The sequence below is a fragment of the Helianthus annuus genome, chromosome 7 (genome assembly GCF_002127325.2).
Source record: "Helianthus annuus cultivar XRQ/B chromosome 7, HanXRQr2.0-SUNRISE, whole genome shotgun sequence".
Taxonomy (NCBI): Eukaryota; Viridiplantae; Streptophyta; class Magnoliopsida; order Asterales; family Asteraceae; genus Helianthus; species Helianthus annuus.
The window spans coordinates 85063735-85207913 of NC_035439.2; the positions used below are offsets into that span (position 1 = coordinate 85063735).

General features: G+C 37.7%; 2 protein-coding genes, 3 long non-coding RNA genes and 1 pseudogene across 55 annotated transcripts; 3 read left to right on the forward strand and 3 right to left on the reverse strand.

Annotated features, from left to right (window-relative positions):
* Positions 1-5192: 5192 nt before the first annotated feature.
* LOC118480573 lies at positions 5193-8139 on the reverse strand. The gene is made up of 3 exons (XR_004863336.1): positions 8025-8139; positions 6942-7025; positions 5193-5387 (listed from the first exon to the last, which is right to left on the reverse strand). It is a non-coding gene; the product is annotated as an uncharacterized LOC118480573 (long non-coding RNA).
* Positions 8140-8858: 719 nt separating this feature from the next.
* LOC110894597 lies at positions 8859-12869 on the forward strand. 10 transcript variants are annotated; one of them, XR_002566548.2, is made up of 10 exons: positions 8859-9106; positions 9186-9580; positions 9657-9841; positions 9924-9966; positions 10061-10169; positions 10257-10307; positions 10937-11073; positions 11203-11309; positions 11687-11780; positions 12311-12869. It is a non-coding gene; the product is annotated as an uncharacterized LOC110894597 (long non-coding RNA). The 10 variants fall into 10 exon arrangements; XR_002566546.2 differs by lacking the exon at positions 12311-12869 and adding an exon at positions 11877-12065 and having other exon boundaries at positions 9920-9966; XR_004863339.1 differs by lacking the exon at positions 12311-12869 and adding an exon at positions 11877-12065 and having other exon boundaries at positions 9924-9985.
* A 34777-nt stretch (positions 12870-47646) lies between these two features.
* On the reverse strand, positions 47647-49257 carry LOC110894596 (annotated as a pseudogene).
* Positions 49258-51723: 2466 nt separating this feature from the next.
* LOC110894595 (NAC domain-containing protein 86) lies at positions 51724-59424 on the forward strand. Its single transcript, XM_022141815.2, has 7 exons — positions 51724-51818; positions 51942-52170; positions 53622-53899; positions 54150-54470; positions 54882-55334; positions 58575-58650; positions 58751-59424. The coding sequence occupies exons 2-7, from the start codon at positions 52014-52016 to the stop codon at positions 59311-59313; spliced, it is 1848 nt and encodes a 615-aa protein (XP_021997507.1). The 5' UTR covers positions 51724-51818; positions 51942-52013; the 3' UTR covers positions 59314-59424.
* Positions 59425-60269: 845 nt separating this feature from the next.
* Positions 60270-67117, reverse strand: LOC110894593. Of its 42 annotated transcripts, none has more exons than XR_004863348.1 (14): positions 67009-67117; positions 66805-66929; positions 66621-66725; positions 66454-66499; positions 66254-66309; positions 66139-66167; positions 65580-65757; positions 65191-65285; positions 65006-65087; positions 63942-64916; positions 63470-63614; positions 63009-63087; positions 61663-61791; positions 60270-60506 (listed from the first exon to the last, which is right to left on the reverse strand). It is a non-coding gene; the product is annotated as an uncharacterized LOC110894593 (long non-coding RNA). The 42 variants fall into 42 exon arrangements; XR_004863347.1 differs by having other exon boundaries at positions 66254-66319; XR_004863344.1 differs by having other exon boundaries at positions 66254-66347.
* Positions 67118-97445: 30328 nt separating this feature from the next.
* On the forward strand, positions 97446-99926 carry LOC110892685 (glutamic acid-rich protein-like). Its single transcript, XM_022139836.1, has one exon. The coding sequence runs from the start codon at positions 97446-97448 to the stop codon at positions 99924-99926; it is 2481 nt and encodes an 826-aa protein (XP_021995528.1).
* The last annotated feature ends 44253 nt before the right edge of the window (positions 99927-144179 follow it).

A 144179-nucleotide genomic window follows, 5' to 3' on the forward strand; every position in this document is an offset into this window, starting at 1 on the left:
CAGCTGGTATATCCGATTGGACAGTCCCGTTCGATCGGCCGGTAGGCTCGATCGGCTGGACCATTCGAGTGGATTGTTTCTTCCTCTGGTGTGTTTGTGTTTGAGGATTTGAACTTTTGAAGTTTTTGTTGCAGTATTTGAGAACGCTGAAGTGTTCCTACCTTTCAAGTCGATCGATCGAACGGTTCGTTTGATCGGCTAGCTCACTCGATCGGCTAGCTCACTCGATCGGCTAGGAGCTTCAAGGTTAGTCCCCAACTGAATGTCACTCGATCGAACAGTCTGTTCGATCGGCTGACATTCCCTACTACGAACGAGTTGTGAAAACGATTAAGTGTTGAAGCATAGTATCTCATGATCCCAACAGTAATGTTTACCAATCGAGTGCCATGTTCGACCGAACACTACTTCGTCAATACTATACCTCATGAAATTTTGAAAGTGTGGGACCATGTGCTAGCCGATCGGCTGGCCCGGTCGATCGGCTGGCATGTCCGATCGGCTGGGCTGTTCGAACAACCTAGCCGTTCGGCCAGCATTTCTGACCTGGTCGGCCTTTCGTTTAACACTTGGTTGTTTGTTTATTTGTCATTCTTTCAAGGTATCTTGACAACGTGCTGGACTATGATAACCTCCATTCCTACTTGTTTCCTTGGCTCGAACAGGAATCACCCAAGTCCGGCCGGTGAATGGTTCGGAATGTCGGTTTAGAGTTTAACCCGAAATTGGTGAACCTTGTTCATAGAACCCGAATCTTGAACCTTTAACTATTTGAATGATTAGTTAGCCGGTTCAAGCTTCGTTTCTATTGATTTGAAGGCATTGAGTGTAAAAGAGTTGAAAGAAAGTTGGAATTCCTTCTTTCAATCCTTCACAACTTGTGGATGTTTAGATCTTTGATAGATCTTAACTTGTTTATGTGGAAATCGGTTAGATCTAAGCTAATCATAGTGGAATGAGGCCAAAACATGATGTTCTTCAAGAACACCATGATGACATCACCCAAGAACACTTATATCTTGGTGATTTCACGGTTAGAATCCAAGTTTTGAAAGATAGAAAGGTGTAGAATCAAGTAATGATAAAAAACGTACAAGAATTAGAGTGAAAACTTACCGGGATTGAGAGAAATCTGAGAAAAGGTGAAGAAGATAGCTGGTTCGGTCAGAGCTGTCCAAAAATGGAAAGTATGACAATGACAGCCCTATTTATAGGCTCCAAAAGAGGAAAGTGGCAGCCGATCGGCCAGGAGCTCCGATCGAGTGGGTTGCTCGATCGGCTGGCAAGATGCTAGCCGATCGGCTGGCCTGTTCGATCAGGTTGCCTCCTGTTCGATCCGCGACACACTTTGAGTATTTCGCGACGATTTTCGACGTTTCGATTTCGATGGACGATGATACGAATACGATAGAGTTCCTAGTCAAATTACTTTCAGTCCCAACACTATATCTAACATACAATTTCCTATAAGTCACACTTCGATGTCGGTTCGATTGAGTTCGATTGCCTTTCGAGTTTCGATTCGATTTTCGATTGATTTGCTTGATTACCACACCAATCATAAAGTAAACACGCACAAGTAACACATAAGGCACACACACACGTATAACAACACCATAGTTCGCATAATTCGAGTCTCGAGTTCGATTGATTGTTAGATCGGTTTGATTACTGATTAGCATGGTTGTAAAACAAGGTCTCCAAGGCCGAGTATTCCCCGAGTAGTCGCTACAAGGTAGGTTGCCGAGGCGACTTTCTCCAACTCCGACTAATTACTCGGAATCGATCAAATGCGGTCAACATCGGCCAAAATCGAATCTAATAGGTCAACTCGGGCTGAGGTTGACTTAAAATAAAATAAAACATAATTTCTATGCCTATCGTATTAAAGAGTGAATATCATTTTCACGTATTTTGTTATCAATATTAGTAAATTTATGTTATTTGACATATAATTAATTTCCGAAAACTAATTTCTTTATAATTTGGCATGTCCGAGTACTCCCCGTGTACTCTCCGCCTAGGCCGAGTACTCTCAACTCCCCAGTCGACCGACTAGGGAGCGCCTAGCGACTTTTGCAACCATGCTGATTAGTTAACTTTATCGCATTGTTACTTCTTACTATTCACAGGCGTAGATCGGTATGCGTTAAAACACATTCGATTACTTCGATTCTTGCTGATTACAACACTTACTCCACATAATACAACTAAAACACAAAATCGACTATCTACAGTCAAAGAAAGTCAAAGTTGACTTGGACTTTGACTTTGACTTTCACATTCGAAAACACGGGGTGTTACACTTGGTGTGCGTACATCATTTAGTGCATATTGTACAACTAATTAAAGCACATTCTTCCTAGTTCATCCATGCATTAACATAATCTTTCACAAATCATTATCATAACCAAGCATCATATGTTTTATATCAAATTATCCATCTAACTACTTTCTATAACACTATTCTAACATCAACATTACATAGTTTATCATAAATCTTCACTAAACTTCATCTTCTTACAATTTCTAAGTGGGTTTTATCCCAACTCATCGATACAATCAAAATTTCACATAACACAACTTCTATATGATGATTCTAACACATGCCTAAACTCAATTTCATACAAATTCGCGATTTACATCAAAACCCACTTCGTGAAAGATCACCAATCTAATTTTTAAGGCATACCTTATGATTCCCTTGTGATGGTGATCATTAATCCATGTTCCTTCACGAATTTAAGCCATGAATCATCCTTCAATTTGGTGATTTAGTTGAGTTTAGGGTTAGAGCTCTTTGGAGCTCCTGAACATTCGTGAACACACACGAAGTGTGTGTTTGTGTGTGTTGAACTTTCATTTTAATAACTCAACTTCCATCTTGTTCCATTTAACCCCTCATGTTTTCCACTTAACATAATGTGCACTACTTCCATCTTTTAATAATTTTACCATACATTTAACTAGGTTAAATAGCCTAGTTATTTATTTCATGATGTGTCATATAGGAACACATGGCAAATATAAACATTCGGATTTTGGGGCATTACAAGTCTATCCCCCTTAAAGAAGGTTTCGTCCCCGAAACCTTTTTCATTCTTAGTAGACCAATACTACTCTTACTTTTTCATATATCCATTCATGATGTTCGATACAACACGAATACATTCGGGATCTTTGCCAAAAGTCTTATTCATGAATAAATATAATCGTACAAACCTAAGTCTACGGCTTGTTTCTAATTTCTATTTAAGCATATTACATTCATATATTTACTAATCGAAATAATTCGATTTATTTCATACTACTCATACATCATATGCTATCTTTCATTTTGTTCACTATAAGCCATCCTAAACATTCCATTACTATCATTACTTCTGATTACCTTTAAGCTCTTAGGAGGGGTCGATATATTATCATACGCATACTATAATCATTCAAAGACTTATTATTACAACTAAAATCACCCTTCTTAAACTTACTTACCCGTACTTAACACGAAGACTAAGCATTATTTCCATGGTTACTATTGTTATTTATGCCATGCGTATCTTTTATACAAGGTCTTGTTCAAATGAACATGGCCAACAAGCCGAGCATCAAGGTTAGCATTTCTTAACGATACTTGCCGTCTCGTATATTCTATCAGAACGAGCATTCAAGTTCAGTACCACCCGACGATCATTACATACATTTTGAAATTCATTCCACATTTTGCATTACAGTTTTGCATATATATTCGATTATGACACATCCATCTCTAGTCGAGTCATAACTTCCTACTAAAGCTACAACCCTTTTTATACATACCTGACGGAAGTAGATCCCATTGATCGTTATCCATACCTTACGATAATCATTCCTTTCCGATTAGTGACTTTGCGTGTCCATTCATCAAACTCACCTATGAGTATAAACTTAACAAATCAACACATTAACTATCGAGTTAAAATAGCGATCGCCATCTGACCTGTATGACCCATTTATCCTTTCGACCATTCTTGTATGCAACACATTTGCATAAATATATTCATACATATATATATGAAAGTTTAAACGTAATTTGGATCATATCACTTAAGGAATATTTACTTGTTTGGTCCGTAATTACTTACGTATTCGAATATTTTCATTCTCATCATTCTTTCGTTCATTTGCCTTACATTTACTTATGTGACTTGTTTGACGCAAGCATGGTCAAGCTATCGACTTCTTCTTATGTAGACTGGTTTCGTCTTTTATATCTTAAATCTGTTTCGTGGATTCGAATACATTATTCATACCTTCTATGTTTTGAATCCATCTCGCGGATTCAAACATTGCATTCATATCTTTCATTCTTTGAATCCGTCTCGCGGATTCAAATATTTCATTCATGCCTTTCATTCCTTGAATCCGTCTTGCGGATTCAAGCATTGCATTCATATCTTTCATTTATTGAATCCGTCTCGCGGATTCAAACATTTCATTCATATATTGTTGATCCGTACTTTCTTACATATTCAACATTCCTCATTCTTATCACTCACACTTTTCACTCTTACATAGTACTCTCAATCTCCCGAGAGTCTTACTACCCATTTCACCCACTTCTACCTGCTACCTAAGTCTATCGGACATACCTGTAACAATTATCACGGTCTCACGAACGTCATACATTTCTTGTGTACTGGCCAGATACACAATCCACATACTAGTTTCGTGTCTTCGTGTAATCGCCACCTTATGTCCGTAGAATTAATTTTCGACACGTGTAATATTTTCAAAACTTCTTTACCATGTCATTATTATATTTCATTTAAAATATGCTTTCACTTGCTTAATTATACCATTTCATATGCCCACACGTTAAGTTTACGTCCTTGGGGTCAATTCGTCTTATTACTTGCCTTGATGCCGGTCCTAGACCGCATTCACGGATCATCCTTTCCAAGCAACTATGCTTACCTTACACATAACATATTGTTAGTTTTATTCATGTGAATACATACATACAGTCATACACATTTTCATTCCATTTCTACCTTTAGATCTTGATCGAGTCATGGATTGTACGGGTTCCTTATCACAAGAGCACACAGGTTTGAGTCCAAGTACCTATCCTCTCGTACTTGATTCTCTCAAACCGGGGCTCTGATACCAACTTGTAAGACCCTGATACGTATTTGACAAAAAGTCGCATCGGAAATTCGTGCCATAAAATTTCTTTCATTACAAACATCTTGACCTACTTGAAAGTTCATTTTAATATGTATCATTTACAAAAACAAAGTGTAAGTCATGCTTACTAAAGTACATACTCAATTATTCCCGTACAATCTATCTTGTGACTCGGTCTTCGATCTCTACTCCTCATGATAACCGCCCGTGATTCGTACAACCTGCACTCACCACATACATTCATCACATTAGTACACAATACATAAACAAGATTCAATCTCGTACCCTTCCCAATGTGTTATCTTTCTAACTTTAAGCATTTCATCCGCGTATCCATGTTCTAGTGAGGCTTCAATAATGTACCTGCATTACTTTTCATTCTCAAGGCAAACTATTAATAACGTATTACTCGACGTATCTAAATCATGCATACATACATTCTTACATGCATACATACACATCTACATACGTACATTCCTTTCTATGTATCTACATACAAGCATACACTCATACGTACCCTCGTATATACCATATACACATCTACATACGCACATACATCACTACGTCTCTACATACATTCATATACACATACGTATCTTCACATATACATAAATACACGTCTACATACTTACATACATTACTACGTCATTCACGTCTACATACTTACATACACTACTACGTCTCTACTTACTTGCATACACTTATACGTGCCTTCATATATACTTAAATACACGTCTACATATGTACATATACTCTTACGTACACGTTCAAGATCTTACATACCTTTTATATATCCATACATTAATTACATGGTACTTAGACTTAGATTTATAGCCCATAAACGTCAAAGAAAGATCAAAATCATGTTTGGGAGGCGCATAAGTTAAAAGGTGTTCTGTTGAACTCCTCTTATGTTAAGATGTGTTTCTTTTGCACTCCTCTTAAGTTAAGAGGTGTTTCTTTTGCACTCCTCTTAAGTTAAGATGTGTTTCTTTTGCATTCCTCTTAAGTTAAGAGGTGTTTCTTTTGCACTCCTCTTAAGTTAAGATGTGTTTCTTTTGCACTCCTCTTAAGTTAAGAGGTGTTTCTTGCTGCAGCTACGTTTCGTCGTCCGTATGCACTAAAACGCGCATAACTTTTGAACCGTTTACCCGTTTAACCTCCCGTTTCTTCCTACCTGCTTGTAAATTCACATTCTATCATATGAACTTGAAATCCAACATCTGGTTTAAGGATATATTCACTTAAGCTCTCGGCTTTATATATCCACTTTCACTTATTCGACCCGTTCATGTTTTCGTCAAACTACTCATTTGTTTTAACCCAAAACTTACATAAACGTTATAACTATAATACTTTTACATTATCCGGGGTTCGTACTTGGGATTCATGCATCCAATACCCGGTATGCGTTAAACCTATTCATGTCATTCATTTATACGAAAGCAAACTTTATTAATATAATTTCAAATACGAAATTGTTTGTCTATTAACCATGACTCACAACCGAGTCTTTAGACTATCAATCCGCGTCTCCGATTCTTTGTTAGCGTACTTATGTACAATTCTACCCATACCCGGTTATAGTACCGTAATCAATTACTTATACAACCCTTCCGGTATAGTAATAAAATCACAATTTTGACCCATTCGGCCTACTTAACGTAAATCATCAATTTCATACAACCCTTCTTATTTGACTTCAATTATCATGCCTAATTAACTAGAACATAACCTTACTTAACAAACTAAGAAGTGATTCGGAAATCACTTACCTCATGCATCCGTGTTCATATCCGTTTCCTCGCCGCTTCTTGACCCGTTAGCCTTCCGTGCTTGATTCCGTCTCGACATGATTCCTATACTTCCATGTCATCGAAATCACATTCTTATTAGCATACATAATTGTACATGTTAACGATCATATCGATTGTATATTTCACATTTTTTACTTTCATTAGTGACGACTAACAAGCATATGACATATAATCCAATTCATATCCTTTCAACCCCATGAAATTCATCATGTAATCACAAATAACGCATATTAACATAACATGTACCATACAACCTCCTATAATCCTACCTTTACGACAACAAACCAAATCATGCTTCTTATGCGTAGTTGACCTTCAAAAGTCAACAGTTCATCATACAAACTTTCGGCTTATCCTCATGTATCCGTATCATCATTTGTGCTTTATCAATGACCCTATATACATTTCTTACTTACAATGCAAATAAGCTTACAACCACATGATCACCTAGTGATATTAAACACAACGTACAAGTCCTTAATGCATAGTCTTGACCAAGACATACATTCAACCCGAGTTCTTGAATAAGTTCCATCTAAAGCACCTTCTTCACGTTAGTATACTACTAATTACATCATTACCTAATCTCAGTCATATATCAAGCTATTTCATACGATCTCACATATTAACTTTACTTAGACATTTCATCATACACTTGGTGTGCGTACACCATTTAGTGCATATTGTACAACTAATTAAAGCACATTCATCCTAGTTCATCCATGCATTAACATAATCTTTCACAAATCATTATCATAACCAAGCATCGTATGTTTTATATCAAATTATCCATCTAACTACTTTCTATAACACTATTCTAACATCAACATTACATAGTTTATCATAAATCTTCACTAAACTTCATCTTCTTACAATTTCTAAATGGGTTTTATCCCAACTCATCGATACAATCAAAATTGCACATAACACAACTTCTATATGATGATTCTAACACATGCCTAAACTCAATTTCATACAAATTCGCGATTTACATCAAAACCCACTTCGTGAAAGATCACCAATCTAATTTTTAAGGCATACCTTATGATTCCCTTGTGATGGTGATCATTAATCCATGTTCTTTCACAAATTTAAGCCATGAATCATCCTTCAATTTGGTGATTTAGTTGAGTTTAGGGTTAGAGCTCTTTCGAGCTCCTGAACATTCGTGAACACACACGAAGTGTGTGTTGAACTTTCATTTTAATAACTCAACTTCCATCTTGTTCCATTTAACCCCTCATGTTTGCCACTTAACATAATGTGCACTACTTCCATCTTTTAATAATTTTTACCATACATTTAACTAGGTTAATAGCCTAGTTATTTATTTCATGACGTGTCATATAGGAACACACGGCAAATATAAACATTCGGATTTCGGGGGCGTTACAATTAGTAGAAGCCATGAGTTACCTATAGCTTATTTTATTATAATTCTGTTTTATTAATCCCTATTATAAAGTAAAGACAAGATAAATATAAATGGAAAAAACTAATAAAAGATAAAATTCATATATTAAAATAATATATTCTTTATTTGAATCTTATTAACAAATATTATTTACATCTATTTAATTAGGGTAAAAGATAAAAAGATAAAATTTATGGATTAAAATAATATATTTTTTATTTAAATCTTATTAACAAATATTATCTATATCTATTTATTTAGGCAGGAAAAAATAATTGAGATCACCTCATAGAGCACCATGTTTCCCCTTGACCCCATATAATTTTCTTTATTATATGTATAGATTATTCCCATTAAGTATAACCAACTTTTAAATCAACCTTAACCATTGGATTTGGCTGAAATTAAATCTCAACCCTTTAAACTCACATTATTAACTGCTATGATGGCAGTTCAGGTCTATTCCAGTGGGTTTCTTTACCTCCATCTTTTTTCTCATGTTCTCCGCAAATCAAGTTTCTCGTGGCGGTTTATTCCCTTGTCAGTTCACCCCACTCTCCTTCTTTTTCTCCTCCTAAATTCTTGGAACTACAACTTCATATGCCACTATCTTGCTTTTGGATTGAAGAAGACAGAAGCTCCCTCTGAAATGCAACGGAAGAGCATGTACGTCCTCTTTCCCGATCCCTACATCGGATATACTAAACCTGTAAGTAATCCATCACATTTAATCTCTCCCGGTATATGCGTTTTTTGGGTTTTCTAAAAAAAATCACGAATTTGGGCAGCTTTAGCAGTTTAGTGATGGTTGTGGAATTCAGACTTCTTGCAGCATCCTCATTTCTCCCAAACATGAATGTTGGCATGGCTTCTTCTCTCTAACTCAACCTTTTTCTCGTATGGCTAAGGATCTGAAGGTTAAATTTAACAGGTAATGCCCGTTACTAATGTGAAATTGGGATTTTAGGGTTCATCTTTGGTTTATTATTTGTTCTGGTCAATTGCAATTTTTATCTTCTCAATGAGAACCCCATAAATAAACGTTTGTGGAGGAACCTCCCCGTTTCTTTTGACCTCCAATGTCGGAAGTGACGATCACGATTATCGGTTAGCCATTGCCGACCTCAAAATTTTCCCCTTTCCACCGTTGCGAGACCCAAAGATGTCCATTTCTCATATGCAGGTACAGTTGTTAACATGAATTTATCCGTCTTGAAAACAAATATTCTATAGACATTTTATGTTTGTATTGAATGTAGCCATATGATGATGGTGGCTGGTGGTAGGCACAAATTTGTGACTGTTTTTATTCAACATCTAAGAGTGTTCGACCAAAAAGATACTCTGTGGAATTTTGATTGAAATCAGTCGTTGAATAAGGCATCCGTAGATATTATTGGAGCCGATAACCAATTCTTTGAATCAATCTAAGATTTCACGAAAGGTGATTTATTCCATGAACTCCATTTTTCTAACTTTTAAACTCTAGTTATTCTAATAATCTGATTAAATTTTTGCAAAGATAGGAGTAAAGATGCACCGGCGATTGCTGTTGATAACAATGGCGAGGTATAATCATTAAAAATAGGTGATATATTCCATGATTTGATGGTGAATTTTTTAGGTTTTTTAAATTTGGGGTTGCTAATTTTGCTTCTTGTAGTCATATATGCTCAGATTGCAACAGATGTAGCTGCTCGAGGGCTGGATATTCATGATGCCGAAGTTGTAATATCTTACAGCTTCCCCACGGTTTACATTTATAATCTGTAGTAAGCTCCCATACAAAACATTCGTATTTATAAGGTGTCCCAATATAATTTGTAGATATATTGCATTTATAAAGGATGTGGTTGCAGGTTAGCCTCCTGAGCACTTGCATCATCTTCTAAAGATACTTCAGTTGAAAGGTGAAAACATGATAGAACTCCTAATATTCTCCATCAACCATCACCATCATATCTAAATATATCATTTTGTGACATGTGAATCTTTCATCTCTCTTGCCAAGCAGCAAGGAATGATTCGCTGGCAATTCCTTTATACAAAACAACCTGGGTTTACAATTTTGTATGAAATCTAAAGACTTGAAAAATGGAAATATCATACAAACATGAAAAAAACGAAATATACAATTATTATGCTGCATCTGTGTTTTAAGTTCTGTAACAACATTGTTGAAATGGCACCCGGATAGTCAGTTTTAACATGTTTTTTTGCTATTAGAGTAATTTATATTTACCGTTAGTTTTAGGGATTTAGCCATTAAAGTCTTGAAAATCTTAACTTTTGGTTTTTCTTCATCTTCTTCACCATTTGTCAAGAAACTCATCTGGGTATGTCAAGTGACCAAGATTATTAAAAATTTAATCTAGATTGAGTACGGGTTAAGCGGGTTTCTTAAAATATGGTCGTTTGGTTTGTTTCAGAGCGGGTTTGGTCAAAATGGATAAGGTTAAAATGGGTTGTTTTAAAAAAGTATGAAATAACTAGAATTAATAATTACAATTACAGTTTTTATTGTTGAAACGAGTGGTAGGGGTATAGTTGAAGAGCGGGTCGAAACATGTTCGGGGCTCAAGTTGATGTGGCACGACTCGAGGATGAGTTGGCAACAACTATGGATAATCTTTCTTGCATTACTCACAAGATGAAAGATATTGACATCAACTATTGGTATAATAACTTTTCCATATGTGTGTTTATGCATGTTTATATATATATGGTTATTAAGGTAGAGCTGATTTTGTGGCCAATTTTTTGGTATTAGGAAATGATAGGGGAAGTTTTGTTTGACTTATGTAGGAGGATGGTTTGAAATTTGTTTTAAAAGTTGGTGTTGTAATGATTAGTGTGCTGAAGTTGAAAGTGTATCTCAAAGAGGGAAAGAGCTGGATGTAGAATGACTCGAGGTTTGGTTTTATTTTGTTTTTGTATGGGTGTTAAAGAAAGATAAAGCCATACAAAATTGCAAAAAAAGTGTTCCTCATACATATATTGTAATAGCCCATTAACGATTGATAGTTATTCTAGTAGGCGGAAATTGATCTAATATTCGGACCTGTTAACTATGAATATATGATGTTAGTGGCTCTAATGCTAATGGGTAATCATCTGTCTCTTTACATAAATTAACCGAGTTGAAATGGGTTGGGTTGGGTTGGATTGGATTGGATTGACCTTAAATGTTTTCTATCCTTTTACCCATTTTCTTTTATAGTTTTTTTTTAATTTACCCGTTTCACCTATTGGCGATAAAAAATGTATAACTTTTATATGATATTAACAGGGAATGAAAACAAGGATGGACTTTTCTTGGGACTTCTTAGGGATTACTATCCGCATACTGATGCTGCATGTATGAATCGATTATCAAAATTAAGGTACATTTCTAGCACCATGGAATAATGATTTGTAAAGGTACTAAATAAATTACACATTTGGGTGAATGGTATATTAACAACACATTCACTTTATAGGAAGTCAACCAATAGAAGGAAAAGAACATTATAGAGGAGCACTAAAGAATCGAGGGAAGTATGAAACCCTTAGTTAATGAAGCATACACGTTACATTTATTTGGATTGTGGTTATTGAAGGATGATTATCATGTTCTTGAAAGATTTTAATTTGTTATGTTTATAGTATATAAGTTCCCAAACCACTCATAACACGAGTTGTACCGTACTGCATCAAAGTAGTAAATCACTGTTCAAATGCCTTTTGCTTAATAGTATATATAATTTATTTATTACCTATTAAAATGTGAAAATTGTTGTTGAACTGCATAGAATTATAGTAACATTTTTTATCTTAAATTTACAAGAATAAAAGTATCTATTTTAGACTGTTCAGGGGTTGTTATACAAGGACATAAAGCTGAAAAATACACCTGCTATGTTGTATGGAACAGAGTGTTGGGCCATCAAAAAGGCACAGACGCGCAAGATGGAAGTTGCAGAGATGAGGATGCTGGGGTGGATGTGTGGATACATAAGACTAGATCGGATAAGAAATGAGGTTTTCAGGGAAAAGGTAGGAGTAGCTAGTATATCAGAGAAGATTAAAGAAGGGAGATTGAGATGGTTTGGGCATGTGAAGATAAGGCAGACTACAACGCCAGTTAGAGCATTGGAAAACTTCATTGTGGAGGGGAGAAGAAGTAGAGGCAGGCCTAAATTAACTTGGGAGGAGCGAATTAGACATAATTTGATAGAGTTGTATCTATCTGAGGACAAGATCAAGGATAGGGATTAGTGGAGACATAGGATAAAGGTAAATGACTATTAAGGGATGACGTATAGGTAGCCTAGTTTTTGGTTAGGGGGGGGGGGGGGATTTAGCATATGATTGTCTTTAGGTGACATGTGCATTGGTTATTTTATGAAGCTATAAATGTTTATGTAGTATATGCTCACTCCTATTGATATTTGATAGTTTTATTTCACTATGGTACCTGTCTTTTCGGCTTCTATCATGTCTGTTTGTTCATATGCTTTTGTTTTTGAGCCGGGGGTCTTTCTGGAAGCAGCCTCTCTACCCCTAAGGGATAGAGGTAAGATTTGCCTAAATCTCACCCTCCACTGACCCTACCACTAGCTCTGCTATTGGTGGGATATACTGGCATGGTTGTTGTTGTTGTTGTTGTTGTTATACTTTGCTAATTCTGAGTTAATAAACAAATTTTCAGCTTTTTTCTATGAAGCTTACTTCTGTTAATCTTATGCTATATGATTTTGGAGTGGATTTGGACGCATTCATGCTTAAACCTAGTGAGGTAACTAATTAATTATTAATTGAGGTTTTGCGACTATACACACACATACAAACAAACTAAAAACGTACTAGAGATGCGCGTTTGAGTTCGGTCTAAACGGGTTTCGCTAAATCTTGGGTTCGGGTTAACATGGTGGGTTGACCCATTTATTTTTTAATTTTTTTAAATTATGTTTCTTTGCTATAAATTAAAATGATTAGGTACATTATGACAAATTTAAATATTAAAATAGAAACTCGTTAGATGCACCGCCCGCGTTGTGGGGTGATGGCCGAATAATTCTCAACCCATTAAAAAACAGTCATATAGTTTTGCTAGAAAAAAAAACTAAAACGATGACAAGACCGTAATTTTGAGCTCAGGGCAAAACGGTAATTTGTCAGGACTAATGAGCGAGTGTTAGACAGCTACTTGACACGAAAAACAATTAAATCGAGTAAAGTAATGAAAACAAAACACTTTTATAGTTTTGCTAAAATAAACCAAAATAATGACAGTACTGTAATTTTTAACTGACGGTAAAGTTGTATTTTTTTTACTGTTTTCCAAAAGTTAAAGTGATGGCAAAACCAAAATCGTAAATTTGTGCAGGGCCGTATGCATAATTTTTAACTTGGGGTAATATCGTAATATGAATTTGAATTAAGGGCACAATCGTAATTTTAAGCCAGAGGAAAACCTTATTTTTTTGAACTGAGGGCAAAATTGTAATTTTGAGGTTGGAGCAAAAGCATAATTATATTTTGAACTGGGGGCAAAATGATAATTTTTAACAGAGGGTAAAATCGTAATTTTTAGCTTGGGGGAAAACATAAATTTATTTTGAACCGGGGGGGAGGGGTGGGCGTAAACTTGGGCTGTGGGCAAAATCGTAATTTTGAACCGAGGGCAAATTCGTAATTTTGAGAAGAGGGCAAAAGCATAATTTTATTTTGAGTTGGGGTCGAAAACGTAATTTTAAACTGGTGACAAAAACATAATTTTAAAGTTAGTATAAAATAATAAACTGGTTGGTCTAATGGGGGAGTGCCAGGCAGCTGCCTGTCACTATTCCCCCGTTTGAAACTAATGGCAAAACTGTAATTTAAACGGGGCAAAACCGTAAATTTGAACTGATGGCAAAATTAAGAATTTTAGCTGGGAGCAAAAGCGTCATTTTATTTTGAACTAGCGGCAGATACGTAATTTTGAACCGATGGCAAAATCGTAATTTTTAAACGGAGATAAAATCATAAATTAATTAGGCCAATAGAGGAGTGTCAGGCAGCTGTCTGGCACTGTTCCCTTGCCGCCCATGTCACCCAATAAAGGGCAACAACTATTGCCGCCGACACTCTTGTTTGTAGATATTGAAAATGAAAATGGCACATCATGTGGCTCTCTCTCTCATCTCATCCCTCATCGAAATCGTAAAAAAGTATGGTACATGTGGATGTATCACTATTCATTTCATTTGAAAATTAATATATAGGTTAATATATAGGTTAATAGGCATTGTATTTTGCTATTAAAAATGGTTGTTTTATAACATTTCTATTTTTTATCTAAATTTGTAATTTTAAAGTATAAAAATGCAAAAAGAAAAAAAAAAGTGACATTCGTTATGATGACCAACCCACACATATTTATTGGATCTTTGGTTCAAAATAATGGTTAAATGGCTTCATTAAGAGGTTGAAGCGATTTGATATGGTTGGGCTATCATGTCCATAGAAACTTTTATTTATTTGTTTTACGGGCATCTTCATTACTTTTTTTACTTCTATTTTTGTTGTATTCTTGTATTATGGACACACTCGAAAATGGAGATGTTGTATCTTTGTTGTATAAAGCTGAAATGATTGAATAGAATTAATGTTACCGTCCCAATTGAAATTTATTTTTATAGATATTTAGTTTGTGAATTCAATGCTTGGAAAGAGATTAATGTTTCTAAAAATGAGGACCCGAAAGTGGAGTATCGGTTTAAGTTCATTTACGCCAATGGTCTGTTAGCAATTTTATTCTCATTTGCTCTTTTATACACTGCACTAAAATGCAAGAAAGCAAGATCATGGTGATGTGAAACACTCACTAACTACTTTTTATTCTCTTTGATTTCATAAAAGGGCCATATGTTACAGAAATACCCCTAATGTTACTGTTGCATGATGTGCATGCAACTTTAGCACTGTTTGCAGCAAGTAAAACTTTAGGAATTTCAATGTTGGTTATACTCAAACAACAGTTACAGGAATACCCCTAAAAAGAATGGTTAGTAAATCTCTTTTAACCTTACGTTCAATTCACATATCATGATAAGTAGATATGGAAAATGGATGGGTTGGGTATCAGGTTAAACAAGCCATTTTTAGTACATGTGTTTATTTTGGTCAAGTACAGACAGGAAAATGGTCGGGTTGGATAACAAGTCAAATGGGTGACTTTCAATGTGTGTCATATTGGTCAAGTAGTGATAGGAAAATGGATAGGTGTTTTAAGCAATAAACTCTGAAAAGAGGTTTCTATTTGTTTTTATAAAACCAAAACTATTCGGTCAAAATGGGTACGGCTCACGGCGGGTTAAAATATAAATATTATATATATGTATGTATTATCATTATACCATTAATATACCCGTCCACTGGACATGTATACAAATGGGCACGAGGCATCAAGTCAGCAGGTCGAAAAGAGGCCCCCTTTGATGTCAAAGAGGACGATCCAAAAGCCTACAAAATTGAGGCAGTAAACCATGTTTGAATGTTGTTACACTTTCCGCACATGTTGTTGTACATTACCATGCATATGTGTTGCCTACCGATTTTATAAAACCGACACCATGTCATGTTTTACTACTCTATTAGTTTTATTTTCTATCGTTTTGTGGTTGTAAACTGTTGACGTTTGTTTTCCTTTTATAAATTAAAGAATGATGCTTTTGTTTGTAACGTTGTCTAATTTGTGTACATTTAATATAGATTAGCTTTGTATGTTACGTTGTTCAACGTAACTCGTCCACCGGACGGATATTAAACTAGTTGTTATAGGCTAAACCATAGTATTTTTAAAACAGATTTTATACAAAGAGTGAAGACATTTTTAGACGATACACGAATATAAAAAATAGAAATACACACACATATATATATAGGGTGAGAGTTTGCTACAAAGTCTATTTTTCCTACAAAGTGTAGGAAATGTTCTAAGGATGACATGTGCCATTTAGAGATTTTATATTAAAGGGAATAAAGGTAATTGAATAATTAACTTATTTATGGAAGATTTGTTTATTAAACAAGACTAGTCTTAACCCACCCGCGTTACGGGGTAGGGGACACAAAACCGTACTACCAGTGTTGGGTTGTGGGGGCGTAAGACGGTGCTAACCGAAAGATGACCAAAATGGGTAAAACGTGTAAAACAAAAACACAAATTTCTAACACTAAGTGACTCACATAAACTAACAAGTAGATGACATTCAATTATTATAACAACTTTATTAAAGTTTAGGAGTGGTATGATAACTATATTAAAGTTTAGGGGTAGAAAAGTAAAGTGCTTAAAGAAAATAACAAAAAAATAATAATAAAATGATAAAACTACAAGGGGTGAAATTGAAAATTTACAATAAAAAACGAAATATACTAAAAGACGAAATTGTTATTGTTCATTTGAATCTTATGAATTAATATATAACTAGTCTTAAACCCCCGCGTTGCGGGGCGGGGGACGCAAAACCGGGCTACCAGCATTGCGGGGCTGGGAGCCTAAAACCATGCTATGTAACAGAACGACGACCAGAACCGGGAAAAAGCATAAAACATAAACACGAATTTTTAACACGTATTAGAAAGTCGAATTTATACCGAAACGTATTAGAAAGTTGATGGTGTAAGAAAACCCGAGGGACCAAATTTAACTACCAAACACCGTGCTAAGTAGCAACCGAATGACGACCAAATCCAGGAAAAAATGTAAAACAAAAACTATTATAAAAAATCAAAGTTTTTCTATAAAAATGAAAAAAAAACACTAAATTTTACTATGAAAAATGAACACACAAAAGACAAAAACATATCACTATTCCTCAGTTTGTTACAAATTAATATATACAGAGAAAATAAGGAGATTTTTAAGTAAACAACATATCTTTTAAGAATTCAAAATTGTCAGTTACTTATAATTCAAAGAACGTATACAAAACAAATTAACATGACATGCGATCACTCATGAACAAATTCTTGACGTTGTGTTTTAGCTGTTATTAGTTTATTCACGTTGTGTTTTATCAGTTACAAGTATAAACAACTTACATTTCCATATAACACACTGGTATAAATAATTTAGATTTTGTATAATACACCAATATAAATAACTTACATTCCATATAACACACCAGTATAAACAGCCTACATTCCATATAACACACTAGTATAAACAGCTTCGATCGCCAGTATACCACACTAGTATAAACAACTTAGATTTCGTATAACACACCAGTATAAACAACTTTGATCGCCAGTATAACACATAAGTATAAACAACTTAGATTCTGTATAACACACCATTATAAACAACTTCGATCTCCAGTATAACACACCAATATAAACAACTTAGATTATGTATAACACGCCATTATAAAAGCTTGCATTCCGTATAACACACTAGTATAAACATATTAGATCGCAAAAAAAAAATAATAAAAATAAAAAAAAAACTTATGAACATTATTTTGGAATAGATTATAGTGTTATTAGTCTACATTGTTTGAATGTTCTTGAATCATGTTAGAATGAATCTTCTTTAGTTTGGATGTGTAGATCCATGATTTTAGAGATTGGTGGTTAATTAATGAAAAAATGGCTAGAATAAAGGAACTGATGGTAGTTTTTTATTTATAACACGGTTAATGACTATAATACCCCTTGCCTATTAAATGAACCAATAATTAAAACACAAATATTACAAAAATGCCACCCAACTAATCTCAATCATTGGTCAAACACATCCAATGGCATAAAATACTTCCTACACTTTGTAGAAAAAACATACTTTGTAGAGAAACCTCACCATCTATATATATATATATATATATATATATATATATATATATATATATATATATATATATATATATATATATATATATATATAGTGTGAGGTTCATTGGGGAACACTAAAAAGTGGGGAACCGGGGAACACTCTTAAAAATTCAACTTAACATGTTAAAATATAATTTTTTAAACGTCTTTTTCGGCGCTTTTCCTTATATACACTTGTAGAAGCATTTTTAATAAAAAAAAATCAAAAACTAAAAATATTAAAAAAAACAATTAAAAAAAGGCTAAAATTTTTTTAAGAAAAATTATTTTTTATTCGACTAGTTTCTCCTCCTTTTTATAAAGAAAAGCGCTGATTTTAAAAAAAAAATTGATTTTTAACATGTTAAGTTAATTCGACAAGATATAACTGTTTTTAAAAAACAAAATTATATTTTTAGTTTTTTATTTTTTTATTAAAAATGTTTCTACTTGTATTTATAAGAAAAAGCACCGAAAAAAATTTAGAAAAAAATATTTTTTAATATGTTAAGTATAGTTTTTAAGAGTGTTCCCCCATTCCCCACTTTTTTAGTGTTCCCCAATGAACCCTCCCCTATATATATATATATATATATATATATATATATATATATATATATATATGTATATATATATATATGTATATATATATATATGTATATAGGATTAGGTTCAAACGTGAACAAAATCCCAAGAGTGAACTGCGTGAACTGATCTGGGCCCTTGATTTTTATGATCTTGAGATTAAAGTGAGTGGTATGATGGTAATTATTTGGTTAATTTTTTCATTTAATTAAATACAAAAAAGGGTATATGTGTAATTTCAATCTTAAATTGATTGCATAAATCTCTCACAAATCAAGTAATCAATTATCCTCTTAAATTGATTGCATAAATCTCTCACAAATCAAATCAAGGATTAGGAAAGATGTAACTTAATTCAATTATTAAAATAATTATTTGTTTAAATGCGATGTACACATGTGTATTCTGATTTTGCCCTCTTTTTAATGCGATGTACACATATGTATATCGTCTGTTTTTGTGATATCTCAGAATTTTTTTTTGTATTGAATGTTGATGTACACCTGTGAATTACTGTACACATATGTACGATGCTGAGTACACATGTGTACTGTTCTATTTATATCCAAGTACACATGTGTATACCGTTGAAATATGAAGATTACGTGGATCTTAAAAATCAAAATTTGAATTCTGGTGATGAAATCCGAAATAAAAATTAAAATTGAAATCTGGTGATTTGTTGTTTGTTTTGATAATTATCTTATTAATAAATAAACATAATGTGGATAATGAATTTAAATTAGGAAAAATGTAACTTAATTCAATTATTAAAATAATGATTTAAATCTAATTTTTTTATATAATTACAATCCTACCCTTAACAACTAAAAAGGATATCAAGGGTCCATATTTGTTCACGCAGTTCACTCTTGGGAGGTTGTTCACGCTGGAACCCTACCGTATATGTATATATATATATATATATATATATATATATATAGGGGAAGGTTCAAATGAAAACCACTAGTTATTGTGAAAACTCGAAAACTAATTAAAAAAAGCCAAAAAAACATATAAAAAATTTTTTTTTTAATTTTTTTTTTTTGCAATCAAAATTTCGCAGGTTTTTTAATATAAAAAAAATTTTCAAAAAAAAAAAAATTTTCTATAGTGCACATGTGTAATACTGCACATATGTATGTGTACTACACATGTGTATTATTACACATGTGCACTACACAAATTTTTTTTTTTTGAAAATTTTTTTTTATATATATAAAAACTAGCGATTTTTATAAAAAAAATTGAAAAAAAAAATTTGTGTGTTTTTTAGGCTTTTTTTAGTTAGTTTTCGAGTTTTCACAATAAAAATGGTTTTCATTTGAACCATCCCCTATATATATATATATATATATATATATATTTATTGTGAAAACTCGAAAACTAACTAAAAAAAGCCTAAAAAACACACAAATTTTTTTTTTCAATTTTTTTTATAAAAATCGCTAGTTTTTATATATAAAAAAACTTTTTTTCAAAAAAAAAAAAATTTGTGTAGTGCACATGTGTAATAATACACATGTGTAGTACACATACATATGTGCAGTATTACACATGTGCACTACACAAAAAATTTTTTTTTTTTTTTTTTTGAAAATTTTTTTTTATATTAAAAAACCTGCGAAATTTTGATTGGAAAAAAAAATTAAAAAAAAAAAATTTTGTATGTTTTTTTGGCTTTTTTTAATTAGTTTTCGAGTTTTCACAATAACTAGTGGTTTTCATTTGAACCTTCCCCTATATATATATATATAGGGGAAGGTTCAAATGAAAACCACTAGTTATTGTGAAAACTAGAAAACTAACTAAAACCTACTAAAAAGGAGGGAGGGAAGACTTTTAATGAAAGAGGGGTAAAATTTGAACAAAAATTATATAACTTTTCAAACATTTCTCATTTCTCCATACGTTATCATTTTAAAACAAAAATGGCACCATAAGATCACAAATTTTCTTATCTTTCATTCAAGTATATTCGAGCATATTTTTTATGACATAAAAAAAAAATTTATAGTGTCGTCTTGTTTTCAATACTATTATTATATTAGTGCACATGTGCAATATAACATGTACTATAATGTGCATTACATGCTTAAAATTAGTTTTTTGATTCTAGTTTAGCTTTTAGGGATAGTTTTTTTGGAGGTTTAGGATTAGGTTTTTGGGTGTGGGGGGGAGGGGGGTTTAGGTTTTTGGGGGGTGGGGGTGGGGGGGGGGGTTAGGTTTTTTTCGGGTTTATGTTTAGGGTTTAGGTTTAGGTTTTCGGGAGGGTGGGGGGTGGGGGGGTTTAGGTTTTTTTTTTTTGGGGGGGGGGGGGTTTAGGCTTTTGGTGGGAGGGTGAATTTAGGTTTTGGGGGGGGGGGGGGGGGGTGGGGGGTTTAGGTTTTTGGGGGGTGTCGGTGGGGGGTGGGTTAAGTGGTTTAGGCTTTCCGTATTAGTGCACATGTGCAGTACAACCAAAAAAAATTTTTTTTTTTTTTTGAAATTTTTTTCCATATATAAAAAGTAGCGATTTTTCTAAAAAAAATTGTAAAAAAAAAAAATTTTGTATGTTTTTTAGGTTTTTTTAGGCTTTTTTAGTTAGTTTTCGAGTTTTCACAATAAAAGTGGTTTTCATTTGAACCATCCCCTATATATATATATATATATATATATATATATATATATATATAGGGGACCGCTAAAATGAAAACCACCTCCAGTTGTAAGAACCGCGAGAACCACTCTCAACCAATCAGAAGAAGGGGTATTTTGGTCATTACCCCAAATGTCAAATCTACTTCTCTCTTCATTTAAATCTCTGACTTTATAACCTCTCTCCTCTCTCATCTCTCATTATCTTCTTCCCATTTCACAATCAACCACCAGTTTGTCCCTCTCTCTCTCGCTGCCTACCGGCAGACACGTTGGACACCGGTGTGACGACGGCGGTTGGCTCTCCGGCGATACTTACCTGCAACCCACCCACACCCCTCGGTTCCCCTCTGTCCGACGACAACCACCAGCCAAACACCCCCCCTTCATCTATACAGCCAAACACCACCAGCCAAACACCTCCCCCCCTCCGTCTATACAGTAATCAGTGGAACACGAAGAGAGAGAGAGAGAAAACTAGGACCGTCGGCGACGGGCCGACGGCAGTGCCGCCGTGAACGGCGGCGGTACTGGTCTCCTCCCGACGAGCTGTGAATGTAAAAGATGGTGATGTTCTCAGAGTTGTTGCTCGGGTCGGCTTTGGAGGTTATGGGTTTAGTTGGTTCAAGACAAGTTCATCAGATTCTTTGTTCGAGTAAGTTGCATATTCGGTGGATTTGACCTGTTGATTTTTGATATGTGGGTTTGATCTGTTGATTTTTGATATGTGGGTTTAATTTGTGGGTCACGAACAAGAATCTGATGAACTTTGTGGTGATTTTGCTTTTCTAGTGACTTTTGATGAACGTTGCTTTTCTATTGATTTTTGATGAACTTTGTGGTCACGAACAAGAATCTGATGAACTTTGCTTTTCTAGTGATTTTTGATTTTCTGCTGATTTTTGGCCTGTGTTCTTGATTTTCTGGTGATTTTTTATCAGTGAACTATGTGGGTTTTCATCTGTTGGATTTGGGTGGCGATGATGCAAAAAAAAAAAAAAAAAACTAGATTTTTATGACGATGGCGCGTCAAGGATGGTGGAGGGTAGGTTTTTGAACCTGCAACCCCACTTTGCAGCCTTTTAATTATCGGGAAATCTAAGCCAAACCCCGTTTTTTTTTTGAGGTACACTTTTCTTTTGATGTTGTTGGTTTTTTGTATTTTTTTCCCCAGTCGATGATGATAACAATATATCTGAGACACCTCCCGAGTTTGCGATTTCTGGGTGCGTTCGTTTTTGCGTAAAAAAGTTTTTGTAAAAAAAAAAATTAAACCGTAAACTTTTTAACGTAAAACATAAAACGTAAAAAGTTTTACGTAAAACTTAAAACGTAAAAAGTTTCAAAAATTTAACGTAAAATGTAAAAAGTGTAAAAAACAGCGCACTAGAAAAACTTGTAAAAAACGGCGCGTTAAAAAAACGACGCTTGAAAAGACGGCGCGTTAAGAAAACGACGCTTGAAAAAGCCCTGCGTGCAAAAACCAGCGTGCAAAAGAATTTGTCTTGTTAAAAAAATTTGAATTTAAAAATGCTTTTAATAAAAAAATTCTTTTTAAAAAATAAAAGGTAATATAATGAAACAATAAAGTAATAAAAAAATATTAAAGATAAAAAGACAAAAAAGTGTAATTTTACTAAACTACCCTTTTGAATTAAAATATTAAAGATATAGTAAGACAAAATGTTTTTAATATTCATTTTAGTTACTTTTAATCTTATCCATCCATCTTGTTGATCTAATGGTTAGGAACTGGTTCTCGCGGTTCTTACAACTGGATGTGGTTTTCATTTTAGCGGTCCCCTATATCTATACATATAATAAAAGAAACCATGTTAGGGACACATGGCGTTCTATGAGGAAGTCTTAATTAGTTTTCTAAATATTTATTATTTATTTTTCTAAATATTAATTAGGAAAAGTCAATTATTGATAATATTAGATTTAAAATTTTAGAAGAGATTTTGATGATAAAAGACAAAGATAACTGATAATAATATATTAATTATCTTATCTATTTATTTGTTTTCCTGCTTCTCCCTCGTAGTTAATTATAAATACTTACTTTTATAATTAAAGATAGTCATGCAAATATTCAAGAATTATGATCGAATAGATATTATGTTTAAAAAGTTATATAAAGATTTCTTTATATGGCATAGATAGATTTGTTGATATAAATATTGAATAAATATTATCTTTAAAAGGTTTAGGTAGATAAAATTCATTCATATTGATGAACGTGTATTTTGTAGATAAAATATATTAAAATGTTTAAATAGTATTAGCTTTAGATTATTTATAAATAAATGATTATAATTATAATATTAAAACTGTTAATTTGGTATGACGTAGGAAAACATAATATTTGAATTAATTGCGGGTGATTACAAAAGAAAATAATAGATTTTAAATACAGGAAGAAACTACATATGCTAAAAGGTGTAGGGGTCATAGTTGGGACATGATTCGTCATATAGAAATATGAATGGAAGGCTACACCACCTCTTGCACGACCCACCATGGTTGGCATATATTAAACCATGGCAATCATGGTCATCCTTTCCATTTTTCAAGAAATCATTTCATTTTTCTTTAGACGAAGATAAATTAAAATAAATAAGGGGATAATGGTTTGGGTCATGACCACACCCTTAGAGTATTGGTTTTGAATGATGGATTAGAGGTGGGTGATATAACACTGACTTAGAGGGTTATGATGGTCATGACCACACCCTATAACCTTATACTCAAATTCTAAACGTATTAAATTTAAGGAGAATTGCATATATCTTCTTATAAAAAAAACTTGTATTAAATTTAGGGAGAATTGCATATATCTCCTTATAAAAAGAAGCCATATTAAATTTAGGGAGAATTGCATATATTCCTTATAAAAAAACCCCTAATTGCATATTTATCCAACTCAAAACTAAAATTACATATACCCTTTATTTAATGAAACTTCACACAATGACAAAAATAACCTTAAAACAAACCCTATCAAGCAACAAATTAAATTCTAAAGTTCACTCCCATTCTAAGTTTCCATCTAGGCCATTACGTCCAATTAACTCTTCGTGTTCTTAATCGAGTGTGAATTGAATATTTCATAACTTTGTTCTTTCTCAGATTGAGTTGAATGAACATGAGATTTCACTTTTAATACATCGATTATGGAGGAAGCTTTCGAAATTAGAATCATCGAGATTGTTTTGGACTCAGGAATGTGATTTTTATAGATTGAATCATGAGGCCTGCGACATGAAATTTTTATTTCAAAAGATACGAATTTTAGTTATGAAACTTGCAAAATGAGGGATCGAACAAAATGACAGACTTTTTATGAAGAAGAGTGGATTACACACATACGAAAGAAAAATAAAGAAACGCATTAGCGAAACAATAAAAAAACAAAAACAAAGTAGAAAAAGATTTAGAAAAACTTAGATAAATATGAAAAATTAAAAGATTTTATAGTTTTAAATGAAAAAATTAATAGATTTTTAATTTTAATACAAATAAGAGTAAAATAGTCATTCTTTACTTTACTTTTAATGAATAAAATCAAAATGGATAAATTGACAATTGTTTTAATAGAGAGGGGGGGGGGATAAATGCAATTTTATTTGAGGTCTGGATAAATACGTAATAAATAACTTTTATAGGGGGTATATACAATTGTCCCTTAAATTTATATCTATATTTTCTATACCATATAATAGAAGAAACTCTTGGAGCTATCTATTTATTTATTTTCCCAACTCATTCTTCTACTTAATTATAAATACTTATTTTTTATAATTAAAGATAGTCATTATATGAAAATATTAATTAATGATAAGAATAGAACAATAACAAATTTAAAAGGTAATTCTCAATATAATATATTAGAATCGTTTAACAATGCATACTTATTTTTAATTAAAGATAATTATTGTATGATTAACTAAATAAACTTAATATAAGACTAATTATTAATCTTTTAAATAAACTTATATTTTTTATTATGTTAGTTAAAATATTAAAAAACGAAGATTAATAATGATAATTGTTTTTATGAGTGATTTCTCAAAATAATCGAATATTTAATGTGTTATAATGATGATAATTGTTTTTATGAGTGATTTCTAAAAAAATCAAATATTTAATGTGATTGGATGGTAAGAAACGTGGTAAGAGATTACATTATATTTTATACTGCCCGTGCAATACACGGATTTTTAAAGACACAACTTTTATATTACTAAGTATATAACATTACATTTATTTCCAATTAACGTTACATGTCATTCCCTCCTTTAACCTCACAATTTTACTTATATTTTATTTTAATTTTGTTTAATAATTAATACATAAATATCACTAATCTTATCCTTATCTTTTAATTTTATTATTATTATTATTATTATTATTATTATTATTATTATTATTATTATATGTTAAAAAGAGCTTTTAATGGTAACTAATATCTACTAATCCACATGTCGTGTTTTTATTGATGTATATGTAACTTTTTTTTAACTTTGTTACAGTTTTATTCAGCATGTACAATACATTAATTTTTTTGAAAGATATAATTTTTTATTATTTAGTATATATAATTATTATTTAATATATATAATTATATTTTTTCAACCCGTATAACACACGGGATTCTAACCTAGTATATATATATAACCTAAAAAAAAATACGAAGCCATAATTATCCATAAAAATTACATAATCATAAAAATTACATAATTACACATAAGTTATGCATACTATAAATAAGTATGTAACGATATAACTAATTACAAACACATATTATGCAACGTACGTAAATAATTATACAAAGTATATGGTAAAGACCCAACCTATTGTTAACATTAGACGACCTGTGCATATAATTACACATGTTATACACTTATCGACGTTCTTTTTTAATTATTAAAGTTATAAAAAAAAGTATAACAATACCTTGCTGAATCCAAAGAAAATAAAACACTCAATTTATAAAAATAAATTATTTCCTCATGTGTAACACATTCATTACGTCATCTCAATCATTGATTTTCCTACATTGTTTAGAAAACTCTCTAAAGGCTTGTAGGTTAAGAGTAAGATCCCTTTATACATGTATGTGTAGAGTGTATATGTATGTGAAATATACGTACAGTGGCGATGAGGTTAGGAATACAGTTTAGGAAGAAAACACAAAACTGAAGAAAGAGGAAAAGCACAAAAAGATGAATTGGTGAAAAAGAAAATACCAAGTGGGTCCAACACCAACTCTTCCTGCTCTGACACGTGGGATACCCTCCCCTCATCACGTGGCAAAAGCCTGGTCCCACCCGGCTTCATTTTCACACGCCAATTCCTCCAACAAAAATTATCCTCTCACTAATTTAAATTCTTCATATCATACAAGTTTAAAATTTACAATTTTATCACTAAAATGATGTAACACTTAATAATTTATTATTGTGGAACAAATATACTTTTAGATGTAATTTAGTGTGTATATTTATACACACATATAATTATGTTAATCCAAGATGGTTATCAATAATATCACCAACCTTAACATTCTCATTCAGGGCTGTCTCCAAGATTGTTAAAATAAATTGGGCCTCGACAAGATAAAAAAAATTGGGCCATGTCTGCCCAGTCATCACGTTGCAGCGCGGTGTTCTTTCTGTTGCGTTGCGTTGTTGTGTTATGTTTGACCCCCTCCGTCTTAAATGACGATTGGTATTGGGTTTTTTATTTGGGGTTGAACGTTTTTTACTTGAAACGGGTACATGACAGGAATTCACTTGGTATCTGTATTGTCTTGCTATAGTACCGACGCATGCTATAGTAGGTGAATGTAAAAACCCAAAAATAAACGATATTGGTTTGGTTTATCAAAAATAACTAAACCCAACAATTATAATAGATATAAGAGTAAAGTACAATTTACGTCCCTGCGGTTTACACCCACTTACGCATCCAACCCTCATTTGAAAAAAATCAACACTTCGGTCCTTATGGTTGTCGATTGCTCGCAATCAGGTCCCTCCTACTAATTTCTGTTAGTCAACTGTTAGTTGACTTGGGTGTTTAGGTCTTTTTACTTATAACGCGAAGGGTAGTTTCGTCAGTTTGTATTATATAACTATGGTGTAACATATATCATCCTCCTGAAAGCCCCAAATTACACCATTTAATCCCCCCATCTTCTCCAGAAAGATTGGTCTGCTTGAATCGATGTTCAAGTTAGTTGCCTAATAACAAAATGGCTGGGGTTTTTGGAGGATCAAACCAGATGATATCTACATTGACCCTAAAGATTACTACGGTAAGCTCTTGTCTCTCTGTATTTGAATTTTTATGCTGCAATGTCCATGAAATTTAATGTTAAAATTCACAACTGAAAACAAAGTATTATTTGCAAGTAATAAAGAATCGATTTTTTTTTTTGCTTTTACAGATGATGATGAAACTTCCAAGTCCAGTCTTAAAGTTTACCACAATGGTGAGTTTAGTGACAACCCATGTCGAACATACGTGGGTGGTAAGTATCATTTAATAGATTGTGCTGATGTTGATGATTTTGGCATTGATGTACTAGAAGAAATGGTTAAGCAACTTGGTTATTCTGTTGATAGGGTGTTTTATTTCCATTATAAAATTCCATATGTATGTTTGTATTTAGGTTTGAAGTCTTTGTATAGTGATTGTGATTTTTCAAGCTTGTTTGAGCATGTACGTGGTGGGGTAAAACTGATTGAAATTTATGTTTAACACTGGACCTCTCGTGTGCTGATGACATCTTATGGTGAAGAAGTCATCATATAGAGTCCTCATGGTCCTCCTCTTGAAAGCCAAGATGTTGAAGTTCATGATAGTCCCTTTGTTGATATGTTTCATTGTGATTACCATGACACTAAAAATGGAGATGAAGATGATCAGGAGGACACTGATGAAGCAGGTGAGGCTAATGCGGAAAATGACGAGGATGGAAGTGAAGATGAGGGAAGTGATGATCAAAATATTGATGAAGAGGCAGAGGAGGAAGTTGATGTAGAAGAAATCGAGGGACAAGAACCGGTTCCAAAGGGTCAACAAGATCCTGATTACTAGGTGGAAGAGGATAATCCGTTGTATGATGTTGATGTTGACATGCAAAAATTTAGGCCAACGTTGATTTTGATGTAGAGGAGAATGGTTGTGAGGAAGATGTGCTTGAGGATGACCTCAACGTGGATCTGGATAACTTTGAGATTGATCACGAAGATTAAGATCAACAGTTTTAGATAAGGCAATGAAAAGAATGAGGAAGATTAGGAGATCAACATTGAAGTCTATATGCCCTGATGAGGCTAAGCTTACTAACATGGTCAAAACATATGCTTTTGAATCCAGGAGGCAATCGTTTATCAGCAAAAATGATAGGTTGAGGTTTAGGGTGATATGCATGGGAAAAACCCCAAGTTTGACACCACCTAAAGACTTTGGGGGCCAAACCAGTAAAAATAAAACTTCTGTGGTAGGTAGGGCAAAAAAGGGCATTGATGAGGCAGCCTCCAAAAATATAAGGACAAAGCCATCTAAACCTACTTGCCCATGGGCGATGTAAGTGAGCCGGCCCATAACTGAAGATCATTGGTGCGTGAAAACATTGAAACACGCACACCAATGTTTGCACACAAGGGCGGCTGGTCTGTACACCATGAGTTTCATAGCTAAAGAGGTGGAACTACTTCTTCAGGCAAATCCGGACATTCAAATGAGGGTAGTTCAAGATCTCCTTTAGAAGAAGCACCAAGTTAAAGTTTCACTGCCTAAATTGTGGAGGCAAAGAAGATTGCTTTGGCTAAGTTACTGATGGAGTGTGTGAAACCCGGATGTTAAAGTGTGTTATATTACATGTTTATGGCCGTTTAGTTGATTATACGCTTTGAATATGTTGACTACGCAAGTTTGTGGTTTTTCAGGTAAAATGCGTAATATGGCAAAGTTAGAGAGCTTAGTGATAAAACGGAACAAGAACGGGTGATTATTAAAGATATCACGTTACAGGGGAGTTGTTCATGTCAAAAGATAGCTCAAGGGAACAAGAAACATGGAATATTAAAGTTGATGGGCCTGGATGTCATTAGTTGAAAGTTGATATGTATTTACAAGGGGCCAAGGAATACCGATCGTAAGCTATGGTATTCAAACCATTGCCTACGGTGGAGTGATGCCAGAACATGAAGAACAAACAGAATGTATGTAACGTAACCTACGCTTGCATGCGCAGGCTACGGCTGAAGTCAAAGGGTATCTTGGACGCACATGTTGACAGACTTGGGCTTTACGTGGACTTCAAACGATGGATCAAAAAGGAGGGGGCGAAAATATTGAGGGACATTAATTAATTTTCGAGGACGTGGACTTGGCAAGCAATAAAAGTCAACAAGAATCTAACATCATCATTGGGGACTTGACTTTTGAGAATGGACGGCAACATTAGAGTTTTTGTTTGAGGACTCACAACTTTTATAAGCAGCCATATATTCACGTGAGTTTTAGAAACAAAAGTCAAGACCTCCACATCATTAGCCGACATAGGGATTCCTTGGGGGATGATATTTGGCGGCTGACTTTGGAGGGGAGAAGTCTCGTACGGCAGTTGGGGGGACGCACGTGAGAGGAAATCATTATCATCATACTTTGACGGCAAGAATAAAAAAAAATCACATATTATCATCATCTCGACGGCAGAGAAGGAGGCAGCTACATCACGGGGTTTTCAACCCGGATTCGAGCCTTTGACGATCAATCTTTCGCGATGAACGGCTAGTCTTCTAGTGGTTTCCTCTGGATGGAGGATTTTTGTAAGTTGGATAATTTTATGTGTTTGTGATAATCGTTTTACTTGGTGATCTAAGCATTCGATGCTTTTCACCATGGATTTAATTGACTGATTGTAACTGGTTGCATTTATTTAAACCTTGATTTCTAAGCATTCAGTTCCCGAGAGTTCTAGTAATTGGGATATATTTGACATGGGATTATGGTTTGTAATTATAATTGATAATCATTCGATAACCTCCCGTTATGTATTGACCGGAGTACTTAGTCGTTGGTTATCACAATTGGTTAATTAGGTTAAACATTTATGTCTATGTGGATGTTTTGATTAAACACATAATTGAAGCTAGAGTAAACTTCCGTTTTGCTCCCTGTGGTTTGGTCAGTTTAACGGTTTTGCCCCAAACCTTTTAAAATAGCCATTTTGCTCCCTGATCTATGACGTCATTCTCCAGTTTGCTCCCCGGCCCTTAACCTCATCCATTTATCCAGTTAACCCATGTCACGTGCAAATCACCTGAGGGGCATTTATGTCTTTTCCCAACCATCTCTTTAATAAAACCCTAACTACTCCTTATTATAATCTTTATCACCCTTTTCCCCAGACTTTCACCCTAATCGATGTCATCTCCCAACACTGATAAATCAAAATCAAGTAATGGTGATGGGTTTAAGAATAGTTCGACACCTGTTAACCGACTCATTTATAAAGATTGAAGCTTTAGGTGTTGCGGTGGAATCTTCTAACCATAAAAAAAACATCAGTGTTGGTGGAGTAATAACACCTAAAGCTTCAATCTTTATCTCCAAACCTTCCATAAATCAAAATCAAAGGGATACACGCACAAGTGTTGCGGTGGAATCTTCTAATCGGACACCACCACCATCCTGCCGCCGCTACCTGCCATCATCACCAGTCCACCACCATCCTCCATCACCACCACCACCCATCAGCCACCTCCGCCGCCATCACCACCCCACCACTAAACTTAATGTTAAACCCTTATCATCTACCAAAACTAACTCTAGAATCAAACCCCAACTTTTATAATCAAAATCCCCAAATTAAAAATATATATATATAAGAACAGGGAGAGAGAGAGAGAGAGACGGTGGTCTTGGCTGGTGCTCGATTAGGGTTCCGGCGGCCGACCACCATCCATGGCAGAGCCTTGGTGGTCATCGACGGTGGTCTTGGCTGGTGCTCGATTAGATGACGGCGGCATTAGGGTTCCAGTTTTTAGGGTTCCGCCGTTACGATTCAGATCAATGTTGTAGTGGTGGGGGTTGGGTGGATTCGGTGGTCGTAGGAGGTGGTTGTGGTCGTAGCAGGTGGTTGGCTCAGACCATGATTTGATCTATGGTGGGGGTGGTTACGGAGGTGATGGTTGGGGTATGAGCTCCGATTCAATGGTGGTGGTTGTGTGGGGGGTGTAAGAGATGAAGGCCGAAGGTGGTGGTGATGGTGGCGGTGGCGGTTGCGGTGGCGGTGGTCGGGTGGTGGTCAGAGATGGAAGGATGAGAGAGTGTAGAGAGAGATAAGAGAGAGGGTAAAGAGAAACAAATGATCAGGAGTTTTGATGATGAAGATGATGATGATGTTATATATTATTATTATTATTATTATTATTATTATTATTATATATAATATAATTTTTTATTTGTAGTTTTACTAAAATACCCCTACTTTTATACTTAAAGTTACCAAAATACCCTTTTAGATAACAGACAATTTAACTGAGTTAGAGCTGAGGAGCAAACTGGAGAATGACGTCATAGATCAGGGAGCAAAATGGCTATTTTGAAAGGTTTGGGGCAAAACCGTTAAACTTACCAAACCACAGGGAGCAAAACGGAAGTTTACTCTTGAAGCTAATTGCAAAACCTGAAATCTGGAGGAACCATTATTCTTTCTATTGATTTAAATTTCACTTTTTAGTTTGTAATTTTAGATAATCAATCAACTTACAACAAAGCTTTATTATTATTTTTTTCGTCTTAGTTAATCAGCACTTAACATTACACACTTTCCACAATCCTCCTCTGGTTCGATATCCGACTTATCCTATCTACATAGTTTAGTTGGTTTTTGCATGTCCTTAACGACACACATCAAAATGGCGCCGTTGCCGGGGAGGCGTGCGCAAAGTGTTTAGTGTTAAGTTTTAGTAAAAAACTAAAAAAAAATAAAAATCCAAAAGTAGTGTCAGTTTTGTTTTGTTTTGTTTTGTTCAGATTTATGTGTGGTGCTTGTGTTTTTGTGTTTGTGCAGGATGAAAGATCTTACAATATTATGCGGCTCTTCTAGATGCATTTTGTGTAGGGAACCACTTCACCCGTGTATCGGTTGCCACGAGGCCCGATTTAGACGGGAAAGAGCGAAATTGGCAGAACCACCGATGCCTTGCTATGATAATCCTTCCCCTCCACCATATTTCTATGACTATGATACAACGGTGGAGGATGATTATTACTCGGATGGATATGATCGGGAAGAGGATGCTTATTATGAGCCAAGGACGGATGGACGATGTTTCTGTTGCGGTCGTAATCATACTTCAGTTTATGATGATGTGTGCGCGGTGTATTTGGAAAATCCAGAGTATTGGAATAAAAAAATGATGGATGCGTACATCTCAACACCGTGTCAGGGATACCGACAGTATCATCCTGAGGAATATTCTGAGCCCAGGGGTGTTTATATTTATCAGACCGAGGAGGAGAAAAAGCTTGCTATGTTGGAAGCGAGTTTGTCCAAACTCGAGCAGTATTTATCAACACCCAACATTTCCGATGAAGATCGAATCAGCTGTCTAGTTTCCAAGTGTCAGAAGTTAAAAATGAAGATAGAAATAGAAGAGCGTCTCTCACCATTACCTGTTGATATTAGAGATTATTCTCACATGGAGGAGGAGGTTGTGGAGGATAATACCACACCAATGAACCCTTTATCTGATGAAGAGTCACTAGTGGATCAGATGGTGTGTGAGGATGAGGAGGCAGAGCAGTCTGATGAGATGAGTGTGTGTACCGAACCTCTCCCCATATCAATCATTCAAATTAACAAGTGTGCGGAAGAGGGTTCGAGGAAGAAGATGAGAAGGGTGAAACTACAAGACATCAGGGTACATATCATGAAATGGATTAGCGAAACCCGCAGGTGCTGTCTGAACATGCCAATTATACTGACGAATTTATGGAGATGGCATGTAAATTTTCGGGCATTTGTTGGAAATGTTTTGGGTAAGTGTACACTAAGACCACCGTAGCGGAAATCAGGTACGGTCTGGCTGAAGACCTTTAAACTTAGCGCTCTCGGGAGGCAGCCCGAGGATGTAGAGTTTGTACTTTATTTTGGTTTCCTTTTGGTGTGTTTGTGTTTTGACAGGTTTCTACGTTCCATCTCCACGGATGCAATGAATCAAGTGTGGGGATGTTTGGCAACATCCCCAGTGAGATCTCAAAGAATCCATGAGGGGCGTATGTTCCGGTTAGATCGCAACAGTTACACCGTCACAGACACTCACTTGTTTTCTGATCAGGTGCATGTGTTTATCTATCCTGTGTTTTATTTGTTTTTGTGTACTTGGTGGTGTGTAATTTTTGTGTTGGGAATGGTGTTATGTGTCGCGTCGAGTCAATTGGTTGTTAGCTGTTCATGGTTTGTGGGTGGTATTTCTCGAGTTTAGATTATAAGTTGCACCATACATTAGGGACAATGTATCCCAAGTTTGGGGATGCGGTTACTCGAGAAAAGTGTTGGTAAGATTGGTGATGTTAAATGCTTGAAGGGTTGAAATTGGAAAAAACTGAAAATTTTTGTTTCTCGAGTATGCTTGAACTACATGAAAACCTAAATTTTCAATCGCCAAAAGGTTCCTTGCTGATATTAAACTAACTTTGATCCCTAGTCATGGTTGTCCCTTTAAGTTTCATGAGAGTATTTCTGACAAGTTTTAGAAAATAGTTGAGAAGAGATGCCTAACTAGGGGTAATATGCTTTAGGAATTACACATGCTATGTGTCGGCAACCCAATTTCCTTTTATTCGGTGAGATATTTGAGCCTACTAGATTGTTAGTTGAAATTGCAATAAATGTTCAATTGTTGAGTGTAGGCCTTATGTTGCTTTGTGTTAGAACTTGTGTAGTTTGATACGTGCTGAGACTGTGCTTTAGCGTTTACACATAGATGATAAAGGCATTAGGATCACTTCATTGTTTCATATGTTGATTGTTTATCTATCTTACCCTAGTAAACCATGTTGAGCCTGATACCTTTCATTTGTTACACCTTGTTTGACCTATTTGAATTATCAACCGTGAATGACAATTGTGTTTTTGTTGAAAAAAAAGGAAAAAAAGGAAAGAAAAAGAAAAAAAAAGTCGTTGTTATGTTCGTGTTAAATAAATGGGTTGAAAATAACCCGATGTGTTAGTATCATTGTGAATAAGTTGTCATGGTTTGGTATGTTCTTTTGTGTTCGCCATATAAATATAAAAAGCCAAAAATAATTCCTTACCTTTACCCTTAACCGAAAACCCAAAAAGTCCTTTTGATATGTGTTACGTTACTTGATACAGTGGAGGTATGATTGCTATACAAGCTTATGATTACAATGTAGCATATTTGGTTTTGAGCGAATTGTATACTAGCACATTACACGCTAGTCTTGATTGAGCCGAGAGGAGTGATCATTGTGAGGGGCGTGTGGCATGTGTGTAGTATCATAAGCATGTTAGTTCTAGTTAGGCAAGTCTTAAGCTGTTTTAAATGCATATCACTTATTCGTCAGATTGTCAATCTCGATTGTGTCAGTCTATGGGACGGGTATGACTTGGAACCTTAAATTGTTAATTTGGTAAGGGATTTGAAAGTGATTTGTTAATAAGGTGAGTAATGTTTGTGATGGTTGCTTGAGGACAATCAACGTTAAGTGTGGGGATGTGATGGAGTGTGTGAAACCCGGATGTTAAAGTGTGTTATATTACATGTTTATGGCCGTTTAGTTGATTATACGCTTTGAATATGTTGACTACGCAAGTTTGTGGTTTTTCAGGTAAAATGCGTAATATGGCAAAGTTAGAGAGCTTAGTGATAAAACGGAACAAGAACGGGTGATTATTAAAGATATCACGTGACACGGGAGTTGTTCATGTTAAAAGATAGCTCAAGGGAACAAGAAACATGGAATATTAAAGTTGATGGGCCTGGATGTCATTAGTTGAAAGTTGATATGTATTTACAAGGGGCCAAGGAATACCGATCGTAAGCTATGGTATTCAAACCATTGCCTACGGTGGAGTGATGCCAGAACATGAAGAACGAACAGAATGTATGTAACGTAGCCTACGCTTGCATGCGTAGGCTACGGCTGAAGTCAAAGGGTATCTTTGACGCACATGTTGACAGACTTGGGCTTTACGTGGACTTCAAACGATGGATCAAAAAGGAGGGGGCGATAATATTGAGGGACATTAATTAATTTTCGAGGACGTGGACTTGGCAGACAAGAAAAGTCAACAAGAATCTAACATCATCATTGGGGACTTGGCTTTTGAGAGTGGACGGCAACATTAGAGTTTTTGTTTGAGGACTCACAACTTTTATAAGCAGCCATATATTCACGTGAGTTTTAGAAACAAAAGTCAAGACCTCCACATCATTAGCCGACATAGGGATTCCTTGGGAGATGATATTTGGCGGCTGACTTTGGAGGGGAGAAGTCTCGCACGGCAGTTGGGGGGACGCACGTGAGAGGAAATCATTATCATCATACTTTGACGACAAGAATAAAAAAAAAATCACATATTATCATCATCTCGACGGCAGAGAAGGAGGCAGCTACATCACGGGGTTTTCAACCCGGATTCGAGCCTTTGACGATCAATCTTTCGCGATGAACGGCTAGTCTTCTAGTGGTTTCCTCCGGATGGAGGATTTTTGTAAGTTGGATAATTTTATGTGTTTGTGATAATCGTTTTACTTGGTGATCTAAGCATTCGATGCTTTTCACCATGGATTTAATTGACTGATTGTAACTGGTTGCATTTATTTAAACCTTGATTTCTAAGCATTCAGTTCCTGAGAGTTCTAGTAATTGGGATATATTTGACATGGGATTAGGGTTTGTAATTGTAATTGATAATCATTCGATAACCTCCCGTTATGTATTGACCGGAGTACTTAGTCGTTGGTTATCACAATTGGTTAATTAGGTTAAACATTTATGTCTATGTGGATGTTTTGATTAAACACATAATTGAAGCTAATTGCAAAACCTGAAATCTGGAGGAACCATCTTTCTTCCTACTGATTTAAATCACACTTTTTACTCGTTAACTTAGTTCTTTCACATAATCAAACAAACCGATTTCTCAATTTAGTAACAGTTAATCAATACTTAGCATAAAAACGCTTTCCACAGTCCTCCCTTGGTTCGATACCCTGCTTATTCTATACTATTAGTTTAAATAGGTTTTTGCATGTCCATTACGACAGACATCAGTTACAAGGGGACTCTAGGGATCAATATGGGAAACTAAGGCAGTATTGTGAGGAACTTGTTAGAGCCAACCCTCGGACCATTATCAAGATCGGTATACAGCCTAGATCTAATCCCAGTAGTCCCACAAGACAATTCAGGAGAATATATGTTTGCTATGATGCTTTGAAGAAGGGTTTCAATCTCATTGGGAGGGACATAATTGGATTGGATGGTGCCTTTATGAAAGGTCCATACCCGGGTCAGATCCTCTCAGCAGTTGGCGTTAATGGAAACAATGGCATTTACACACTTGCCTTTGCAATTGTTGAAGCTGAAACTACCAACACATGGACATGGTTTTTAAGGATACTTAGGGATGATATGGAGTTACCTAACAAAATGTAATTTCACTTTTGTCAGTGATAGACAAAAGGTATCCAAAAGTTTATGTTTTTTAATCCATCAACTTCCTATCGAATTGTATTTGTAATTTTGTTCTGTAAAGTTGTAAGGTTTGTTGCCTGCTATGGCCAAGGTATTTCCAACCGCTGAACATAGGTATTGCCTGAGGTACATTCACGACAACATGAAGAAGACATGGCATGGAGATGTGTACAAGAACCTGCTATGGAGATGTGCAAGTGCAACTAGCAAGCCCTTTTTCGATAGGGAAATGGAGGATGTTAAGGCCCTAGACAGAAATTTGTATGATTGGCTGAAGGAGATCGCTGCAACAGCATGGTCAAGAGCCCACTTTTCAGGAAGGGAAAGTGTGATATGCTATTGAAAAATATTTGCTAGGTGTTTAACAGCAATTGGTCGGTGCAAGAGAAGCCAATGATCGCATGCTTGGAATACATCAGAGAATATCTGACCAAACGAATAGTCAATGTGAAGAAGATCATAGCCAAAAGTGATGTGCTACCATAATGTTTGACAGTATCAAGAATGAGGCTTCTCAATACAATGTGCTGAGGACAGGTTCTTCCAAGTACCAAGTAAGTATTGCAAACTAAAAAAACTTTATCTCATTTACATAATAACTGATGCCTTGATACTTATAATCCATACTGTGAAGGTTACTGGTCTAAGAAACAATATGGTGGTTGATGTGCAGTTGAGAACATGTTCATGCAGGAAATGGGATCTTACATGAATGCCCTGTAAACATGCAGTTGCTGCGATTTGGAACATGGCTAAGAATGGTTTGAATCCTGGAATACCAGAGAGATGGGTTGATCCTGTGTATTGACTGGACACTTGGAAAAAAATGTACATGCACACCATTAATCCAACTGCAGGACCAGAGATATGGCCTCCATCAAGGTGCCCAACCGAATTGACTCCTCCTAAACATCACAAGCAGGTTGGAAGACCTAAGAAGAGACGAAAGAAGTCTCAATTGGAAGTTAAGGCTATCTTAACAAAGGAAGGGAAGCTAACAAGAAAAAGGAGGTACCACAAAATGCAGCAAGTGCAATAATGTGGGCCACAACAGTCGCAACTACAAGGGTCAAGGTGGAACACAACCTTCTTAGATGTCAAGTTTGGTGAAATTCAGTTTGGATGGCACTATATGTTTGTGTTTGAACAATTATGTTGTACTATTTTTATGTTTATGGTCTTTGTCTTTGAACTATTAGGATGCATGTCGTTAAATTAATACTTAGATGGTTACCTTGCTTGCCTGTTTTTGGGAGAACTATTATTGTATGCAATGTTATCTACCATCTATTGCCTTTTTGCTTTAAGTTGTTCACATAACACATGTACCTTAACACAACCTTACATTTCTTACTAAACATAATACAATTATGAGTAAAACAACAGAATACACTGAACATCCAACCAAACACAAACTTATTTAGAAACAAAGTGCAACATAGTGAAGGGGCCTATTTCCAATGATAGTATTCTCTCGAAGATAGGTCTGGATCATTCTCTTCAAGAGAATATTGGTTGTGCCAAACACATGACCAATCCTCTTTTTCTGATTCGTAGTTCCATGCATCCTTTAAAACATCCGAGTCATAATCCTTCTCTAGGTTGGGGTTGAAACCAAGTTCTTCCATAGGATCATCGCCTTTCTTAAGTGGCTTTGCTTCACCTTCTTTATGTTTCCATTCAACATCAATCTGTTTGACCGGCTCATGACTCGCATCAACACTGGAAGATGAACCTCCTTCATTGACAGGATTGAAGCTCTGTTTCTGCACCACCTCTGTTTCCACACAAGCTCTGTTTGACCAGTCCACAAACTTACCTTCACCAATATCCAGTAAGTGTGATTCAACCTCTGTTTCTACACAAGCTACCTTGTCTTTGTTATCTATTACTCTGTTTTGGTGGTAGGAGAAAGAAAGTAAACGTTTTTTACCTCGGTTATCCATTTTCACTACTGCTAGCTGTTTAAATCACAATAGAACCTAAACAATTGTATTTATAGAACCAAATTCAAAAAGTTACTCTTTCATTAATATAACCAGCCATTCGAAAACGTTGATAGTTACACCACTTAGTCAGAGTAATAGTAAAAGGCACAAACACATCACCAAAATGAGTACACAGTTCAGAAACAACAACCATGAAAAACCCAACACAAACTTGAGTCTTCAAACTTCAACCCCCTTCTCAGTGATCGGAGTGTCGTGCTCCGGTTAAAGATAAGATTTATAAGCCCTAATTACCCGTAACAAATAGCTAGTGGTAGTAAGGGGTCGAATCACGAAGAGTATGTGGTTTGTGAATGGACTTGATTGAATTGAAACAAATGTCACAACTTATGAAGCTTGCTAGAATATTTTTGTGGTTTTGTTTGGTTTAAAAGATGTGAATTAAACTAACGGAATTGATTGAATTAATTAACTACGAGAAATTGAACAATTTGATTAGTGATTATAAAATATAATGGAATAACAAGGTTCACACCCGGTTTCAACAAATGCAAGGTCTAGGGTTACTACTTATTTTAATTTAGCTTAATTGAATTAGTTCGTTAACGGTTTAACAATCACAAAGCTTAAGTGCCAATCGCTATCAACGTCATAGACAACAGACCAGGATGCACTTCGTTACCTTGGACTAGCCAATCCTTTCAAAAGACAAGGCATAAATACGTGTATTTATTTCACAAAGTCAAATTTAATAATTCACTCGACAATTTGTAAATTCAACACAAACGTAGGACAATTGTCTAACAATTCAAACGCAATTCAGTTTATCACAAGCAAAACATCAACAAGTAGTAAAAACCTCTAAATCTTACATAAGTTTACACCGGGGTGAAACCTCCAAGAAACTAGCCCCTCATGATCGAAGGAACTTGATCATCGGATGTTGGAAACTTGATTTGGATCATATCGAATCTTGTGGAATGGTGGAATGATGAGGATTAGGGTTTTGGTGGGTGATGATGGTGAAAGGAATGATGGATGAATGAACTAGGGTTTGTGGATTAGTGATGAAGGTGAATTGGATGGTGATTCGGGTGAAGGTTGATGATGTTAGATGATTGAGAGTGGAAGAGATGATGGTTTTTGGCTCCCAAGACTCTATTCAAACTCCCACAAAGTGTAACTCCCCAATTGATGACAAAAATCCTCATTAAAATCGTTCCAACAACCCACGAACAAAAGTTTCACGTCGGCATAATCTACGGGTCGTCGCCGACGGCCAAGAGTGGCGTAGGCGACGGGTTGTGAAAACCTGGAATTCCGGCGATGGCTTATTTTGCTGCCTACGATGTTTTTGTGCGACGGAACATTCCACGGGGCATCGCCGACGGTCCTTTTGGGCGTCGGCGATGGGTCTTCTATCTTTCAACTTCTGTTTTCTTCAAATCTTAGCTCCGGTTGATCCGTTTAATGTCCCGGTGGTCCGTTTTTCGCTCCGGTGACTCGTAAAGCTCCCGAAAAGCTCCTTAAACTTCGTTAAACCTGCAAAACATAATTTTGATTAAAAGTAGGCTATTCGAGATTAAAAGGTATGTAAAAACATTAACTTAAACATTTACGAAAGCCAGTTTTCGACCACGTATCACTCAGCAGCTTCCTTTGCCTTCAACCTCATCAAATTTGCATTCTCCTTATTTGTGCTCAACAGGGATGGTAGAAGCCTCTCACATCTGGGACATGAAATTGGAGGTTCAATCCAGTGAAGCAACCCACACACATCGCTTTGCAATGTTTCAACTCAACATATGACACTAGTTATATCAGAATAAAGTTGAAATCGATGATGAAGAAACAAAGCAAGACTTACACAACAGAGAAACTTTCTCCCTGGATTAGCTTCGGCCCAAGATGTTCGGATGCAAGTAACAGCACCACATGAGTATACTACATTGGAACGACTAGTCATAGTGCTAGTCCACGAAGAAGTGGCTGCCATTTTAGGGGAATTTGAATTGAGGATGATGGTGGGTTCTCAGTTGTAGAGCTTATAAAGAAGACAACACATTTCGACTTGCACTTTCAGTTCCTAAGGGGCATTAAGGTCTTTTAACATAAATCCCAACATTCAACAAACGGACGTTAGTGGGAGGGACCTGATTGCGAGCAATCGACAACTACAAATACCAGAGTGTTGATTTTTTTTTTCAAGTGAGGGTTAATGTGTAAATGAGTATAAATCACATGGACGAAAATTATACTTTACTCTAGTTATAAAATAGTAAAATAATTTTACTTAGATTATTTTGATCTATTCCATCGTTTAGTTAGATCTATAATTATATACAAACACATCCATGCATATATATAATTAATTACTTTATACCAACTTTTACATCAAACCTATATATATTTACAAGTGATGATTGTATATAAACAATCCGTTTGAATAAAGAAATAAAAAAAAAAAAAAACTATTGGAATTGGGTTAAAAATAAAAGGCAACAAAAATATTGAAAAATGAATGGAAGCATAGAGATAGTGGGATTATAGCATTCACATCTAGCCCTCTATTGTACCCTATATTACACTAAAAATTACTATATTTTCTCTCTCATTTTCAATTAAATAATACTTTTAATACATTTATCATTATATTTTTTTTCTCTCTCTCTCTCTCTCTCTTTCACTCACAATCACTTTCAAAATGTCCATCAAGGCTTCCAAGCACAAGTTGTCTAACTAAGGTTACTAAGCCAAACGACAAGTCTAAATCGCATGATACAACCGACTTTTAGTGATGAGACCTAGTGTCCATCAAGGCTTCCAAGCACAAGTTGTCTAACTAAGGTTTAACACATGTCTTCTAGTGAGGATCATTTGTCCTTAAGCAAGATCGTATCCAAATGCCAAACCCAAGGGTCTCTCTTTTAAGTATTCAGTAATACATGCTTAAAATTTACGTTAGCTATAATGCTAGTTGGCTCGTAACATGACACATTTAACAGTAGTATGTATATGTATGCATTTAACATTTGTGTTCCACAAATCAATCCACACTCAAGACTGCAACCATGAGTGTTAGCAATATCTAAATGTTAAGCCATGTCAGCATTACATTACATTACTAAATCACACATACAATATGTTGTGTTGTGGTTGGGTCGGGTATCAACTAGGTCTATAGTCATAATCAAGTTGGCAAGTAGCCCATTATAACTTATAAGATGGCTAGTTGGCCATAAGTCTAGTATTCCTCTGTCCTATTGGTGAAAGCACCACGTAGAGGTGCACACGTTGGTCAAGTAGTGATACCCACATATGGTTCAAACGAGGTAATGACTATTTAAATTAAATGTAAGCATACACCATAAAATCAATGTAACTCAGAAAGATTACATCATGTGTTCAACCCCAAAATTTAAGTAAAAATGAGAGTTTAGGATACGAGACTCACTTAGTTCTTGTATCATGTGTTAGTGTATTTTTATATATTTTTTGAAACTTGTTGGTGTATTTTTAGTTAGAAGAGATAGTAAGTATAGTAATCTAATCTAACTTATAATAAAAGACTCCAAATAATGACACATGTTATTCTCTCCTTCAACCTCATAAATTTTATTTATATTTGTTTAAGAAATTTCTTTTAATATTATCTAACTTATAATAAAAGACTCCAAATAATGACACATGTTATGTCTCCTTCAACCTCATAAATTTTATTTATATTTGTTTAAAAAATTTCTTTTAATATTAATATTAATTAATAACCAATATATAGATATCACTTATTTTTATCCTTATCTTTATCTAAAATTAATAAATAACTTCAATTTTGCAATTTAGACTCCTTTCTTGTTTTACTTTTAACCCAAAGTTTTTCCAATTTAATCTTAACTCTTTTTTATTTTCAATTTTGGTCCACCATATTTTTCATCTTTCCTAAGTTTTTCGTTTCGTTCTAAATTTTGTGCGTTGATGCACCGCAACGTGCGTGTGGGGTTCAACAGTTTTTCGTATATTTTTTCCCGTTTGACTGACCGTCGCGTCACATCTATTTTTCTGCGTTTGACAAGTTCGTCCAACACGCGGGTCCTGGATGGACTTAGTTATTTTTTCTATGTTTTACGTTTCGATTTAATTTCTTAGCAACGAGCGTGTGTGATTCAAAGATTTTACTTCTGCTTTTCGCGCGCTCAGCGTTATTTTTTTCCGTTTTTATTTATTTTGTTTTTACGAGTTTTTCTGGTGTTGGTGATCGCTGACAATGGTATAGCATTGCTACTACTTAATACAATTTTATAACAACCGCTTCAACGCAAGGGTTTAATACTAGTAGTCTTATAGAGTAATCAAGTTAAAATCACTAACAATATATTCCTTCCTTTTATGGTTTGATTCTTGTATTAGCCGTGTAACCTTTTTACAAGTAACGTTAATATATGTAAACCACACAATTGTTAATCATATTCTATATTTTTCTTCTACACTCACAACCTAGACATTGATAATGATAATTCAATTAAATTAATAATGATTTAAGTTATTAATATCTTATTACATGTTTGTAAATCGAATATTGTTTATATTTCTTATGTAATGTTTTTTAGGTTATGATTCATATGTTGAACATAAAAATTAAATCCTCAAGAACATACGAGTATATAAAAGCTTAATCATGTGTTGATCGTCTTAAGTTGTTTAGATTAAAGTCAAATATTAAAAACTTTTAGTCAACAAGTAATCTACTTACCTTCTGTGCAAATTCAATTCTATCTGTAACGAGTTAATAGGCAAAATGGTCCATGAGGTTTGCTCACTTTTGCCACTTTAGTCTAAAATCCAAATTTTTTAAATCTGGGTCCCTGAGGTTTGCATTTTTTTGCCATTTTAGTCCGAAAATGAAATCTGGTCAGATTTCTCAAAAAAAACCTCAAGTTTTGTCCTTTTGCACAGGGGTAAAATAGTCATTTTCATTTTATTATAACTAATTACTAATAATTAGTAATTAGTTATAATAAAATGAAAATGACCATTTTACCCCTGTGCAAAAGGACAAAACTTGAGGTTTTTTTTTGAGAAATCTGACCAGATTTCATTTTCGGACTAAATGGCAAAAAAATGCAAACCTCACGGACCCAGATTTAAAAAATTTGGATTTTGGACTAAAGTGGTAAAAGTGAGCAAACCTCAGAGACCATTTTAGTTATTAACTCATCTGTAAATGAATAAAACATATTCCAAGTCGGAAGTTTCATCAAGTAAAGGGTTTGTTGTTCCAACCTATCATAAGAGTCATGAAGATATCTAATAACCACGTAAGTTTCATATTGACCTTATAAAGACTTAAAGTTCATTTAAGGTGAGATATCAACACTAAGAGCATTCACATCCAACCCATTAAAATATGTGAGTGTAGTTTTTATAATATAAAGAGTATAAAAAGTGGTTGTGAGTGAAGGAGAGAGAAAATGTTACTGTTCATCTGTATATTTGGGGGGACACTGTTCACCCCCTATAATTTTTTAATATATTTTGAAACTGGTTGTGAGTGGAGGAGAGAGAAAAGATAATGATAAAGGTATAAAAGAATATTATTTAATTGAAAAGAAGAGAGAAGATGTAGTGTTTTTTAGTGTAATTTAGGGTGAAAAATAATGGAATGGATGTGAATGCTCTAAAGATTCGTGTTATAATAAGGGGGATATACAAATTCCATTGGAAGAAAATCAAACATGATGCTCTATGTATATAAATCTCTTTTCTTTCAAAAATTTGAAGAGAGAATTATAGTACACTACATTAAATTTTATAAAGACCAAGATTCTTCACTACTTAGGTGGTGTTTGTTTTTTTACAGAAGTACTTCAGAACCTCTTTTCTCTTCTTCACACAGACTACGCGCAGACATAGGGGTCTGCAGCTTGCTTGTTTTTTAGAAGAGTTTTCATTAAAAAACCTCTTCCTCACCTCTTTTCCACACAGATGTGGCCTTATGTCTTCTATCCTCTTCACAGAACTTCTCCATAAAAAATAAAACCCTAGTTTTTTCTCCAACCGCACCCAGCTCTTCTCCCACCCTCTTCACGTTCGCCATCACTGCTCCCCCTCCGGTGCCACCCCAGCCCCCCACAACGTTGGCCTCCGCTCCGTCGATCACCATCAAGCCGGCGGTGACCACTGTCATCCACCATCCATTACCGTCGATTACCACCGCCGGCGAACTCCGATCAACACTATCATCATCATCAACAAACTGTCGACTGAATTCAGGTATGCAATTTCTTTATCTCTTTCAGTTTCAAGTGAACCCATAAGTTGAACTTTTCATTGGTTAATGTAGAAAATTAGTATTGTTTGATTGAAATTTTGAAGATTGTTATGTGGGATTGAAACTGATTTTTGAAAAAAAAAAATATGTGTTTGAATACAGTGATGGGTCAGGGAATTCAATTTAGGTTGAAGATTGTGTGTTGTGTGTGTTCTGAAGTGCTTTTTGTAGAAGTAAAAAAAACAAACCCTCTTCTCCTTGCAGACTACAGACCTTTGGTACACCTCTTCTCCTGCAGATGCCTGCAGATGTAATCCGCAGTCTGCAGACCTTTTGCATATGAAAAAACAAACACCACCTTAATCAAATTCAGTAGGTTTGTTTATTTTGTTCATGGTAGTATGTTACATCATTGTTTACTTCTTTTAATTAGTTCAAGATACAAAATTAAACATTGATATACCATTGTGTCTATTTTAATTTTAAGTCATCTTTTCTCAAATTCTTTCTCTAAACGATTACGTATACAAATATGTCTATTCAGAACAAGCGGTAAATTAACAAGACAAAGAAGTTGTATCAAAGTCAAATTGAATTTAATAAAATAGATTTGTAATTTACCTTAAAGATTATTATTTTTACATTTTTTAAACTCTACATATATTTTTTTATTATAGGATATTATTAACTGAGAGGAATATTTGTATGTGTATGTCTCAGCTATCCAAAGATTGAGTCTTGACTAGTCAAACTCATACATTAATATGGGTGTGTAAACACATGTTCGTAAAAAGATCATGTTTTATTACATATAAAAATGTAATAGAGGTTTTACTTCCTAATAAATAACAACCGTGTTCTAGTATATGTTTTTTTAAATGTTATAGACGGTTTTACTTCTTAGTAAATAACAACCGTGTTCTAGTATTTTACTTTTTAGTAATTAACCACCGTGTTCTAGTATATAATTTTTTAAATGTTATAAACGGTTTTACTTCTTAGTAAATAACAACCGTGTTCTAGTATATATATATATATTTTTAAAATGTTATAGACCCGGCTGTTTGATAAAATATTGGGTTGTATTACACTTGCAAAAGATATAAGTTTTTAAATTTAATATGGTACACCGTTATGATGAAAAGGTATTTTTACATAACTAGATAATAACCCGACTGTTAAAAACTGACATCATTACCTGATTTTGTAACTGATTGTTGGTAGTTTTTGTTCTCTTATGAGGCATCATTTAATTTTTGTAATTTCTTTTCTCTTAGGGTGAAGGGGGTGCACACCTAATAGGTGAGTGCACTCTCTTACGCCAAACCAATCCCCGTGTGCCACGTCAACTCCCCTCTTAAACTCCCCTAACACCCCCATTTGATGGCGCCACTCCCCTATTAGGTGAATTGGTTTTTTAAAAAAAAAAAAAAAAAAAAAAGAAAGAAATGCTGTGATTGGACCGCCCTCCCTCTCTCCTCTCTCTCTCATCCCCCTCTCATCGGCAACTCCCAACCGTGCTCAGTCCCCGATTTGCCTCACCGCATCAACGGCGGCGGTGTGCCCGTGCGGTGACTTGGGTCACCGATTGGGCTTACCGAGTACGCCCCGGATACCCTTATAATAGGATGTATGTGGCTAATAATAAATCTTTCATTTAACCACTACTAGAAAAATGACAATTTTTAACGCACTTTTCCGTCATAAATTCGTCAAAAATTGACATTTGCTACGGATTTGCAACAAAACCTTGATGTTGGAAAAAGCCCCGTCGGAAACTATTTACTACGCAATTACTACGCAAATTTTAACGTATTTCCTACGGAAATATGGTGTAGGAAATTTGTGACGCCTTCACTACGCATTTCCTATGTTGTATATCAAAAAATTGCAACGCATTTATGACGGAATATCAAAAAATTGCAACACATTTGTGACGGAATATTTAAACAAAACAAAAAAAAAACTAGAAAATCCGGTTTTTTGGCTAAAATTTGCAGGAAAATCAGCAAAAAAATACTGATAAACAAATTATACATCAGCCTTTGGTTCGACCTGTTATCTAACGGAATACTTAAAAAAAACAAAAAAAAAAACTAGAAAATCCAGTTTTTTTTGCTAAAATTTGCAGGAAAATCAGCAAAAAAAATACTGATAAACAAATGATACATCAGCCTTTGGTTCGACCTGTTATCTAACGGAATATTTAAAAAAAACAAAAAAAAACTAGAAAATCCAGTTTTTTTTGCTAAAATTTGCAGGAAAATCAGCAAAAAAATATTGATAAACAAATGATACATCAACCTTTGGTTCGACCTGTTATCTAACGCATCCTAGAAGACAACTCCAAAGCAGCCCTCATGATGGAAACATTACCAATACACTCAAAACTATAATCGACACCTTCATCTGTCATATCAATATTAACTTGTTGGATCGGTTTGTCGTGGTCTTTTGGATTCACAAACTCAGTCACACCAAAGTCTTTTGCTGCAATTCATAATTGATAAAAGAAAATGTTATTAAGCCTACCATTTGTTTTATCATGTGCCATAAAAAAGAGAAAAAATGTAACTAATGCATGCCTCGATCAAACTTTCTGTTGTCAATATCTATCCCAATTATATGTGCAGCACCTGCTGCTTTCGCACCCTCTGCTACCTATAAAATTGTATTCGAGTTTATACAGTTTTAAAAGAAACATCCATATTTATGATAAGTAAAAGATAAATCAACTTTATATACAAACTTACTGCAAGACCAACAGTTCCAAGACCGAAAATAGCAAACATTTATCCTACTTCAACTTTTGCTGTGTTCCAAACCGCACCAAGACCAGAAGACAACATACTTTAATAAAATTAGAACCACACAACTAGCTTTTGAATATAACAACAATATGCTGAAGTGAAGAAAAATATACCAGTAGGGACACCACAGCCAAGAAGGCAAACTTTCTCCAAAGGAGCTTTGGGATCAATCTTGGCGACACTTACATCATGCACAACAGTGTACTGACTAAAAGTAGAGGATCCCATGAAATGATAACTCGGAGTTCACCTGACTGAAAAACGACTCTTTTTATCATTCATCATGACACCAACTCCTGTGGCTCCCCTTATTTTTCTCAAGGGGGCAGCTACCCCTGACTATATAGCTTGGTCCGCCCCTACTCCTTTTTCGACTAAGTTCACAAATCATGAAACATAATACATAACAGATTAAAAATGTAAACAAAAATTACCTGGGCATCAACATAAGTTGACTACCGTCGTAAACTGCAACGAGGATACTTGACGACATACTTTAATCCATACCACTGTAACTGTAACTGTTTCATTTCATTTCACTTTCTCAAATCAGCGACTCATATAAAGATTCATAGCAGCAAGCCAGCAATTGAAAACAAGGTTCAAGATTACCTCTACTCTATCAAACATGTCGTCAACGATCAAGGGTTTCCCACTATACTTTGAAGACATGATGCATTAACAATAATAACTACTGTAAGAATACAGGTAACATAGTGAGGTCACAAAAAGTTGAAGACATGATGCATTAACAATAATAACTACTGTAAAACATAAGAATATCATGTGTTACGTATAATTGGATTGGATGACACACATCGGAAAAAGAGAAATATGACCGCTGAGGTAACATGTTGCTAGTTTCTTACATCAACTCCTTACCTAATTAACCAAATCTGATTGTTTTAATGCTTAGTAATATGAACTCATAACCTAACCACTTTCTCATTAAAACACAATAGCATCTTAGGTTCTTGATTAACCATTGAAATCAAGAAGATAAATCTCTCTCAAAATTTTCAAATAAGAATCATCCAACCCTCGCCATCACTATCATAGTTGTCAATAGCGAATAGCAGACAGTAGCGATAAGCTACCTATATGCTATGTAGCGATAACGATGAAATAACTGGCAGCGATACACTAGAAGAAAACTTAAGGAAATGTTTTATATGTATATTTTATTAAAAAATAAAAATACTACAAAAATCTCACTATTTGTTGCTAAAGCCTATATAGTGCCATCAATCCACTTCGCTACGTATAGCGCTCACTACGGGTGCTATTGACATCTATGATCACTATACCCAATGAACATATGAAAAGGATGTGTAGGCTCAACAACAAGCAAGCAACCAAATTCTCAAAGCATTTATCAGGTGCCTATGCAGAATATGTGAAGCCCCGATTGCCGATACCAACATCATATTTCCAATGCCTACAAGCAACTACACACACAGCTCAAATCGTCACAAGTGCCCTAAAGGAACCTAGATCTCAATAGACCCTAAAAACAAGGATTAGGTAAGAACTTATTCAGTGACAATTATTAACAAAACTGAAATCAAATATCTGGTCGAATATGCGACTCTAATGAGTAACAATTTTCAACAAAAGAGGATACGTAATAAATTAAGCATGTAGTAGTGATCATTCCAGTTCTCAGTAATACTAAATCACATATAATCAATTAACAACAAACAGAGATGGTTACAGGATCAAAATCGTACAGTTAACTAGTTCAAAATCTAATGATAAATCACATATAATCAATTAACAACAAGTCAGGTGAAATCTAATGATAAATCTACATAACTGACCATCTTATATAACTTCTAACAAAATATGCCATGAACTCGTACAGTTAACTGGTTCAAAATCGCGTATAATCAATTAACAACAAACAGAGATGGTTACAGGATCAACTAATATCTCAATCGCTTGATAACCGCTTCAATTTGCTATCAAATGCACAGAAATTGTAGAAATAAACACGGCCAGAGTTCAAATCAAGAATAAACAACAGAAACAAGTCAAATAGCGATGCTAAATCCGTTGCTACACAACAGAAACAAGAGCAAAAACCGATAGATCTGTAATAAACAACAATATCTGAATTCACATAAAGCTTAATCGATTTACACAACGTACCTTCTTGATTGTTCCAAAAAACGATCTCTTCCTTCACAATCGATCTCTCATTGCTACAGGAACCAGCAACGACTTCCATTCACAATAGATTAACAAAAAGTAACGGAAAAAAACGTCAGTTAGTGAAACTTAACTCAAAATGATGACGAAAAACATCTATATGTGAAACTTAAACGCAGATTCACTCAATATGAATAATTAAAACATCGATAAGTGAAATTTAAACGCAGATTAAGAGAAAATGATGAAGAAAAACATGAAAAAGTGAAATGATACCATGTGAGAACGGGCGGATGATCGAGGAGCAGAGCCGGAAAGTGAATCGACGGGATGACTTTCCGACCAGGTCAACAGATCTGCGGTGGAAGTGTAAGATTTTCTCACCGGCGACTTCCGTTCGGAGAATTTGCTGAGGAGTTGGTCGGAGGAGGCTTTGGTGATGTGTTGGACGGTGGTTGTATGGTGGCGGTGCGATCGGAGAAGGCGGTAGCTGAGTAGGGTTTTGGTGATGTGTTGACGGTGGTTTTAGGTTTAGAAACTTTCAAAATAGAGGAGTAGGTGATGTGTTGGTCACTTACGACTTTACGTCATATATAATATATTAAAATTTCATATAGGAATGTGCAAATATCTCCAAAAAGAAAAAGAAAGAATGTGTGGCTGCACTTTTAAAATATTTGTAACACATTTTATAACGAAATTGTGACAGAATTATATGTTATTAGCGTTTGTTACTATTGTGTAGCAAATTTGTTTAAAAAATTGGGGTTTTTTTTGTTGTTATAAATACGTCACAATTTTGTCAAAATTTGTGACGCATTTTTTTCCGTAGCAAAATTCGGTTGTAAATTGACTACTTTTCTAGTAGTGAACTACCTCTCAACTAGCTAAGTTCGTTTTTATTGGAATAAATTGAGCTAAGAGTTTAGCTTCAAGATAAATTGAAACGTGTTAATTAATATAACATTAACTTATTAGAATGATATTATTCTACTAGACACATAATTTCCAAAGGCGGAAGCAATCATAGATTACTAATTAATCCATCGTTTTGGATCATTCAAACGGATTGGTATTATAACATGGATTAGTATCTTTTTATAAAGTAACATAGAATGATGCAAATACATCATACAATGTGGACAGTCTTCTGTCCATACTAGACCAAAAATTATGAGTATTTAAATTTGCTTCTCACTTTTTTTTGGTGTGTGTGTGTGCTGACTCAAATGAGAAGACTCACAATTGAAAGAAAGAATATATCAAGGTGATGAAAAAACAAATTTATTTAAAGATAAAGTGTTCCCTACCCCATTTGCTTTTTCTAACCATCTCTTTCTCTTCTCCTATCAAAACCCCCTAAACACCACCATCATCTTTCCTTCTTTCCTGTTGGTCATATCTCCCTTTAGATCATCTGGTTCTAAGGTCTCTCTCTCTCTCTCTCTCTCTCTCACTATATATATTTTATATACACATACATATATGCATGTATGTACTACTAAAATGCTTAATGACTGATTTTATATAATATATGATCTTCTTGAGCAGTGTTTTCAAGTCTCAAGGCTGGTGTCACTTGTGTTATAACCAGAAGAAGATCAAGATAATAAATATACATAAATGGCACCAGTTTCATTGCCTCCAGGCTTCCGATTTCATCCCACCGATGAAGAGCTTGTCGCTTACTATCTAAAGAGAAAAATAAATGGACGTAAAATCGAACTCGAAGTTATCCCTGAAGTTGATCTCTACAAATGCGAACCATGGGATTTACCAGGTAAAATATGCATGTATTTATGGCAATGCACCCATTGCAAGTCTCCTTTTTATATGGTTACAATAGTAGAAAAATATCTTTCATTCTCATCGAATTTTAGGTTGCTTTCTGGTTTATGTAAGTATCACAATATATATTTCAGGAACATAGCAATACTGTTAATCATTTATAAATACACATTCCATAATAGGCCAACAAATTTCATATGTTTATACACCCGTGGTATATATAAAAATACTTTTTAATGTTTATTCAAATATCCACAAATGTACTACAAGAATTTTAAAGAAAAAAGCTTACAATAAAGCAATATGAGCATGCTCATTAACAGTTTCTGTAATAGAAGGGATCAGTAAATTAACATTGTTGTCAAAGGTCTTCATTTAAAGTTTTTCTATTGCCCATGGCATTATAACCATTAGCTTCTGGGTTCGATTCATACAATAGGGGTTTTTCCAAATTTATTAAGTTTTTTCTTGAATCGCTGTATAAGCATTATTGCCTAGTGAAGATGGATAATCCAAATTTGCCATTCAAATTTTTTTTTTCTATATCATTTAAATTTTTTGTCCTCAATTGCCAAAAATGAAGCTTCAAGATTTATGAGTTTTTCGACCTTGTTCTTGGTTAACACTTCAAAAAACCAGAAAGAAAGTTCAACATAAAACTGTTTATCTTGATTTTAATTCAAAATTTTATGAAATAAAATTTAAATTTAAAAAAAAACATGAAACATTGATAAAAAACGATTTATGTCTATAATTTTTGTTCTCGCAATAATAAACTGTTCTTTAATCCGAACCTCCCTATAAATACATACTATGAATAAATTATATATTCTTTGAGATGCATACACAAGACAGTCAATTATAATTGAAACTTTTGAGATAAAAAAATTGAGCCTAAGATCATCATGATAATTGTTACTTGATGACAAAAAGTTAATAACTAAAGGTAATTAAGGTCGTTAATCGTACCTCTTTTTAACTCACATAAGAACACATTTTAGTAATTAGAAGACAAGATTGAAGTCAAAAAGCAAACTAAAGAGGAAAGAACTCGACTACGCTTACCTGTTCTTTCAAAGATAGATATGATTACCAACTTTTCCTTTCTTTAATAAATATCTGTCAGCAAATCTACTTCCTGAATTATTTTATATTTAGACATAATTGTGTTCATTAGTGTTTCCAGTTTTTCATAAAGTTTACGCGTCCATATATCTTTAATTCTTTTATTTCTACGTTAGTAAGTCATAAAAATTAAAATTTACTTGTATATTTTACTCCTAATTAAATATTATCATTCACAAAGGTAAAAATATTTTTCTAGGTATTGTTTTAACTATTATATTCGTGTTTTGTTGTTTTACATTTGTTACGTTGATTTTTTTATTTTCATTCTATGTTGGGAATTAAGGATATAACAGTTTTATTCAAATTCTTCTATAGGGAAATCGCTTTTGCCAAACAAAGATCTAGAATGGTATTTCTTTAGTCCAAGAGATCGTAAATACCCGAACGGATCAAGGACAAACCGAGCCACGAAAGGCGGGTATTGGAAGGCAACCGGCAAGGACAGGAATGTTAGTTCACAATCACGGGTAGTTGGGCTGAAGAAAACCCTAGTTTACTATAGAGGGAGAGCACCTCATGGTGCTCGAAGCGATTGGGTTATGCATGAGTACCGCCTTGATGAGCGAGAATGCGAAAGTGAATCCGGACTTAAGGTGAATCTTCTTCATTAATTTTAACTTACTTGTTGATGAAAAACATGTTCATGGGCGGAACAAGGGGTTCAAGAGGTGTTGTTGACATCCAATCACCAGGATTTGTCTGCTTTTGTTTTTATCTATAAAATTTGATTAAAAAAAACATGAGTTGGACCCCTAGTTGTAACTAGTAGAATAGAGAAGTTACACCACTGAATATGTTGAATTCTATCATGATTAATATTTATGCTTCTTTTTGTTCTTAAAGTTGCAGGATGCTTATTCGCTTTGCCGTGTGTTTAAGAAGAGTTTGAATGCTCCAAAGACGAACGATGGAGTAAATTCTGCTGCCGCGGTAAGTGGTAACTCATCAAGTATGGATCATTATTCAGAGGGAGGAATTGTTGAAGATATGATGGAGAATTGCAATGCTCAAGCACCCATGCTTTCATCTATATCTAACATAAACCATGGATCCCCATATGCCTCAAGTGATGGGAGATGGATGCAATACCTAACAGAAGAAGCATATACTCTCTCAAATCCAAGTTTTACTAACTGTGGGAATGCTTATTATCCTCCATCCAAGGTACAATGCTAGTCGATCATTCACCCGAACACCATATTCACCCACACCTTTATTTTTCTTTGCTAGAGATTTCTCTTTAATACAAATTGGTGTTTATTTAGGGTCGGAGTGGTAATGAATTTTTGAGTCGTTTATTGGTATCCACGTTCGTTATTCTCACTATTAGAAAATTTACTTTAAGCGACCAAAACATCATCGACGATCACCAACAAATATTCCACGCCAAAGAAAACACATAAAAATGTAATTTACTCATGCAAGCAAACTATCTTAATATGTTATTGCCTTTGATGTTTACACCAAAGAAAATTTACATATATGAGAACAATAAGTTTTCATTTAACTACCCATGCAAGCAAACTATCTTAATATGTTATTGCCTTTACCATACAACTATCCAAATATTTTCAGGCTGATATAGGGTTAGAATGTGCAAGGATGCAACAAAGGTTATCAATGCCTCCATTGCAGGTACAAGATCTCCAACAGCAAGGAGCTACTAGCTATGTGGATTTAATGAACATGCCACAGACAAGTAGCAGCATTCAAGACTTTACAACTTCCAATGGTCCTCAACAGGACATTTTGCAGGAAATCCTTTCGGTAGCTCAAGTTTCACAGGATCTCATCAATCAGAATGCTTGGGGCGGATCCTATTCCGGTCATCACGAAGATGATTTCTCGTTTCTAGCAAATAATGATAGCAACATTAATCAAATGCAAGATGTGGGCTGGTCTAGGTTCGTTGGAGATGATCACAGTATGAGGTCTATAGAGGTTGGTGGTGCAGATGAACATCATGGAACTGATAGAATGGTTGAGAATTTAAGATGGGTTGGTATGTCTAACAAGGAACATGACCTGGTAATTATCAATCCTTTCACAAGTTCATATTAGTATATATTAAGAAATTAGTTAGGAAACGTTAGGTTTTTTTTTTTTTTTTTTTTTTTTTTTTTTTTTTTTATCTCACGCTTGATCTGTTCATAAGACTCGTGGCTCGCTTAGAAAATGCTTGAGAAAAGTTTACTTAAAATTGGCTTATGTGTAAATAAGCTGAGCCTGAGACAACAAGATCAACTCTCTGGTTATGAGGCTAGCTGGCTTGTTTGTTTGTCTCATTTAAATTAGAGCCCAAATTTTGATAAATATAATATATAAACCAAATGTTTATAATATATATATATATATATATATATATATATATATATTATATCAATTTGGTAGTGTATAAATTACGTATATGCTAAAGTTTTTTTATACATATACAATAAATTATAAAGGGTCAATCTATTTGGACACCTTATCTGCCTATTTAGACACCCTTTGCCTCGTATAGGCCTATACGAGGCGTATAGGGTTACATCAAAATCAGTGCCTGACTCATGTCACTTCTGGTTTGACCCCTTCAAGACGCCTCGTATAGGCCTATACTGGGCGTATGGGACCCTTCGTATAGGCCTCATATGTGACCCTTTGCCCCTTATATGCCTCGTATAGGCCTATACTGGGCGTCTTGAAGGGTTTTTTTTTTTTTTTTTTTTTTTTTTTTTTTTTTTTTTAACAAACATTTTATACAATATTAATCGTTTTAGCAAACTTTTATACAAAAACAAGTTTTTTTATTTTAAATAATTAATATTAGGACCCCTCGTTGGTTTTTTTTAGTTGAAAAATAGATGTTTTAGTAGGGTAATTTGATTGTTTTTTGAGGGTGATGTTTTTTGAGTAAAAAAATGGTGTATAGTATAAGTCTAATATAGGTCCCATATAGGTCTTGTATAAGCCTATAGGCCTAAACGGGACCTAAACCACACCTATAGTCCTATACGAGTGTTGTATCTTATCCAATAGTCTAATATCGTATTGTATTGTATCGTATCGTATCATATCGTATCGTATAGTATAGTATAGTATAGTGTAGTATAAGTCTCGTATAGGTCTTGTATAAGCCTATCGTGTTGTATCGTATCGTATAGTATAGTATAACTCTCGTATAGCTCTCGTATAGACCTATATGGGACCTATACGAGACTTATACTATACACTATACGATACAATACGATACCATACTATACGATACAATACGATACTATCGTATCATATAGTGTAGTATAGATCCCTTATAGGTCTTGTATAGGCCTATCGACGTATACGGGCGTTGTATCGTATCGCATAGTGTATAGTATAAGTCTAGTATATGGCCCCTATAGGTCTTGTATAAGCCTATAGGCCTAAACGGGACCTAAACCACACCTATAGTCCTATACGAGTGTTGTATCTTATCCAATAGTCTAGTATCGTATTGTATTGTATCGTATCATATCGTATCGTATCGTATAGTGTAGTATAAATCTCGTATAGGCATTGTATGGGCCTATGGATGTGGTATCGTATCCTATAGTATCATGTTGTATCGCATCGTATCGTATAGTATAGTGTAGTATAAGTCTCGTATAGGTCTTGTATAAGCCTATCGTGTTGTATCGTATCGTATAGTATAGTATAAGTCTCGTATAGGCATCGTATAATTAATATTAGTGTTATTATAATTAATATGAGTTTTTTATAATTAATATTAGTGTTATTGATATTAATATGAGTTTTTTTATAATTAACATTAGTGTTATTATAATTAATATGAGTTTTTTATAATTAATATTAGTGTTATTATAATTAATATGAGTGTTATTATAATTAATATGAGTTTTTTATAATTAATATGAGTCTTTTTATAATTAATATTAGTGTTATTATAATTAATATGAGTTTTTTATAGTTAATATTAGTGTTATTGATATTTAAAAAGAGAAAACAAAAAAAAAACTCTTCAAGACGCCCAGTATAGGGCTATACTGGGCGTCTATGTGGACCAAAAGACCATTATACCCCTGAATTAGGCCTATACTGGGGGCAATTCAGGGGTTTAATGGTCTTTTGGACCCTTCGTATAGCCCCAGTATAGCCCTATACTGGGCGTCTATTTTTATTTTTTTTTGTTTTTTCTTTTTAAATATTAAAAAAAGAAAACAAAAAAAAATAATAATAGACGCCCAGTATAGGGCTATACTGGGCGTATACGAGGGGTCCAAAAGACCATTATAGCCCTGAGTTAGGCCTATACTGGGGGCAATTAAGGGGTTTAATGGTCTTTTGGACCCTTCGTATAGCCCTATACTGGGCGTCTTGAAGGGTTTTTTTTTTTTTTTTTTAACAAACATTTTATACAATATTAATCGTTTTAGCAAACTTTTATACAAAAACAATAAAACTTTTTTTAAAAAAACAACTCAAATTACCCCACCAAAACACCCATTTTTTTACTCAAAAAACATCACCCTCCAAAAACAATCAAATTACCCTAACAAAACATTCATTTTTCAACTCAAAAAAAAAAAAAAAAAACCAACGAGGGGTCCTAATATTAATTATTTAAAATAAAAAAACTTGTTTTTGTATAAAAGTTTTGCTAAAACGATTAATATTGTTAAAATGTTTGTTAAAAAAAAAAAAAAAAAAAAAAAAAAAAAAAAAAACCCTTATATACGCCTAGTATAGGCCTATACTAGGCATATAAGAGAGGCAAAAAAGACCAATTTACCCCCAGTATAGGCCTAAATCAGGGGCTAAATGGTCTTTTTCCCCTAGACGCCCAGTATAGGCCTATACGAGGCGTATACGAGGCAAATAAGACAAAATATGACATAATCAGAGATTCTCTTGGAAATTGAAAAAGGCTATACGCCTCGTATAGGTCTATACGAGGCGTCTTGAAGGGTGTCCAAATAGGCAATAAGGTGTGTAAATATGTAGACCCATTATAAATAGTAACTTTAAAGTATAAAAAGTATTAAATATAAAGGTGTTAGCTTCAACTCATGAGCTTTTCACACCTGAGCTCTCAGAGCTTCATATTTTAGCTCATTAAATAAAAGAGCCAAGCGGCTTGTTTAACTTTGAGCCCGAGCCCAAACTGACTCGGCACGTTTACAACCCCATCCCATAGGAGTTTATGTGCTTATATTTATGGGTTCCTACATATCTTTTAACCTAAAGTTATATACTTATATCTAAAATATAGACTGATTTTCTTGAGATTTACAGACGTTTTGGGACGATTACAAGACTGTTCCGTTGGAAAATATACCAAGTATTAAGAGGGAGGAGCATGAGGTTCAAGGTACAAATCGCTAAGCATTAGTTACTGTCCCAAGAAGCTACACCATGCACATCTTCATTCTCATAGCTAGACCCCATTTCACTAAGAACTTGAAAAACAGTTGCAGGAGATAGCAGCATACACAACAACTTGGAAATCACCGAAGACCCCTTCTCAAACAATAACTTCTTAGACGGATCCGATTTGGATGACTTCACCACCACCCCAAACTACCAAATTTACGAGAAAACTAAAGCCAGTCACGGGTTGATCGTGTCAACCCGACATGTTTCAAAAACATTCTTTCACGAAATCGTCCCTTCTGAAATCGGCAAGGTTCAACTGAACCTGGGAATGGTATATGACCAGGAAGTAGTTAAGTCCTTTGGCGGGCCGAAGCCTGACAAGAGAGTTATAACACGACAAAACAAAGGAGTATCACTGACGGCTAGATCCGAAGTAACTATTAAGACTACAATGAGCCCTTTTGTCAACTTGGTTTTTCTGTGGATATATTGTTTTTTTCATGAGGAATCAAACAATTGTGATATGAAGTTCAAAGATGATTATGAAGAGGAACAAGAAGGACGAAGCATATCAAATGTGGTTTTGGAGAAGGTGATATGGCCATGTGTGACCTTGGCTTTGGCATTTTCTACCATTTGGGTACATCATAAGTACTAATTACAAGGGTGTTTTTAAACTCTTTTTACATTAATTAATTATTTCTAACCATACACAATGAAGTTGTTTACTTATAGGGAAATGAGAAAACTAAGGTTCCCTAGATTTAATATGCGGTTGAATTTTAATATTTGTAATTTTTTTTTATGTTTTGTATTAATCATACAAGTAGTGATTTTCATCTTATATTAGTTTATTATCCACAACAAACACTTGAGAAGCCACAACGAAAAAATAGACTTGCTATATTGCTATGTGAACAATTAAACTCGTGCAACATATGCACTGATGCATATTATGTGGACAACTCGGTTCGGTTCGACTACGTTACAGATTGAAGACCGAAGCTCGAAGCTCGACATCCTCCGTCTTGATTCGGAATGACTTTATCTTTGTACGTGATGTAAACAGTTGCGACAATGCAATCTGTTAGATGCTGTGTGTATGTTTGCTATGTATATATGGGTCTGCCAGATGTGGTGGAGGTGGTGGCTGAGATGTGGTGGTGGAGGTGGTGGCTGAGATGTGGAGGTGGAGGTGATGTCGGAGGTGGAGGTGGTGTCGGCAGGTGGAGGTGGAGGTGGTGGCGGAGGTGGAGGTGGTGTCGGAGGTGGAAGTGGAGCTAGGGTTTTGGAGCAGATAGATGTTTTGAAGAGGAAGAGAGGGAGAAGAGGTTGGCAGAGGTTTGAAGACATGGCGAAGGATTTGCTTGGGGAAGAGGTGAGGCAGAGGTAAAAGCTCTGCAGATCTTTAAGAAAACAAACAAGTTGCAGGACCGTTATGTCTGCGCGCGTCTGAGCGACGCATACATAAGTGCTCAATAGAGCTTTTGGCCAAAAAATAAACACCACCTAAATGTAATATAAATATATATAACTAGGTTATCACCCGGGATTGCTTCCCGGGCTCGAGAAAGTTAGTTTTATTAAAAACTATTTATGATTAATACATCATTAAAATCATGGATTAAATAAAGTATTCTGTTAACATTATCCTTTTATATACACATAAAGTATTCCATTAACATTATCCTTTTATATACACATATACGCCTTTTATATACACATAAAGTATTCGGTTAACATTATCCTTTTAGATACACATATACGCACTTGTTGCAACTCAAGAAGCTTCCTTTCCACTTCTCTTACGACAACATGACTGTCTTGGATCACTGCAAGGGTGTGGAGTATCTACAACATAAGAAAATAGATATGAGTTACTATATAATTTATGTACTGGAACATTAGTAAACTTCATTAACAATTTATCACTGCAAGGGTGTCAAGAATGTCTTGGAACACTAATAAATAAAGCTAAAGCATTAGTAAACTTCATGTAAGAGTTACTATATCATTTTTTGCAATTCCTAACTTTGTTAGACTAAGGCTGTAAACGAACCGAACGGACACGAACAAGGCCTTGTTCGTGTTCGTTCGTTAAGGAATAAAGGTGTTCACGAACGGTTCATGAACACTTACCGAACGAGATTTTATGTTCGTGTTCGTTCATTAAGAAAATGAGTGTGTTCGCGAACGGTTCACGGACACAAATAAATTTGGCGAACGCGACGAAGGATAAAGATAGATGGCCCAGAGAGTAGCACTCGAACTTGAATCCCTTATTGTGGAACGGAGGCCGATTATATTCGTGGATGTAAATAATGAGAAATTAAAGGGAAATGATGCATAAACAAGGTGAAAGTGGGTTTCCTGGTTTAATTGTTAGGGAAATAAAATAAATAAAAGTTTAATAATATAAAAAGTACAAATAAAATATAAGAAAGTACAAAGATCTTCAATTAAAACACAAACATATAAACATAAACGAACACATATCAACGAATGTTCACGAACACCTTACCGAACGTTCACGAACACAATCGAACGAACGAGACCTCTGTTCATGTTCGTTCATTTAACTAATCGAACGAAATTTCTTGTTCATGTTCGTTCGTTTATTAAACGAACGAACATAAACGAACTTCCCGCCGAACGGTTCACGAACTGTTCGCTGAACATTCGGTTCGTTTACAGCCCTACGTGAGACAATATTATTTCTCTAAATTCAGTGAAGTTATAATTTTTTTACAATATCACATTGCATTTGTCCAATATATTATTAAGAAACTGTAGGAGAGTTGTTGAATATCTATGAATTTGGCTAACTGTTGCATATTGGTCATATGTGAGACATTCATTAGATACAAGAATGTCATCTTTGGAACGATTTTCACGTTCATGTAGTGTAGGTTTCGATAAGTCAAATCATGAACACGACCCATTTAACACCCCTAATTTGTATATGACTTCTGATAATTTAAGAGAGCTTTGTATAAGAAATGAGTACCTAGCATATAGGGGCCTCCTTTGATAAAAATCCACTTGTCTAGGTCTAGGTAGATTTTTAATCTAATATTCCTTAAGTTTTGCAGTAATTTCTTCAGCCTCCCTCAGAAGTTGAAATATAGTCATCACGCTGTCATAATGGCCATGTATATGAAACAATCATTAGAAACAATAGAAAGTCCTAATTTACTATGATGAGCTTTTAGTAACCGGATCCATCCATCAACATATGTTAATTTTTTATTTTATACAAAATCTCCACTTTAGCATAACTCAGAATACGATTGATTTAGATCTCTCGGCCCAAATATGATCCAACACATAAAACCCAGTTACTTTAGTTAAAAACATAAAGATCTAATGAACTTTAAAGGTGGAAGCCCAAGTGATTAATAACATAAAAGTGTGGTCACATGTAGGGATGAGCATTTGATATCGAGTATCGGTACTAAATTTCTCGTACTTATCATTTTCGGTACCGATTCAGTACCCACTTTTTGGAGTTTTAGGTACCGGTACTTTCGGTTCGATACGATACCGGTAAAATACCAGTTTTTACCTTCAAACAGTAGCTGCATTCTGTTGATTTTCTGTAGTTTTTCTTCATTGCATTTTTATAGCAATATATAAGTTATTTTCTGCAGTTTTTTTACAATAATAAATGGCACAAACAGCAGTTGCAATCTGCAGGTTTTTTTCAGCAAAAAAAACAATAAAAAATCTTTTTTTTTTCAGCAAAAAATAACAAAAAACTGCAGGTTCTTCCGGCAAAAAAAGGCCCAAAAAACAGCCGTCTTTTTCTGCAAAAGAACGACCAAAACTGCAGGTTTTTTCTAAAGTTTCACAACGATAACAAAGTTAAAGAAAACCAATAAATTAAAGGAATATTCACAAAGCACGCCTTTTTTGAGCTCTGGTGTTGGTTGAGAGGTGTTCGAATAGCATCAAATTAATTATGACCATTTTGGCCTTACATCAGTTTTAATTCTTTTTCAACTACTCATGGTGTGAGAGCAAAATGGTCAAAACCATTTTTTAGCTTATAATCCACTTTTACTTATATTAAAAAATGCTTATAATATCCTAAATCCTTTTGACCTATTCCAAATGACAATAACCCACCTTTACATATATTAAAAATGCTTAGTTTAACAATATACCGGAGAAGCCCGACCCAACCCATTTTGATATGTTACACAAAAAAAGACTGACCAGCTTTTACTATTAAAATGGTCTGTTTTTTACCGGTTACCCGAGCAAAGGACTCTAGCCATTTTGACATATCTAGATGGTCTGTTTTTTTTGCGTGTTACCCCTGTGTAGATGATTATGTGAGCAGAAGAGCACCTGTGGTGGCTTCTATATCAGCAACAGTTCCCAAGTCCCAACTTGATCCAGACCACTCACAGATCTCTACTGAGTATTCCTGAAAAAAATATGATATGTGAAGCGTTCTCATAAAATCTAAACGACCAGTTCCGACCCGTTCTTTTTATAATTTCAACCCAACTGGACCCGTCATATATGTCTATGGTTATGTTATTAACCAAGGTTCATTTAGGCTTGCGAGCCTACTCAACTTCGAGCTCGGCTAATTGACTTTGCTTTTTTTTTTTGAGCCGATTTCGAGTAGCTCTGCTTGTTTACACTTCTACAATAATATAAGAGACAACAAATATTATGCACCAAAGATAACGTGAGAGTATCTATTGCCCACTATTTATCATCATCAATATCAATATCAATTGCCAACAATTACAAAGGAAAGTGAAAATATACAATATTATAGGGATTTTGAAATTATTAACCTTTTTAAATTATGCATATTGAGCCATCAGTGGCTAACAATGCTCTGAGAACTTGAAAAGCTGCAAGAGCTCATTGCAAAGAGAACTTTTCTTGTTCTCAAACCTTCGATATGCCAACCACCAGCTTCTTAAAAGATGCATGCATCTAATTGCAAACAGTACAGAAAAACCATTCTCCTTTAGGCAATAGCTACAATTGGTACCATAAATATACAAACACGTGATGGCTATGAAAAATATATAGACCAAGCTTATAATTAAAAGAAATGTTGGTCATGCCCTTTAGGTTGTCCATACAAAATAAAATAAATTACAAAGCACAAGAAAACCCTACAAAACTTTCTGCCAAAGTAGCATACAATAGATTACAAAGCATCTTGAGATTATAAACCATACAAAATAAGAAGTGGTATACATAAATATTGTTATAGAAATACATACATGTATTTACTTAATGAATATAAAAATTTACCTACTCAAGAGCAAATTACCCTAATGATGTTCAATGAGCTAGCACATCCTCCTCCAATACAAAATTGTTCAACTGAAAATCTCTACATAAAAAAAATAATAATTTAGACCTCAATCTCACATAGATATCAAAATTTCTAGAAACTGTCAAAGTGATACACCAACATATCAATCTAAATAACAAGAACATAGTAAGAGAGACGCTAAGATTATCAACTTTCTAGTTGTCGTCCATGGCCCTTGCTTTGGGTAGTACTATTGTTGGCTACTCGGGCGGTAAAGGAGCAAATATCGGAGATACTGACCTGGACAAGTTAAGCATAGATGTAATATAATAGGTCGATGAAGGAAAAAACAATGAAGATAAGCATTTTGAGAAATTCATATATACACACAAGCACACAACACTCTTTAATTGAACAATATAAACTCATAAACAAACCATGTTGTACAATTTGAGTAGAAATGGAGCCATATGTACAACTGTTTATTTAATCCAAATAAACGCATTTTGTGAACCATAGGTCATGATTTCCAGCCCTAATAAAAGTGAAATAAACCAAATAAAAATAAAGATTAAAAAAGACCTTTCTGCAAGAAGCATATGCTTCATGGACCAGTTGACCTCATAGCATCTTACCTTGTCTATAAGATGATCATAAGAGTTCAAGAAGATAGAAAGTGTCATTAACGCTGGTTTGTCCACATTGAAGTTCAAACTCTTTTTGTTGGGCCTTTAAAGTCAAACTTTTAGTGAAGTTTGTAAATTGTCCTTTAACTACAATGTATAGGAACCTTGTAGGCTAATTGTATAATAATCAGACTTTGCATCAGAACATCTTTTAAAGAAAGACATGATTCGAGCACAAACCAAGCATAGTAAGACGATGGAGGGTTGTGATAGTAGTTGTTATGTGCTTCTTTGCAAAAATGCAACTTTTTAATGTTGACATACTTCCTGAACCATTGTTATTTCCTGCACAATGGTGTGCACCATCAAATGGTTAAAATATACAAGGTCAGATAAAACATGAAGTGAGTACGTTATTTTAATGGATGTTTTACCGAATGTATATTGTGAAGAAGCTTTTCGCGATTCGAGTAACTCTTTTAATCGTTTTGTAGTCATAGAAACTTCCTCTGTCTTCTGTTGCAAAGCGTTAAGGAATATAAAGACATTCATATGAGATTTAGAACAAAATAAGGGAAACAAAAGTACCAAAAGTGGGGGTAATTAAATTAGTGTGTACCCGACGACCAGAAACTTCAAGCAATGCTTCTACCCAATGTGACGTAGAGTCTGCCGTGTAGCCCATGTCTCGGAAGTATTAAGCTATGGTAACTCCTGAATGAAAATAAATATGCAATTACATTACAGCTTAGGTAATTTGACTAACTATTGATAGATGCATTAAAATCATGGAGCAAAAAAGATTGAATATATGAAAAATCTAACAAACTTCACACCAGCAATGTTCTCAATGGCTAGGTTATCGAAGAAGCCTACAATACTAATAACAAAACAAAGAATCCATTTCAAACATATGTACTGGGATATTGTTTCCTAATTTTATAATTACAAATAAAGTTAGGAAAATGTAATAGACATAACAAAATTAGGAAAAGAAAATCCGGATACCCGAATGAAAATGAAGAACGATGAGAATGGAACAGTTATCGATTCATCTCCAGATCATGATTATCCCTTTCAGTCGGCCATAGTGATTATCTATTTACCCAATGAAAGACTATGATAAATAGAGCACCCGTTCAGGATTACTTGGATCCTTCAAAATCCCGAAGAAAGGACACCCATTCTGTTTGATAACAAAGTCAAAACTGCAATAAGTACTTAATGTTTAGATGCACACAACAATATAAAATTATTAAATTAATTATTCATGATTCTTTCAGAAAATCCACAATAAATATAACCCACAAATCTTCCGGTCAGTATGCACATGTAGAATATTTTCAGGCATCTTGTTCTCTATAAGTGAGTTACGACTCTAAACTTAAATCACATGTGTATGTATATTATATTAAGTTAGCTGAGATATGGCTCAAGTTACCCATCACGCATTAATTATTTAAAAAAAACTTTTGAAAATGAACAAAATAGTGATTGTGGGTAGATAACTTGGACCATCACAATCCATAACAAAAAAAAAAAAAAATCCATTAGAGCTTGAACTCACTTGACCCGCCACCTACAAGACCCTGCAAACTGCATAAGGAAGTTAAAATTTTGGAATGAAAACTGTTAAATTAGATACAATCGCCAAGTTGAAAGAAAAAAATAACTTCACTCACATGATGTAATCTCGATGAATCATCCCATTCTGCTTGGTTTGAAGAACATCAGCAGCCTGCTTTATACTAATATGTACATCTTATTCAACTGAAGCTATTGATAATAACGCCATGTATTTTTTTCCATCAGATAACTCATGGAAAAACGTTCGATGATTCAGATCATAATTGTTAAAAAAACAAAGAAAAAACACACATACCATTACATATTACATGGACTGAATCCTTGAATCTCCTTAGCTTTATCTAAAAAAAAATTATTAAATCCAATCCAAACTTGATTAAAAAAATCCATATGCAAAATCCACGAGAAAATCAATTATAAATTCTTCGATAACAATAAAAACTAATAAACAAACCAGATTACCAAAAGTTGAACAATCGGAACCGTTGAAAAACATCATAGACTCTCACACACAACTAAGCACGAAAAACTGAGATTCAATTCCAATCCAAAACGCAAACACATACCCTAGATTTCACATCACATAGCATATTTAAATTAATCTGAATAGAAATATAAACAAAACACCATAAAAGGAAAATCATACCTTGAACTTTTGAATCGATCTTGTTGCGATGAACCGCTATGGAGCCCGTATGCTTTCTCCGACAATCCAAATCTTCCATCACCAGGGCATTAATGTAACAGATACATTCTTACCTTGAACAACATCTGGATCCGAAATGGACTTGAGATTTCAGAGATGATATAATCAATTGATTGATGAGAAGATAGTTAACCAAAATCATACCTAGGTTTTAGAAAAGAAGTGACGGTGAAGGAGATAGAGAGATTAGTAGCTTCTCAAGGAAGAATGAAAGGAATTAGGGTTACAAAAAATATATAGGGTCCGAATAGTCGGGTACCAAATCAAAGAAGTGGAGGTCCGCGTGTGAATTTCAGAGCCCATATCGTTTTCCCGCCAAAATGGATTTCTAGATGCTCTAATCTAATGTCACGTCAGCCCAAATCTTCTTGTTTATTATATATAATAGATATGTCTAAAGGTAAGGTCAAAAGTCAAAACCTATTTTAACCCTATTTCTTATTTTTTTTAGTTAACGTTCTAAATGAAAAACAATAAAAGTGATATGACAATCAACTACACACATGAGTAAACATGCTTAAAATAATTTTTAATCATGGTTTCTTAATGAACTTCATATATTTTTAGTTAACTTACCGTGTGAAATATGAAATAGAAATTATCTTTATTGATTGTATCACTGCACGATTAATTATTTTTATTTGATTCAAATCTTACATTTTATCACATATGTTATGTTATTCTATTTAGAATAAATAACATGAAATACATTTTATTTAAGAATAAATTTCAATAAAAGAATCTGGACCAAAGATTACAGATTAATTAAATTCACTATATAGTATATACCAATAATAATAATAATAATAATAATAATAATAATAATAATAATAATAATAATAATAATAATAATAATAATAATAATAATAATAATAATAATAATAATAGTAGGTAATAAAAACTTTTTTTATTGGGATACCCCTTAATGTAGTAGGTAATAATAACTTTTTTTTCTCTATTTTATGAATGTACGGTAAAAAGATATTGGGATACCCCTGGATTTTTTATCTAGTTCCGTCACTGTGGCGGACTCAGGAATTTTTCCATGGGGGTGCGGAACATTTTTAAAAATTTTAGGCCCCTAGGTATATAAGTAAAAAAATCGGTTCGTATCGGGTCGGTCGGGTCATGTAAAACAAACGAACATCAAACTAAATTTATATAATCATCAAAAACATGTCAAACATTGTTACAAACATAATTAAAACGCCGACGCCCTACGGCTTTTCATTTTTTGAAATCTATCCAAAACATCATCTAAAGCTAATTTCTTAAACAATTCTTTCTCTATATAACATAAGTTCATCGCTCCATAACATAATATTTCAATTTTAATTTTCAACTATTCAAGCCTTAGAAATCATAACGTAAGTTGTAATCACCCTAAAAATATATAAACAACATAATCACCCTAAAAATTATCTAAACAATCATAAACAATGTCAAAACACACAAAATTTCAAACCTATTTAACAACTTTATTACCCTTTTTTCTCCTATAATATCAACCAAAATCGTTAAAATAACAAAGAAACTTACCCGTGTTCGGATTCTGGTTAGATTTGGTGTCGAACGACGGTGGTATGGTGGCTGATTACGGTGGTCGCCGGCTGCTGGACTGTTATTGCTGGGTGATGTTGTTCGTTGGCAGTGTAGGGACGCAAGAGAGAGAGATAGCGGGAGAGAATTTCTAAAGGTTTTGGGCTTTAATTATTTTATGATAGTTTGAAATATTGTTGGGTTTGGTAATGAGCTAAGACTTAGTGGGCTAGCTAGTTAGGAATTATAAGTGGGTAAAGGTATGGGTATTTGGGTTTAGTTAGTTAGGTATTAAAAGTTATATAATTTAGGTAGTATTTTTTTTTAAATAAGAGTTTACTAAAAAAATGTACAATATAAATTGATAACACTTTTTACCTAAGGGGTGCGGACGAAAAATTTCAAGGGGTGCGGTCGAAAAATTTCAAGGGCTGCGAACGAAAAGTTCCAAGGGGTGCGGACGGGATTTTCGACGGAACTTAGCACTAAATTTTTTCCCCGGTGGTGCGTCCGCCCACCTTGGGCTGGGCTTGGGTCTGCCCCTGCCCATGCACATGAAACCCACGAAGAAGGTTCTTCGTGGGTATTGTTGTTTGCTGTTTGTGACCTCTGCGAAGAACCCAACACATTGGCCGAAGAACTTGAGTTCTTCGTGGATGATAGTTCTTCGTCTGCTTCACTTCAAGCCCAGTTAGTTCTTCGTTAGTCAATGGATAAGGTTGCTATATAAAGCACCTTTTGCAGATCAGATAAAGGAGAACACACTGAGAACACAGAGAGAATACACCAGCTGAGTTTAGAGGTTTTATCTTGTATTAACTTGTAAACAAACTCTGCTGAAGTTATACAATTGTGCTTTAACTGTGAATCTTGTTCTTGTATTTGTGTTCTCTTGCTTGAATTTTACACCCACTTGGATTTCGCACTTGTAGGTGTAATCGACAGCAATGATACGGTTAACTAGATCCTCCGCTAGTGGACCTACATGCACTCCATTTTTGGTCTTCCTTAACTCCACAATGAGGTCCTATGAGCAAATGTTTTCTCATACAACCATTATAAAGCCTCTTAAGTGACCCTTTAATAAAGCATTAAATATGTTTTTTTACGCTTAACAATACGTTTCAACCAACATTTTTATACAATATTTATCGTTTTAGAAAACTTTTATAATAGGTAATTTTTTAAATAAATAAAAAACATTGTTAAGTATTCTACCATATAGTATGATATAGGTCTCGCATACGCTTATGGATGTAGTATCGTATCATATAGTGTAGTATAAGTCTCGTATAGGACTATACGTGTAGTATATTATCATATACTATCGCATCGTATAGTGTAGTATAGGTCCTGCATAGTCCTATATGTGTAGTGTTGTCTGGTATAGACCTATAGTGTAGTATCGTATATTATCATATGGTGTAGTATAAGTCATTTATAGGTCCCGTGTAGGCTTATAGGTCTCGTTAGGCCTATGGATGCAGTATCGTACAGGTACCATATAGGCCTATACAAGACCTATAGGGAACCTATACGAGACTTATACTACACTATATGATATGATACCAAATGATACTATACTATACTATACTATACTATACTATACTATACTATACTATACTATACTATACTATACTATACTATACTATACTATACTATACTATACTATACTATACTATACTATACTATACTATACTATACTATACTATACTATACTGTACTGTACTGTACTGTACTGTACTGTAATGTACTGTACTGTACTGTACTGTAATGTACTGTACTGTAATGTACTGTACTGTACTGTACTGTACTGTACTATACTATACTGTACTATACTATACTATACTATACTATACTATACTATACTATACTATACTATACTATACTATACTATACTATACTATACTATACTATACTATACTATACTATACTATACTATACTATACTATACTATACTATACTATACTATACTATACTATACTATACTATACTATACTATAGGATGCGATACAACAAATGATACTATACTATACTATACTATACTATACTATACTATACTATACTATACTATACTATACTATACTATACTATACTATACTATACTATACTATACTATACTATACTATACTATACTATACTATACTATACTATACTATACTATACTATACTATACTATACTATACTATACTATACTATACTATACTATACTATACTATACTATACTATACTATACTATACTATACTATACAATAATATACTATACTATACAATACTATACTATACTATACTATACCATACCATACCATACCATACCATACCATACCATACCATACCATACCATACCATACCATACCATACCATACCATACCATACCATACCATACCATACCATACCATACCATACCATACCATACCATACCATACCATACCATACCATACCATACCATACCATACCATACCATACCATACCATACCATACCATACCATACCATACCATACCATACCATACCATACCATACCATACCATACCATACCATACCATACCATACCATACCATACCATACCATACCATACCATACCATACCATACCATACCATACCATACCATACCATACCATACCATACCATACCATACCATACCATACCATACTATACTATAGGATGCGATACAACAAATGATACTATACTATACTATACTATACTACACTATAGTACACTATACTACACTATACTACACTATACTACACTATACTACATTATACTACACTATACTATACTATACTATACTATACTATACTATACTATAGGATGCGATACAACACCCGTATAGGCCTATAGGTGTAGTATAGGTCCCATACAGGACTATTGATGTAGTTTAGATCTCGTATAGTCCTATAGGCCTATACAAGACATATAGGGGGACCTATACGAGACTTATACTATACACTATACGATACGATATGATGCAATACGATACGATACTATGGGATACGATACAACACTCGCATTGGCCTATAGGTATAGTATAGGTCACGTGTAAGACTATAGGCGTGGTTTAGGTCTCGTTTAAGCCTATACAAGACTTATAAGGGACCTATACGAGACTTATACTATATTATACTACAATAGGATACAATAAGATACGATACTATATGATACAATACAACACCTATATAGGCCTATAGGTGTAGTATAGGTCCCTTATAGGACTATAAGTGTAGTTTAGGTTCTGTATAAGCCTATAGGCCTATAGAAGACTTATAAAGGACCTATACGAGACTTATACTACATTATTATAGAATAAACTTCATTTTTATCTATTAAAAAGCATGTCCATGTGTACCTAGAAAATCATTAATAGTAACCAAAAGTGTAGTAGTTTCCAACATAAGTATGGATTGGCGAAGGACCATATAAATCCATATGTAATAATTCTGGAGTTCTTTGGGTGGATACCAAGTTTCTAGGTTTATGAGAAGCATGGACATGTTTTCACATTATACATAAATCACAAAAATGGCTATCAATTTTCAACTTAGGTCTGTTCTTAACAAGATCACCATTATTCCCCTTTTAAAGTAAGTTTATGTTAGTATGTCCTAATCTCCTATGCGATATATGAGATTGTCAAATATAGATGCAAAACATGTTTTCAAGTTGTAATTACCTTTCACACATATCGCAACCTCCGACCCCTTCCCTGGGAGTAGGCGGCCGCGAGATCCAGATTAGTGGTATCGATGTGTATTAATTTGGCAGCGGAAATTAAACATCAGGACCGTAGTTAGGAAATAGTTTATCAAAGTTAAAACACCACATTTTTATAAATAATAAATACATGGGAAAAAACCTTAGTTTCCATTACAATATGTTTATAGGGATAAACCCTAATTTATTGAAATAAAACTCCTTTCTTATTTAGGTAACTTTTATAGCCACTTTCCCAAGCCTTCAGTGCTCTCCAGCTGGCTTCTATTTGGCTTTCACATTTTGTTACATGAAACGCGTTTTAAAAAGTTTTATTAGCAAGAAATACTGGCGAGTGCATCCCATTTTAATCAAAACAGGGTTTTATATCTTTACAGTATTGAGAGCAATTACAATGTTTATATCTACCCAATTACCACCCACGATACTGTCAATCCTGACTTGTGGTCATGCTACTACTCACAGTTTAGTAACAAGTAATGTATACAAAACCCCAACATACCGAAAGTAATTGTAGAATACATAGACTCAATCACTGTTAAATATACTTTAAAATAATTGAGGTTTTCTAAAAATAGTTTACAAAAATAAGATGTACTCACTTTGTATATTATACTATGGTCAGTTTGTGCGGCCTAATACTATGTAGCCCAAAAATATGAGTGTGCGACATGTAATAGAGTGTGCGTAGTCCAATTGTTTAGTCCAGTCAACATGTCGATCCATTAAGGGTGTATGGTCCAGTAAGTCATTTGATCCAACTGCGAGTGTGCGGCCCAATGAACTATGGGCCCAAGGAGGGTGTGTGGCCCACCAGCAAGTGTGCGACCACTTGCTGGTGTGCAGTCATGCATTGAGGTGTTGTACTTCATGCTTTGAGTGTTGGTACCAAGACTGTGCGGCCTACTCAGTGTGCGACCCCGTATGAACCAGTGATACACTATGCATCAGGATGTGTACAAGAGGAGTGTGCAGTATTTGGTGTGTGACTCTACTCCACCTCCTTGTACGTTATGCAGCAGCATTTGTGTCACACCCCAACCGATGGCGGTATCATCGGGGCACGACAGTAGGCGAATCAGATTGCTCAAGAGAATCCATAACAACTATAAAGCGACAACATTCATTACATTTGTTATCCCATACTAACAAACAATATAATCACATAAGTTATCACAAATTTCTTGTCCTCTCGAACAATACAAATCCGACAACCTAGATTTTAGGTTAGTTTCTAGACTTCCTAGCTTGATTTGATGTAGTCTGCGACTAAACCTGCAACATACTTTAAAACAACGTCAATACAAAAGTTTGGCTTGTATACAAGTTTTGATAGAGTAGCGTAAATAGTTAAAAGCGCTGCGAATTACCAAATACATAAATGGGATACCTCAACATACATGCATAAAAGACAGATACTACCAGCTAAGTCACTCGAGCTGCGATTGCGATTGCTATTCATCCTAACTAGACCCCGTCGGGTACTATAGTACTATACTAGTTAAGGCGGGACCTTGCGAGTATAAGTCCTAACACATATGTAACTAGCATCTCGTGTAAATATGCATAACAGTTATTCACAAGTGATAAACAGTTTAATTGTATAATTCATTTTGATAAGTTCGTTTTGATAGGAACGTATGTTACACCCAAAATGCGATAAAAAAGGTTCGAGTATACTCACAGTCGGTGTTCAGCAAGTAAGGACAACTTGGTTGGATTGAAGGGAGCGCGTCTGAGATTAACCTGATCACAGATTGATAGCTTAAGCGTTAAATAGTGCTTTAAACGGTGGCGGTGAACCAAGTGTCGGATGGTAATCCGATCGGATGGCAATCCGATCGGATGGCCACTCGATCGGATGTCAATCCATTCGGATAGTCATCCGATCGGATGGCCATTCGATTGGATTGACATCCTGTTTGGTAAGGATGTGTTTGTGTATGATGGCTTTGAAGTTTTCGTTGTAGCATTTAGAAAACAGAGAAGTATCTCTACACTTCAGGTCGACCGATCGAATGGCGGTTCGATCGGGTAACGATCCGATTGGTAGGACACTTAGTGAGAATAAGTTCACAGTAGGTTTGTCACTCGATCGGATTGCAATCCGATCAGGTGGCAATCCGTTGGTTACTGATTATGCATTGAACATGTTGAAAATTGTTTAAGTGTTGAAGTTCCAAATGTCACATGGTCGGATGGTCGTTCGATCGGATGGCTATCCGATCGAACGGTAATCCGTCCGACGTTCAGATCCTTGAAAAGTTAAAATAAAAGTTTAAGTATGGGACCAAGTGTAGGCCGATCGGATGGATGTTCGATCGGATGGCAATCCGATCGGACGACAATCCGTCCCAACGACGTGATCGTTTTTGACACTTGATTGTTTTGAAAGTTTTGCAGTTTTGATCGAGACGGTAGGACAATGTAATAATCAGTGGAACTCCACCAAGGCTGAGTTATCAGATCGGATGGGAATCACCCCATCCGATCGGTTAACTGTTCATGACGGTTGTTCGTGTTTAACCCGTTAACTGGTTGTCTCGTCAATAGAAATCAGTTCTCAAACTGACACTTCTCTATAGAGTGAGTAGAAGGCCTGAACGAGCTCCGATTCAATCGGTTTTTAGTAGAAAGTTAAGAAATCTTGAAAGAAACTTGAAATACTTAGGTTCAGCTTAGATCTAGGTGCGATTAGTGTTTACATACCGTGGAATCCATTAGATCTGAACTGTTCTTGATGAGATGAGGTCACGCTTCATTGTTCCTAAGAACTCCATGATGACATCACCTTAGAACGCCCCAAATCAGAGGATTTTACAGTGAAAAGGTGAGATTTGTTGTTGGAAAAGATGAAGTAGTGCGTGTAGATCATAGAAGTACAAGATTTGAGATAGAAACTTACAAGAATCGCGAGAAATCGAGAGAAAATAGCCCCAAAGCGTGCTGATCGAGTGAGAGCTGTCACATCACTGTTCAAGTGATGTGACAAGGGCTATTTATAGGTGAAGAGGAAAGGAAGTGATGGAGTGCAACGGATCGGATGGCAATCCGATCGGATGGCTATCCGATCGGTTGGCCATTCGATCAAACAGTCACTCGATCGGTGGTCTCCGGAGAATTGCGTTTCGATGTTTCGTTTTGTTCATTAAGCATTGCGATAGTTTGGTTACACATTTTCATACCCACATTCATATATTTATTATAATTAGTCACAAAGGGTCGTATAAATATCCACATTTCAAAGTTTGCGTTGTGATAATCGAGTTGCGCGTTTTAAATATGCGTTGTGTTACGACACATCACGGCTATCGAGGAGGGTAGAATAGGTCCTCGCTCAACGTCATCGTGAATCTTCCCACAGTGCGGTGCGATGTGTTATAGCGATAAAGTATGCCTAATATGTGAAAATACTGCGAAGTAGCGATGTAAGCGATATAGTTACATTATGATCTGAATCTCTGGTGCTAGGCGTAACGAGTATAATGAGTAGTAACAACGCACGAATGTGCGGGTTGTTACAGTCTCCCCTGCTTTAGGAAATTTCGTCCCGAAATTAATTCACAAGAAGGGTTGCGAGGATCGATGCGAGTGGGAGTAGCGATAAAAGCGTCAAGATAAGCGAGCAGTCGATTGAAATTTTACGAGCGAGGGCGTTGCGAAGACTGGGTGATGAAGACGAGTAAGACGATTCGTATAACAAAAGATGGCAACACATGAAAAGCGATCCAAAAGTGTTTTGAATTCTAGAAAAGTTGATAAATTCGAAGAGGGTTGGAGAAACTTGTTTATGAAAAATCTTCCCACAGTGCGGCGTTAAACTTGTTTTGATGTTCACACCAGCGCTATGAGGGGAGTTTTATTAGGTTACTAAAAGATTTTAGTGTGACTAAAGCTTGTTTTACGAGATTTTCTCGTCACGCGGCATTAACTTGAGTCGATTGTCACACCAGCGTTACAAGATAATCTCGTTTTGTACGAAGGTTTTGATCAAATTTTTAGAAAAAGTCTTGTAAGATAAGCTTTGTTTACACAAAGGTTTTAATAATATCAAAATTTTAAATTTAAAGTCGGCCCCGCATGGTACTTTCCCACGAAAGTTCGACAATATGGCTTAAACACTTATATATAGGAAGTACCAGCGGCGTATCCACCCTGTTTTAGCCATATGGCTTCCGTCCCGTGAGGCGGTGTCATGTGTGTCGACATTGTATTGATATATTTTGATTTCCTTGGTCCAAGCAAAAGATGGTTGGACCCAGTGTAAGAGGAGGATTGAGCAACTGAGCGATGAAGTCATTTTCGAACTCAGTTTAGTGATACGAGCGAGTGCGATAAACGATAAGCAGTACGAGAAAATCCGATAGCACAACACATATTGAGCGATGACGGCGGCGATAAGCGATAAGCGATAAGCGATAAGCAACGAGCGATAGCGACAACCGTCGAGCGATAAGCGATGGTCGATGTGTTGCAAGCGATGGAAACATGCGAGGTCATGTGTGCCAACATATAGGAAGTACCAGCGACGTATCCACCATGTTTTAACCCTATCAGTTCGTCTCGTGAAGCGAGGTCATGTGTGCCAACATATCACAGATAACATAGATAATGGTAAGCGATAGCGATAAACGTTAAGCGATACATGATGAGCGATAAAGCAATGCACACGATAAGCGATAGCGCGATACACATAATAAGCGATTGAGCGAACACAAAATAAGCGATTGAGATTGCGAGGTAGATTCCAGCGATAATGCGATTGCGAGCGTGTTGACTTACGAAAAGTCTAGCGATTACACGCTTGGAGTTGCGATTGAGATTGTTATGCCTTGCGATGTAGTTTAGTGTGTCAAAAATAGATTTAATAGTATACTTGGTCTAATAACGTTCAACTTGTATGGCACTTTCTTCACAAGACATTGGTTGGCATTGTCACACCCCCAAAATCCACACGCGGAGTACCACCGCTTGGGAGCGTGACATGACCAGGATCAAGCCACCAATCATATTGAACAAGCATATAATAGTTAAAGTAGTTCAAAAACCCAAATCAATACGATTGATGTGCAAACCAAACTTTGTTTAAGTAGCGGAAGCATAATAATGAAAAACCCATAATAAGTTATAAGTTCAAATATCGTTCACGATCCGTATCCCACAACGACCTGCTCCTCCTGTGCAAGCTCCATAATGTACCTAAGGTCCTGCAAGGCATGCAGCAGATAATCAACAACTAGTTGAGCGAGTTCACAGAAAGTAAGTTCGTAACAGTAATGAGTAGGTTCATCTAGTTGGGGGCTTCCCAAGCATGTATGTACTAATGGTGGGGGTTTCCAATGCTTATATATATTACCAGTGGGGGATTCCCACGTTTATCTTTACTAATGGGGGCTTCCCATTATGGTACTTACTAGACTATTTGCAACCATGTGTTCTTCTTAAACTGAGAACAGGAATACGTACAAGGTCACGCAGGATTTACGTGAGTGCCCTTCCCCGAGGACAGTGGTACGCGTGGGGTTTACGTAGGATTTACGTAAGTGTCCTTCCGACCCGGAAGACATAAGTGGGTATTAGATTACGTAGGATTTACGTAAGTGTCCTCCCGACCCGGGAGACAATGGTAGATACTAGTTTACGTAGGTTTTACGTAAGTGTCCTGACTATCCTGAGGACGATGGTCTATAGTCTAGCAATAGCGTAAGTACGAGAAATCATCCATTTCAAATAATCCAACCCAATTCCCAACCCGGGAATCCCATGCCTTGGCTGTGTGAACTCACATTGGTTTGCTCGGTAGATACACAAAAAGGTTCTTGAACTAAAGTGGTCCACCACGTCCTAACAGGGTTACCATACGAGTCAGGTTTTGACTTAAGTTATGCACGTATGAATCACGTATGTTAACACGTTGCGAGCACACATAGATCATGGCAACAGTTTAATAATCAAAGCAATCCATTCAGCTTGTGCAAATACTTATCAGCCCAATAGTACTCGGCCCAAATATATAACACATAAGTGCACTTGTGCGATCCGATCTGTGTTGTGCGATCGGACAAGTCCAGCCCAAATAACCATCCGGCCCAAACAACATAAACAATCCAAATATCTTCTCAGCCCAAAAACAAAACAGTCAAGCACATAAGTCCAATTGTGTGTGCACGTGCATATGGTCTCGAGTCGAGATCTCGAGTCGCAACAGGAGTGTCTCGAGTCGCAAGAGGGCTGGTCTCGGCTCGTCATGGTCCACTCGAGACTACACGGTCTCGAGTCGCAATCCAGAACTCGCAAACTCGGTCTCGAGTTGTGCTGTTGTGTGTCGGTGTGAGGTCTCGAGTCGCAATGTGGAGGTCTCGGGTCATCATGGTCCGGTCTCGAGTCGCAATAGGACTCGCAACCGTGTCGAGACTAGTCAATGTAACAAACTTCCTGATTTCATGCAGATCGGTTGCAATTCATTTAATCCGTTTCAAGGTTTCCAAACATAACCAAATCAATTAACATGCAAACAGTTTCCGGTTTTAGGATTTATCGATCAAACAGGGATTTCCGAACATAAATTCTTATGAACACTAACATGAATAAACATGAACACCAATATATCATAAAACATACAATCGGATTAACCTTTATACTCTAACCCTATTATCCGAGTTCATCATATCACTGCCGATTACTTCAAGCATCAATTTATTTACAACTCCATATCGATCTATAATATGGTACCAGTGAGCCGATTTCATGACAAGTAAACATGTAACAATCAATCAACATAATCAATCCTCATCATCTAAACATCATGTAAACGCATAGATCATAACATCACCTCATACAATCGAATAACAAACAAACAATATAACACTAACCGGATTAGAGAAGGAATGATCCGAAACAAAACTTCGAGAGAGATGAGGTGTTCGGCTGCCTTGGTTCCGAGTCGAGAGAGAGAGATTGTGTGTGTGTGTGTGTGCTCTAGGTTGCCAAGTTGTGTAAAAACAAAACCCTAATGAGGTGTGTAGTCATATACGTATGAAAGGGAAGTGGGCCGAAACCCCACTTGGGCTACCTCATGGTCTCGAGTCCAACTATATGGACCGAGTGGGTTTGTGCAATCGAGTAGGTGTTGTGCAATTGGGCCGTTTATAAACATACACACATTCACAAGCACGTATTAACATAACATTCATATAATCACCAAGTTCACATACGTTACATCAAAGCACAAAAATAGGTTCGGAAACACGAGTTGTCACATTATCCCCAACTAAAAAGAAATTTCGTCCCGAAATTTGGTATGCACTCGCTGAGGAAGCTAGGTAAGTTATATCATTCACTGGTTTTCCTGGGGTGTCACATCCTCCCCCCGTTGATCTGGAATTTCGTCCCGAAATTCCGAAGTAGTAGCTTCAGCCTCAGTAGTGGTTGCATTGGTTCCGAATAACTGGGGGTACTTTTCTGTCATCCTGTCTTCGCGTTCCCAGGTGTACTCTGGACCACGTTTGGAGTTCCAACGAACTCGAACAAGAGGGATTCTCTTGTGTTTGAGGACCTTCACATCCCGGTCCGTGATTTCTACTGGTTCCTCGACGAACTGCAACCGCTCGTCGATAGTGAGTTCCTTAAAAGGAATGATGAGGGTCTCATCTGATAGGCACTTCTTCAGATTCGACACGTGAAAGACGTTGTGAACTGCACCGAGTTCAGCTGGTAGGTTTAGCTTGTAGGCCACCTTGCCTATTTTCTCAATGATTTCGAACGGTCCGACGTACCGCGGATTCAGTTTGCCCCGTTTGCCAAAACGTACCACACCCTTCCAGGGTGAGACTTTTAGTAAAACCCAGTCCCCGACCTGAAATTCCAATGGTTTTCTACGCTTGTCCGCGTAGGCTTTCTGACGGTCGCGTGCTGCCGCCATGCGTTGTCGTATCTGTGCTATCTTTTCTGTGGCGTCCACTACAATCTCTGGACCCGTAATCTGACTATCCCCCACCTCTGCCCAACAGAGAGGTGACCGGCATTTACGCCCGTACAATGCCTCGAATGGAGCGGCTTGTATGCTGGTGTGATAACTGTTATTGTATGAGAACTCCACCAAAGGGAGGTGTTTTTCCCAGCCGTTGCCGAAGTCTATAACGCATGCCCGAAGCATGTCTTCGAGAGTTTGGATCGTACGCTCAGACTGCCCATCCGTCTGAGGATGATATGATGTGCTCATGTCTAACCGTGAGCCAAAAGATTTGTGCATCGCTTGCCATAGTTCTGACGTGAATCGTGCATCCCGATCCGAAATGATGGAGGTGGGCACTCCGTGCCTCGAAACAACTTCCTTAAGATAGATGTCTGCGAGAGTGGAGAACTTATCCGTTTCCTTTATAGCCAGGAAGTGTGCAGACTTGGTGAGTCGATCCACGATAACCCATATGGTATCATTCCCACGCTGGGATCTGGGTAGGCCTGTAACGATATCCATGGAAATTTCTTCCCATTTCCATTGCGGTATCGTGGGTTGCTGAAGTAGACCCGCTGGTTTCTGGTATTCGACCTTGACTCTCGCACAGGTCAAGCACTTGCTGACATAGGTAGCGATGTGGGCCTTCATGCTAGGCCACCAATAAGTAGTTCTGATGTCGTGGTACATTTTATCCGATCCTGGATGTACCGAATAACGAGACTTGTGAGCTTCATCCATTACAAGTTCGCGTAGACCGCCATAAAGTGGGACCCAAATACGCCCCGTTACATAGTAGGCGCCGTCTGCCTTCTGTTCCATTTGCTGCCTTGAGCCGCGTAAGACTTCAGCCCTGACGTTTTCTGGTTTCAATGCTTCTACCTAAGCATTTCGTATCTGTGCTGGAAGGCTAGACTGGATCGTAAGCTGTAGCGCTCGCACGCGCCGAGGTAAAGTGTCTTTCCGACTGAGGGCGTCAGCCACAACATTGGCTTTGCCTGGATGGTACTTGATAGCGCATTCGTAATCGTTCAGTAACTCGACCCATCGTCGTTGACGCATGTTCAAATCCTTCTGCTTAAGAATATGCTCGAGACTCTTGTGATCGGTGTAAATCGTGCACCTGGTACCGTACAGGTAGTGTCGCCATATCTTAAGCGCGAAAACAACAGCTCCCAGCTCTAAGTCGTGCGTCGTGTAGTTTCGTTCGTGAATCTTAAGTTGGCGTGAAGCATAAGCAATAACCTTGTCGCGCTGCATTAACACACATCCAAGACCCTGGATGGATGCATCACAATAAACCACGAAGTCGTCTGTGCCCTCTGGCAAGGAGAGGATAGGTGCACTGCAAAGTCTATCCTTTAAGTGCTGAAAAGCAGTCTCCTGGGCTCTCCCCAGCGATAGGTGACACCCTTCTGTGTCAGTAGTGTAAGCGGCTGAGCAATCTTTGAAAAGTCTTTAATAAACCGTCTGTAGTAACCCGCCAAACCCAAGAATTGGCGTATTTCCGTTGGCGTACGTGGTGCAGGCCAGTTTTTGATCGAGTCCACCTTGGATGGATCGACATGGATCCCGTCCTTGTTTACTACGTGGCCTAAGAAGTGGACTTCACGAAGCCAGAAGTTGCATTTCGAAAACTTAGCGTACAGCTGTTCCTTCCATAGGAGTTTCAAAATAAGGCGTAGGTGCTGCTCGTGTTCCTCCTGACTCTTGGAGTAGATCAGAATGTCGTCGATGAAGACAATGACGAACTTGTCAAGATAGGGTTTGCACACCCTGTTCATAAGGTCCATAAATACGGCAGGCGCGTTCGTTAACCCGAACGGCATGACAAGAAACTCGTAGTGGCCGTAGCGAGTTCTGAATGCGGTTTTGGAGACGTCCTCCTCCCGGACTCTCAGCTGATGATAACCAGACCTCAAGTCTATCTTGGAATAGTAACACGACCCTTGTAACTGGTCGAATAAGTCGTCTATGCGTGGAAGAGGATAACGGTTCTTCACCGTTACCTTGTTCAACTCACGGTAGTCGATGCACATTCTGAACGTACCGTCTTTCTTTTTCACAAATAGTACTGGAGCTCCCCATGGCGAAGAGCTTGGACGAATGAAGCCCTTTTCCAAGAGCTCTTGTAGCTGTTTTGACAATTCTTCCAATTCTGATGGAGCTAGACGATATGGTGCGTGAGCTATGGGTGCTGCTCCTGGAGCGAGCTCGATTTGAAATTCGACCTGACGGTGAGGCGGTAAGCCAGGTAAGTCTTCAGGAAACACCTGAGGGTAGTCGCGTACAACTGGAATATCCTCCAGTTTCCTTTCCTTCACTGATACATCCGAAACGAGTGCCAAGATTGCGGTGTGACCCTTCCGCAGGCACTTCTGAGCCTTCAAGAAAGAGATGATGCCAACCACAGCACCACTCTTGTCGCCTTGGACTTCGAGAGGTTCTTGACCAGAACGGGGAATGCGAATAATCTTCTCGCTGCATAAGATCTCTGCCTGATGTTGGGATAACCAATCCATCCCAATAACGATATCAAAACTTCCCAAAACTATGGGAATAAGGTCGATGGAGAAAACTTGACCGGCTAAGACGATACTACAACCCCTGACTATCTGCGTGGCTTCTAAGCTCTTACCATTAGCTAGTTCTACGACGTGTTTGGTGTTTAGGGGTGTTGATGTACGTTTTAACAATTTACCGGCTTTCACAGAAATATAACTTGTATCCGCACCCGAATCAAATAAAACAGTAACATAAATATCGTCGAGGAGAAACTTACCCATAACCACATTGGGATCGTTCATTGCGTCTCCTCGTCCTAACACGAAAGCTCGACCCCTTGCCTCGTTGCCATTGTTGTTGTTGTTTCCCCCGTTGTTGTTGTTCCCGTTGCCCTGGTTATTGTTGTTGCGATTCTGGTTCAACTGAGGACAATCGCGTTTGAAATGACCTTCAGCCCCACACTGGAAACATCCCCGGTTTCCACGCTGCGGCTGCTGCTGCTGCTGTGGGTTCTGTGGAGCTGGTTGTTGCGGTTGCTGGTTCTGATTTGCAGGCCGTGGGCTCCTACAGTCTTTAGCCTCGTGACCCATCTTGAGACATCTTTGACAACGAACCTTGTTGCACTGGCCGCTGTGATGTCTGTTGCAGTTGTGACACTTGGGGTGAAACCCTTGATACTTCCTCTGTCGATGACCACCAGAGGTTTGCTGACTAGGACTCTGGTAGTGGTCAGTCTTCTGCTGCTGAGCTTGAGGTTGAACTGTTGCTGAACCTTTGCTAGAATCCCCATCCCACTTTTTTTTGTTGTCACTGGGTGTAGTGGGAGTAGCGGCTGAAGTGGTAGCACTGATGCGTTTGGGCAACTTGTTCTGTTCCACCGCCTGATCCGTGAGGCGATGAGCAAGACGCTGGATGTCTTGGATATTGTCGAGGTTAGCCGATGTAACATGGCTCTGAATTTCTGAGGCTAGACCCTTGAGGTACAACTCGATGCGCTTGATCGGAGGGTCTACCATGGTTGGGCACAAGATGGCCAGTTCGTTCGACCGTTTCGTGTAAGCTTCTATCTCTGACCCCGTCATCTTCAAGTGATAAAACTCATTCTCCAACTTGTGGATATCATCCCTTGTGCAGTACTCACGTTTGATAAGTTCCTTGAAATCGTTCCAGGGTGGGGCGTTAGCAGCTGCCAACCCTAAGATCTGAACTTGGGCGTTCCACCAAGTTAGTGCTATTCCTTCTAGCGTGCCAGTGGCGTATTTCACCCTGCGAGCCTCAGGGCATTCACACATTTCGAAAACTGACTCTAGCTTCTCGAACCAGTGGAGGAGTCCCACTGCCCCCTCTGTGCCGCTGAAAGTACTTGGACGACAGTCCATGAAGTTCTTGAAAGTGCAGACAGGCTGCTGCGCTGGTTGACCTATTGTGTATGAATAGGACGAGATTAAATACGAGAGTGAATGCAGGATCTAAGGATCCTAGTGTGAATCTAAACTGCAGGGTATACTACCTGCTTGAGCAGCTGCAAGTGCCGCAGCAACTTGAGCTTGAACGAGAGCCTCTAGCTGGGCTTGAGTCATGTTAATTCGTCCAGACATGATCTTCATTGCAAAAGTAGCGTAAGTGAGAACGGTTCGCGAGTAGGGCGATGACAGAAAAGCGTAAGCACGTAGGTATTCTCATGTAATAAAGTCATATGTATCTAAGCGTAATGCGAGCAAAGTTCTATATTGTTCAAGCATGCATGTAATAAACATAAACCTTATTACCTAGGATGTCGAGTCTTGCACGTGGAGCGAAGCGTCGTTGTGGATCGTTGAGAGCACTGTTCTGGTTATAGTCTGGTTTTAATAAAAAAAACGTTTCCCCTATTAAAACCAAGTTCTCTATAACCAATGGCTCTGATACCAATCTGTCACACCCCCAAAATCCACACGCGGAGTACCACCGCTTGGGAGCGTGACATGACCAGGATCAAGCCACCAATCATATTGAACAAGCATATAATAGTTAAAGTAGTTCAAAAACCCAAATCAATACGATTGATGTTCAAACCAAACTTTGTTTAAGTAGCGGAAACATAATAATGAAAAACCCATAATAAGTTATAAGTTCAAATATCGTTCACGATCCGTATCCCACAACGACCTGCTCCTCCCTGTGCAAGCTCCATAATGTACCTAAGGTCCTGCAAGGCATGCAGCAGATAATCAACAACTAGTTGAGCGAGTTCACAGAAAGTAAGTTCGTAACAGTAATGAGTAGGTTCATCTAGTTGGGGGCTTCCCAAGCATGTATGTACTAATGGTGGGGGTTTCCCATGCTTATATATATTACCAGTGGGGGATTCCCACGTTTATCTTTACTAATGGGGGCTTCCCATTATGGTACTTACTAGACTATTTGCAACCATGTGTTCTTCTTAAACTGAGAACAGGAATACGTACAAGGTCACGCAGGATTTACGTGAGTGCCCTTCCCCGAGGACAGTGGTACGCGTGGGGTTTACGTAGGATTTACGTAAGTGTCCTTCCGACCCGGAAGATAGAAGTGGGTATTAGATTACGTAGGATTTACGTAAGTGTCCTCCCGACCCGGGAGACAATGGTAGATACTAGTTTACGTAGGTTTTACGTAAGTGTCCTGACTATCCTGAGGACGATGGTCTATAGTCTAGCAATAGCGTAAGTACGAGAAATCATCCATTTCAAATAATCCAACCCAATTCCCAACCCGGGAATCCCATGCCTTGGCTGTGTGAACTCACCTTGGTTTGCTCGGCAGATACACAAAAAGGTTCTTGAACTAAAGTGGTCCACCACGTCCTAACAGGGTTACCATACGAGTCAGGTTTTGACTTAAGTTATGCACGTATGAATCACGTATGTTAACACGTTGCGAGCACACATAGATCATGGCAACAGTTTAATAATCAAAGCAATCCATTCAGCTTGTGCAAATACTTATCAGCCCAATAGTACTCGGCCCAAATATATAACACATAAGTGCACTTGTGCGATCCGATCTGTGTTGTGCGATCGGACAAGTCCAGCCCAAATAACCATCCGGCCCAAACAACATAAACAATCCAAATATCTTCTCAGCCCAAAAACAATACAGTCAAGCACATAAGTCCAATTGTGTGTGCACGTGCATATGGTCTCGAGTCGAGATCTCGAGTCGCAACAGGAGTGTCTCGAGTCGCAAGAGGGCTGGTCTCGGCTCGTCATGGTCCACTCGAGACTACACGGTCTCGAGTCGCAATCCAGAACTCGCAAACTCGGTCTCGAGTTGTGCTGTTGTGTGTCGGTGTGAGGTCTCGAGTCGCAATGTGGAGGTCTCGGGTCATCATGGTCCGGTCTCGAGTCGCAATAGGACTCGCAACCGTGTCGAGACTAGTCAATGTAACAAACTTCCTGATTTCATGCAGATCGGTTGCAATTCATTTAATCCGTTTCAAGGTTTCCAAACATAACCAAATCAATTAACATGCAAACAGTTTCCGGTTTTAGGATTTATCGATCAAACAGGGATTTCCGAACATAAATTCTTATGAACACTAACATGAATAAACATGAACACCAATATATCATAAAACATACAATCGGATTAACCTTTATACTCTAACCCTATTATCCGAGTTCATCATATCACTGCCGATTACTTCAAGCATCAATTTATTTACAACTCCATATCGATCTATAATATGGTACAAGTGAGCCGATTTCATGACAAGTAAACATGTAACAATCAATCAACATAATCAATCCTCATCATCTAAACATCATGTAAACGCATAGATCATAACATCACCTCATACAATCGAATAACAAACAAACAATATAACACTAACTGGATTAGAGAAGGAATGATCCGAAGCAGAACTTCGAGAGAGATGAGGTGTTCGGCTGCCTTGGTTCCGAGTCGAGAGAGAGAGATTGTGTGTGTGTGTGCTCTAGGTTGCCAAGTTGTGTAAAAACAAAACCCTAATGAGGTGTGTAGTCATATACGTGTGAAAGGGAAGTGGGCCGAAACCCCACTTGGGCTACCTCATGGTCTCGAGTCCAACTATATGGACCGAGTGGGTTTGTACAATCGAGTAGGTGTTGTGCAATTGGGCCGTTTATAAACATACACACATTCACAAGCACGTATTAACATAACATTCATATAATCACCAAGTTCACATACGCTACATCAAAGCACAAAAATAGGTTCGGAAACACGAGTTGTCACAGGCATGGCGAAGCACTTATATATAGGAAGTACCAGCGGCGTATCCACCATGCTTCCACCACACGCCTCTGCCCCGTGAATAGGTGTCACACTGTGTCGATATGGTCAAGACGCTTATATATAGGAAGTACCAGCGGCGTATCCACCATGCTTCAACCACACTTAACCATGCTTTTAACGTTATGGCATCATTGAAACTTATTACGATCTCCGTGCACTAACCATAGTAATCCCGTGTGCACCCGCGATTAATTTAATCCTTGCAAGTTTATCGTACTTTATCTCAAGAATGTATAGTAGGGGTAAAACACATTATATAGTACATAATGCTAGTATTTAATCCGTGCGTGAGTGCGAGGGAGAGCGGGAGATAACTAGAGTCCACATTGCGCCGAGAAATAGAACAAGTTCAACATATAAAGAAATTAACGGCGCAAATCATATCATTACAACGACATTGGAAGCATACTAATGTTGTTGTGGAGGACTTCTGCGGAGGCTGCGATTGTTGCTGAAATTCCTCAAGTCTGCGGCCCCGTGCGGCAGTGCTGGATAAGATGACCATACCAGTTGCAATTTGCGCAAAAGCGATAGTTAGCTTCTGGCGGGTGATGATACGTACACATGAGACACAGGGGATGAGTTCCATTGTAGTTGCGCTTCGAGTGAACTGGAATTGCTTGGAGAGGTTCTGGTTGCGACAGTCCAGTTGCTGAAGAGTTTGAGCTCGAGGTCTTTCGTTTGCGGCTGGACTGAGCTTCCTGAAGCAATGCGTTATCATCGGAGGATTCGTCTGAGGACTCCCCTGAAGAATTGTCGGTAGAATGGTCGGAAGAATCGATGACGATTGCTTGGTTAGCTTGTTTGACGGGACTCTTGGAGAAGAGTCCGTCCAAGACTCGTTTATCGTTGATTTCTGCGGCCAAGCGGTAGGTTTCTTCGATGGTAGTAGGTCTTGCAGCTTCGACAAAATCTCCCACATTCAGGCAAACCGCGAATGTACTTCATGATGGATTTTTCTGAAGTGTTGACTTGACTTGGGCAGATTATGCTAAGCTGTTTGAACCTTGCGGTGTAGCCAGTATTGTCACCTTTGGCTTGCTTGATTTCCCAAAATTCTGTCTTCTAGCTTCTGGACTTTGTGGGGAGGGCAGTACTCTTTCTTCATGAGATCCTTCAGCTCATCCCAAGAGAGAGCATAAGCTGCGGAGATCTTACGTTTGTTACGTTCGGCTGTCCACCAGTCGAGTGCTTGCGATTGAAATGCTCCGGTAGCGCAAGTAGTACGGAAATTATCAGGACACCCACTCTGGCGAAGGGTGACTTCGATAGAATCGAACCACTAGAGTAGCTAGGACACACCTCCTTCACCCGTGAACTTCATCGGGTCACAGGCTTTGAAGTGTTTGTAGAGGAAAGCAGATTGCGGCGCCTCCGTCTTAGAGTCTTCTGAGGTTCGAGAGTTGCCGAGAGAGTGCACTTGAGCGACAATTTGAGGAATGACCTTGGCCACTTCCTTGGCCACAAGCGAGGCAATCCTCTTCTCTGCGCTTCGTTTGGCTCTTCTCCTAGCTGTTTGTCTCGAGATGGAGTCGTTTGAAGACATCTAGACAGAGAGAGATTTGGAGTGAGATTCGATCATAATGATTTTTGAGTTTTGTAATGCGATTGAGCGCGATCAATACTTGTTGCGAGTAATATAGTAGATTTCACATAGGAGCCACATAGGAGACACGAGATTCCTAGGTTCTCACACAATTGATTCGTTTTGCACATATAAATAGTTGTAGTTTATACTTACACACATACATGTCGGTGTAGAATGAGCGAGGACGCGATGAAGAGGGAGAGAGCGAGAGAGAGCGAAAGCGAGTAATTTAGACATTAGCTTTGTTGCAAACATCCGGCTTTTGTTTTAGATTGCGATAGCTGTGCGACTTGTGCGTTTGCAAAAGTAGGGAGCGAAAATCGATAAATCGAGAAATCGATAAAGCGTAAAGTTTTAAATTGTAAACATATAAGCGTAAATAAGTTCCATAAAGCGTAAAATCGGCGATTCGTATGCTAGAATGATAGATAGAGTGCCTCGGGTGTTTAGGCGTCGACTACCCATGGTAACCCAACTATACCCAATCAAGTTCGTGCATGCGCGTTGCCCTAGAAGACTTATGCTTCCACTGGGATGCAGCTCATGGCATTCGTCTTCCTAGTCATCGCGTGGCTCGAGTTATTGTTATAGCCGAGTCCTTGGTGAGAGCTTTTGAAAACCATTTTATAGAGAGTGGAACGGTTTATTAAGATACGGGTTTCACCCCTGACTTAATAACTTCGCTCCCAACTGTGGTTGTGCTCTTCGAATAAATTCGGGAGTTCTACTAGATTTTGAAATGGAGACTTTCGTTGAGATATGGATGTCACTCCTAGCTCGATGAAAAGTTCTCGTGTTAGAAAAATGCGCTGAGTGAGCGATCTTATCGAGAGTTCCTGGTTTTCACGCCTGATCTTGACTGGGCCACTCGGTTGTGTTACGCGAGTATTTTTGAAAACACGTGTATTGTGTTGGCCTTAGGAAAGGCTAAGTAATATTCCAACCTTAGGAAAGGCTCTTCGTGTGAAGTTGTAGTATGTGGTGTTCATGCGAAGTTGTAATTTTGTTAGTGCATATGTCTGTTGACTTCGTCTTGTATCGAGTCTTGTAATAGAAATGATAGATCTAGGACACGTAGTACGAGGAAAATGGGAAATTGGCTAAAAAAGTCATTTCACACGAAATAGCCATTTCATGCGAAATACCCATTTCGTGCGAAATAGAAAGTGACCATTTCGTGCGAAATCAACTTGTGTTATTTCGTGCGAAATCAACTTGTGTCATTTCGTGCGAAATCATTTCGTGCGAAATCAACTTGTGTCATTTCGTGCGAAATCAACTTGTGTCATTTCGTGCGAAATCAACTTGTGTCATTTCGTGCGAAATCAACTTGTGTCATTTCGTGCGAAATAGCCATGCCTATATATATGTGTCTTGAGATTTCATTTGTAACGGTGTGATTTTGGAGCCGAGGTGCTGCCAAATTGTCTCCAGCCATTGTAACGTCATTTAATCAATACAAGAGACTGTTAAAGTATATAACAAGCTGAACGAAGATCAAATCTTTGAATTCCGCCTCTGATTTGATCCGAGAACTCTTCTGAACGACTTGTTTGGTCATGCAAACAATCCTACAAGTGGTATCAGAGCTCAGGAGGAAGAGTTCTTACCGATTTAGCTTGTTTTCACTGAAAATTCTGACTTCTACTCATTCTTTCACGTTTTCAACTGAATTTTATAAAATTATACGGGTTTTCACGGTCCAAATTACATTATTTTTTGATATGTTGTGCGAAAATACCTGATCTATAACCCTACAAAGTTTCAAATCTTAATTCAAAGCCGTTTGAGAGAAATTTGAGATTTTGTGTCCGATACCGTGTGACGTCAGCTTCATTTCGCACGAAATGAGCTATTTCTCTTGAAAGTGTACTCATTTCGCACCAAATAACTTCATTTCGTACGAAATCAGATCCATTTCGCACGAAATCACACGTTTTAAGATCATTTCGTACGAAATCAGGTCTATTCCGTATGAAGATGTCTGATTTCGTATGAAAGTGATTCATTTAGTTTGAAAGATCATCATTTCGCGTGAAATACATCTGATTTCGTATGAAGGTGGTTCATTTCGTTTGAATTTGTTTCGTGTGAATGTATTTCGTGTGAATGTGTCATCATTTCGCATCAAATCTCTATTTCGCGTGAGTTATATCGTTTGAAAGAGTCTGTCTCAGCAGTTCATGTAATAGTGGTCTGCCGAATCATATTTTGATAGATATACATCTCGGTCCAATCAAATTGTAAAAGTAAATTGTGGGCAGTCCACTAACATACTGTGGCCCAATCAGTTTGTTTTGAGCAAGAGAAGTTGTCAGCAAAAGTGTTTTGATAATACCAATTTACATGTGATTAAAGTGAGGCGGCCTAATGCTTGTGTAGTAGTGTCAGGTCCATTTATTACAAAGTGTTGAGGTCCAATTAGATGCAATCCTTTATCTGACATCGGCCCATGTGAAGATTGCATGAAAATTAAGTCTTTGTTGGCCACTGTTATAATCCATGTGAAACAATTAAAGGCTCCGACCCATTTGTCTATAAAAATTGCGGCCCAATCATTTTGTTAATCTCCAAACCAAGAGGTCCAATGAGATTTTGTTTAAGTCTAAATGTTGTCAGCCCAGTGGGTTTGTTGGTCCATTTAAATCAGTAGGTATAAAAATGTTGTCGGCCAGTGATTTCAAATACCAATAAAGTGCATGTGAAATTGAACCAGATTTGTCATTTGAAAGGTTTGACATCACATTGGGTCACAATCCGAGTCAAAGGATCTTGTTTTGTTCAAGTTTAAAGTGCAACAAATCGAGTGGCAATCCAAACGAGTTGCCACCCGATCCTAATCAGTTCTATTTGTCTGTGTTTCAGGTGATTTGTCAAGCATCGGATACTCGCCCGAGCGAATCCCCACTCGATCCGTTGTCACCTGATTTTTGCCATTCAATCGGATATTCATCTGATTCAGTTGTTTGATAAAGTGATTGAACTGATCTTAGATTGTGTGAATTTTCGTATCGTTTGAAAATTTGTCTTTGTGAAGCTTTCAATACCGAAACATGGATTCTGAGTTTTATAACTCGTTGTTCGGAAATGGTATGCCTGTTCAGACTCCAGCGAGTTTACTTAAAAAGAAGTTTGATAGTTTTACAGCTATCAGAGGAGAACCAACAAAAGAGTTAATCGAAAGGTATTGTCAGTTGTATGTAGAGATGAAACGTTTGAGTATTACCAAAAGAGATGATGAATGGGTTGACAAGTCGGCAAATGCTTTACCGCGTGATGAGTGGGGCACATATTTGTTGGCCTGGAAAAATAGCTTGGAATATTTTGGCTTTAATTTGAGCACGTTCATCGAGAAGATTGAAGCTCAAGAGATTGAACGCCAAAAGATTAGAAAATTGAAGTCTGATTCAGGAGAGAAGAATCATAAAGCAGCAACTACTGAAGAAAAAATCAAATCTGAAGAAAACGTTCAAGTAGTAGAGAAGCAGGTTGAAGAAATTTCAGCTATCAAGGTTGAGAAGAAAGCTGAAGCTGAAATGATGTCCGAGAAGTGCTTAAACTGTGATAAATCTGAAGTAGACAATGTCAAACTCTTGAAAAATGTGGAGAGTTTGACATTGGAAAACAAAAATTTGAAAGAAAAAGATTTTCAAGATAAAATAAAATTTTTGGAAAATGAAAAATTGAAAATTGAAAAAGATTTTGAAAATAAAATAAAATCTTCAGAAAATGAAGATTTCTGGATAAAATTTGAAAACAAAAATTTAAAAGAAAAAGAACCAGAATTTCTAAGTCAAATAAAAGTTTTAGAAAATGAAAAATCTGTTCCTGAAAAAAATAAAATTGAAAATGAAAAAGCAATAAATTCTCATCTTGAGAAAATCACTCAACTTGAAAGTGAAGTTGAGTGTGCTAGAAATAAAATTCCGGAGTTAGAAAAGACATTGAAAGGTTTTGTGACTTCGTCTGCATTACTAGATCATATATGTCCAAAACCAATCAATGAGATTCCAATAAGTGACAATGTCACAAATTATGACAAAGTCTTAATTGAGGATTGCGATGACAAAACTGATGACGAAGATGATAAAAAGAAAATATTTTTGAAATTAAAAGAAAAATTTTAAGAAACTGTTTTACATTCTACCGAAAAAGGTGAATGCTCATCGCAAAAACCTTTTAAGAAGAATGTAGAACACAAACAAAAAGATAAAAATTCAGAAAAGTTTCAGAACAAAAATAAAAGATCATCAGTTCAATCATCCAATCAAAAATCACAAAAACTTGAAAATCAAAACTCACAAAAAGTTGGTAATAAGTGGTGCAGGTTTGACCACAGTGCTCAAAAGTCAAATCAAGCTTACAGGAGAAGATGGGATGAAGATTCTTCAAAGTCAAATCATTACAATGATAGAAACCAGAAAAATGATGAGTACTACAAATCAAATCAGTGTTATGATTTGAGTGTTTGGTTTGAAAATGGAGAACGGTATGATAACAGGGTGTGTTACAAATGTGGTTTTCAAGGACACATTGCTATTAACTGCCAGAGTCAAAGTTTTGAAACAAGAAGATGTTTTGAATGTCAAATCAAAGGTCATATTGCCAGAGAATGCCCAATGAGATCAAAGGGAAGATCGAGGGCTGAATCTCATGGAATGGTGAAGAAATCTGTTAAAAGTAATGAAAAGTCCAAAGAACCGAAAGTGAAAGAACGGAAAGTGAAGCTTTCACAAGGGCAGAAAGATAGACTGAGAAAGAAGAGAAAGAAGAGAAAGAAAGCAAGGGAGTATCTTGAAAGGATTTTGTCCTCGGCTACAACTGGTAATTCAGATAAAAGTTCTGATGAATCGATTTGCTCAACAAAAAATGGTCAATCAAGCAAAACGAATTCATCAGATACAAATCTAAGGACAAAAGAGAGAATAAAGAAAGAAAAAGTGGTTAATCAAACGATTAACAAATCAAAGAAAGTGAGATTTTCACTTCCTGGCGATGAATTTGTTTCTTCGGAAGCAAAGGAGCCACGTGTTGGCGATGAATTTGACTCATCAAAGACAGAAAAGCCACCTGTTGATCAAAAAGGAGAAAATTCAGTTCCGCCCAATGGATGATGTCAACTTTCCACCATTGCGGACTGAAAATTTTAAACAAAAAGTTGGCAAAGTGAAAATTTCGAATCAATTATATTCTGAAAAGAAAGAACTTGATGTCGAAAAGGATTTTAATGGAAAAGTGAAAAATATTTTTGGAAAGATGATTGAGGGAAAGGTAAAAGGGGTAAAAGAATTTCATGAAGCAAAAAGGAATGATCAAACCCCGAGTGAAATTGAAAAGGTCACACCCAAGGCTGGTCAGGCTTGGGTGCCTGCATTCTTTGCTTAAAATCTTGACTTGCCAGAACTCCCAGGTTGGTAATTGGGGAGTAGGAATAGGCATCTTTCTTGAAAAAAAATCACAGATGTGAATGGTGGTTGTTATGTGATATTTCGACTTACAAGCGGTGGACATTTAGTTGTACTTGATTTAACTATCTTACAAGTGGTATGATTATTGGAAATTGTTTTTGTGATAAACCTACAAGTGATTGAAAACAGTGTGATGAATTAAACCCCATGTTTGTAAAATGGCAAACAAAACTTATTTTCCGGAAAAACCATTTTGATTAAAACAAACTTAAGTGTTTTGAAATCATAATGGGAAAATAGTTTGTTGTGAGGGGGAGTTCTGATTGTTTATGCCAAGAGGATGGCGAATTGAAGTGATTCACATCAAGTTTTCAAATTTGTACAGGTTGTTTTCAAATTTTCCCAGAAAATCAAAATTGAAACATATTTTGATTTTAGGGGGAGTAAAAATTTAGAAAAAATCGAAAATTTGAAAAAGTCAAAAACATTGAAAAATAAAAAACGAGTTTTGTTGGAGAAAAAGAGGAAATGATAGTACATCAGTGCAAGAAACAAACCTCAGTCGCGCTCTCTACCTGCGAGGCTGAATACGTTTCGGCCTCGAGCTGTTGCCCTTGGATCCTTTAGATGAGAGACTTTGGTTTGAAGTTCTTGGACACGCCTATATTTGTGGACAATGAGGCAGCGATAAACATAACGAAAAACCCGGTTCACCATTCTAAATCAAAACATATAGAATTTCGACATCATTTCATCCGTGATTGTCATGAGAAGAAATTGATTCGAATCGAATATATACACACTGATGAACAGAGGGCTGATTTTTACACCAAACCGTTTGATAAAAAGAGATTTAACTATCTTTTGAAATTAAATGGGATGAAAAATTTGCTTTCTGGGAGGGTTGTTGAATGTGAAGCCGAGGAGGACGGCGATCAGAATTGATCCACGTCATGTTGTCAAAGTTTTTGTACAGTTTATTTTCTGCTTTTGATAAAAACAAAAACACAAAAATATGTCTTTGTTTTTAGGGGGAGAAAGTTTGCAGAAAAATACAAAAACATGATAAAATTTCAAAATCCAAAAACATTAGAAAATCTCAAAAAGAGTTTGTGTAAAAAGGGGAAATGATAGTATATGAGTTAGACAGTGCAGTACGCTAAAGATTTGTAAAGATTAAAAGTTATTAAGCAGTCTTGCAAATGATGTGTCGATAGGTTTTTATACATTCAGTAAATTTGTTTGGGATATAAACAAAAATAAACACTTGCTTTTATGTGGGGAACATCTCCAGGATATATAGGTAACCCCTGAAATCTTGTTTGAAAGATCCTATTTCTGACATACTAGGTCTTTGTACGTGATGATATCTGGGGGTATTATACCAGGACTTCTGATTTTGCGGAAGCAATAGCCTAGTCCTCGTGTAATACTCTGCACAGCTTTATTCATAAAGCCTCCCCTCAGCATAAAAAATGATGAAACATTGAAAAATGCTAATCATGTGCTGTTGTAAAAAAAAAAGAATCCCTAAAAGGGAACCCACTGGAAGTCGATCCATCATCTCTCTGTACGAACGGAAGTTCTAGCCTGAGCTCTCGTGGCCTCGCATTCACCCAATTACAGATATCATTAGTGTATATTCACCTGTAAGACTGAATATAGTGATCTGGATACGGGAGTATATTCTGAGGTGGTACACGTGTAAAAGTCAAGATCTTAAAACATTAAATCCGTATCCTGAATAGATTGAAGTTTGTGTGAAAATTTAAGAGGATCAGTATATCGGCAATCAAAGCAAATTGTTTAATACTTAAAATGAAATCAAAGCTTCATGGTGCTTGTATCTTGTCAAAAGCTGATACGATCCCCTAATACACTCACCAAAAATATTATGTGTGTAGTTTTGGTTGCTTATCAAAAACCCAAAAAGATTGTCTGTTTGTTTAGCATTTTATAAAATCCAAAAAGATTTGCATTTCATCTTATTTTCGACAACAGACGTTGGTGATTTGATGATCAAAGTGTCATGTGCTAAACAAGTTTGGATCATGAGGGTTGGGTAAGCAAAAGATTGTGAAAAAATTATTGGTAATTGCTTGAAAGTTTAAAAGTTCATTAACTTGAACTTAAATTGTTTCAAAAAATCAGCATCTTCATAAAACTGGTCAGCCAAGGTCATTAATTTGGACTTGGCAGGCTAAACAGTTGACCAGTGTGATTAACTTGGACTTGGTTAACTGGGTGTGACGGTAAAATATCAAAAAGTCAAAAAAATTTAAATTTTTGAAAAATTGCCATTTTCAAACGAAATGACTATTTCGTACGAAATAGCCATATCACTTGAGACTTGATTTTGTTTGAAATTGGTGATTTCGCTTGAACTTGCCTTAGTGCCTATTTCGCACGAAATAGGCTTGTCTATAAATAGTGGGGCATTTCGCTTGAACAGAACATTATTCTTATTTCGCTTCAAAGAACACTGTCAAGGCGATTTCACACGAAATCCCCGTAATCATCGATTTAAGCCGAGATCTTGTCGGATTGTTGTTTGTGAACAAGATTTAAGTTGGTTTTCTCAACTTAGATCATGGGAAAGGTAAGGGTTCTTAATGATTTGACCTGATATCGTTTGAACGGCGAAGAACAGGACCAAGGACTTAGATCTAGGGTTTAATTTTGATGTTAAATGAACGATAATCATACCCTTGAACTCGGAATGTGCTGTAAATCTAGATTAGGGTTTCAATTTGATGATTTTGAATGAAGTCGGTAGATCAGTTTCTTTGAACTTAGATCTAGATCGTTTTTGTGGATAAAAATGAAAATAAAACAGATCCACATGCTCGGAATTAGTCATAGAACAAACCTAGTTAATCAATTTAATCATCTGATCATGTTTTGTTCATCTGTAATTTTTGACATCTTCAAACGAAATGACAAGGTATTTCGTACGAAATAGCCTATTTCGTTTGAAGTTGATTTTGTATGAAGTCAGGCTATTTCATGTGAAATGTTATTCCGCATGAAACAATCATTTCGTTTGAACTGTTGTTTTCGTTTGTAATGGTATTTCGCTTCAAAATGTTATTTCGTGTGAATGTGTGATTTCGCATGATCAGTCATTTCGTTTGAGTGTAGCTGTTTTCGTTTGAAATGATTTCGTTTGAATGAACTGTTTAAGTTGAAAAATATTCTAAGTGTAACTTGATTGTATGTTGTTGTTTTTCAGGCATCTAATGTGCAGTTCGATCCATTGCACACCATTTGTTGTATTTACGATGAGGAGAACATACCAAAGATGGCCGAATTCAAGAGTATTCTAGAGTTTATGAAAAGATTGCCGATACAGAAAGCTTTGTCGAATCAACATCTTGTATTCAGATCACATATTGAGCATTTCTGGGAGAAGGCCACGTATGACGAGGAAAGCAAGACAATAAATTCGATTGTGAGTATGAATGGCCAAAATAAACCAATCATCATCACTGAACAGCTTGTACGTGAGGTGATAGACTTTCCGGACGATGAAATTCTCCGACAAAGTTCCTAGATAGGATGGTCAAAGGCTGCATGTTAAGGATGGGATATAGAGGACCACTGAACAAGGCTAACTACTTGAAAGCATGTTTTTCCAAGCCTTACAAGTTTCTTATACATTCAGTGTTGCATGCTCTAAGTCACAGGAAAGGTGGCTATGATGTTATGATGGATTATCAAATGAGCATGGCGACGACACTCGTGTTAAACAAGAAGTATAATTTTTCAAAGATTGTGTTCCATTACATGGTAGAGAATATTACTTCGAAAAGCAAGACATGGGTTTATCCACGATTTGTACAAATGATACTGGATCATGCTTATCCAGAGTTAGAAAAAGATGAAAAGAATGATTTGTTGATGTTGTACCATATGGATAATGAGACGTTGAAAGTTTTAGCAAGATATCACACAAACCATCCAGAGCCATCAACAAAAGCTGAATTCTTTGGGTTTATCAAAGACAAAAATTATCAAGATCCAAATCCAGTTGATCACCAGAACTGGAGAAATGAGAAAGAGATGAAAGAAGCAAGTTATGCTGATGAGTTGAAAATTCTTGAAAATTTCAAAGAAACGAGGAATGAGTGGTTTCTGAAAGGAGAAAAGAAAAAGAGGAGCAAAAAAGCAACTCCTAAAGTTCAAGTAGAGGAGGGATCATCTTCTCAACCAAAGAAGCGTCGAAAAAAAAGTGTTGAGACTATGCTAGTTGATGAATCTGATAAAGAAGATGAAGCAGAAGCTGAAGGTGATGCTGAAGGAGATGACGTTCGTTTATCTCCTGAATCTGCAAAGTTGTTGAAATCTCTTACCGATTATAATGCTGAAACAGAGAAGACAGCTGGTGATGAAGGTGATAATGAAGATAAAAGTTCATCAAGTTCATCTGATGAAGATATTGATGAAACTGAACGTCCAGAAAGAATTAGAGCTGAGATTGAAAAAGAGAAAAAGCTAAAGAGAAAGAGGAGAGAGGATAAAGATGATGAGTTGTATAATCCATCTCCTGAGCATGTTATAGAATCTCAGACACCTCCATCATCTGGTGGTAGGAAGAAGACAAGTGCAAGAAAACGCCTTGTATCTCCTCAAGCAGCAAGAAGAAAAATAACAATCAAGCTGCCTAAACACACATTAAAGTCAAAACCAAATCAACCACCATCACCACCACCTGAACCATCACCACCTAAATCACCACATCAATCACCTCCAAAACAACCCACACCACGACCATCACCTCCACCACAAACTGAAAAACATTTTTCACCACCACATCTTTCACTGCCACATCTATCACCACCACATGAACAACCTATTGTTACTTCACAACAAATTTTCCAAACACCACCATCTACAGGACCACCTGTTCAAACCACTCTTGGATCTTCGGGATACAAAGATTTTCCTCACATACCAGTAAATATTCCTCTAGAAGACATTGGTGATTTTAGCTTTGCAAGTGATGAGCAAGTAAAAAGGTTGGAAAAGAAGGTTGAAGAAGTATTGGTTGAGAACAAGAAGTTGTTGGATCGAGAGAAGAAATTGGAAAAGCATGTTAAGTCTATGGAAGCTGAAAATTCTTCATTGTTAAAGAAAGTTGAAGCTGATCAGGCAGAGATTGATATTATGAAAGTGAAAATTGCTGAGTTGGAAGAAGAGAAAGCACGCAGAGATGAGCAGAACAAATATTTCAAACTGAAGAATAAAGAATTAGAAGCTGCTAATGCACAGAAAGATCAAAAGATGTATATGATGAACAAGGTGCTAGAAAGTTTGATTGGTATGTCTGTTGAACAAAAATTTAAAGAAATTCAAGTTGAGGAAGTTAGAGCTATACGTCAAGCTGTGATTGATGCTGAAATGAAAAATAATGGCAAACGTGTTGAAGGTACTTCTGATGTTGCTGAGAGAGCAATTGTTCTATCTTCTGTTACTGAGTCTCCTATTCAGAATCCTTGTCCTATATCTACTGTTTCCGGTATTTTTGAAGAGGATGTATTGATTGATGATGTTATTGATGATGAGGAAGAGGTCGATGAGGATGATGAAGATGAGGAAGTTGATGAAGATAAGACAGATGATGCAGACGATGTATTCTCTGCAAGTAGTCATAGTGACGATGGTAATGATGATGACGACGGTCAAGGTGGTACAGGGATTAAAGTTACAGAAGCATCTAATGAAGAGAATGTCGATGATTATCTTCATGATGATGCAAATGAAGAGCCTGAGGATGCTACAGGTGAGGAGGAGAACGTTGATGATCAAAACGTTTATAAAAGAGAAAAGTTGATTTTGCATCTAGAGCCTGAAGTCGAGGAAGGAGAAATCAGGCATACTTATACCATGAATGATATTATCGAGATGACGTGTATTGATGATCCTAACTTCAAGTTTGACTTTGAAGAAGAGTTGAATGCGTTTGATATGAACCAACAGCCCGACTATCAGTACAAGTATGTTGAAGAGGCAGATAACTATGATCGAGTCGAGGTTGAAGACTGCAACGATAAGGGAATGTGAATGTAGATACTTCCAACTTTCCAACACTTGTTGAGTTTTTCAGTCAAGCAAATGTAGATGAATTGAGAAGGAAAGTTGCTGAATGTCTGAAAGATAAGAGCTTCGATGGAACGACGAAAAATGCACAACGCGAAGAACGCAAGAAGTGGTTTAGAAAGAGTACTGAAAGAAAATTCAAACGTCCACTCAAGTTTTATAAGAGAGACAGGGATGTGTCGCTGGGGGATATTATTAGTTGGGGCTTTCTACCACAAGTTAATGTGTATGCCATTCGACGAGAATTTAGAGTGCAGTATTTTGAGTACATACAGGATATCATGTCTCTACCCTAGTGGGATGTCGAAGAGTTGTCGAAAGTTAGAACTCTGGATTATCCAGTCAGAAAGCATGATGTACCTATATGGGGTTTGATGAAATTTGAAGCCTTCAGAGGATTCAAACACTGGAAACCTTATTACCCGAAGAAAGTGAAGAGGGTAGATCCAGTGACTGGAATTGAAGAGACGATCTTGAATGTAAAGAAGCCTGAAGTGATTAAGAACATTCCAGTGCTGAAAATGGAGCAGGATTTCCATACAGGGTTCTTGTATTGGGTGTACAGCTGTTTGACTACTGAGGCCGTGATCACCTACAGAGTTGAAAATGAAGTCAGATACAGTCATGTGTATGATCCTTTATGGTTGGTGAACTGCTCAGCAAAGGATATAGAATGTTTGTTTGTTAACAAAATCAGGTTTAAAGCTGAAGATAAAGACCAGGATATCCAGTTTCAGAAGGTTGTATCCATCTGTTTCCAGAAAGCAATCAATCCTGAGCGTAAATGGTCGTCTAAATGGCGAGTGATTGAGAAAGAGGAAGCGTTGAAGGCTGAGAAGGAAAGAAAAGCTCGTGAAGACAGAGATAACATGCTAAGGCATACAGTTGTAGAAAGAATGGCTGCTGAAGAAAAGAGAAAGGTTGATGAGAATGAAAAGCTTAGGAAGCTGTTGCAAAAGAAGCCTAAGCCGAGGGAAGAGAAATTCAAGTCACTGTGAAGTTTGTGTTGAAGACCTGACTGAAGACTCCGGCAATATCCAAGGAGGAGTTTGTTGGTGCATAATGTCTATAGCCTACGTCTAAAGTCTAGGTCATGTCGGTAGCTTGTATAGGGGTGCATAATGTCAAAAATGTAATTTTATAATGTTTTGAAGTGATTTCGCACCAAATAGCATGTTGCTATTTCGCACGAAATCAAAGTGTGCTATTTCGCACGAAATGACACATGGTCATTTCGTGCGAAATCACCTGCCTCTATATATGGCAGTGGTGCTTCTCATTTGGTACGAAATCAGTTGTGGTGTAACGAAGTGCTGCCCAATTTTCATCGTGTAATCAAGTCAAATATCAATGAGAAGCTTGTTTTAAGTATCATACTCTGTTTCTACACCTTTCTATCACTGATTCTAGGTTGTTTGATTGTTTCCGTCTTTCAAACAGCTTTGTGTTGACTCTGATCGACTCATATAGGTCGCAAAACGATCCTACAAGTTTTTAGAGGATTCAAGCGAGAGTATCAAGTAGGCCTGTACAAATCCTACTGGGTTCGTACGAGTCGGCCTGTTGGCACTTAGACTATAGACTAGGTCGTTTCTAAGACAACAAACCCAGACTAGGTCGTGTCTTTCCTAATTCCTTATAGTTATGGCTCTGATACCAATCTGTTAAACCCCAACAGATGGCGGAATCATCGGGGCGCGGCACTAGGCGAATCAGATTGATCAAGAGAATCCATAAAAACTATAAAACGACAACATTCATTACATTTGTTATCCCATACTAACAAACAATATAATCACATAAGTCATCACAGATTTCTTGTCCTCTCGAACAATAGAAATCCGGCAACCTAGATTTTAGGTGAGTTTCTCGACTTCCTACCTTGATTTGATGTAGTCTGCGACTAAACCTGCAACATACGTTAAAACAACGTCAATACAAAAGTATTGGCGAGTATACAAGTTTTGATAGAGTAGCGTAAATAGTTAATAGCATAAAAGACAAATAGTACCAGCTAAGTCACTCGAGCTGCGATTGCGATTGCGATTGCTATTCATCCTAACTAGACCCCGTCGGGTACTATAGTACTATACTAGTTAAGGCAGGACCTTGCGAGTATAACTCCTAACACATATGTAACTACCATCTCGTGTAAATATACATAACAATTATTCGCAAGTGATAAACAGTTTAATTGTATAATTCATTTTGATAAGTTTGTTTTGATAGGAACGTACGTTACACCCAAAATACGATAAAAAGGGTTCGAGTATACTCACAGTCGGTGTTCAGCAAGTAAACACAACTTGGTTGGATTGAAGGGAGCGCGTCTGAAATTAGCCTGATTACAGATTGATAGCGTAAGCGTTGAATAGTGCGTTAAACGGTGGCGGTGAACCAAGTGTCGGATGGCAATCCGATCGGATGGCAATCCGATCGGATGGCCACTCGATCGGATGTCAATCCGTTCAGATGGACATCCGATCGGATGGCCATTCGATTGGATTGACATCTTGTTTGGGAAGGATGTGTTTATGTATAATGGCTTCGAAGTTTTCGTTGTAGCATTTAGAAAACAGAGAAGTATCTCTACCCTTCAGGTCGATCGGTTCGATCAGGTAACGATCCGATTGGTAGGATACTTAGTGAGAACAAATTCACAGCAGGGTTGTCACTCGATCGGATTGCAATCCGATCGGGTGGCAATCTGTTGGTTAATGATTATGCATTGAACATGTTGAAAATTGTTTAAGTGTTGAAGTTCCAAATTTCACATGGTCGGATGGTCGTTCGATCGAATGGCTATCCGATCGGACGGTAATCCAACCGACGTTCAGATCCTTGAAAAGTTGAAATAAAAGTTTAAGTGTGGGACCAAGTGTAGGCCGATCGGATGGATATTCGATCGGATGGCAATCCAATCGGACGACAATCCGTCCCAACGACCTGATTGTTTTTGACACTTGATTGTTTTGAAAGTTTTGCAGTTTTGTTCGAGACGGTAGGATAACGTATTAATCAGTGGAACTCCACCAAGGCTGAGTTATCAGATCGGATGGGAATCACCCCATCCGATCAGTTAACTATTCTTGATGGTTGTTCGTGTTCAACCCGTTAACTGGTCGTCTCGTCGATAGAAATCAGTTCTCAAACCGACACTTCTCTATAGAATGAGTAGAAGGCCTGAACAAGCTCCGATTCAATCGGTTTTGAGTAGAAAGTTAAGAAAGCTTGAAAGAAACTTGAAATACTTATATTCGGCTTAGATGTAGGTGCGATTAGTGTTTACATACCATGGAATCCATTAGATCTGAACCGTTCTTGATGAGATGAGGTCACGCTTCATTGTTCCTAAGAACTCCATGATGACATCACCTTAGAACGCCCCAAATCAGAGGATTTTACGGTGAAAAGGTGAGATTTGTTGTTGTAAAAGATGAAGGAGTGCGTGTAGATCATAGAAGTACAAGATTTGAGATAGAAACTTACAAGAATCGCGAGAAATCGAGAGAAAATAGCCCCAAAGCGTGCTTATCGAGTGAGAGCTGTCACATCACTGTTCAAGTGATGTGACAAGGGCTATTTATAGGTGAATAGGAGAGGAGGTGATGGAGTGCAATGGATCGGATGGCTATCCGATCGGTTGGCCATTCGATCGAACAGCACTCTATCGGTGGTCTCCGGCGAATTGCGTTTCGATGTTTCGTTTTGTTCATTAAGCGTTGCGATAGTTTGGTTACACATTTTCATACCCACATTCATATATTTATTATAATTAATCACAAAGGGTTGTCTAAATATCCACATTCCAAAATTTGCGTTGCGATAATCGAGTTGCGCGTTTCGAATATGCGTTGCGTTACGACACATCACGGCTATCGAGGAGGGTAGAATAGGTCCTCGCTCAACATCATCGTGAGTTTTAGTAAGTGTGATGTGATGTGTTATAGTGATAAAGTATGCGTAATATGCGAAAATACTGTGAAGTAGCGATGTAAGCGATATAGTTACATTATGATCTGAATCTCTGGTGCTAGGCGTAACGAGTATAACGAGTAGTAACAACGCATGAATGTGCGGGTTGTTACAGTCTCTCCTGCTTTAGGAAATTTCATCTCGAAATTAATTCACAAGAAGGGTTGCGAAGATCGATGCGAGTGGGAGTAGCGATAAAAGCGTCAAGATAAACGAGCGGTCGATTGAAATTTGACAAGCGAGGGCGTTGCGAAGACTGGGTGATGACGACGAGTAAGACGATTCGTATAATAAAAGATGGCAACACATGAAAAGTGATCCAAAAGTGTTTTGAATTCTCAAAAAGTTGATAAATTCGAAGAGGGTTGGAGAAACTTGTTTATGAAAAATCTTCCCACAGTGCGGCGTTAAACTTGTTTTGATGTTCACACCAGCGCTATGAGGGGAGTTTTATTAGGTTACTAAAAGATTTTAGGGTGACTAAAGCTTGTTTTACGAGATTTTCTCGTCACGCGGCATTAACTTGAGTCGATTGTCACACCAACGTTACAATATAATCTCGTTTTGTACAAAGGTTTTGATCAAATTTTTAGAAAAAGACTTGTAAGATAAGCTTTGTTTACACAAAGGTTTTAATAATATCAAAGTTTTAAATTTAAAGTCGGCCCTGCATGGAACTTTCCCTTGAAAGTTCGACAATATGGCTAAAACACTTATATATAGGAAGTACCATCGGCGTATCCACCATGTTTTAGCCATATGGCTTCCGTCCCGTGAGGCAGTGTCATGTGTGTCGACATTGTACTGATAGATTTCGATTTCCTTGGTCCAAGAGAAAGATGTTGGACCCAGTGTAAGAGGAGGATTGAGTAACTGAGCAATGAAGTCGTTTTTGAACTTAGTTTAGTGACACGAGCGAGTGCGATAAACGATAAGCGGTATGCGAAAATCCGATAGCACAACACATAATGAGCGATGACGGCGGCGATAAGCGATAAGCGATGAGCGATAGCGACAACCGTCGAGCGATAAGCGACGGTCGATGTGTTGCAAGCGATGGAAACATGCGATTTGATTAGATTAACAACACCACAAACTTTAACTAACATTAAGCCCCACATGGCTCTTCTCCACGAAAGTCTGCTGATATAGCTAAAACACTTATATATAGGAAGTACCAGCGGCGTATCCACCATGTTTTAACCCTATCATTTTCGTCTCATGAAGAGAGGTCATGTGTGCCAACATATCGAAGATAACATAGATAACGGTAAGTGATAGCGATAGCGATAAACGTTAAGCGATACATGGTGAGCGATAGAGCAATGCACACGATAAGCGATAGTGCGATACACATAATAAGCGATTGAGTGAACACACAATAAGCGATTGAGATTGCGAGGTAGATTCCAGCGATAATGCGATTGCGAGCATGTTGACTTACGAAAAGTCTAGCGATTACATGCTTTGAGTTGCGATTGAGATTGTTACGCCTTGCGATATAGTTTAGTGTGTCGAAAATAGATTTAATAGTATACTTGGTCTAATAACGTTCAACTTGTATGGCACTTTCTTCACAAGACATTGGTTGGCATGGCGAAGCACTTATATATAGGAAGTACCAGCGGCGTGTCACACCCCGATATTTCCACGTATTACCGGTGGGCCCGGTGGGGAGTATCGTGATGTAGTTGATATCATCATAGTCAATTTATCACAGTTCAATGCACAACAGAAGTCTAAAGTAAAATATATTACAAACCGAATGAAAGTAACATGAGTATTATACACGGAATGTAAAAAGGATCCACAGGCGGATTAAAACAAAAGAAGATGTAGGTCCCTCGGAGGTTGAGGTTTAACCTATTCCTTGTTATGTTTAACCCACTAGCAAGTGCGGAATCCAAGCTAGCAAGCAAACCGGAGTTTATATGTAAGCAAAGTGAACAAGAGAAAGAGTAGACAAGCAAGTATCAAAGTTTTCTCTTGTATTTCAGTGGACACGGTTACAGACCTTGACCAAACTGAAAATACACTCTAACAAAGACCTGGGTTTCACACACAAAAGCTCTCTATGAAGAACACACACTTTGGACAGAAACTTATCAGAACTCTTGTGAAAGTGAAACCCTTCATGGATATATATACCCAAAACAGATTCCCATGCACGAAGGATAGATGTCCTGGTCGAAGGATAATCTGTCGACCAGAAAACCTATCGAAAGATCTCGAAGGATCTAGACATACCTCGAAGGATAGTGTATCCTTCGAGGTCCATAAAGATCCTCCGAAAGACATCTTTCGAAGTCTTCGAAGGATAAACATCATCCTTCGAAGACATCCTTCGTGACACTCTATCTTTCAAATACTAAGTGTTGAAGTTTGGCCAAGTCAAACCAGGAGGATGGTTGACTTGGTCAAACAACACATTACAATACATAAACACATATAAAGGATGTAAACACAACCGACAAAAGACATCGTTTTATACATTACAAAATATAGACAAAGTACAGACACAAAGTGCACCAACAAACTCCCCCTTGGCTGTAGCTTTGTCTTCGTCTTCAAGTCTTAAGTCTCTAACGCCCTTTCCACGGCTACATGATGCGCCGACCATGCACTTCCTGCATTGATCAACAAGTTGAAGCAGTAGCGAGCCATCCTTTGAAACTTCATGGCTTGATCTCGATCTTGAACTAGGTAATTGATTTCATGATCCTTCAACACAATGATATCCGATCTGGACATGTTTGTAATCCACATCGGATCGATTATCCTGAAGTTCTCTGCATTGTCTCTGAACAAGATCACAGCTTCACCGGTATCCGCATCATAAACCCAGCAGCGGAAATTCTCAAGAAAGTCAGTTTTCATCTTCAACAGCGGAATCTTCTTCATCACCCTAGGAGGATCATATACCAGACGATAACGAGCGGTGTTAGTCTCTGGATCAAGAGTGAACTTGATTTGCTCGTATCTTGGGAATTGAGGCTTGTACAGAGGATCCTTCCAACCCAAACGCCTTTCTAGCCTGATTTTCTTCGCAAAGAGATCTACCATCGATTCTTTAGCTCGATTGATTACATCAAGCTGCGCCAACACTGCCACATCATAATATGGAAGTGTGAGAATACTAAGGAGAGTTCTGAAATATTGAAGACCAGATTCTCTCTTCACAACCATGCAGTGTAAGTCTTTCACAAACATCCAGCTGATGATGCGACCCCTTGCCTGATTTTTCTCCAACAACATGTAGTTAGCCTGTTCCAATGGGGCAAGCGGAGGAGGATTCCTAGCCAGGAAATCCGCTCGCCATTCATTAATAGTTCTCTCACGGCTTTCTTGAGCAGTTGGCGAATCAGAAGACAGATTTTCAAACTCTGCTGTCTTCTCAGCAACAAAGTTATCATCCAGAGTATTCATTTCAGCATCGTCCTCTCGAACATAGACAGGATGTTCAGGATCAGAACTGATGAAGATTTCATCAATTGAGGAGAAATCAGTCTGATCCTGTACCAGTGGAGTAGCATCAATCAAACATTCAGCAACGTCATCCAACTCAAACAACCTTGATAACTGTTCATCTGTCATCCCAGATACAAACTCTCCCTCTTCCAGTAGTTCACCCGTGATAGGATGAAACTTTTGAGCACTTGAGGATTCAGGAGGATCTTCAGTAAAAGTTTCTGGTTCTAGGCTGATCTGTGAAGGATCTACAGACGTTTCCAATGTTTCAGTCTGTTCAGTTGGACCAGTAGAGACTGTAGGAGGAGCAGACGGAGTCTCTTGAGGAGTGCCAGATCCGCCTGCAGCACCGGATGCAGCTGCACCGGAGCCTGAGGCTGCTGTTTGATCTGGATTAGCAGAATCATCATCCTGATCATCTTGACGTCTTGGGAGTACTATCCCTTGAGCGTTGCACCTCTCTCTCCATAATATCCCAACCTGTTTATGAACCCTACCAAAGTTTTCATGCATAGGTTGGAATGCTTTCTTCAGTCTTTCATCACGACTGCTAACTGTTTCCCTTAACGCTTTTGCTGAATTTTCCAGATTAGTGCTGTGTCTTTTCATGATCTCCACCTCTCTATCTCTTGCCAAGTTAGCCTTCTTTAATCTATCAATTTCTTCAGCTTGTTCTTTGATCTTCATACTTTGAGCATTTACAATAGAACACAGCTGATTGTGAGCCTCTGCATCCTTCACTCGTTGTACACGATGTTCTTCAATCGTTCGTGTATGACGGCCAACTATATCACCCAGTTCACTGATTTGTTCAATCAAGAACTGTACCTTATCAGCTTCAGAGAAACCCGACAAGGTTTCTGCCAGAGATGGCCTAGAGGGCTCAGGTCTCGATGAACCAGATTGACCTGCCTGACCCGAACCACCTGAAGGACCAGTTATAACAAGGGTAGGTCGAGGTTGTGTACCTGTGGTGGGAGTTTCAGGTGGCTGTTGATCAACAGACACCTGATGAGCTCCCGAAGACCTCTGTGGAGAAGACATAAGATCAATTGTCTCAGAAGCAGTTAACTGATCACCAATTGGAGGAAGCTGCTGCTCAGGATCAGATGAAGGCTGAACTGACACTGGAACAGAAGTGTCAGCAGTAGATTTCTTTGATCCACGACCACCCTGTCGTTGAGCCTTCCTTTTCCTAATAAAGCCTGGAGATGTGAGCGTATAATCTTCATCATCTTTATCGGAGTCTCCAGTACCACCCGTCTTCTTAATTCTTTCAAACCTGGTATTCCCACGACTATCCTTGTATTTCCTCAACCCCGGAGGAGTAGGATTATCATCATCAGGCGAAGAATCACCATCATCATCACCAGAACCACCTGCTTCATCTTCAGAAGATGAACTGCTATCATCAACAAGTGTTCTCGGCTGATCCACTTTGCCCTTTCCCTTGTCAGTCGCAGCAACACTCGACTGACCAGCACCAACATCACCACCAGAAACAACTGGAACATCAGGATCAACAGGCATGTCCTGAGCCACTTCAGCAGTCACATTCACATCAACCTTAGCACTAGCTGCTGCACCAGAACTGCCAGCAGATCTTCTAGTGGCTTTGATTCCATGCTTAGATGTGAGTTGCTCATCAGCCATAGCAATCAATCTTGGTTCTTCATCGTCAGACACACTTCCTTCACGTCGCCATCTGTTGTTCTGTGGAGGCTCATACTCAGGAGCATCAAGATGACCAATCATTTTCCTATCTGGATGCGTTCCCGTGTAAACCCCCATAGACTTGACAATTAGAAGTGTGCGCTCGTTCATAGGATTCACTGGAAATACATCTGCCTCGGCTTTAGCAAGATCAGGAATCTGATCGTCTATCAACATTTGCAGAAAGCGAGGATATAACCAAAACTTGGTGTTAGTTCGCTGCTTATCGGACGGAAGTGGCCTCTGAGAGTTCTCCTTCAGATTGTTGAAAATATAACGAGAGATGTTGAACGGCTTGTTCAGAATCAACGCCGTAAACAATCCCGTCAGATCTATAGGAGATAAGTCATACCCAGAGCGCTTGTTGCTTAGGCAGTGAATCAGAATGTGCAGAAGAAACTTGTATTTAAGCGGCAGATATTTCTTGTTGATTTGATTTGTAAGGACGTTCTCGCTGTACTTGAGCCTTAACAATAAACCCCTTTGACACTGCAATTCTACAGAGGTTGGGTCTTCAGATTTATCACCAAGTTGAAGACGTTCCCTGATTGAGTTCTCAGTAATAACTACCGGCTTTTCTGCGACGATTGCCCTGATTACTTCCTGATTATCCACTGTTTCCACCCTAGCTGTACTCCAGAATGCTTTGATATGTGATTGATAGGCGACATGCTGTGTGGTGATAGCATAATTGATTCTCGCTCGATGAAGATATTCCATAATCCCAGCAAACTCAGGACTGATGCCTCCTTCTGGTTGTAAGTACGCCACCATATTATGTCTAGATTCAGACATAGCTTCCAGTTCAGATTTCACTTTCTTGGTGGGTTTGGCCCGTTCAAACTTAACTTTTGGTGCCATTTCTGCACATCACAATTGCACGTAATAAGCACGGGTCAAACAGTCAACATTGAGTTTCACACTTAGAAAAATTCTCAATTTCTTGAAAATTTACTAAGTGTTGAAACTGTCGAAGGATATATTATCTCCATCGAAGGATGAAATGTGGCTTGAAGGATGAAAAACAGTCCGAAGGATGATGAATGAATCGAAGGATGTTGATTCAGCTCGAAGGATTTTATTTATCTTGAAAGATGTCAACTTGTCGAAGGATCATCTTTCGAATGATTGAATATTTTGAAAGATATCCTGATCATTCGAAGGCTTGATCCATCGAAAGATGATCTTTCGAGATATCCACCATCTTTCGAGCTTCACCTCGAAGGATGCTGTTTGGCACATCTCTCGAGGTGATGACTCATCATCTTCCTTCGATCTGATCCGGTGACTGTTCATTTTCTGATAAAGGCGACACTGTTCATTTTCCGGTGGGCTTTCTGTTTTTCCGGTGATTTAATACACACTTTATTCAAGTGAGTTTTATGTTAAAACAAGACCATTTTCATCACCATCAAAAACATCAGGATTTTAAACCAACCCGGATCATCACCACAAACCAACACTTAAACTTTTACCCAAACCCTAACCTCCCCTGTTTTACCCAAGTTCAAAACCCCTGTTATGATTATTCAAACCAAACATTTAGACAACAATGATCAAGCAAAAACAACATAACATCCACAACAGATACGGTAGCATTACATAATCACACAAACATTGAAACATAACCTAGACATTCAAAATTTCATGAATAAAACAAGAATATTAAAGAATGAATCATGATCAATGATCTGTTTATGAAGTTTTGTTTTGATGTTCGTTAATAGATTAAAGCATAACATCCTACCAAGATAATGTTATGAAATCCTGATAATCGAACAAGTGTTTTTGAAATTTTGGCAGAGGTTCGAGAGGATTTTGAGGGTTTTTGAAAACTGATAAATGAGAATGATGAAGAAGACACCTTTTTATACCAGACCTTGAAAGTCGAACCGTCTCGAAAGACACAACTCTACTCGAAAGATGGACAGCTGTCACGAAGGATCCCTTTTTGTTCGAAGGATCCAGATATTTGAAGGATCTGGATCGAAGGATGCCAGATATTTATGGATCCTTCGAAAGATATCCTTCGATCTAGAATCATCCTTCAAAGGTTCTAGTCAACTCGAAGGATCACTTGGTCAAATCTTTCGTTGACCAAGCATCTTTCGACAGAGACTGTTTGACTTTCATTGACTTTCTTGACCATCTGATCTTTCGAGGGCCATTGCTTCCTCGAAGGATCAGATTTCCACCAACACTTGGATTTTGGGGAATTTCCAATTTAACCCTTCAAATTTTGAGGTTTTTCATGAAAGACCATTTTGAAAAGTTGTCCGTTATGAAGTTTAGCAAGGTTAATTTTATGAAGTAATTCGGCTTGTCAGGTATCAGATCGAGCACCAACATCATTCAATCAAAAATAAAGTTAAGATGAAAATCTTTTTGGATTTTGAAGTTTGATAAAAATAAAAGGCAACAATTTTAAAATCCTTTGAATGTTATCAAACGACATCACCGCTAATGTCGTGCTGATATGCACCAAACGACAAAAACTGTTTAAAAATAAAGCAGTAAATTAAGCAGAAAGTAAATATGTACAAACACAACAATATTTTTGCGAGTTTCTGGCGAAGAGAATCATATCAGCCTTCGGTCTTTTGTCAAAACACACTTCCTTTTAAAATTCTTTTACAGAAGCGGATAAGTATTCTACCACAATTACCGATATTGTTGTCCACTTAAACTCAACGATCAGGTGTAATCATAATACAATGAGATACGTTTAAGGTATGATTTATACTTACCGACCGGTGTTCATCCACTCACGACACATTCCCGTATCAAGGTATGCACGAGAGTTCATCATACTGGGGAGTATACCGTTTATCATCCGTTTTTGACGTATATATATACAATGTGAACAAGTCACTTATTTGAGTTTGAAAACAAGCCCTATGTGATAGAATCACTTATTGATGAGGAACTTGATTTTCGATGCATGAGGGCACAGGAGCAAGTCCGTGAACAGGTCAGTACTTCCGTACAGCAGAGAGACGAACTTGACTCCCGGATAAATGTGATATTTTATCACTTATTTGATTTGGACATGTGATTGTTTATCACTTATTGAGGTCGAATGCAGTATGAGATATGTACACGTATGTATGGTATCATGGAATATCTTAGACTTAGTCTATTTATAGAAGCAACCATGATACCCGGATGATAAAAAGCATAAACCCCGAATATCTCAGAACCCCGGCAATCTATCAAACGAAATTTCGGTACCAAGACCATATGCCAATGAATGGTTCCCACCCGATTTTCAGTCTGTTATGTTTATATCTCCTGCATACTTTGAAATGATTGTGAGTCTACCGGTACATCATAAGTAAAGCTACATATCATTTTCCGTTTCTTTTGATTTTTAGAAACATGTTTCAACTGACCTCTGATGTAATATCACTTTCCCTTATATTACCAAGAAACTCATTTTTGTTTTTCTATTGTTTTTGTGTTTTTCTGGATTTTACTCCCCCTTAAATGCAGAAAGTAAATAAATTAAAGACATATTTTTGTATTTTTGAGATTTTTCAATGTTTTTGTATTTTTCTTGAAATTTTCTCCCCCTAAAATTCAAAAATAAAAAGAAATGAAAATATTTTTGGATTTTTGATTTTTAGAAAAATATTTACAAAAACGATTTCCTGATGTTAGTTACTCGTGCTTCACCTTAATGCCGTTTACCAAAAGTAAGTAATCAAATCTTGATTTATCGAAAGCTTTGGTAAAAAGGTCGGCACGTTGGTGGTCAGTATGAATGTGAACCACATCGATAAGTCTCTTTTCAAAACAATCACGTATGAAGTGATATTTGATATCGATGTGCTTCGTTTTGGAGTGCTGTACAGGGTTTCGAGTGATCTGTAAGGCAGCCTCATTATCAACATAAATAGGAGTAGTTAGAAATTCAAAACCGTAGTCCCGCATCTGTTGTTGGATCCATAGAACCTGTGAACAGCAACTAGATGCAGCAATATATTCCGCTTCACATGTAGACGTGGCCACACATGTCTGCTTCTTGCATTGCCAAGTGACTAGGCGATTGCCTAAAAACTGACACCCTGCGGTAGTTGACTTTCCATCCTTTTTGCAGCCACCAAAATCAGAATCACTGAAAGCTGTGAGATCAAAGTTATCATCCTTAGGATACCATAACCCGGTGTCAGGGTACGTCTTCAGATAACGAAAGATTCTCTTGACAGCAGCATAGTGAGAGACCTTCGGATTCGCTTGATACCTAGCGAGAAGACAAGTTGGATACATAATGTCGGGCCTTGATGCAGTGAGATACATTAACGATCCAATCATAGCACGATAGAAAGAAGAATCCACAGCATCTCCTTCGTCATCTGGAGTAATTCCATGATTCTGAGGAAGAGGAGTAGAAATAGGCTTCGCATCGGACATCTGGAACCGGCTCAAGATGTCCCCGACGTACTTGGTTTGATGAATAAAGATTCCAGATTCGGATTGATTTACTTGCAAACCCAAGAAGAACGTCATTTCACCCATCGCACTCATCTCGAATCGATCCTGCATCACCTTTTCAAATTCTTTACACAACTTATCATCGGTAGAACCAAAGATAATGTCGTCGACATATACTTGTACCAACAGAAGATCTTCACCATTCTCTTTAATGAAGAGGGTACAGTCGATCAAACCTCGTCGAAAACCATTGTTGAGCAGATAGGTAGACAACGTTTCATACCAAGCCCGAGGTGCTTGATGAAGACCATATAACGCCTTGTTGAGAAGTAAAACCCTGTCAGGATGTAATGGATCTTCAAACCCCGGTGGTTGCTCGACATATACTTCCTCCTCGACTACTCCGTGTAGAAAAGCACTCTTAACATCCATCTGGTACACCTTAAATTTCTTGAAAGATGCGTAGGCTAGAAAGATTCTAATAGCCTCCAGACGTGCAACAGGAGCATACACTTCATTGTAGTCAATTCCTTCAACCTGACTAAAGCCTTGCACCACTAACCTTGCCTTGTTTCGGACAACAACCCCACGGTCGTCCTTTTTGCACTTGTAGTTATCGGGCCTATCAACCAATTTCCATACGCCCAGTTTCTCAAACTGCTGAAGTTCTTCCTGCATTGCTTCCACCCAAGAATCATCCTTCAATGCCTCTTTCCAAGATTTAGGTTCTTCTTGGCTAACATAGCAGGCAAAGGACCACTGATTCTGTTGTCCCGATTCTCTTATTTCAGCATACAATCCAGCATTTTCATTGTTTCTTATCTGATTTCTCGTCCGAACACCACTGAGAACATCACCTATAATATTCTGCTGAGGATGAATATTATGAATACGGGTTTCAGGAACTAGAGGCACTTCAACATTGGTCCTCAAGTTAGTGATATTCAAATTCCCGATATCATTGTGAAGCTGGTGAGAAGTAGAAGATGATGCATTTTCTTCTTGAATAATAGGAGCAGACACTGGATCCGTTGCTTCTGAAGTACCTTGCACTGGAGCCCGTGTTTCACCATCATTAGCATCAACAAACTCCTCATCTTCCGACGACACATTGTAGTCGACAGCATCATTAAACACCTCATTTGAAACGAGATTGTTGACAGAAGATGTTGCTTGTGAGTCAACAAGGATTGGGCGAACCAGCTGAGAGCCAGTCGCGTTCTCGCTTTCAGACAACATTTGAGCTATTGCATTATCATCGTCAAATGTCGGCAGATTAAAAGAGTCGAAAAGACCATCATAGTCAAACATCCAAGGATCACCAGAAGGCTTCGGAGGATTAGAATATCTTTGGACTCTTACTTCACCCCATTCTTCAATCCTTTTGGTAGTTAGGTTCCATACTCGCAGATTAGGAGTAGCATACCCAAGGAAATAACCTTCGATAGCTTTGGCACCGAATTTCCCATCAGGTTCAATCATGGTACATGGTGCACCAAAAGGTTCTAGATATTCCAAGTCTGGAGTCTTCTTGTGAAGGAGTTCGAAGCATGTTTTCCCGTGTCTTTTCACTGTAAGAACCCTGTTCAATGTGTAACAAGCCGAGGCAACAGCTTCAGTCCAGAATCGAACTGGAAGCTGAGACTCGACTAACATGGTTCTGGCAGTCTCTATCAAGGTTCTGTTCTTTCTTTCAGCGACCCCATTTTGTTGTGGCGTATACCGAGAGCTGTACTCGTGAAGGATTCCTTTTGCAGCACAAAATTCATCCATAACTCTATTCTTGAACTCGGTACCATTGTCGCTTCGGATTCTTCTCACCTTTAGATTATACAGATTTTCTAACAAGGTGATCAATTTCTTCAGAATCTCAGGAGTTTCACTCTTGTGAACCATAAAATCAACCCATGAATATCTTGAGTAGTCATCAGTAACTACCAAGCAGAAGACTTCTCCATGCACACTCTTGTGTTTGACTGGGCCGAAAAGGTCCATATGCAAACGCTCGAGTGGCATATTGACAGTGTTTACCTTCTTCAGTGGGTGAGATTTCTTGGTCTGCTTTCCCTTTTGACATGGCACACAGACATCTTGAAGCTGAAAGTTCTTCACATTAACACCTCTCACCAGATTGTTTTTAACTAGGTGATTCATTTTTCTGAGGTGAATGTGACCCATTCGTCTGTGCCAAGAGATCGTCTCCTTTTCAGTGGCTTTTGAAATGAAACAAGTGACTTGCTTGGACTGAGTAATAGCTTGGCTCATATCAAGGACATATAAATCATTCACCCTTGGAGCCGATAAGAGAATCCATTCAGGAGGGATCTTGAAACCCGGCTTCAGCACATAACAACCGGCATCATCAAAATGCACGGTGAACTTCTTGTCGCAGATTTGAGAAACACTCAAGAGATTGTGATCCAATTGTTGTACATAATTGATCTTATCAAAGCTCACAATCCCATTAGAAATTCTTCCCTCGCCGGTAATGTAACCTCCCTTGTCGCCTGCAAATGCGACATATCCTCCTCTGATACTTCTCACATCAAACAGAAGACGATAGTCTCCAGTCATGTGCCTGGAAGCCCCACTGTCAACAATCCAAAGACTATTAACAGTTCCTCCTGGAGCCGCCTGCACATACAGTTAACACATCAGATTGAGAGGGGGACCCAAGCCTTTGTTGACTTGGGTCGTCCTTGATCATCAAGGAAAGTGATCTCTATCACTTGATGATTAGGAAATAAAACTTCTGGTGCTCCCCCTGAATTCAATACCTGCTTTTGTTTCCAAGCTTGTGGCACTTTACCAGTATTTGAATTAAACATTTTTGTATTTACTGGTTTTACGTTTGCAGACTTAGCTTGTACAGGTTTTGCATCCTTGACCTCAGATTTCAAGGCCTTCTCAATTACCTTTTTGTTCTTTTGTTTTTCTTTCTTTTCCCTTTCTTGTAAGACACGCGGGTCTTGTTTAGGGGAAACTGGTTGTTTTTGGTAATTGTTTTCATGGGGAACACTTCCTTTTTCTTTCAACTTCTTCAAATATGGGCAATATCTTACGATGTGCCCAATTGTTCCACATTCAAAACACATTCTCCGCTCTACAAACCTCGGAGAACTGTGTTGATGACTCGACTGAGAACCAGAGACTGAACTTTGTGGTTTAGATGTGCTAGGACCTGAGTCACATCCGTTTGTGTGTTGGGTATAATTGTTTTCATCATTTCTCTTTAAAATTCTAACTTGTTTTATAAATTCAATGTTAGATTTATTTTGAAATGTTTCCAATTTGTCCTTACCCTTTGATTCAACAAAGTTCATTTTCTGTTCTCCTTTCTTGACAGGAGCTCTCTTGTTTTGCACCCTAGGAACCTTAGGTTGCTCAACCCTAGATTGTAGAATTTTGGGTTGTGCATCCTTGGGTTGAGAAGCTTTAGACTGTTCAACCTTAGGTTGTTGAACCTTAGGTTGTGCAGTTTTAAGCTGCTGTACTTTTGGTGCTTGAGCCTTTTGAGCTTTCTTTTCCTGTACCTGCTCTTTACCTTTTCCAGAATTCACTTGTTGTTTTCGCTCAGTTGACAGTTTTTGATTTCCGTATTGTTTTCTAATTACTTCACACGGAACGGGTTCACATTGAGTGACAGTGATTTTGTTACCCTTGTTTCCCAAAAACTTGTCAGTTCTTCCTTCAAAAATTTTCTCAATTAACTCTTGATTTACGTTTTTGATTGGAAAATCCTTGTCAGAATAAATTTTACTGTCTCCCTTGAGCGTATACAACAAGTTATTCTTTTCAATGCTAGGTACATTTGGCTTCATTGCCTTTGGTGTTTCAATCTTACTTGGTTTCACCGGGGGATCACACAAGATGTGATTCTCAATTGGAATTTCAGGTGCAACCAAGTTAGACTGTGGTTTCTCATTTTCTTCAGTTTCATCGTCTGAAGAATCAGCATCCTCAATGATGGGAGGACTCTGTTCCTTAACAAACGATGAAGTTTCCACCTTTTCAGACACAGTTTGTCCCGAGGATGATGCACCTGCTTTGAACCCAAGGCCTACTGCAAACTCATCGAGATTTAGTTGCACTGTAGGTTCAAACCGGGGCATCTCCTCGTGATCAGGCATCTTGGAATAGTTGTGATTCATTGGAGGAGGACATGATTTGAATCCTACCCCAGTGAATTTCTCATCCTTCTTCTTCTTTTGCACATCAATAATGTGATCTAAAACATAGCGGGAATTGGAATAACTTTCCAATTTCTGCTTGATTGTTTCACATTCACACTTTGCTGTGGCCAGCTCAACCATCTGTTGCTCAATTGTGTCAATTAAGTTGTTATTAGCATATTGTTTTCTTAAAACAGCCTTTTGAAGTTCAGAAACATCATGCTTAAGTGACTTAATTGTTTCTTTAAACTCTTTTTCATTTTTGGTTAAGAAGAAGTTAGCCTCAGATGCTTTAGCAAGATCCACAATCAATTGTTGATTGTGTTGCAGTGTAATTTCAAGCTTACTTTCCTTTTCTGCATACTCTTTACATTTAGCACATTCAACATTAGCAGAAATAGATTCAGGCTTAGGATCACATACCTGAGAGGTTTGTCCTTCAACATGAGCCATAAAGGCTGTATGAAAAGAGAAAGATCCATCTTCAGAAAAGAATTGAGAAAGCTTCTCAGAAGTTCCAGCAGCTTTCTGACAAAGAATAGATCTTCTTTTGCATAAGGCTTCAGCATCAGCCAATAACTCATCAACCTCCAGATCCAAAGCTTCACATGATATATCACTAACATCGAGTGATTCTGTGACAACTCGTATTTCGAACCTGTTTTGTGTAACATTACGTGATTGTGTGAACATTAGTGAATAACATGATATATGTGTTTTATGTGAAATCGTGATATATGTTATATGTTACATAACCCGAATACACGACCCATTTGCCTACACAACTCATTCGGTCCATGATTGATGGACTCGAGACCGTTAGGGCGGCCCGATGAGGGGACGGCCCACTCTCTTAAACCGTGTAAACACTCACTAGTGGAGGAAGTTCTCTCATTTGTTACAATTATCTCACAAACACACACAAACCCTAAAGAACTCTCTCTCCCTCTCGGCTACTTGGAACCCGGCGACACACCCACACCCTACAACCGAGGATCATTCTTGTCTCTTCTTTAATTCGGTTAGTGATTGTTATGTTTATTGATGGTTTGAATATTGTTGAGGAATTGGTTGTTATATGAAAGTTCTTGTGAGTATTGTTGCATGATAATATGTTTGATTATGATGTTAACTGTTAATGTTCATGAATCGGCCATGTTTGTATCTAATCGGATATGATGTTTGTTAACCGGTTGTGATGTTATGATTTGGGAACATGATTTAGGTTGCTTGATAGTTTATGAAATCGATTGTCACATGATCCGATCCACTGTTCTTGATGATGATAATATGAACATACATGATTCTGTTTAGAAACTGCTGTTTGATCCGTTTTGATGATAAACAAAACTGTTAATTGATCATGATTGAATTTCCAAATTTGTGCATAATCAGTTACGGAAATTATGAGCTGTAAATCAGGAAATCAGTTACACATCCGGTTACGACAGGAGGTTGCGAGTCGGGATCTCCCATTGCGACTCGAAACCACACACGGTTGCGAGTCGAAACCAACACACACACCGACACGAACAGCATGAACCGAAACCACGGTTGCGAGTCCTGTTGCGACTCGTAACCGGACCATGACAAGCCGAGACCCCAGTTGCGAGTCCCGTTGCGACTCGTAACCGCCTTTGGTTGCGACTCGAGATCGCTGGTTGCGACTCGGGACCTTTCCTTGTTGCGACTCGAGACCATGTAATCGTACATGCTGTTGTTGGGCCTGCACAAATACGAGCCCAACAGATTGGGCTGAACACTTGGACACTGTCTGTTTACGTGATGCTTGTTTACGTGATTGGTTACGTGGAATACCATGTTGAATACTTGCACAGCCTGTTATTATACGTGTGGAACTTACGTGCAATACTTGAATGCGAATCTGATTGGTATGATAACTTTGGTAGGACGTGGTTGATTGCTTATTAACTTAATTGAACTGTGTGAATCATACCGAGCAACCCCAGGTGAGTTCATTGCATTTTCTCAAGCATGCGTCCCGGTGGTTTGGGACATCTGATAAACATTTGGAAGGAAAACTTGGGGTAAACAACTGAAACATAGAAACAATCATTTACCGGATTGCCTGTAAGGCAATGGGGTAATTAGTTGATAGCGCTATTAGGTTTGGCACCCTCACACCGGGCCGTAAGGACGGGCGTGAACTAATTACTGGGACAACTTGTAACGCGGATATAAGACCTCCTACAGTTGGTCAAGGTTGTTTGATACCTTGACTTTACCAATGCCTGTGGGGCATTGGAGTTAGGCATTCCCATCATTGACGCTGCATACGGTACAACAAACGAATTAACAACGATATCAGAAACATACAACGAGTTGACTTAACTAATACCCGGTAACTTCACACGTACGCAATACCTTGAACTCACCAGCGTAGTCTGACACACTTGTTGCATGCTTGTAGGTCGTTAACTGTGGAGCGTGGACTTGCTATCTGGGAGTGCTGGAGTTGTCATGGATCGAAGCTATGAGATTGCTAGTATTGACACTTTGGTTTTGAATTATTATGAAACGATTACAAAACAATTTATTATATGCTTCCGCTACTCGACATTATTGGTTTGATAACATGTTTTATTAAGTATTTTCTATTGGTTCAATGTGATTGGTGGCTCAGACTCTGATGTGTAACACGCCTCGCGGGGGTTTCCGCAGGTGGTATTTTGGGGGTGTTACAGTTTGGTATCAGAGCCACTGGTTATAGTGAACTAGGTTTTAAAACGTTTTGTAAAACCAGACTATAACCGAACAACTTCGACAATCGATCATGACACTCAGCACCAGATTGCAAGGTTCGCTTCTCTCTCACTTTATACATTACTTGCTTAGCAGTCACACACCCACAACGTATATGAACTGATACATTAAACACCATAGTGACTTGATAGTGTGACACTACTCTTCGACTCATGTGAACCATAGAACTATGATATCAGCTGTTGTGTTATTTGAACGGGGGAAACTTCGAGCGCAAGCTAAGAGGCTCTGAGATGAACATGCAAATCGCCTTATTATTATGGGTGCACACTTAATAATAACGCGAGGTGCATGCAAGTCCCAGTGAGGCTTATCGAGCGTGAGAAGGGTTCTGCCTTACTATGTGCAAACTTGGTAGTATATAGATATCTGTATGACACCTGACTTCCATCTCGTTTCGATTTCTAAACCGGTTTATTCCCAACTATAGAAACATGAGTGGACGAGGACACGGACGTGGCAACATCAACATGACTCAGGCTGAGTTGACTGACCTAATCAATACCCGCGTGGCTGAGGCTCTAGCAGCCTATCAAGCTGGTACGGAATGTACCAAGTACTCCTTATTCTTATACCACATACACGTCTTTTCATTCCTATAATGTGTTTCCTCCCGTTATTTAGGTCAACAAGCGCAACCCCAACCTAACCAGCCTGTGTGTACCTTCAAAATGTTTATGGACTGCAAGCCACAGACCTTCACCGGGACTGAAGGGGCTGTGGGACTCCTAAGATGGTTCGAAAAAGCAGAATCCGTGTTTGCTATCTGTAACTGTCCCGCCGGGGACAGGGTGAAATATGCTGCGGGTACCTTGGCTGATGGTGCCCTAACATGGTGGAACGCCCAAGTGCAGTTGTTGGGCATTGAGGCAGCGAATGCCACAACTTGGGAAGATTTTAAAGAACTGATCAGGGAGGAGTACTGTCCTCGGGATGAAATCGAGAAACTGGAAAACGAGTATTACAACTTGAAGATGGTTGGGTCGGAAGTTGAAGCGTATGTGAAGCGACAATACGAACTGGCCGACATGTGCCCAAACTTGTCCCGGCCTATGCCTAGGAGAATTGAGTTATTCATTAGAGGGTTACCTCCGCGTGTGAAGAGCTTGGTCACTGCAGCCCATCTCAATGATTTGACACAGATCGTTCGTCTGACTCACAAGATTGTGGATCAAGAGGTGGAGAGCGGATCGTTACCTCCGCGCATTTCAGCCACTGCTGCTGCTACACCCACTGCCACTGCGTCTGCTAATGATAACAAGCGGAAGTGGAGTGATTATGACAAGGCATCCAGTGCTGGCCAAAATCAGAAAAGGCCAGACAACAGCAACCGCAACATCAGCCAGTCGTCGTCTGTCAATCAAGGCCAGGGAAGTGGTCAAAGTCAGGGCTCGTATGCAGGAAAGAAACCACAGTGTAATAAGTGTGGCTACCATCATTTCGGGCCATGTAGTCGCACGTGTCGCAGGTGTGGTAAAGTGGGCCATGAGGCCAAGGATTGCAGGGCTTCACAGCCCAGGCACCAGCAGCAACAGAACCAGCAGAATCAGAGACAACAGGGACAACCACCCCAGCAGAACCAGGGTTTCAGGAAGGGGTGCTTTCAATGCGGGGATGAGGGCCACTTTAAACGGGATTGTCCTCAGTTAAACCAGAACGCCAACGACAACAACAACCGCCCGAATAACAACAATGCTGGAAACAACAACAATAACGGCAACAACGGGGGTAATGGTGCTCGGGGCAGAGTGTTTCAGCTTGGAGCAGGGGATGCCAGGAATGACGGCAACGTTGTAACTGGTACGTTTCCTGTTAACGATCGTATTGCTTCTGTATTATTTGATTCGGGTGCCGATTGGAGTTACGTGTCCCTAGAGTTTAGTCAACGATTAGGGATAACCCCAACACCCTTAGAGGTTAAACAAGTAGTAGAACTAGCAGATGGTAAGACGATAGAAGCCTCGAACGTCCTTTTTGGGTGCAAACTAGATCTCGTGGGTCAGGTGTTTGATATTGACCTCCTTCCCGTTACGCTCGGTAGTTTTGACATAGTGGTAGGCATGGATTGGTTGTCTAAGCACCAGGCAGAAATTCTATGTAAGGAGAAGATTTTGCGTATTCCTCTCCCTGATGGAGAGTCACTGTTAGTTCAAGGACATCGTAGTGGGACGATGGTTGGGATTATCACGGCCATGCGTGCACAACAGTATCTACAAAAGGGGTATCCTGCACTGTTAGCGCTAGTTACCAACGCTCAGTCTGAAGAGAGTAAGATTGAGGATCTCCCAGTAGTGCGAGAATTCGCTGATGTATTTCCAGAGGAGCTACCAGGGTTACCTCCTCACCGTCAAGTAGAATTTCAAATTGACCTTGCACCGGGAGCAGCTCCAATTGCTCGAGCTCCTTACCGGTTAGCACCAGGAGAGTTACAGGAACTGTCTAATCAACTGCAGGAGTTGTTGGACAGGGGCTTTATTCGACCCAGTTCTTCGCCTTGGGGAGCCCCAGTTTTGTTCGTAAAGAAGAAAGACGGGTCATTCCGTATGTGTATCGACTATCGAGAGCTCAACAAGGTGACCATTAAGAACCGCTATCCGTTACCACGTATCGACGACTTGTTCGACCAGTTGCAAGGGTCGAGTTTCTATTCAAAGATCGACTTAAGGTCGGGTTATCACCAGGTAAGGGTTAGGGAAGAGGATGTTCCCAAGACAGCCTTTCGAACGCGCTACGGGCACTATGAGTTTTTGGTCATGCCGTTTGGATTGACCAATGCACCAGCAGTTTTCATGGATCTTATGAACCGCGTGTGCAAGCCATATCTCGACGAGTTTGTTATAGTGTTTATCGACGACATCTTGGTCTACTCCAAGAACAAGGAAGATCACGAGCGTCACCTACGTCTCATCTTGGAACTCTTGAGGAGGGAACAACTGTATGCAAAGTTTTCTAAGTGCGACTTTTGGATTCGGGAAGTGCATTTCCTTGGGCACGTTGTTAACGAGAAAGGGATACATGTGGACCCTGCGAAGGTGGATGCAGTTAAGAATTGGGCGGCACCAAAGACTCCGTCTGAGGTACGTCAATTTCTTGGTATCGCCGGATACTATCGAAGGTTTATTAAAGACTTCTCGAAAATCGCGCAACCTCTCACCTCACTGACACAGAAGCACACGGCGTACTCGTGGGGAACGAAGCAGGAAGAGGCCTTCCAGATGTTAAAACAGAAACTTTGCAGTGCACCGATCTTGTCTTTGCCAGAGGGCACCGAAGATTTTGTGGTTTATTGTGACGCGTCAATTCAGGGTCTCGGTTGCGTGTTGATGCAACGCGAGAAGGTGATCGCTTATGCTTCTCGACAACTGAAGGTGCACGAGAAGAACTACACGACACACGACTTGGAGCTAGGAGCGGTGGTGTTTGCGTTGAAGATTTGGAGACACTATCTGTACGGTACCAAATGCACCATCTACACCGACCATAGGAGTCTCCAGCACATCTTCGACCAGAAAGAGTTGAATATGCGACAACGACGATGGGTGGAGTTATTGAACGATTATGAATGTGCCATCAAGTATCACCCGGGCAAGGCGAACGTTGTAGCCGACGCCCTCAGCAGGAAGGATAACGCACCTAGGCGTGTGCGAGCATTGCAACTCACGATTCAGTCCAATCTCCCTTCCCAGATACGAGACGCTCAGTTAGAAGCGTTGAAACCAGAGAATGTTCGAGCTGAAGCTTTACGTGGCTCGAGACAACGACTAGAACAAAAGGGAGACGGCGCTTACTACGTAACTGGACGCATTTGGGTCCCGCTCTTTGGCAACTTACGGGAACTTGTAATGGAAGAGGCACATAAGTCACGTTACTCCGTACATCCTGGATCAGATAAGATGTACCACGACCTGAAAACTACTTACTGGTGGCCCAGCATGAAGGCTCATATAGCAACCTACGTCAGCAAATGTTTGACTTGTGCTAAAGTCAAAGCAGAACATCAAAAGCCCTCAGGTCTACTGCAGCAACCAGAGATACCCACATGGAAGTGGGAACAGATCGCTATGGATTTCGTGACAGGACTACCAAGAACTCAGGCTGGGAATGACACTATTTGGGTGATTGTTGATCGCCTCACGAAATCAGCACACTTCCTAGCAATCAAGGAAACGGACAAGTTTTCTCAGCTGGCAGCAGTGTATCTCAAGGAAGTGGTTGCTAGGCATGGAGTGCCAACTTCTATCATTTCAGACCGTGATCCGCGTTTCACTTCAGAGTTATGGCAGTCTATGCATAAATCGTTTGGTTCCCAACTCGACATGAGTACCGCTTATCACCCGCAGACGGATGGTCAAAGCGAGCGCACCATCCAAACACTTGAAGACATGCTTCGAGCATGCGTACTCGACTTTGGAAAAGGATGGGAGAAACACCTACCGTTGATAGAATTCTCCTACAACAACAGCTACCATTCAAGTATTAAGGCAGCTCCGTTCGAAGCACTGTACGGACGGAAATGTCGTTCACCTCTCTGTTGGCATGAGGTGGGAGATAGTCAGATCACAGGACCTGAGTTTGTCCTTGAAGCATCAGAAAGCATCGTGCAGATCAGAAACCGTATGGCCGCAGCTCGCGATCGTCAGAAAAGTTACGCTGACAAGCGTAGTAAGCCGTTGGAATTCGAAGTTAATGACCGAGTTATGCTAAAGGTCTCACCCTGGAAGGGTGTGGTGCGTTTTGGGAAACGCGGCAAACTAAACCCTCGTTATGTAGGACCCTTCAAAATTTTAGAACGGATTGGAAAGGTGGCCTACAGGTTGGAATTACCTGCTGAGTTGGGTAATGTCCATGATGTATTTCATGTATCACAGCTAAAGAAGTGTTTGGTTGACGAAACACTAGTAGTACCATTCCAAGAACTAAAGATAGACGACAAATTGCAGTTTGTCGAAGAACCAATTGAAATCATGGATCGGGAAGTCAAAGTTCGTAAGCACAGCCGCATACCGATTGTCAGAGTTCGTTGGAACTCGAGACGGGGTCCAGAGTTCACGTGGGAACGCGAGGACCAGATGAAACTTAAGTATCCACATTTGTTTCCCACAGATCAGGCAGAACCTAGTGAACCTAGAGTTGAGGCAACTAGCGAATTTCGGGACGAAATTCCCATTCAAGTTGGGGAGGATGTGACACCCCAGGAAAACCAGCAAACGATGTAACCTACCTAGCTTTAACCTGTATAGCTTACGTTAGTGAGTGCGTACCAAATTTCGGGACGAAATTTCCTTTTAGTTGGGGATACTGTGACAACTCGTATTTCGAACCTGTTTTGTGTAACATTACGTGATTGTGTGAACATTAGTGAATAACATGATATATGTGTTTTATGTGAAATCGTGATATATGTTATATGTTACATAACCCGAATACACGACCCATTTGCCTACACAACTCATTCGGTCCATGATTGATGGACTCGAGACCGTTAGGGCGGCCCGATGAGGGGACGGCCCACTCTCTTAAACCGTGTAAACACTCACTAGTGGAGGAAGTTCTCTCATTTGTTACAATTATCTCACAAACACACACAAACCCTAAAGAACTCTCTCTCCCTCTCGGCTACTTGGAACCCGGCGACACACCCACACCCTACAACCGAGGATCATTCTTGTCTCTTCTTTAATTCGGTTAGTGATTGTTATGTTTATTGATGGTTTGAATATTGTTGAGGAATTGGTTGTTATATGAAAGTTCTTGTGAGTATTGTTGCATGATAATATGTTTGATTATGATGTTAACTGTTAATGTTCATGAATCGGCCATGTTTGTATCTAATCGGATATGATGTTTGTTAACCGGTTGTGATGTTATGATTTGGGAACATGATTTAGGTTGCTTGATAGTTTATGAAATCGATTGTCACATGATCCGATCCACTGTTCTTGATGATGATAATATGAACATACATGATTCTGTTTAGAAACTGCTGTTTGATCCGTTTTGATGATAAACAAAACTGTTAATTGATCATGATTGAATTTCCAAATTTGTGCATAATCAGTTACGGAAATTATGAGCTGTAAATCAGGAAATCAGTTACACATCCGGTTACGACAGGAGGTTGCGAGTCGGGATCTCCCATTGCGACTCGAAACCACACACGGTTGCGAGTCGAAACCAACACACACACCGACACGAACAGCATGAACCGAAACCACGGTTGCGAGTCCTGTTGCGACTCGTAACCGGACCATGACAAGCCGAGACCCCAGTTGCGAGTCCCGTTGCGACTCGTAACCGCCTTTGGTTGCGACTCGAGATCGCTGGTTGCGACTCGGGACCTTTCCTTGTTGCGACTCGAGACCATGTAATCGTACATGCTGTTGTTGGGCCTGCACAAATACGAGCCCAACAGATTGGGCTGAACACTTGGACACTGTCTGTTTACGTGATGCTTGTTTACGTGATTGGTTACGTGGAATACCATGTTGAATACTTGCACAGCCTGTTATTATACGTGTGGAACTTACGTGCAATACTTGAATGCGAATCTGATTGGTATGATAACTTTGGTAGGACGTGGTTGATTGCTTATTAACTTAATTGAACTGTGTGAATCATACCGAGCAACCCCAGGTGAGTTCATTGCATTTTCTCAAGCATGCGTCCCGGTGGTTTGGGACATCTGATAAACATTTGGAAGGAAAACTTGGGGTAAACAACTGAAACATAGAAACAATCATTTACCGGATTGCCTGTAAGGCAATGGGGTAATTAGTTGATAGCGCTATTAGGTTTGGCACCCTCACACCGGGCCGTAAGGACGGGCGTGAACTAATTACTGGGACAACTTGTAACGCGGATATAAGACCTCCTACAGTTGGTCAAGGTTGTTTGATACCTTGACTTTACCAATGCCTGTGGGGCATTGGAGTTAGGCATTCCCATCATTGACGCTGCATACGGTACAACAAACGAATTAACAACGATATCAGAAACATACAACGAGTTGACTTAACTAATACCCGGTAACTTCACACGTACGCAATACCTTGAACTCACCAGCGTAGTCTGACACACTTGTTGCATGCTTGTAGGTCGTTAACTGTGGAGCGTGGACTTGCTATCTGGGAGTGCTGGAGTTGTCATGGATCGAAGCTATGAGATTGCTAGTATTGACACTTTGGTTTTGAATTATTATGAAACGATTACAAAACAATTTATTATATGCTTCCGCTACTCGACATTATTGGTTTGATAACATGTTTTATTAAGTATTTTCTATTGGTTCAATGTGATTGGTGGCTCAGACTCTGATGTGTAACACGCCTCGCGGGGGTTTCCGCAGGTGGTATTTTGGGGGTGTTACAGATTCCCCATCCGAACTTCCACTATAACCCGAACTGTCTTCATCCTCAGAAGATTCACCAGCATGCACGGGTTCTTCAACCTTTTCAACAACCTTGGCATAACAAGCTGTGCCACCATTTCCTCCTTCACCTAGCTGAAGATTCCAGTTGCAAATCTCGTCAGCTTGAACCACTAATCCTCTGTGGGGATTAGAGTTTGTGGATCCAGAAGAATTTCCTCCCACGGGAACTAATTGTCTGTCAGAATTGTTCTGTTGTTGCTGAGGCTGTCGTTGATTCCTAAACGGATTCTGATTGCCTTGCTTGGCTGGTTTCTGACATTCCCGCTTGAAGTGACCTTTTTCACCACAGTTGAAGCAGGTGACAGCATTTTTATCAAAACCATACTTGGTATTGTTGTTGCTTTCCAAGTTGGTTCTACCTGTTCGCTCCATAAACTCTTTAGCTCTCCGGATAGCACTTGCAAGAGCCCACTTTATATCCATCATCTCGAATTCTTCTTTATCAACCTGTTGATAATCTTCGTTGGTCAGGTTGATATTTCCAATTTGACCGGCAACCAACCCACAATAAGCGCTGACCAGAGTATTCAGCATTTCCATATGTTCCTTGGCAATCTCAACACTGACTTTTGAGAAATTGGAAGTATCCAATCTGACAGTGTTAGGGTTGGAAGTAGCTTGAAAGCTTGAAGAACTTCCATAGAACCCTTGTTGTTGTGGTGGTTGTTGTTGAGCTCTACTTGGATCCAGGAAAGGTGGTGGAGTGAACTGAGGAGCTGTCTGTTGCACATACTGTTGTTGTTGAGAAGAAGAAGAGTCTGGTCTTGAGAGCATAGTATATGCTGAGGGATCAAACTGATTTGCTGTAGACGCTCCGGTGTTAGAAAGAAAAGCAGTTTGAAGCTTAGCATGTTGAGGAGCTGGCTTATCTCCTTGAATACCGCCTGCAATCCCAAAATACACTTCTGGATTCTGAGGAACGATTGTTCTTTTAGCCTTGAGCCTTTCTTCAACGGCTTTGTTTTCTAGCTTCTGAATCAGCTCATAAATGGTGATTGTATCTAAAACACCATTTTCCTTAAGGATCTCGAGATAACCGCTCCACTTTGCTGGTAAACTATCAGCAAATTTCTGAACCATTTCTTGTGGAGTAGCGGGAACTTTGAAAGCAAACATTTCACTCAACAGATGGTGAAATCTTGTAGACAACTCTGTTAGACCCTCATTCTCCATGCAAGTAAAACCTTCAAACTCTTTCTTAAGCAGTTCCTGCTTGATCTTTCTTGATTGAGCATTTCCCTCACATCTCATAGTAAGCATATCCCACAGTTGTTTTGTAGTTGTACAGTAGACAAACTGATGATATATATCTCTATGAAGCGCTTGTGTGAGAATCATAAATGCTTTCTTCTCCAATTCGAACTTCTTTTTATCTTCCTCGGTCATTGTGCTGTAAGTCTGAGGATTAGATCCTGCGACTTCTAACTCATTCTCGAATGGAGTGAAGAAACACATCCATAAGTCTTGGCCTTGTCCTTGAACATACGTTCTCAATCTTTCTTTCCACCAACCCCAATCATTTATGTGATTGAGCTTTGGAGGCTTTGTGTTTGTACCCGTCTCATTGTCATTTTGCATCATGGCCTGAATACTGCTGTTCTGATTAGTAACTAAGGCCCACTGATGAGCAGATATCATGGCAGCTGAGGGTGGGGTAATAGCCTGCATCCAAGCATTCCTGAAATCTTGATCAGATTGAGAAGTAGATGATTGCGCAGTAGATGATTGCGGATTCAAAGACCATGCGGATGGATCCCATTGACCGTTTGTACCCATTTTATATTTTAATATATTCTGTGAAAATTAACTTAATAAAAAGTTGATTTTCACAAACTATGTTAAAAGTTTCGAAGGATAACAAGCAGCCGAAGGATGTAGGATCGAAAGACCTGAAATTCACAAACTGTTAAGTCTAAACAATTAAGACTCGAAGGATCCACGAAAGATCACACCTGTTCGAAGGATCAACAGTGGTCGAAGGATCACTGTTGAGATTCGAACGATGATCTCGAAAGATAAACTTGAAAGATTCACCTTCACGAAGGATCCTTATCTTTCGAAATGAATAGTAGCTCGAAGGATGATCTTTCAAAAAGATTCCTTGACTCGAAGGATAACCTACAGACTTCGAAGGATGTTCGAAGGATGGCTATCTTTCGAATCTCCTTGATCGAAAGATGATCTTTCGAGTTCGAAAGTTATCTTTCGACGGTTCTGACACAAGTACAGAAGGTACAAAAGTTGGTGAAAAGTTGATGTGGTAGGTGACCAACTTTCGGCAAATGGGTATGATCTGACAACACCTTTTCACAATCAGATTTGACTTTCAAAAATAACACCCAAAATAGAAGTTTCTTATCCTCACCAAGGCAACCGGAATTTGACCGGAATAATGGTCGGAAAACAGAAAAACTATCGGATATGATTTTTAAGTTACCCAAACCTTCCCGTAACACACCCGGTTAGTTTAGAACACGTTTTTATGGTTAAATATCCAGAAAACACACTAAAAACGGGTGCTAAACCAAGAAACTTTTTGTCCAAAAACTACCAAGTCTTGCACAAAAACCCGGTTTTAACAAGGAAAAGAGCCACGGCTCTGATACCACTTGTAGGTCCCTCGGAGGTTGAGGTTTAACCTATTCCTTGTTATGTTTAACCCACTAGCAAGTGCGGAATCCAAGCTAGCAAGCAAACCGGAGTTTATATGTAAGCAAAGTGAACAAGAGAAAGAGTAGACAAGCAAGTATCAAAGTTTTCTCTTGTATTTCAGTGGACACGGTTACAGACCTTGACCAAACTGAAAATACACTCTAACAAAGACCTGGGTTTCACACACAAAAGCTCTCTATGAAGAACACACACTTTGGACAGAAACTTATCAGAACTCTTGTGAAAGTGAAACCCTTCATGGATATATATACCCAAAACAGATTCCCATGCACGAAGGATAGATGTCCTGGTCGAAGGATAATCTGTCGACCAGAAAACCTATCGAAAGATCTCGAAGGATCTAGACATACCTCGAAGGATAGTGTATCCTTCGAGGTCCATAAAGATCCTCCGAAAGACATCTTTCGAAGTCTTCGAAGGATAAACATCATCCTTCGAAGACATCCTTCGTGACACTCTATCTTTCAAATACTAAGTGTTGAAGTTTGGCCAAGTCAAACCAGGAGGATGGTTGACTTGGTCAAACAACACATTACAATACATAAACACACATAAAGGACGTAAACACAACCGACAAAAGACATCGTTTTATACATTACAAAATATAGACAAAGTACAGACACAAAGTGCACCAACAGAAGATAATAGTTCAACCGATTTTTAAGTGACAAAGCTTGCAAGACTCTTATTTATTCACTCAGGAGTAGCCAACCTATTCCGCCTGGTACCTGCACTTTAGCCTTTTTGGAAAATACGTCAGTTTACACTGGTAAATACAATTAACCGACTCTTTTGAAAAGTGCTTAAGAAAATTGATTTAAATGCATGAGGCACAAATAATCTTTTATAACTTGGGATAATTATTTAAACATAATCTTGTAAAAGAATTATATGTTTATTATACGTTCAGTAGCCCGGGCTGAATACCGGGTTAAAGATTAATAGACACACCACATAATATATCCCGCGGTGAGCTATTCTTAAACAGGCGGTTACATTATTTTTACATACGCACTGGCAGGTGTATGCCTACACCCTGTGCTTAAGTCGTGGCTATTTCAATGAATGAGCCGAGAATATCTAGGACATGGTCATTAACCCCCCAAACGCTTAAAATAAACAAAACAGATTAAACGGGTTATCTCAATGATTTAACCTTCGTACGATTAAAAATTCAATACCCCACCAAGCGGTATTTTATATACCGTACCCCAAGCCCGTATAAGGGAAAATAAGTTAAAAGTATTTACCTGAGCAAATTATACAAATTTATCCCAGCCATATTAAATCTGGAACGAAGGTTTTAATAACCTATTAGATTCCTAACGGCTCTTATTTAAGTTTAAACTTAGACCGGTTAGTTTTAAAGAAAGATATACGGTTCGAAACACAAGATTAAGCGAAGACCGGATTAGAATGTTATTTAGACCCGACAAGTATAGAGACTTGTATAATATGGGTAAACTAAATACATTCTGGATTTTGAAGCAAAAATGATAAGGTTTGACCCGTTTCGGTTAATTTATGCAAACTAGTTACATAAACCGCACCGAACGCGAAAATGCATAACGGGTAACCAAATGAGTCATGAATAGGTTTCCTAAGTTTATATGCTTTAAATATGTTGTGATATCAGTAAGATACCTTCCATTATGCCCAAAACGGATTTAAACTTAAAAAAAGCCCCGTAGGGGTATTTTGGTCATTTTACAGGTTATAAAAGAGATTAAATATTAATCTGAGGTTCTGGTCTGAAATGATCAGTAAAAATATTTATTTTTGCTTGTCATATCAGTAAGGTTTTGCATGTGTGTGAAATTTATCATTTATAACCAAACTATGCACCGTAGGGGCATTTTGGTCATTTCACATAAGCTTTAAAGGTTAAATTTGGAAATCTGAGTTCAAAACTTTTGCTTACTGTTAAAGTATAAAAATTTACTTAAAACATCAGTAGGTATTAAGTCTTATATGTCAAAAATAGTTTTAATCCATATTATACGTTTAAAACGCGTAAAAGTTGATTTTAGGCGATTTTCAGGTTATATAAGGAAAGCTGAGATTTTTATCAGTCCAGAAGGCTTAAAATATTTTATTTAACATATAAATCAGTAGCAAAAGGATTGGTATCAAAATGTTATGTAAAACTCATTTTATTAGCAAAAAGGGTATAATTGATAATTACCGAATCAAAGCTAGAACCCTATGTTATGATCAGTTTAAAAATAAATAAAAATCTTCAAAAATCCCAAAATATTATATTATATCAGTGGGAAAAAGGTTGGTGTCAAAATTCGAGTTTAAATAGGCTTTATGCCAAATATGTTGTTTAATTAATAAAAAACTTTCAATTTACGCTATTGAGCATAACTCCTAATCTAGACCTCAAACTGATGTCAAATTTTTTAGGACATGTTTATAAATCAGTAATAAAGGTTTTTGTCCTCTCACATTTTCAAAAATCTCATTTTAAGGTCAAAAGGGCATAATGGTCAATATTTAAGCAATTAACGGAAACATGCAAATGAATTGAATAATTAAGGAACCATGTAGTATAACCTCAGAGGGTTTTACTAACTTATAATATGGTCCTAATGGAACCTTAAGGCATATCTAAAACTAGCTAAATCGGGTCAGAATTGAAAGTCAAAGGAAAAGTCTACTTTTGCGACTTTCGGTTCCGAACCGAGCCTAAACTCAGAATTGTCAAATTGAACATGCTTAGACATGTTCTTACATCATTTACCAAGTTATTTTAGTGTTAAAACAGGTTCCATAGCTTCTACATTGCTAATTATGAAATTATTTGCAAAACTAACTTCTGTTGACTTTTTAATATTAAGTTTGACCCGACAATTGACCAAGTTAGAGTGGAAATCAGAGGGTGTCCTTTTAAGGGTTTATTACCCACCTAATTACCAACTCATAGCCACTTTCAATTTGAATAATGGCTGGACCATTAGTGATTAATCACTAAGTCAAAGCTTAATTACGATGGCTTTGATTTTTGGTCATTAAACTAATAAAACTTGAACTTAGGGGGCTAAGAATGCTTACAAGGGTACATAGAACGAATAGGGAACTTTAGAAAACTTCCTTGAGCTCCAGGAGGCTCCAAAGAGTGAGTTTTGAAACAAAATTTCAAGTGTGCAATTGACAAGTGAATGAACAAGGCCTTATATAGCAAAATGGAAGCTCCAAGATCTTTGCATGTGTCCCTATGATGATCCCAGATGTTACCAGGTGTCCCTATACTGTTAAAACCAATTGCAAAGTCCCTAGTATCGAAAAACTAGGTTACAAAGGGAGTGGAATGGCTGTAACCTGCAACTGTCCATTTTACTGCCCAGTTACAGGTCTTACGGACCGTAAGCCAAAGCCCTTACGGTCCGTATCCGTAATTCAAAATGTATCGCCCAGTTAAGCCTTATTACGGACCGTAAGACTATAGCTTTGCGGTCCGTAAGCCTTCTGATGCGCGTGAAGTGTGTTATATTTTAGGTGTATATTTTAAGCCCTTTTTACACTTTTAGTCAAGTTTTAAATTAATAAAACACGATATTTACTAACACTAAACACACATATGGGCAAGTGCACCCATCGTGGACATAGTATAGTGTTGGTAAGATACCGAGGTCGTCCAAGGACACAAGAGCTTTTAGTACCGGTTTATCCTCAACGTCTAATCAAATCAAAATGTTAAAAAAAGATTTTAAACTAAGAAAATAAATCTAACTAAAATGCTGAAAAATAAAATTAAAATAAAAACAGATAGACAAGATGAATCACTTGGATCCGACTCGTGTGTTAGTGTAACCTTTGATTATTTTCACACTTTTGTACTTGTTTAAGAGATTATCTTAGTTATTGTAGTAGGCCCCTCTTTTGAAGGTGACGTTACCCTCAACCCAGTAGTTTGAGTCAGCAAGGATACAATCCTAAAGGGTCGGATTATTGAAAGATAATTAATTAAGTTATTAATGCATAATGTGGTAGGCCCCTCTTTTGAAGGCGACGTTACCCTCGGCTAAGTAGTCTGAGTCAGCAGGGATACAGTCCTAAGTAGCCGGGTTAAAGTTTTAATAGTAGTTTAACTTATGAGGGGATCAAAGAGTTTGGACCCCCGCCATCCAATACCTTTGGGTATTGAAGGAGGTCCTACTAAATTTGACCCAGGTCCTTTGCAGGATCTATACACTGAACAATGGCAAGACTCTTACCAAACCGTTCCCTTAACCCCCGACCAGGTAGCCAACATACCTCCATATAGACCGTGGAGATACAAATGGTGAAAATCTTATATTTTATATAGACAGTAAAATAATGCCAAGACACCACGGACAAACGATCAGGAAGAATCACCTTCAACATAAGAAACTAGTAATTAATACAAAACCAATAAAAAAGTGCAAAAGATTAAAAATAAAAAGTATTACACTAAACACTTGTCTTCACCAAGTGATGTAAGAGACTTAGGCAAACATGGCCTTTGATTGTCAAGAACTCTTACGATCAATCTTGGATCCCGAGACGACTCACACACTCTATGATGGACAATGGATGATGGTGGTGGATGATGGTGTTATGGTGGTGGTGGGTGGTGGGTGAAGTGTGAGAGAGGTGGTGTGCCAAGGGATGAGTTGCAAGAGCTCCAAGCACTCCTATTTATAGGCTGCACAGAAGCCTGGGCACGGCCCCGTGCCCGCTAGGCACGGCCCAGTGTCCATCTGACACTCTCGCTCTTCATTAATTGTAATTCGCAATTACAATAAATGCGCCTGCAGCAACTTGACCACGCCCCCGTGTCCGCTGGGCATGGCCCTGTGGTGGGCAATAGAAGCTTCTATAGGTTTGTCTTTTCTGCTGCTTCTTGGGCATGGCCTCGTGCTCGCTGAGCACGGGGCGTGTTCAGTCTACTGGCTTCTCTGTTTTGCTTGGGGAGATGCTGTCGGGGGGTCGGGTATATCACTTTTGTTCCTTTTCTTGCATTTATGTTAGATTTTGCTGTCTTTTTGCTTCTTTTGTTATTTTGAGCTCATTTAATCCTGAAAGTACAAAAGGAAGACAAAAGCATACTTTTTCCAACATTAGTACTAAAAAGGGGTTAGTTTTAAGCCACAATTGATGTATTTTATATGTTGCATTTTGTGCACGTCAAATACCCCACACTTGAATTTTTGCTTGTCCTCAAGCAAAACTCTTTATAATGTGGCTTTATTCACTCCCAAATGGAATGGGTAGAAGAGAAGGTTTTTGGGCTTGTCATTGAGTGTCGGGAATTCCAAGATTATTTAGGTTTTATTTTTATTTATTTACAATCCTATTTGTCATGATTTATTAAAAACATTTCATATGATAAATTTTTTATTAGGGCATAACTTACCTTTTTAAAATTTCATTTATATACAAGTTCACATACCTCACGGGGGAATCACTCAACACTCAGCCGAAGGTGTATTTTTAGTGAATCACTCGAGAGCGGCATGGAACTTACTCCTACCATAAGCTTGCCAAGCAATCAATCCTCCTCATTTTTAACTATATACCTTTGTAAATATGAAGAGGACTCTTTGCGTGAAGGGTTAGGCTTGGGCTAAAGGTGGGTGGTTGGGTTAGTGGTTAGTAAAAAGGGCGAAAGGTGTAACAAACGTCGGTTTTTGAAAGACTGTTTTTTTTTCACATTTTTATTTTATTTTGATGAACCACTTGTTTCAAATAAGGTTATTTTTGATGAACTTGTTTGTTTATTTGGTTTCATCAAAATATATAATTTTTTTTTGAATAGAGTCATTAGAAAACCGAATTGTTACTAAAATAAAGGGTTAAAAATAAAAAAAAAATTAGGTGGGTAAAAAGGGTGATGGTTTTGGGTTAAGAAATGAAAAGGTTTAGGCTCAAAGGGATTAACTAGGGGGATTTTGGGTAGGTGGTAAAAAAAATTGAAAAATAATGGTGTAGAAAGAAAAAGGGTTAGTCCTAATGCCTCCATCATTTACTTACTCGGGTTTAAGTTGGTAAGGACCGGGAATGTATTGTTGTGGCAAGTTCTAGAGTCGTACGAACCAAGCGGCTATTCACACAAGAAACGAAAAATGAGCATTTAGTGTAAAGATATATATTTGTATGCTCGTTAAAGGCTCAAAACTCACTTTTGTGGGAAAAGGGTTTTTTATGTGATTAAGTATATATAATCAAATTTTAACTAAGTTTGTGATGCCTTTTCATAATTTTCTTATGTTGGTTCTTTTTATTACGACGCTATCGGTTGTAAATTTGTAAAAATATAACCTTGTTAAGACTTGAATTCCCAACTTAAACCTAGACAAGTAAAAAGAATGAAAATTTTTGGAAAAAAGGGGTGATTAGCGGTTACAATAGAGTTTTGTGTAAGGCTTGTTATTAGGACTTGCAAAATTCAAGGTTTTAGCATCCCCCCCACACTTAAATTACACATTGTCCTCAATGTGTCCCAAAAATAAGTTTTTAGGTTGATTGAATTTGTAAAATAGTGTTAAAAGCAAAATTTTATGTTACTGGCATCCTGGACACGGCCCCGTGTTCAGGTGCCAGCGATAAAAATTAAAGAGAAGGGTACAGAAGCCTGGACACGGGGGCGTGTTCAGCGAACACGGGGTGTGTTCAGTGAACACGACCCGTGTCCAGTTACCTGGACGGGGCAATTTTCTGCAGGGTGTGCAGCACGGGGCCGTGTTGGGAGGACACGGCCCGTGCTGAACTTGCTGTAATGAAGGAATTGTTGTCGGGCGGTCCTGTTTTTGTGCATGGGGCTATGTTTCTCGGTTCCCTTGTTATCCTTTCCCACCATGAGTGTGTTTTATTTATTACAACATCATCCAAACCTTAAAACCATCATTTCATTAACAATCATAGAGAGAATTACATAGTTCTAAAATACTAGTAAGTTAGATAAGTAAGCACAAGAAGCTTTAAAACAAGGAGTCCTAGCCTACAAGTTATTCTAATAAGCAAAATTTCCTAGAAGATAGTATTCTCGGTTGAATGCGGCTTCATAGAACTCCTTCCTCCGGTTATGGACTCCTCATATGTCGGCGATCCATTCCTCTATTTCCCTCGGGAGGAGAAAGGAGGGCTCGTTGGCATCGGTTTGAGGGGGTGCGACTTCCACCGGGACTTCTTGCAGATTTTCAAGAGGAGGCTCCGCTGGAATGTCATCCAATCCGGTAGGGTTGTTGACTCCAAGCGCTAGGTTCCAATCTTCTTGAGGGAAGATGGGTTCCATGGGAGGTGTTACAAGAATATTTAACCCCTGGTGCAAGAGGTTAATTTCTTGAAAACTATTTTCCAGCCCCACCGTAAGATAATTTATACGGTCTATTAGGACCTCCTCTACTGAAGTCATTTCATCGATAGCTTCCCGTAGCGCCATGACGTAGTGTACAAGGGTAGCTTCAATGGAAGGCCTTCTTCCGCTTCTACTGTTTCTTGAATGCACTGACGACGTTTCACTGTTTTCACTTGACATTCTGTGAAAATAAACCGAAAACAGCTTATTTTAATGAAACAGTATCTTGGACACGGCCCCGTGCTCAGTGAGCACGGCCCCGTGTTCACCTTTCTGCAGAATTTTAAAACAAGTAATCTTGAAGTTTTAAGTTATTTTTCTAACTTGCGAAGCCTTTTTGAACAATAGTAACTTAAAACAATGTTATACAACTTATTTTTAACAAGATTCCTTGAACAAAACTCAATATTTCTTGCCATAAAGCTTGAATTCTCAAACTTTAATGGAGGTTTTTGGAGAAAGATGAAGAAGAGGAAATGGATAAAAGAGGAAAGGACAAGATGGTTGTTGGAACCTTCTTTTAGAACATACTGATGTGTGTAAAATGCAACATATAAATTACATCAAATAAGGCATAAAACTAACCCTTTTTAAGTACTAATGTTGGAAAAAGAGTGTTTTTGTCTTCCTTTTGTATTTTCAGGATTAAATGAGCTCAAATTAACAAAAGAAGCAAAAAAGGCAGCTAAATCTAACATAAATACAAGAAAAGGAACATAAGTGGATTGCCCGACCCCTCGACAGCATCCTCCCAAGCAAAACAGAAAAGGCAGAAGACTGAACACGCCCCGTGCTTGTCACACCCCGGCCGCGTGAAACAACAAACCGCGGCGGAAACGCCGGGGAGGTGAGTGGCGACAGAATTATTGTTTCAACAACCATGGCAAATAAAGTTATGTATTATTAAAATTTAAAGTTACATTGTCTTTGAGTTCAAACTAAACTAACATAATAACTGTCTTTTAAGTCACTAAGGCCCGAGTCCGCCTAAGTGAAGCACAAGCATCATCATGCATTAGCACCTGAAACACATGTAAAAATAGGTACGTCAGCATAAAAATGCCTGTGAGATACATAGGTTTTGTTTATGCAGATTCATGACTTGTATTTGAAAGGAGAGTTTAATAAAATGTAGTCATGAACCTTGTAAAATGTTTTCCTTTGTAAAACCATGTGAAAATCAATGAAAATCAAATGATGATGAAATGATAATGCATGGTTAAATGAATAACCAAGTAAAAGTGAATTTGTATAAAATATGTAATTTGTAAAACAATGTCATGTTTATGTATGAAATGTTTCATGTGTTGCCCAAGTGGTTTATATAACGCAACGATGTATAATATGATAAAAGCACTTATATATAGGAAGTACCAGCGGCGTATCCACCATGCTTTTATCATATGACACATAGCCCCGTTACATAAGTCACTTATCGATAACCAACCAAAATGTCTTGTTTCATGTCAAAATGTGTATGTGTAAACCGTGTACGATGTCATGTGTATCAGGTATAACCAATGAAATACATAGCAAGTAGGAAATCATCTGCTTAACTATGTAATGATGTCTAATGTGAAAACAAATGTCATGTATGGTGAATAACTAGAAGTTACTCAACCCCATAGAAAATGTACAAAACATGTTTTTGAATAAACCTAAGTTTAAATCAAATGTTATGCTTTGCAGAAAAACAATGCTTTATGATTACAAACATTTATGCAGTAATGTTAATCGCATACATTCAAGCCTTGCGACTGTGGCGACAAACCCTTAAACGAATTAAAGGTTTATCTAAATTATGTTGTCGGATTCTGTCATCCCCAACTTCCAAACAAACCCAGGAAGTCGGAAACGGGAGTTGTCAATTCCTATGGTACCATTACATAAGTCCGAGCGGCGTAGCTAATGTTAATGAATGTATTATTGTCCCGATTGAACATACCAAATGTCATAACCAATGTAGCATGTGAAAACCATGTACTAGGAATGCTAAGTAAACATGCCTAGTAGAAATGTTCATGTAAAAACAATGTGCTAGCATGCTCAGTAAACATACATAGCAGAAACGTCATGTAAAACAATGTGCTACATATGCTAAGTAAACATATGCAACAAATGTGTAACAAATCAATGTGCTAGCATGCTTTACATACATAGCAAAACACAATGGAAAGCATGTACTATATGTGTACTAGGTGAAAGTAGCATGTTTATAAAATCATGAAATGCACGAAAGTAACATGTATGTACATGTGTATCACCCCAAAATATTTGAAAACGGTAAAAGAGGGGAACTATGTACTCACTTGGGATTGCTAATTAGTCTTGAGAATAAGACCAATTTAAGCTCCAAGGGTCACGAAATCAGCCGACACCTAGTATAGGTAACTATGTTAATAATCGGCTCCTAAATCGGGAGATAGGATAGAATGAGGTTCTATAAATCAAATGAGTAATTGAACTCATATGGTATGATTTGTTAGTCCCAACATTCTGATTGGAAGGCCTACCTAAGTGCTTTTGACCCGTTTCGACACATTATGGTAACATAAGCTACTATAAGGCGTCGTTAGCGTAAAACTATGATCGGATGGTTAACTATGTGCTATGTCAAGTCTTACATGCCCAGTTATCCCAAAACATGTTACTAAATCAGATTACATGTCAAAATTATGTTCACATAGTCAAAATACGGATTTATGCTTCAAAAGGGCATTTTGGTCATTTCCTATGGGCATACAAGCTAACAAGCATATGACTAACCAATCCTAGGTGATCATAAGGTTATAACCTCAGTGGTTATTCCCTATGAAACTATGATCATTAACTAAACTTGGTCGGATCCTAAAGATCGACCAAACGGGTCGGGTTCGAAAGTGTAAGCGGTTGTTTAGACCGCTTACCTTACGACCCTAAACAAGCACAAACTAATAGTGTCGAGTTAGACATGTCAAAACATGTCTAACCTACTGATTTGGTATCAAAACAAAGTGTTTTGATACCCTAAAGTAGTTTCGTTGCAAAATGCGTGCTAAAACGCATGTTGACCGAAACTTTGACTCGACACTACAACTAGCTAACGTGGAAATCAGCAGCCATAACCGCGAAGGATTATAACTATCGTGATTACAATCACGTTTCAAAGTTCAATTGAACTTTGACTTGACCAATTGATGGTCAAAACCGAAAGTCAAACTGTTGGCCAAACTGTTTGACTTTCTGCTTAAACATAAAGAACAAGCATGAAAGAAGACTTACAAAGGGTCCTAGCTATCTTTTCTACAAAGAATAAAGTTCCAAGCAGATTAGAAAGCTCCCAAATCAGATAAGAGATGAGAAATGAGAGGAATGAGCAAAGAATTGAGGAGTTTGGCCAACTATTTATACTTGTTGGTGATAAACAAGATCATGACAAGTGGTTTGTTTAGCCATTAAGCAATGAATCACAACCATACAAGTGTTAGGAGCAGGTGCAAAGCCTTGGAGAGGTGGTAACTTAGCTACCACACAAAGAAAATTGCAAGATTGGCCCCTGAATTTACAAACTGATGCTGAAAACAAACTTTCTGCCCAAATGTGATCGTCGCGTAGCGCGACGAAATAGGCAGGGGATGGTCGCGCTACGCTACCATGTGTCTGATTCAGCAAAGTTTCAAAAATGACAGAAATGGTCCCTGCACGTGTTTAAGCTTGTTTTTGACGTTTTTTAACCTCCGTAAAGTCATTTTCAAGGCTCCACAAGGTCGTTAAAGTGTAGGGGACCTGAAATATGCTCGAAAACATCTCGGATGTCGGTTCGTTTGGTCTTACGGTCACGTTGTTCGGTTATTTACGACGAAACTCGAACGGACATGTGTACGATCCAAAATGCGCGACGAATGGCGTTTTCACGTCCGAAACACTAAAATAAAAATATTTTAGTGTGTACAAAAATTTTGGATGTCCAGATGTGACCAGAACGTAAGATATGCGCGAAAATGCAAACTTACGCCGTTTTTGACACTTTTAGTCCCTGTAAGATCATGTAAGCATGTTTTTGCACACCGAACCTATCAAAGCTTATTTCTAAGCCATGTTTAGGTTATTTATGGTATGTTTAACTTATGATCAAGTTCCGAACTGTACGTTGCCTTACGAAACGGCAGACTTTCGCAAGTTGACACAAATAGTCCTTGAGAGCGAATAAACTTGTTTTTGCCATACCAAAGCCTTTAAAACTTATTTCTAAGTTATGTAAAGGTTATTTAAGGTATGTTAAGTTTATGATGATGTTCCGGAGTGTTTGTCGTGTTAAACTGATCGTGTTTACGCATCAGTTTGCGTATAACTTTCCAGAAAATGATATAGAGTTCAAAAATCGATCGAAAATCAACATGGGCACAAAACCAAACATAAATGACAAACATTGGGATCAAAACACACTGTTTTATTAATATTGTATTGTTCAGAGTTTGTAAAATGATATCACAAGCACAGATGTCATAGTCTCCCCTACTTCAGGAAATTTCGTCCCGAAATTTATTTAGAGGAAACTTGTGAGAATAGATGCGGATATTTCGCTTTCATCTGATCTTCACGTTCCCAAGTAAACTCTGGGCCACGTTTAGATTCCCAGCGAACTTTGACCAATTTAATCCGCTTGCCTTTCAACTGCTTAAATGAACGGTCCACTATCTCCACAGGTTTCTCAACGAAGTGCATTGTATTATCAACACGAATTTCATCAAGTGGTATGTGGAGGTTCTCATCAGCTAAACACTTTCTGAGATTGGACACGTGGAATGTTGGATGAACATTTCCAAGTTCAGGAGGTAGCTCAAGTCTGTAGGCTACTTTTCCGATTCTTTCAACGATCTTAAATGGTCCAACATAACGAGGTGCAAGTTTTCCTTTCTTCCCAAATCTAATCACACCTTTCCAGGGGGATACCTTGAGTAGGACGTGATCACTAACTTGGAATTCCAAGGGCTTGCGTCGTCGATCCGCGTAACACTTCTGAGGGCTTCTAGCTGTCTGAAGGTTTTCACGAATCTTCTTGACCTTATCTGTAGTCTCTAGAATGAGTTCAGGTCCAGTAAGCTGAGCTTCACCTATCTCATTCCAGCAGACCGGTGAACGACATTTTTGACCGTATAAAGCTTCGAAAGGAGCCATATTGATGCTAGAGTGATAACTGTTGTTGTAAGAGAATTCGATCAAAGGTAGATGCGAATCCCAACTACCACCAAAGTCAATCACACACGCTCTAAGCATATCCTCCAGTGTCTGGATTGTTCTCTCAGATTGACCATCTGTCTGCGGATGGTACGCTGAGCTTAAATGAAGCTGAGTACCCATGGCAGATTGCATGGTTCTCCAAAAGCGAGACGAGAATCGAGCATCTCTGTCTGATATAATGTTCAAAGGAACACCATGTCGAGATACAATCTCATCAACATATATCTTGGCAAGATCGTCAGCAGATAGACTCTCACGGATTGACAAGAAGTGTGCTGACTTTGTAAGACGATCAACAACAACCCAAATGGCGTCATGACCCTTCTTAGTGCTCGGTAACTTGGTAATGAGATCCATAGAAATGTTTTCCCATTTCCAAACCGGAATCTCTGGTTGCTCTAATAATCCAGAGGGATGTTGATGTTCTGCCTTAACCTTAAGACAAGTAAGGCATTTTGAAACATATAAGGCAATGCCTTTCTTCATACCCGGCCACCAGTACTGGGTTCGAAGATCCTTATACATTTTGTCTGCACCAGGATGAATAGAATAACGAGACTTGTGAGCTTCATCCATAAGCAAAGTGCGAAGATTGTCTATGCTTGGGACCCACAAACGGCCCATGTAATAGAAAATCCCAAAATCTCTCAGTTCAAGCTTAGGATTAGTATGACATGGTAACTCTTTACCCATCAAGTCTTGTGCAACACAAGTATGTTGAGCCCGAATTATGCGAGATTGAATGTCAGATCGAACCTGAACACAGTGAAGCTTGACACGTTCCTTACGACTTAATGCGTCAGCCACGACATTCGCTTTACCAGGATGGTAGCGAATTTCGCAATCGTAGTCGTTTAGGAGTTCAACCCAACGTCGTTGCCTCCTGTTTAGTTCTTTCTGATTGAAGATATGTTGGAGACTCTTGTGGTCAGTAAACACTACACACTTTGTACCGTAAAGGTAGTGTCTCCAGATTTTGAGAGCAAAGACTACTGCACCTAACTCAAGATCATGAGTGGTGTAGT

Coding starts and splice junctions, on each gene's coding strand:
- LOC110894595 (XM_022141815.2), top strand. CDS start 52,014: ATGGCACCAGTTTCATTGCCTCCAGGCTTCCGATTTCATCCCACCGAT. Junction 54,471..54,881: donor CTTATTATCCTCCATCCAAG/GTACAATGCTAG, acceptor AAATATTTTCAG/GCTGATATAGGGTTAGAATG. Junction 55,335..58,574: donor CTAACAAGGAACATGACCTG/GTAATTATCAAT, acceptor TGAGATTTACAG/ACGTTTTGGGACGATTACAA.
- LOC110892685 (XM_022139836.1), top strand. CDS start 97,446: ATGGGATATAGAGGACCACTGAACAAGGCTAACTACTTGAAAGCATGT.